The sequence below is a fragment of the Patiria miniata genome, unplaced genomic scaffold (genome assembly GCF_015706575.1).
Source record: "Patiria miniata isolate m_02_andy unplaced genomic scaffold, ASM1570657v1 HiC_scaffold_15, whole genome shotgun sequence".
Lineage (NCBI taxonomy): Eukaryota > Metazoa > Echinodermata > Asteroidea > Valvatida > Asterinidae > Patiria > Patiria miniata.
Window position 1 is genome coordinate 1,494,324 of NW_024037053.1, and position 144,179 is coordinate 1,638,502.

Here is a 144,179-nt window from a genome sequence, read left to right on the forward strand (position 1 = left end):
AGTGTCCCCAATGGCTATTTCCTGCTTGACTCTACAGAATTGCCTGAACTTCGCTCACGTGAATGCATTTGACAATTCCCCTGTTTTAAAGGTGGGCTTTCCCAGCAAATCCCGGTAGCTGAAGAAAATTCCATGGATGTGAAGGAATGTATTGTTGCTGACGAGAGCCCGTCTAACTCGTGTTTTGTCCGCGCTACCCAACATCATTTGTACCCGCGAGCACCTGCAAATCAGTATTGTTTAGTTGTAAACCCCCTGTACAAAACTTGGAGATTTTAGCAGCCTTTTATTACCGACAACTGGCGAGAAATAAAGACTGTTCCTGACTCTAGGCCTAGGGCAGTTAGTGGATGGATTTAAAACCAATAGGGATTTATTTTTTCTTTATTCAAGTGTTCTCGATCCAGGTTTCAGGAAAGGAAAAGAACGAATTTGTGGAAGAGATCGGATCAACTTCAAGGCAATAATTTTTTTTAATGGTGTTTTTTTGTGTGTGATTGGATTGAGTGATTTACACTTGCCGCTTTCGCTTCCTCATTCCAAGTGATTTATGGTCGTTCCTTTTCTTGGGGACTGCATTTATCCTTTTTTTTTCTGGTGTCAGAGGGCCGGCCTAGTGTCCTATTTGTACCTATATGTATCTCACTGACTGACGGACTAAGGCCAAAAAAAATAGTTCTGCTTCTGATTGGAAGGCATTTGAAAATAGGGTAGGTAGGTAGGGAATTTTTTTTTTTGGCCAATTTTTTTTGTGCACGATCATATGGAGGAGTCTGGGTGTTGTCAAGGGTAATTTAAAGGGAAAATACAACATTTGCAAACATCAAAAAATAAAACTACAAAATTATTTTGAAATACCTTGCTGGACTGTTAGTGAATGACAGTGTAAAGCATCCTGTAAAATCATGGCACCTGGTATACTGTCATTTTCAAGAAAAGTGGTATTTTTGTATCAATTGCCAACGCTGATCGGCCGACCAGCGTTGGAAAAAACTGGGTTTTTTTTTCAAATACTGGCCCCAATTGACCACCGCACTTGTTTGCAATCGATTACACACCTATGAACGGGTACAAGCCAGCTAGACTGGTTCCCTGACCTTACAATTCCCCAATGTATGTAAACTGCTCTGTTTCTTCTTATATGGAGTCAGGGAACCAGACTACAGGAAAATGATTGTTTTTCTTGGTTTTTATAGCATTTTCCAACCCAAAACCTCCAAAAAGTCAGTGTAACTATATTTGCTATATATTTCCAACCCCCCAATTCCATCCATTTCTGAAAATTACAGCAAAAGCAAATGATGTATATATTCCCTTTAACCCTAACCGCCCTAAATCCTCCAAAATCCTTTTTGCAAATTGGAGGAATTTGCAGGATTGAGGTTACATGGCAAAAGTGCGTTGCTGATTTCGGAGTACGCACTGTGTCAAGGTCTTGGGCCGGACCTTGTGTTGTTCATGCTCAGCCGTGCATAAATTTAGTCCTTGATTATACTTGACATCCTTCGCACTGCTCCAGGATGTCACTGCCTCTGCCTCAGCCTATTGACAGACATAGCCGGAGGATTTTGCAGGATTCAGGCAGTGGTCATCCCTCCATGGACCATATTCAAGAAATAACGGAGGAATTTGCAGGATTGAGGCTATATGCTATTTTTCCATGAGGCCAATTGGAGGATTTTGCAGGATTGAGGCTATATCCTAGCAAAAAGGCCTAGGGAGTTAGGGTTAAGGAAGAAAGTGATGGTGTTCGGGTTTTTTCCTCATTTTGCCCATAAAAACAATTAAGGTAGGGGGCCGTCAGAATAGGGTAAGTAGGGAAACCGGAAGCAGAACTTTTTTTTGGCCTAACTGACTGACTCCCCGACTGACTGACTATTACCTGTGAGCCCGGCAGTGCTGTCATATAGGATTACCCAGTGTAACACCAGTGGATGGGCTGTACCCGGCCATTGTGTAGACCACGAAAAGAACTCCGGTGACTAGCCATTCTAAATCAGTTGAATAGAATGTTGGGACCAGCACTCTGGGTCCAGCTTGACTCGGCTTGCCTCGTCTTTTGTTCAATTTCGTAACGACCTATTTGGGTCATTTAGTGCGACATGCCCAGCGGAATCGTTCCTCAGATTCATGCACATGACATTGTGCACACAACAAAGAAATATTTGAAATTTGCAGGCTTGACCTGTTCCTCGTAAACCATCCCCACAACAGCTGTTGACATGAACAGGGTCCTAACTGCAACCCCCCCCCCCCCTCCTTTGCCTGATGCTCTGATCATATCCACTTACAAGTCTGGAGATTTTTTTTAAGGGCTGACCCTTTTTAATGCAGGGTGGTAACCTCCCATTGTTGGCATGACATCACGTCCAGAGGTTCATGGTTCCACCCTACTTAATACTGTCAGGCGCCTTCAGCTAAGAGACTATGATTGTACTAGTACCTTGGTCCTACCAAATCTACTCCCAGTTGTTTCAAAATCTAACTTCTTTGTGTCGCCTAAACAAAGTTTTGGGGGACACTTACCAGTCCTAAATTCTGTATCCCTGTATGACCGTACCTGTGTTTAGGTTTAAAGGGAAAATACAACATTTGCAAACATCAAAAAATAAAACTACCAAATCATTTTGAAATACCTTGCTGGACTGTTAGTGAATGACAGTGTAAAGCATCCTGTAAAATCATGGCACCTGGTATACTGTCATTTTCAAGAAAAGTGGTATTTTTGTATCAATTGCCAACGCTGATCGGCCGACCAGCGTTGGAAAAAACTGGGTTTTTTTTTCAAATACTGGCCCCAATTGACCATCGCACTTGTTTGCAATCGATTACAAACCTATGAACGGGTACGAGCCAGCTAGACTGGTTCCCTGACCTTACAATTCCCCAATGTATGTAAATTGCTCTGTTTCTTCTTATATAGAGTCAGGGAACCAGACTACAGGAAAATGATTGTTTTTCTTGGTTTTTATAGCATTTTCGAACCCCAAACCTCAAAAAAGTCAGTGTAACTATATTTGCTATATATTTCCAACCCCCCAATTCCATCCATTTCTGAAAATTACAGCAAAAGCAAATGATGTATATTCCCTTTAAAGTTTTTGAAGAAAATGTACTTTTACATGCTTTCACGGATTTTGATGAAACTCGGATGCAGTGACCTTTGGGTGGGAAGACACAATTCGTCATTGGATTGCTGAGGTCAAAGGTCATTTAGGGGTCATTAGAGGTCATTGTTCAACTAATACTTCAATACTTCTTTGTCTACCGAATTTGATGGATTTTAATGTCACTTGGATGGAGTGATCCTTGGGTGGGGGTTCATGACAACTCTTCCGAAATCGGAGGCCAAAGGTCATATAGGGGTCATTTGAGGTCGTTGTTTAAAAATGCACAAAATGTGACTTTTTGAAGAACATGAAAAATATATACCGGTAGGATCAACTGCGAAAAAAAAAGGCGACACATGCAATCCAAAACGATGGTATCATTTGGAAGACAACCATTATTGAAGTGGGTTTAAGAAAATGTGCCGGTGGGCACAGTTTTTTTTTTTACGTGGGTTTGCAAGACCCCCAAATTGTGCATGCATACGTGGTACGTTTTCTCTGTTTTCTCAAAATGTATAGTATCCACTGAGCTAAAACTTCAATTTAGTTCTAGATTTTAGAGAAAAAAAATTGCTTAAAAAAAAAAAAATTGCGCTAACAGCAAATGATCCTGTGTACCTTTAACCGGATTGCCTGGTTTTGTTTCCTTTCCACTCCAATGGGGCAAAGAATTTGACAAGGGGAATCCTGGGAGTAGTTCAGTGGAAGTTTTTCATATTTACACCAGGGTTTGGGCGTGTGTGGGTGGAGGTAGGGTTCGTGATGCAGGGCACCAACACCACTCACCAGTGCCACTAGCTATTGCAGAATGCCTAGTTAGATTACAGTATTTAAAACAAAAGTTTACTTGCCTCGGGTGACATCCACTGTGGTTGATTCTGTTTAATCCCCTGAAGAAATTCCTCCAACATACTTGCCATAGCAAACGAATACTTAGCGATACCCTATCTCCCAAATCTCCTGACAGCTACGCCTTCCAAAATACAACATGTACTGCACTAGCAGTTCAGAGAAAGCACTCTAGGACTAGGAGGAAACTTTATGGCCGGAAAGAGGTGCCAAAAATGTCCCGCCCGTTTCCGTAAAATTTATTGGGCATTCCAGACATTTTTACATGGCATTGATGTTCATCTGTGTTTGACTTTTTTTTGGGGGGGGGGGTATGCGATGATGCCACTCGCCCTGTTTATAGTAAACAGAGTCTATTTTTATTCAAGAAGAGTTGAGTTTTATCCAGTTTGCATCAGAAGACGTGATAACATGCACTGGCTGTTTTTATACACAGGCACTGACGGGTTTGAACGTCAAGGTTGCCTCGACTCCCTCCGGGTGACGTCTAAACACGCTAATCCCTCGTGTCTTTTGTGCACACTCAAAGTCCGTGCAGTCTGTGGAGGCGGGCTGTGTGTTGATCTTGAATTGGCCGTTGTGCACGGCCTATTGTTCGACAATTTACACTCCAGTGCACAATTCGGAATATTGAAACATGAGGTTTCGGCAAGAAATAGCATACAAATACTGTTGAAATGACTGTTTTTATGGCGTTTGGCTGTATATCAGAAGTTGGCTGGAATATTTTGCCTTTTGCGAAAATAGAAACTTTTGGCAAAAATAATCCCGGCACGAAGTGGTTAAAAGAATTCAAAACTGATTATCCTTTAGGTTGATTGTCTAGTGTCCTGTCTTCAATTCCTGAAACCTGTGTGCTGCCACTTACAAGAAGATAAATAAACTTGACATTCTCCAGTCTGTCACTGGACGATTTATCACGAACAGTAAATTGTTTTCATAATTCCTGTCTAATCGGGAACAGCTGTCGTCGTGATAAATCACTGCCAATAATGCGATATCAAGACACAACCTTTATGTATTTATTTATATTTTGGTTTTTGGTCCTATTTTTAGCCTGTGTCGGAAATGTTGGGCATGCTTGAGCCACTGTGGCACATTCCATGATCTTGGACATTTATCAAAAACCACAAAATTTACATGTTCAATTGTTATATCGCCAGCCTTTCATATAATTGCCTTTGTGCATAAGGAGACCTTTGTAGATGACTAGACCCGTGGGTCTCCCACAATCCTCCTGGTGGTTTTGGAGGATTTTGGAGGATTAAGGATGAATGGTGTTTGAGAAACATGAGGATGTTGGAGGATTGGGAATGAATGGTGTGGAAGCACATGAGGATTTTGGAGGATTGAAGATGAATGGTGTTTGAAGAAGAGGAGGATTGAGGATGAATGCATTTTGAGAGGCAGGACTGTCTGATGATTTTGAAGGTTTGAGGCCCTGGGTATTCTTCATTTGAACATAAGTGCACAATTTTGTAGAATTTTGTAGGATTGAGGATGGTGTCTAGCAAAAAAGGCCTAGGAGGTTAGGGTTAAAGGTAATATACAACATTTGCAGACATAAAAAAAAAAAATTGTTTTGAAATATCCCACTTGACTGTAAGCACAGTCTTATGCATCCTGTGAAATCGTGGCACCTGGTGTGCTGTCTTTTTCAAGGAAAGTGGTATTTTTGAATCAATTTCCAAGGATGGTGGGCTGACCATACTGCCCCCAATTTACTAAATTTAGTTAGTCTACATTGTACATCGGTTGCACATCCTTGTGCGGTGCAAGCCAGCTAGTCTGGTTCCCTTAACCTGACAATTTCCTGATGCCTATAAATTGCTCCGTTTTGTCTGAAGTAGGGTTAGGGAACCAGACACAAAAATAAACTACAAAAATAACAGTTTTGTCTAGGTTTTTGGTCTATGAACAATTTTTTTTTTAACAGGTCAGCATAACAATATATGCCATAAAATACTGACCTCCAAATCCATCCATTTCTGAAAATTGCAGCAACAGCAAATGTTGTATTATTCTTGTGTAATACCGGTACCTTTAAGCCTCAGAATGTAAATTTTACAAGCAACCCAATCCACAGGAATGCACTTTCACTGACCCATTGCATACTGTACTGAGGGCATCTGACCTACAGAGGATCAGAATACCAGGTGTTAGTATTGCCGAAGTAAGACAGAGATTTTTGCCCCCCCCCCAAAAAAAGAGGGAAATTCATCCTGCAAACCAATTTCACTTGCCTGACAAGGGGATTTGATTTTGAGGCAGAGCGTGGCCTAGTGCTTAGGGTTTGTGACTCATGAACAGAGGGTCAGGGGTTCCAATCCTGCTGCTGGCCATATGTTATGTCCTTGGGCAACCTACTTCACTCCCATTGCCTTCTCTGGGTGAAGTGCGTTGGAGCACGGAGGAAGGAAAGCAGTTTGGGTGATATCCCGAGCAATGAGGATGATAACCCTAACCTTCCCAAATCCTCCAAAATCATCTTTGCAAAATGGAGGATTTTGCAGGTATTGAGGCTATTACAGTAAAGGTGTGTGGCTGATTTGTAGTAAGCTGTGTCAAGGTCTTGGGCCGGACATTGTGTTATTTGTGCTCAGCCATGCATAAATTTAGGCCTGGATCATACTTGAAATCCTCCGCACTGCTCCAGGATGTCACTGGCTCTGCCTCAACATATTGACAGTGACTGCTGGAGGATTTTGCAGGATTGAGGCAGTGGTCACCCCTCCAAGGAGCACAGTCAAGAAATAAGAGGATTTTGCAGGATTGAGGCTGTTGCAATTTTTACATGTATGGAAACAGTTGGAGGATTTCGCAGGATTGAGGTTGCACCCTAGCAAACATGCCTAGGGATTGAGGGTCAATTAATGTAAGGCCTCAGTTATGCATGGCTGAACATAAACAATGCAAGGAACTGCTTAGCTTTAGTTTGGCACAAAGCATCTTCCAACATCAACTGGCACTTGTAAGAGCAAACACACCCGCAAGTGTCCCATATTCCCCCAAAACGCCTGGTTGATTTTGGACGATAGAGGAGGGTTATAGGTTTAACAGTTCACAGTTCAAATACTATGTACACATGCATCACATCAAAAAAGTGAACGCTTGAATGTCTCAAGTATATGTAAGTGCCTGTGTGACAGGTACCAGAAGAGCGGCAAATCTAAAGCTCAGTACACAGTACAACTCCCATCTGTCGCTGTCCCTGCAGATTCTTAAAAGCTGATAAACCTCAGGTCAAGATTTCCCCCAATTAAGCCTGGGTTTCTTTCCCCCTGTTCTGGCTGTAACAGTAAACATCTGTTGGGGGTCACTGACCCGGAGAATAATGGACGCTCCAAAGCTGCCAATGGGGATGGGAGTTTAAGGATTTGATAAGTCACAGACAGTTCATGTTTTTAAGCTGCTCTCTCCCATGCTATTTTTTTCGTGTTTCACCCCGCAAAATAAAGTCTGTTTTTAACCAGTTTGCATCGGAGGACATGATAAAATGCACTGGCTGTTTTTATACACAGGCATGGCTGATGGGTTAAGACATCCAGATTGCCTCGACTTGACTTGCCTGCCGGTGACGTCTAAACACGCTAATCCCTCGTGTCTTTTGTATACACACACAAAGTCTGTGAAGTCTGTGGAGGCGGACTGTGTGTTGATCTTGAATTGGCCGTTGTGCGCGGCCTATCCGCTCCGTTCACAAGAACCCCCTCACCGGCAAAGCAAGTACAGTTGGGGGTGACCGACCGACGCCATCTTGCCTGACGGCAATTCATTGCCGCACAGCGCGGCCACTGCGTGTGCATAGTACAAATCCCCTGGTGTACGTACGTCACACACAAGGAACGGTGCATGTCAACCAGCAAAATGTCCCGCCCATGGGACGTCGTTGTTAGGTAAAATGGCGCCCTCTTTGTCGGCGCACGGAGCCCATTGTTGTACAATTTACGCTCCAGTGCACACCCTGGAGTATTGAAACATGTGAGGTTTCCGCAAGAAACATCTTACAAATACTGTTGAAATGACTCTTGCAAATCAGTATTTGTGGCCTTTGGCTGTTTATCACAAGTTGGCTGAGATGAATTTTTCTTAGGAACCTCCTCCGCTGCATCCCTCTGGATTCGCGGGTGCCTGTTATCTTGGTACTTTTTGCCATTATACAGTATCATTAAGAATGACTTCAACATTTGTTGTATTTGTTGGGTACATGTAGGTAGTTTGCCTTCATTAATCACTAGGACGTGATTGTGGAGGACAACTGCATCAAGGAGTGCATCAGAATTATTGAATCATAGATGTCAGATGTAACAGGGACAGGAAAAAAAAACTGGACCCCAAATTTATAGAAAGACCCATACATATAGAAATGATAAAATAGTTAAAAGTTAAAGGGAATATACAACATTTGCAAACATCAAAAAACAAAACTAACAAATTTTTACGAAATACCTTTCTAGGATGTTGGTAAATGACAGTCTAAAGCATCCTGTAAAATTATGGTACCTGGTGTGAAGTCATTTTCAAGAAAAGGTGTATTTTGTATCAATTTCCAACGGTGGTCGGTCGACCTGCGTTGAAAAAACCTAACTATTTTTCAACTACTGCTCCAAATTAACCATACTTTTTCATTCCAAATTTTGTTTGCTATCGGTTACATGTTCATGAACGGGTGCAGGCCACCTAGACTGGTTTCCTTACCTTACAATTTTCCGGCATCTATAAATTGATCCATTTCATCTTTAGTGGAGTCAGGGAGCCAGACTGCTTGAAAATTTTTGTTTTTCTTGATTATTCCAGCATTTTCGAACACAAAACTTCAAACATATCCGTGTAACAATATTTGATCTAATATACTAACCCCTCAAATAGTTCATTTCTGAAAATTACAGCAAAAACCACTATGATGTACATTCCCCTTTAATTAAAGATTGTGAAAACTCCATTGTAGGTGTTTTTTTTTCTTGGAATATAACAGTCACAATTACTGTGTATTCCTACATGGACGAATGTTGTTTGTGACTCCCTTGCATCAAAAAATGACCTTGTTGTGTTGCTTTTTTGATACCTGGCCAAAGAAAAAAGACATTCCTGGTTTCATGAATTTCGAAAAATCTCATTAGGCCAAAAAAAATAATACTTCTGCTTCCGGTTACCCGACTGACTCTATTTTTAGGCTGCGACCCTAAAATTTTTATCGGAAATTCCAAAAAAAATAAAATAAAAAAATGATTGAATAAATAAAAATAAAAGCTTATTGTCTTTTCTGTCTTCACAAAATACCTCTCAACAACCCATTTGCGTCAAAAAATGCTTGTATTTATTTGTTTTCTTACTTACATTCGCTATTTTTTTTCAAAAGAAACAAAATTCGCTTCGCGATCTGTCATCATTCCTCGCAATTCTATGTCACGGTGACTATAATCACGTGCGTAAACCTTGCTCAATGCAGTGATCACTGGTTCCCGCTGCGCCGCGCAGGGGCCAATTTAGAAGACATGATGAAAGTGCGGTAACCAGTCTGTCATGGCTATGCGATAGCGCTAGCATGGCTATGCATTAAGCACGTGCACTGTCAGTGTCAACTGGTTGGATTCGCATCGTAAAAATGCCAAGAAAACACCGATGGAGAAAGAACATTTTTGCAAGTTAATTCACAGAATTGATCTATCTTGTCTCTGTATGTATTTTCCGTGTTCAAGAGTTCATTTTGAGATTGCACTACTCGTATTTAGAGTGATACATGCAGCGTGTTTCCCGAAATGTTCGACCGTAAAACGAGGTCTGTCGGCCGTGGGCTGTATGCACAGTGCATCACACCATGGATGTAGGAATAGACGCACTTCGGAGTTTTGGCCAGCTTCCCGTCTTGACTAGCATTGTGCACATGATGTGAACGGCCTGAATTTTCCATTATTTTTTAAGAATTATCGAACGTAAATATATTGACAATAATTAAGGTAGGTTTTATTCACTTTTCGTGGCCATTTTGTGTATAGCTTTCGTAGTGCAATGGAAATAGTTCAGGCTAAAACTTCGCATATAATTGAATAGCCCATTCAATCTACATAAAAAAAATTGGCCCCCCAAAAACAAAAAATTTCGACCGACCGACCCTATTTTTGAAAGGCATGTAATCGGAAGCAGAACTATTTTTTTATTGGGCCTTAGCGGTGCACACGTATCCTTGTACATTACTCTATAGTTTCAGAAGCTGCCGAATTCCATTCCCCTAATGAGAGCGTCTTCACATGTACTCACAAACATCCAATCAAAGATTGTTTTTTCCAAACCTGTTGTCGCTGTGTAATTAAAAAATACTTTGGTAACGAGTGCGTGCCGAAGACCTACATGCGCAGCCTGTTTTTTTTTTTATGTACATTGCACACGTGTACACCCTCGTGAAAAAGACATGCCCTGTTTGATTTCTGGCAAAGTATACATGTAATTAACCCGTGCGCTGCTGGGCAAATTTACTGAGACAGAGTAGTGGAGCCGGTGGTTTGTTTTCTTTTAATGAGTAAGGAAGAGAACCTGGACATGTTTTAAACGGCAGGAGACATTTGCAAGTGCCTTCATAACATTCGTAAGTACATGTTGTGTAACATTTAGGCCATCAGCTTCAGTCCAAAAATTGGGCCGCCGATATCAAATGATCGAAAAGAGCAATGTTCATGGCGATTTTCGGCAAGGTGTGATCTAGAGTTGGCAAACGTGTGATAGCTTTGTAGTGTTAGCGGTGGCAATTTTTTGGGTGTTATCACTTAAAATTGTTTGTTCTTCAAAATGGCCGCCAATATGCTTGAACCGGATTAATTTCTATCAGATTTTGTTGATTCTTTTAGTTGCTACGAGATGGAGCAGATTGAATGCTTTTCTGTCGTGGGAAAACCTTTACTTCCAATTCTTGCAGTAACAAATTATTTTTTTTACTTGGTAGAAGTTGTCTTTCATTATTCATAAATCCGTACGTAAATGTTGATCATGGGGCACTTTTTCAAAGTTCAATATTCATGTACTTGTGTACATAAACATAAACATGAACATGCAGATTGCAGGGTTTGACCTTAACTTTTTTGTTCACTAGCCAGCCGGGCTACTGAAACAGACTCTTAACTGGCGCGTGCATTTTCACTAGCTCGCATGTTTTTCTTTTATAGAGTGTCTCATAAACAACAATGTGCATACATGTAAAACACGTATCCTGAGGTAATCTTGTCAGTGTTTTTAATAAACAGATCTAATAATTTAACCTTAATTAAACAGTTAATCAAATTAGACACAAATTGATACAGGTTTGCTTTCTGAATTTAATGATTTATTTCTTCCTGTCCTTTCATTTTTGCCGTAGCCCAATAATTTTTGACTCGCCAGCCGGACTACTTAAGGAATAGTTTGACTAGACCACTGCTGTTTTGACTAGCATTTGGCTAGCGGACTACCATTCGAACCCTGGAACATGTACTCCATAGAAACGCAAAGAAAACTGAAAAAAAAATCTAACTGCACAATGCTGGCACAATTCCAGACATTATGTCACATTTGCTGCCGGATTTTGTTTGCATGCGGCAAATTGTACAAAACATGTTGCCTTGTTGACACTTGTCAGCAAAAACATTGCACTTTTCCCCCATGAACAATTGTCCAGTTAGCCGAAACTGTGACTTGATTCCAATAATTTGGTTCGCATGGTCGGGTGTTGTGTTCGTTCTGTTTAAAATTTCAATGGTTCCGCACGTGCAGTTCTAATCACTTCCAGTTTTGTTGTAAAGGAAAACCCACACAACTCCCACTCAGATTCAGCGACCAAAATGAAAGGATTTTCTTCGGTGCAAAAAGGCCGACCTTGAGAATTGGATCAAGCTAGTAAAGCAGAAAATGCGTACGTGACAGAAACCACGTCAAAAACCAGCAAAGTATTTTTTTACATTGCATATTCTCTGATAAGGTTTCATCCAAATATAAGCCATTTGCAAGTTAAATTTGAGTACAATCTGGAATGCTGACTTAAAGGTTTAGTCCATCATTTGTAACTTGTGCATTTTGTTCGTTGGAAGCAACAAACATGCTCAAAATCTAAAGAAGGGTGCTGAACAACTAACCTGATGAAGGTTCAGTTCAGCTTCAGCTGTATATTTCGAGAAAAACAACATTCTAGGATCTCGATTTCAAATCTACAGTTGCTGATCATGTTTTGAGTTGGGCCTGAATTCAGCATCCGAGATACGTTCTCAGCGAACCGATTGCAGCTACGCGATGTCGCGCACTGATCTGACGAATTATAGCAACCGCGCGTTTGTGCATCTTGTCAACGCTTGCGCGCGCTTCACCAAAAAACGGAAATTTCCAACGGTGCGTCTTTTTGGAAAGGCCTTCTTTCGTTGATTTCTTCAAAATGACAGCATGCCTGAAAGAATAACTTCACAGGGAGTTTAGTCCCCTCACTATCTTTCAGCCAAATATGTTTTTTTCAACAATAATTACGTCAGTTACTTTTTGGATAGCTGCAAATGATGGACTGTAGCTTTAATCCACTGCTTTTTACGTGTGAACTTTGCATTCTCCCGACCAAAGACACGGTTGCTATGTCACGTGATTCGGGGCAAGCCTTTAGCTAGCAACCCCCAGCTCCGGCATGGTCTGGTGTCTTTATGCCATTCTCATCGATTGTGAATGATGTATTGGTGCTGAGCGTCTCTTATAACTATGCAAGGCAAGAGCTTGCCCCGAATCATGTGATTAGCATCAGCGTCTTTAGTCTGGAGAATTCACAGTTAAAACGTGCCAAGAATTCTGAGCAAGTCAGTGTACCAGACATTTTTCAAAGTTGAATCCGAAAGGGTTTAGGCCACTCCCAAATGGCTTATTCCCCAGATTCCTCTCAGCGAAAATAAAATTGATATCTTTGCTTTGTCTCCCCCCCCCCCCCTCCATTTGGTTCTCTTAAAAAGGGGAAATGGGTAATTTCACATCTTGAACTGTGTTTTGTCAAGGGCAGTATTTGTCAGACCCTGGGTTTGCTTCAGCCTGGGGGTACATTTGATATTGAATGCCTGTTTACTTGTACATTTAAAAGAGGAAGCTGCATACGGTACGCAACAATCAATCACGCCATTTTTCTTTTGGACACGCGCTCGTGACCCAGTTGGAAATTCATTCAAGTCACGCACCGATAGGAGCAAAGGAAACTGTTTGGAAGAACTGTACAGTAATCATGATGTGTCGCAAAAGATGTTGCCCGGGGCTCATATAAGATTATGAGAAATGGTTCGAGAGCAAACCGGACATGTCAAGTTCAGATTAAAAATGCCTTTGTTGGACAATGGACAGTGACTTCAGGTAGTGGTGTGTATTTATGGGTAGTACAGGAACCGGGCACCTTATTGAAGTAATACCCAGGTACCTGTCCAGGGTGAGTAAAAAAAAACCCGAAACCCAAATGTTGGGACCATTGTTTTAGGGAAGTTCTGCATGTAGCATTTTCAAAATCTAGGATATGAAAGCCCAATTCATTAGCTTTCTTTTAGTACAAGAATCATTCAAATCACTCGTGTACTTTTCAAGTTATGGAATTTTTTAAACACAACCACCGTTTTAAGGTTCTGTCCATGGATCACAAAAAAAGGTTCAGTGTGTTTTTCAGCAAAATGAAAGAAAATCACATAGGGATGTGTGTGAATTGTTTTCGTTTTGCTGAAAGAATGTACACCTTTTTTGTGATCCATGGGCGAACCTTAAAAACTGTGGTTTAAAATTAAAACTTGAAAAGTACATGAGTGATTTGAATGATTTTTGTACTAAAAGAAAGCTTATGAATTGGGCTTTCATATCCTAGATTTTGAAAGTGCTACTTCAATCAAACAATAGTCGCGACTTTTGGGTTTCGTTTTTTTTTTACTCATCCTGTATATAGGATGTTCTTGTCAAAACTGAAGTAAGCGCCGTTGATATATCGATATTACTCCATTATTCGATAATAGTTTGATATCGATATATGGCCGATAGCAAGTTCTTAATCATATCGAAATGTCAAAATTTTCAATATTGAGGAATGAAAATCGAAAATATCAAAAACGTGTCAGCTTATCATCAAAATAAATCTACCGTTTGTGCTTTTACTTTGTGTTAAACGTTTGCTGTATAATGAAATAAAACTTGGCGGTGACCTGTGCTAGTGACTGTGCATTCGCTTGAATTCGCAGTCTTCCCAATGTAAAACCTTCGAAGCAACCACCCGTTCTGGACAAAGTTTCAGTGCTTAACATTTGTTGTAAAAACTTTGAGCAATATGCTCCAAAGAAAGCCGTGGAAAATTGGGACTTAGCATTGGTGTTTTTTTTTTAATCAAAGTGTCATGATTTTACACAGCATACATAACACAGCAGTGAAATCGATTAAGGCAAGGAACTTGGTTACAGTGTCCAAAAATGTTGTTGTGATCAATTGAGCATTGCGCAGTGAGGCGTGACTGAAATTAAATGGGAGTTTAGGCCAAGGATAAGGAGTATCTGCACAACCAAAACATTTCAAAATTGACTTCATGGTTTTGTAGTTATTTCAAAAATGGTCTGATGGACCTTCTTTTGGGGACATACTGTATTGTGGTTCCTGTGGGCATTGTTGGTCCCTACATGCATTAGCATCACTGCATTTTGGAAGAAAGTTAATCCTGAAAGCACACAATCTGCAAAAAAATTAATAATAATTGTATAAATTCAGCTAACTCGTGCATTTTATAAGCCACTTTTTCCTTCCGGAACCCCGGGCGCTTTGAACAACTTACAACCCAACGGAACAATGGTTTAGATTATAAATCTGCCCTAGCTTCTAATGCTCTTTTTCCCCCAATTGTCAGGGAATCAAAAGCTGTAGGCCCAACATGGTACATTTCATCGTCATTCATAAACGGTGTTGGGTATTTCACAACACGGAACAAATACGGAGTAAGTGGTAAACACGCTGGATGAATGGGCCCGGGCTGACAATAGCTTCAGACAGGCGGCAACCGTCAACGCTCTTGAATGAAAACACCTGTGAAAGCATTGTCATGACAACAACAGTGTCTTGGTGACAGAATAAACCTCTCCTGTAAATCCCTGTGATTGCGCAAGTCGCGGCTGATCCCTATAGCGATATGACATCATGCACCATATCGTTTCTCCAATTGTAAACATGCTTACTGTTTTTTTTTTTCAAAGTTTCTGGCAATCTTTTATTTACAACTTTTGGGACATTATTATGTCAACTAATTTTGTGTGTGGAGAAACTGTACACGCATACTTTCGGATAAATTTTGCTTATTAATTTCTAAGTCCACTCATATACTAAAGGGTTAAAAAAATGTTATGTTTAAAATTCGATCAGACTGCCCACGTGCACATTACATAAAAGATCTAAAGGCCTTCTCACACTGTCCGAAATCTCCGGGTTGGAACAGGATCGAACCCCGAGATTTTTTTCACCACTTTTCTCAATTCTAAAAATTTCAACAAATCTTCAACGAAATGGGTGAGGCCATTTTTGAAATACGTTGCAAAACCGGTGTCGTATGAAAATCGGACTCCTATGAAAATTGGATTCCTTTGTTCTATTATTGGTTAAACCCTCTCTCGTGACCAGTCCTTCTAATTATCATACTCCCAGTTACAGCCTGATAGTCCGAAGGTTCGATAGTCCGAAGGTTCGATAGTCCGAAGGTTCTTTAGTCCGAAGGTTCATTAGTCCGAAGGGTCGTTAGTCCGAAGATTCAATAGTCCGAAGGTTCGATAATCCGAAGGTTCAATAGTCCGAAGGGCCCATTAGTCTGAAAATAGAATAAGGTTAGTTAATCCGAAGATAATCCGAATAGATGATAAGGTTCGATAGTCCGCATATACGGTAGGGTTCGATAGTCCGAATTGACAATAAGGTTCGATAGCCCGAATTGAGAATAAGGTTCGATAGTCGGAATGGGCAATACGGTTCGTCAGTATGACACTTCGGACTATCGGACCTTACTGTCGATTCGGACTATCGGACCTTATTGTCGATTCGGACTATCGGACCTTATAGTCTTTTCGGACTATCAAACCTTATTGTCAGTTCGGAATAATAAACCTTCGGACTATTGAAACTCATTTTCATTTCGGACTATTGAACCTTCGGACTGATTAACCTTATTCTAAATTAAGACTATCGAACCTTTGAATAAATGAACCTTCGGACTAATGAACCTTCGGATTAATGAACCTTCGGACTATTGCATCAAATGTTCGGCTTAACGAACCTTATTTCATTTTCTGACTAACGAACCCCCTCTTATAGAAATTTTGTGTATTCGGACTATTGAACCTTTGGACTATCGGACCTTCGGACTATCAGGTGGCCCCGTGCAATACTACCAATGAGTCCGTATTGTGGGACCGAGAAAATCATCACAGCGCGCCGTGCCGAATGCGATCCGCATTGAGAATTCCTAGTGTGAATACACAGGGGCCCTAGCCGGAATGAACGTTACACGGTTCACGCAGCGGCCGGTTCGCATAAAGAACAGTGTGAACGTTGCGTCTCTCTGATCCGTGTCGAAAACAACCCAGGCTGAACCAGGTTGGATCCGGGTTGGTTTCGACACGGTTCGAAACAGAGATAGGGTGAAAAGGCCTCAATTGTTGGAAGACTCACTGACGTCTGAAAATCATTGATGGGGACAGCAAAATGAATAGATGTTAAGAGGAAATGAAGCTGTTGTAGCTGGTGAATTAGTTCCGGCAAAGTTTTTTCAAATCACGCTGCGTGACGTGACAAAGTTGACTATGCATTAGAATAATGAACACTCACGTGTACTCGTTGGTGTGCACGTTTGACAATTGCTTTTGCTGTAGTTTTAGAAATGGATGATTTGGGGATGAGTATTTTATAGCAAATAATACACTGACCTGTTTAAAGTTTTGTGCTCATATATGCTGGAAAAACCAAGAAAAAATGCTGTGCTTGGAGTCTGGTTCCCTGACCGTACTTCAGACGAAACAGTGCAATTTATAGACGTTGGGAATTGTCAGGCCAGGGAACTAGCTGGCTTGCACCCATTCACGAATGTGTAACTGATTGCAAACAAAATGTGGACTAAATTTGGAAAAGTTGGGGCAGTATTTGAATATTCATTTTTTTTTTTTCAACGATGGTCGGCTGACCATCGTTGGAAATTGATACAAAATAAGTCCACTTTTCTTGAAAATGACAGCACACCAGGTGCCATGATATCTCGGGATGCTTGAGACTATTATGCACTTACAGTTAAGAAAGGTATTTCATAATAATTTGGTAGATTTATTTTCTTTGATTTTTGCTGATGTTGTACATACGACCTTTAAATTGACAGTTTCATTATTTTTGTTGGATGCGAGGCTCAATAACATTATACTGTTGGACCTCAATTATACATGTATGATAAGTAGGTTTGATAAAGTTTCTTTTAAAGGGAAGATACAACATTTACAGACATCAAAAAACGAAATGATCAAATTATCATGAAATTGTTAAGGATTGACACTGTAAAGCATCCTCTAAAATCATGGCTCCTGGTGTGTTGGCATTCACAAGAAAAACTGGCTTTTTTCAAAAACTGCTCCTAATTTTTCATATTTAGTTATTCCGCATTTTCTTTGCAATTGATTTCACACCTGTGAAGGGGTCACAAGCCTGCTAGAGTGATTCTTTGACATTACAATTCCCCAAAGTCTTGACATTTCTCTGTTTCATCTATAGTGGGTTTAGGGAAACAGACTACCAGAACATGATTGGTTTTCTTGGTTTTTCCAGCATATACATGTACAAGCCCAAAACGTGAAACAAACTAGTTTAACAATATTTGCTATAACATACCGGTAATAATCCTCCAAATCCGTTTATTTCTGAAAATTGCAGCAAAAGCAAATGTTGTACATTCCCTTTAAGCTGGGCTAAAGTGAAATGTGCGCTTACATGTACTGTACAATATTATTTGAGCGATTCTACTGAGACAGTTTTTTTTTGTCCAAGAGCCAAGATGTACAAAAGGACAAACATCAATAGTGATCTTACACGTACACGCATGCTTGTCACATCGCAGACAAGCAACATCATTGATTAATCAATCCCAGCTTCGTGCCTCAGTGCCACCGCTCACAAAAGCAAGTCCTGAAATGCTACCGGAAGAGGCGCCTTGGATAGGAAGAATCCAATATCTCGTTTTGTCCAAGAAACTTTACCATCGACTTGTCAAGTTGTAAGTTATTACACGTGGCTGTGACGGCAGAGTGAAAATCGCGTCGCAGGCACTGACGCTGAAAGGAGCCAGGATGCGTTTGCGTCAGCAGCGATTGTTTCGGACGCTGCGCAGATGTTAGGAGCACAATGACGGACACAGACCCATTTCCTCTTCTGGCTGCGAGCTGTCTGTGTGGACAGCTGAAATGTGGCGCACCTCAAAATGACTATCGGAGACTTCACATTTTCTTGTTGAGAGTCTTCTGTATGCGTCGGCGCACAATAGTTGAGAGTCCAGCTATCAAACAGCTTTGAACTGGAAAAAAGAAATTCAGTTGATTCATCATTGAACATCTCTAGCACTATAATTGACAATGTCTTGGAAGTTGGAGACGAGTGCATATATATCGTCAGACCCCCTAAAGCTATGCGCTCCTATTTCTGCGCGCTCGCCTTAAAGTTATATTTTGCAAGGCGTGCATCCTAACAAATTACATACTTTCATGGGGATCGTATCCTTTGATGAACGAACTTTAACCAGCAGCCGAAAAAAATGTGGAAATTTAAGGCTTTACCGGGAATTCAGACTAAAAATGAAAAAAAAATCGGCTTTTTATAGCTAATTACTAAGTACAAATGCAGGCAGATGCTTCCGGGCCTGCAGAAGTCGAAAATATGACCGAAAGGTGACCTTGCTTGGTCTCCCACTGTCGTGAGTATTATAGTTAAAATGTCATTGATAAGACTTTGCAGTTTCTACAAGGGTGTAAAACTTAAGGTGCAACTAAAAAGACACATTTCTTATATTATTTCGGATTTTATTTGTCATACGTTTTAAAATCCAACATCGTGACACTGTCTGGACCAACAAGTGGATTGGGTTTTCAGTCCCTGCTTGATCTCTTGGGTTTTCCCTACAAGAACATTCTTGGGTTTTCCTCCCACAACTTAAACTGTAATTTCCTTCCACGTCTTCTACCGAGGGACCCCACCGGAAATAAGTCGAAAGACTTTTGCGTGGGCTATCCCGGCCAATTGCAGAACAGTCACAAACAAACAAACGAGAGTTCAACCCAGGGACGAGTACAGGTACACTTATTCCCCAGAATATGTCCCTGGAGTCTGGCACCCATCAACCAGCCAACGCCACCCCTGCTTGTCACTGGCCTTTTGTGGCAAAAACGCACGGTGAAAAGCTCCCGGTTATTAAACTCTCTTTATCCTCAATTCAGAAGAACAACCCAGGCAGTATTTTCCCCTTTCTGCTTTTTTTTATTTTCCCTGGTCATCCACTCGTAACGTGTGAACTTGAATCTGTTCGGCACAGTGCCAGGTACTTTTCCCATTTTTTTTTTTGTTTTGGTGAAAGCGGGACCGTGATGAATGACATTGTTGTTGCACACAATGGTTGCTACTGGATGTATTTCCTGTATGATAATATGTTTATTTGACTATAGCGGTCCCCAGAAAAGGGAAGTTGTTGCTTTTCATTGTCCGGGCCCTGGAAGAATAGTCTGGTTGTTATGGAGACCGCGTGTGTTGCCAGGGTTTTGCAAATAAACACCCCTTGGTTTCTGTTGTTCCGAAGAAAAAAAGCAATTTTTATTTTGATGAATTTTTGTTCCCTTTATTTTTCAACACAAAGGCTTAGCTCGAGAAACAGAAACATAAAATGTTTAGTCACGCTTGTGACCTAAATAGAAACGCATGCATTTATGTCCAAGAAAATGTGATATTTCACATCACACCAACAGGCAAGCCAAACGTTTAAAGGGAAGATACAAATTTTGCGAGCATCAAAAATCAAAATGATCAAATTATCACGAAATATCTTACTGGATTGTTAGTGAATCGCAGTCTTAAGCATCCTGTAAAATAGTGGCTCCTGTTGTGCCGACATTATAAAGAAAAATAGTATTTTTCCAACGCTGGTCGGCCGACCATCGTTGGGAGAAAACTGGCATTTAAAAAAAACTGTTCCTAATTTTTCATATTAAGTTATTTCAAATTTTCTTTTCAATTGATTGTGAAGGGGTAAATGTACAAGCCAGCTAGACTGATTCTCTGACCTAACAATTACCCAACGTCAATAAATTGCTACGTTTCATCTTAAGTGGGATCAGGGAATCACACTTCAAGAATATGATTGGTTTTCTTTGTTTTTCCAGCATCTACAGGCCCAATACATGAAACAAGTCAGTGTAACAATATTTGCTATAACATACTAATCCTCAAAATCCATTTATTTCTGAAAATTGCAGCAAAAGCAAATGTTGCACATTCCCTTTAAAGGGAATATACATCATTTGCTTTTGCTGTAATTTTCAGAAATGGATGGAATTGGGGGGTTGGAAATATATAGCAAATATAGTTACACTGACTTTTTTGAGGTTTTGGGTTCGAAAATGCTATAAAAACCAAGAAAAACAATGATTTTCCTGTAGTCTGGTTCCCTGACTCCATATAAGAAGAAACAGAGCAGTTTACATACATTGGGGAATTGTAAGGTCAGGGAACCAGTCTAGCTGGCTTGTACCCGTTCATAGGTGTGTAATCGATTGCAAACAAGCGCGACGGTCAATTGGGGCCAGTATTTGAAAAAAAGCCAGTTTTTTCCAACGCTGGTCGGCCGACCAGCGTTGGAAATTGATACAAAAATACCACTTTTCTTGAAAATGACAGTATACCAGGTGCCATGATTTTACAGGATGCTTTACACTGTCATTCACTAACAGTCCAGCAAGGTATTTCAAAATGATTTGGTAGTTTTATTTTTTGATGTTTGCAAATGTTGTATTTTCCCTTTAACCATCCTTTGCACTTTTTTCCGCCAACATTTAACAGTTTGCCAACATTTTTAAACCACTCAGTGGGATATCCATGCAGTGTGGAAGAGAACCATTAACTGGAATTGGCCTCACCTGACCACAACGTCACATGGTCTGTTGCACGACATCAGAAATTGGCCGAATTTTTTTTGTTGAAAAAAAAAAGAAGTTCCTCAAACATGTCTATGGCAATCCCATTCCAGTAATCTTCATTTTTCAAAACACGCTTATACCTGCCATTTGAAAAGATGTGATGATGTGTATACATCTACTCACTAATCCGGCGGCAGCCAATTTCTGCGGTGGAAGCAGGATCGCGCGAGTCGCGCTCAGTTAGTATACGCATACAGTTCGGGCTCCTTCAACCAATAGGAATGCCAAAATGCGCGCGTGTCTCATCTTTAAGAATGTGTGCATCATGCGCATGAGTGTGACACAACCTCAGTAATTTGCTCTAATTCTGGTCGACGGATTCCATACATGTAGACCAACCCGGGTGCATAATCTCTGTACACCAAGGCCCATTTCAATGGTGACAGCATTGTGCAAGCTATTGTTCAAAACTATACTCCCTCTTGACGGATTATTTGAACAATCGCTAAATCATGTAACACAATACATGTACCTGTGCTTAAAGGGAAAATACAACATTTGCAAACATCAAAAAATAAAACTACCAAATTATTTTTTGAAATACCTTGCTGGACTGTTAGTGAATGACAGTCAAAAGCATCCTGTAAAATCATGGCACCTGTTACTGTTATTTTCAGGCCGACCAGCGTTGAAAAAAAACCTGGCTTTTTTTCCTTCAAATACTGGCCCCAATTGACCATATTTAGTTAGTCCGCATTTGTTTGCAATCGTTTACACACCTATGAACAGGTACAAGCCAACTGGACTGGTTCCCTGGCCTTACAATATCCCAACGTCTATAAATTGCTCCGTTTCATCTTAAATGGAGTCAGGGAACCAGATTACAGAAAAATGATTGCTTTTCCTGGTTTTTATAGCATCTACGAACCTAAAACGTAAAAAAAGTCAGTGTAACAATTTTGCTATAAATTACCAACCCCCAAAATCCATCCATTTCTGAAAATTACAACAAAAGCAAATGAAGTTTGAGTAATCATTTTAATACATATTTTACATGTATGGCAAAATCAATGTGTAGTTGGTTATTGGTTAGTGTGTGGTTTAGGTCAAAAGTGTTCAAAAGTGAACTTTGGTGTTCCATTTTTATAATTTATATAATTGGGTTTACAGAGAGAGAAAGAGAGATTCAATTTTATAGTTGACTTGCTGATGTCAGCTCGTTTTGTAGAATCTACCATGGAACATCTTCTGCATTCCGACCAGCCTTCTGTTTTCCAGATGGTCTGTCAAGGAAATTTCTATTTTCTCCACTGGGGAATCGAATGCAAAACAGGTGTTTTTTGTGTCAAAATATAATTGCCGAAAGTGCATTGTAAATCCGTCAGATTTAAGTTTGATTCCATCGAGGATCGCTTTGGTTACATTGTGGTTTTGTGTTAAATCGATTGGTTTCCTTCTGGTAAGTGAAATTTGTAGAGCGAATCACATTTGTCCAACTTTTTGCCCTGGATTTCTCAAGCCAAGTTGACTCTCACTGCCGGAAACTCTCTGTCAGGTCTGATTTCTAGAATATGAATAGTATCCCTATAACATGAATTAGAGTGGTCTCTATGGAATATAACTTTACCAGAGGTTAGCATAGAATCGGCAGTTAAGCAGTGCTGTGAAATTGGGCCCAGACTTAAAGGGAATGTACATCATTGGCTTTTGCTGTAATTTCAGAAATGAACTTTTTGAGGGGTTAGTATAATAGATCAAATATTGTTACACTGACATGTTTGAAGTTTTGTGTTCGAAAATGCTGGAAAAACCAAGAGTCTGGTTCCTTGACTCCACTAAAGATAAAATGGATCAATTTATAGATGCCGGAAAATTGTAAGGTAAGGGAACCAGTCTAGCTGGCCTGCACCCGTTCATGAACATGTAACCAATAGCAAACAAAATTTGGACTGAAAAAAGTGTAAAGTTGGAGCAGTAGTTGAAAAATAGTTAGGTTTTTCCAACGGTGGTCGGCCGACCACCGTTGGAAATGTATACAAAAATACCATTTTCTTGAAAATGACTTCACACCAGGTGCCATAATTTTACAGGATGCTTTAGACTGTCATTTACCAACATCCTAGTAAGGTATTTCGTAAAAACTTTGTAGTTTTATTTTTCGATGTTTGCAAATGTTGTATATTCCCTTTAATCTTTTTTGCACTCTGGTTCAAAAGTTCCAGGAACACGCGCATCCTGTTCATAAAAATGAAATCAAACGCCTTGATGGATTTGAATTTAGCGAGCTAGCTCTGTTTTGTAGAGACTGTAGTAAGCACAGATTAAAGCACGCTTAACCCGTTTATTAAATCGTTGCGGAAAACGTTGCTTAAATCAGTGACGTAACAATATAGAGTCTCAGTCTATTTTGTAGAGACTGTATAAGCACAGATAAAAGCACGCTTAAACCGTTGAATAAATCGTTGCGGAAAACGTTGCTTAAATCAGTGACGTAACAAGAGAGTCTCAGTCTATTTTGTAGAGACTGTAGTAAGCACAGATAAAAGCACGCTTAAACCGTTGATTAAATCGTTGCGGAAAACTTTGCTTAAATCAGTGACGTAACAATATAGAGTCTCAGTCTATTTTGTAGAGACTGTAGTAAGCACAGATAAAAGCACGCTTAAACGGTTGATTAAATCGTCGCGGAAAACGTTGCTTAAATCAGTGACGTAACAATAGAAATCCCCATGCGCGTGCAACCGTTAGCACATATCCACGCCATGAAATAGTGCTAAGCTGAGCATGATTTTTTGCTTACTGTTAAAGCCAGTTCATACTGAATGCGAATGCGATGCCAATTTGACGTCACGAAGCATTTGCTTCCGTATTCGCCTGAGTGAAATGTGTTCAACTTTTGTGAACTCTCAGCGCAAAAACTTGCCCTAAGGCCAAAAAAAAAAAAGTCTCCGGTTTCTGGTATGGAGCTTGCCCAAAAAGTGGTGCGGCGACGCGGCTTTTTTTATTTTTTTTTTTACCAGATTTGTTTTGCCTCAAATGTCGGCTGATGACTGCAAATGGTGCCCGACTAAACTTAGTGCAAATATATGGGAGTCCAGAGCGGCCACATAAAGCTTATTCTCGACCATAACCCCATCTAACAACACGTTAAAACTGTGCAGCAGCAGGATTCCAGTCAAACCAGTGAGTTTGGCGGTTTTGAGACATCATCTTTTATTGAGAAAAAAACCTTTTTAATTTTGCCGACGCGCATAGCTACGGCAACGCGCGCGCATACCAGAAACCGGAGACTTTTTTTGGGGGGCCTAATGTCACAAGTTCGCGTTCGCTTTCGCACTGAGTATGAACTAGCGCTATGAAATTGGGCCCTGCACACTAATGCACAAGATGCATCCAATTTTGAACTTTCATCAATACAACGGTTACTCAGTGGCCTACCGTGTGAAAATAACCGAGTTACAAATCACGTACCGCAGTAGTTTTTGCCTTTCTTTGATCATATAAAAGTTAGAAAGGATGAATACCTTCAAATCCGCTTCTTACAAATTTTTGTGTGACTTGGATGTTGTGTTTCAAATGACAAGGATGATATCGGAATAATAAAAATCCCAATTTTGTTCCTATTAAACCGGATGCACAAGTTGCCGGGACTCCCCCACCGAACTCTACAAAAGGTAAATTTTTTCCCATTAAAACTTGTATAAGCAAGAGAACAATATTTCAAAATTGAAACATTTTAAAATGTATTAAAAAATTCGTGTTATATTCTTTATTAAACCGGATGCACACGTTGTCGGGACTCCCCCCACCGAATTCCCAAAAACGATAATTTCTTTTTTCTTGTGTGTATAGACCCTGCATGTGAAAGCGAAAAATATTCTAAACTTGACCCACTTTTTAATTATTTGTTCGGATTAATGTTACCCCTTGAAAAGTTTGATTTCACAGGACAGAGATGGTTTGGTCATAAAAAGATAATAAAAAGATATTCTTTTTTGTGTAAAAGTGTACCAAGTAGGATACACAGGCGTTTGGGACTTCCCCATCAGAGCCCCGAAATGAAAAATATATTTTCCCTGAAATCCAGTGTGCACTGAGGCATGCATGTAGAATGGGAGCTGTTAAACTTCACACGGGTGTATAAAGTTCAGTGCTTTTTTATGGCCTGCTGTTTAATAAACAAAAAAGATTACATGTACAGTGAATGTGGGTCATTCTATAAATTTGGGGTCCACGTTTTTACCTGTCCCTGTTTAGTACATCTGACATCAATGATGTCAAAATTCTGATGCACTCTGTAACACTAACCCACCTCAATCCTCCAAAATCCTCATTGCGGTTTGGGAGGATTCTTGAGGATTGAGGATGAATGGTGTTTGAGAAAAACGATGATTTTGGAGGATTGAGGATGAATGGTGTTTTAAGCACATGAGGATTTTGGAGGATTGAGGATGAATGGTGTTTGAAGATGAGGATGATTTTGGAGGATTGAGGATGAATGCATTTTGAGGCAGGACTGTCTGATGATTTTGAAGGATTGAGGCGTTGGTTATCCTTCATTTGAACATGATTGCACAATTTTGAGATGAGGAAGATATTGGAGGATTGACGAGGAATGCATTTAGAACCAGGACTGTCTGATGATTTTGAAGGATTTAGGCGTTGTTGCAAAATTTTGAAAAATTTTGGAGGATGTTGGAGGATTGAGGATGGTTCCTAGCAAAAGGGGCCTAGGGGATTTTATTACAACATTTGCTTTTGCTGTAATTTTCAGAAATGGATGGATTTGCGGGTTAGTACTTTATAGCAGATATTGTCACACTGACCTGTTTACAGTTTTTGTGTTCATAAATGCTGAAAGAACCAAGAAAACATGCTGTTCTTGTGGTCTGGTTCCCAGACCCTATTTCAGACGAAACGGGGCAATTACTTTATAGACAGCGGGAAATTGTCAGGTCGGGGAATCAGACTGGTAACCAATTGCAAACAAAATGCGGACTAACTAAATTTGGTAACTTGGGGACGGCAATTTGAAAAAAAAAAATAAAAAATCAGATTTTTTCCAATGATGGTCCGGCTGACAAATCTGGTAAACCCCCAAACACCCTTGATTATTGCCTTTAACTCAAAGTGATCAAGCAGAACAAATTTGCAGGAATGCACCTTTTTCCTCCAGCCCAAACCACCTGTTAAGCAAAATAGCAAAATTCCTGGTACATGTACAGTATTATATATGAGCCATGCAGATGGCCGAGGGATTACCATGCACAGCTGAATCGGCACAGCTGTTAAACCATTAAAACTGTCCCCAACAATTCGTCTTGACTTGTTGGCAATCTGGTAGCCACTAGGGCCTGGTGCAGAGATCAGATGCTATGATACCTCATGGATGCCATTAGGAGAGTTATGGTTAAAGACATGTGCAAGCTGTCACGTGTCAATCTGTATGTCAGTTTGGTCAGTTGGCTGATTGGAAAAAGGTAGATCTGTCTGTCCAATACAGTGCTGTAGTCTGAGTATCTGTGTCTGCAAAGGCCTGCCACCTTGTCATCCTAGACGAAAAGCTAATCCCAGAGTGCACAAAATTCTATTCAATTGGTTCAGGATGGTTGTTCGCTCAAAGTCTGCTTATGCAATGTCACGAAAATGCGAAGACGCGTCTTAGGAAGGGTAACTCGTCTTAACTCGCGACTCGTCCTAGGTTGGAGTTCATCAAACGTAAGATGCGCACAACACGTCCTAACTTCCTTAGCGATGTGGCTGTACTCGTCTTAACTTAAAATTGGTCTGAGGGTCGTCTTTTTTCATTAATGTGTGCATTAATTTGTAAATGTATCTATCATAAAATATGAGTGTCGACCTAGAGTTATAGTTTCGAGGAAGAAAACCCCTGTAGAAACAGATTTGAAAAGAGTTCTGATAAGTGGCTAGTTGTAAAAAAATATATTGACAAAATTTAATTATACGCCATCACCTACTCAACTTTTTAAAATAGAGTGATTAAACGGGGAGCAAAAATGACTCTATCGTATCTTGTGTAGATCTACCTTTCGTGCGAAAGCTATTGAGTAGAGTAATTTTTCTGGCAAAAGTTTGTGTTCTTTGCACGTCCGGGAAGTTGGTTTTTGCATTTCTTGTCAACGACTGTTTCGTCAAGTAGTAAAACAAACATGAAACACTATCAAATTGGTAGTTTTGGTGCGTCTTGTTTAAGATGGGTGTCGTGAAATCAGTCTTAAGATTGATCTTAAGTCCTAGGATGAGTCGCAAGAGAAGACAAGTTTCATGAATTCCGGCCCCTGGACAATGAACTTGTTAAATCAACCTTGCTGATACAGTGTATGAATTGTCCTTGAGCAGGACAGTTTACAATAATAAATTAGCTGTCCCTGCCAAGTGGTACTGAGTCAAGCTGTGAGGACACTGATGGAACTTAGGGGTTATTAGCCTTTCAAAAGTTGCAGCTACTTTTACACCTACAAATGCCAAGATACCCTGGAGGCTGTTAAGATGGTTTAAATTGATTTATGGGCCTGGTGAACAGGGTTAATAATACAGGCCTTGAATTTGGGAATTTTTAGGGCAAGGCCACTTTGGCCTTGAATGGAGCAAAATTATAGAGGGCACCAAGGCCAGTTGGGAGGGCACCAAGGCCAAACTAATATCTGCAGAAGGGGCACAGAGGCCGGCCAAAAAAAAATGCGAATTTATATCGGCGATCATGTAGTTTAGGGCTCCCTTTAGTTTCGATCAAATTTGAGCCAAAGGTACTTAGTTTTATCATTCAAAAAATTACCTTTTCAACCTAAAGCAGACTTCTCTCAGCTTATATTGCACCTGTTTTGTAATTTTGAACAGTTTTTGGGGATAGAAATTACGTTTTTTGTAAGCAGTTTTATGGTTGGTGACGTGCGATCGCCATCTCTATTTTCGTGTTGCGTTTTTTCGTTGTCGTTTTCCCTCAAAATTCCCCTCAAAATTTGAAACCCTTCCCTCTATCTATAACCTACCTGCATGTTCTTAATGTGGATTAAAAGTTGATTTTGTTCTCTTAGGGAATCATAATTAATACACGATCGCCATTTACAATGTCCGCTTTTGACAATCGGAATTTGAAACGCCATGTGCACGCTTGTTTGACTGCGCCCGGCCCCAAGCTAGTTTGCCTCGTACACGAACATCAATGCGTTCTGTACCGCGCATGCAATTCGCAAGCACTGAGAAAAAGAAAGTCGGTTGACTGCACGGTTGACTGCCGTACGTACTCCTGCTGGTATGTGTGTGTACGAATACAGACATATATTTTTGCGGCGGGGGTGTCGCTTCTTGAAGTATCGGCACATACAGGAACTGGAGATTCAGTTGTCGGTGTACGTACGTACATGTACGTGTGTACATCGTACAGTGGGGAATCACCGGCGTTTGGCCGGCCGGCCACGGCCGGCCGTACTGCGCGCGTGTGATTGATTCAGCGAGATATTAAGACAACTGATCGGGCTGGCATGGCATCGAAATATATTGTCAATGTGTGGAAAAACAACTGGAATCAAGGATTGTAGTGGTTTTAATAGGCTGATGGATGTTTTTGCAAAAAGGGCACGACGGCCAAGGTAATTATGGGGCAAGGCAAAACTGGCCGTGAAGACAGGGATTTTTTGTGGGGCACCTCGGCCAGTAAGAAGGCAACGACGGCACTGGCCATCGTGGCCGTCGTTCAATTCAAGCCTTGATAATAGGACATCTAAGCACTGAATCATGTGTGTCTTCCCAAGATGTGTACTGTACATTTGAATGTACTTAAACACATACACATGTACATGTAACTGCCCATCCCTCTTTCTTCTGATCTCTTCTGATCCTCATCGCTTATTGATTTTTGGAGAGGACCATAATTGAGACATACTATTGTGGCGTCTTGCAGTTGCGCATCAATTGTAATCCTATTCACAGCACCTCATTATATTACTCCCTAATGCCAACTGTTTATAGTTGGTATCGATAAGTTTTAATAGTATTTGGTTAGTTGTACCCTAAAATTGAATTAAAGGCACATAGAAACTATTTCATTCACCCAGAAACGTACACCCCCATGTACCGGGTACCTTCCAATTTAACGAGAAAATCCTTGCTCAAAGGGAAGATAGTAATGGTGGGATTAAAAAATCGGGTTTTTTTTTTTTTATTCTGTTTGAATTCCATTATCCGGTTTGGATATTGGAAACCAGATATTCAAAACCCAACTTAAAAAATTAGACCTTCCATTGTTTGTGACACAAGCTAAAGAAAATAATTGGAACATCATCCATTTTGCTCCATGGCCTCTGATTATAACTAAACATTCACTAGTGGTCTTCTTGGTTCATGAATAGCCTGCCCATTCGTCTGATCAGAGAGGTTCCATCCATTTGTTTTTCAACATTACAGCTCTGGATTGTTTTTGTAAAGGCCCAGTGGTCATACCTAATCATCATGGAGGGCATTCCATGTAGCACCTCGCTCGTCATTTTTTTCTTTTTGGACATGACTTTGAGCTGAATGAGAACTTCCGGTGAAATCAGATAAACGTATCCGGATTTTAAATCTCTGATTTCTCCTACCACTAGAAGATAAATGCAGGAGTGGTACCAAATACCCTGTGAAATTTCAATTTATTTAAATTTTTAAATTTTACATCGTGTACAATTCAAATACATGTGCTGAGAAAAGTGTCTAATCCAAATTCCGAGAAATTTCTGATTGTTATCTGACACTCTTTCTATGCTGATCGCAATCTTTTCAGGCATTTCATCCGGTCCCCTTACATGTGTAAAGACTACACATAACATTCGCCTACCTCTGTCGTTTTACCTTTGATTTCTATTGGTTGAAAATGTCCTTTGGGAGACGGGTGCCATTTTGGTCCGGCAAGCTAGTGACGTTTAACAAATGTGAGTGCTGGCCCAAACCGCGTCGCGATTATAAACATCTCTTAATTGTAAAACAAACTCTCGAAGAAAATCACCGGGTCTTGGATCAATAACCCTTCTCAGCAGTATATCAAATTTCCTCTCGGACAAACTGGGATCGATGGCGTTTCTCTTCGAGAGACAGGGATCCGAGCTCGTTCCGTAGACCAGCCCGAAAAATCCATGAGCTGTGACCTTGACAACCATTTTGTCATGTAATTTCTTCCGCCAGACTGGAGCAGGGAAATGAGGTGTGCTGGATTGTCGCCGTATTGATATCTGGCGAGAAAAAGACGCATCCCTCATTAGACAGGAGAATCACAGAATCACCTGTCCCTCTGTCAATCACAGTCACCGTTCTCCGCCGATTTCATTTCTCTCTTCTTTCTTTGGCCGCGGGGTGGACACGGGTAGTTCAAGGCTCGACCTATTCGCATCCCTCCTCATAATTTTCAAATATTGCTGTCGGATTGTTCGCCTGCAGGCAGATGCTCGATTTTGGGTCTCAGTTTGAGTTGTTCATTTCAAGGGGATGCGCTGTTCGCTGTCGGATTGTTCGCCTTCAGGCAGATGCTTGATTTGGGTCTCAGTTTGAGTTGTTCATTTCAAGGGGATGCGTTGTTTTCGGCTGTTGCAATGCATCGCGTGTTACACTCAAGGTGCTAATGCAGTGAACGTTAAGAAGTAGCCTAGGATTGCCTTTGTTGTCTCTGTATAAACATATGAAGCAGAGTGTCTCAAATTCATCAACAATTTTCATCAAGGTAAGTCTAAATTTTACACACTTTTGACTGGGAAGTCGGTTACACACCTATGTACCCACACCCCCATGTTCCGACTGCACATATTCCTATCCCTAACCCTAACCCTAACCGGGAGAAACACAATCTTACCGGGTGTGTGCAGGTTGTTGGAACATAAGGGTGTCGGAACACATCGAGCAGTCATGGAAATGTCTGTTCATGCATTTTAGTCTATACACGATGCGCTGGACAATAGCCCATTTATTGGTGTTACAGGGTGATATCCGCTCCGTTCACAAGTACCCCCTCACCGGCAAAGGAAATACAGTTGGGGTGACCGAACAACGCCATCTTGCCTGACTGCAATATTTTGCCGTGAAGCATGGCCACTGCGTGTGCATAGTACAAGTCCGCTGGTGTACGTGCGTCACACACAAGGAACGGTGCGCGCGCGTCAACCAGCGAAATGTATCCCGCCCATGGGACGTCGTTGCTAGGTAAAAGGGCGCCCTCTTTTGTTGGCGCACGGAGCCCATACACTGCCTGACTCTTCACCAGTCTACAAACAGTTTAAGTCACAAGGGTTGTTCTATAAATTTGGACTCCACCTTTTTTTCCTGTCTCTGTTACATCTGACATTTATGATTTCATAATTCTGCATGCATTCCTTAATGCAGGATCCTTCAAGCTTGACTACATGTATGAAAAGCCAACTACCTACCCAACAAATCAAATATAATGTGAAGTCATTCCTAATTGTTATATCGTGTGCTTGGATACTGTAGTTTCATTGGTCTAGGACGGCCACGTGTCTGGACAATAAAAATACATGTCACACACTGTGTGAGATATCGCACTGCGTTAACTGAGCACGCATGTGGAGCCTGCCAGCTCACTAGCTTTGCGCAATGAAAAGTTGAGAACTGCAACGTCAAATGCTCAGCTTCATGTCCGGCAGGACATCAAAACCTTCAGTTATCAAAGGTATACATCGCAGTGATTTGATTTATTTCTCAGACAGTAAGTTACAACCATTTATTTTTTTGAGTTATTGGCAGGATATAACAAAACAATTGTTGACTGCTGTGATGTGGGATATTAACCCCCTCGGGGTGCATACACCTCGTCTGGTGTTAAAAACGTCATATCCCACATCAGATCAATTGTTAATATTTGAATGGAAAATTTCAACTTTTTTCAAAGGTAACCGGGACAGTCACATTTTGGACCCTACATTTGTAGAATGACCCACAAGTCACAGCCAGTAATTCAGTCAGTGACATAGACACAAAGAGGATATGTGATGCGATCAAGCTAAATGAGTCATTTGTCGGGAATTTTTATGTGGAGATACAGGCCAAAATAGGGCCACTTCATCACATCACTTCATCACATCTCTTGGTGTTCCGACTTCCATAATTTTTGAACTCAGCCTGCGGTTTTTACAGCAGTAATGCTGAGATTGTGCTCTTTTCAAATCTGTAATAAACAGGGGTGTGAAATCTCAGCTTTAAAGCTGATTTCAGCTTTTTTGTTTTGGATTTCAGCTTTTTCCCTCACTTGCTGTGTACAAAAGTATAGGAGATTTCCAAAGTTCAGCCTTTTTCACCTTTTTCAGCTGTTTTCAGCTGTTTTTATTAGCGGTCACTCACACCCCTGAATAAAAAATGTTTTGACCAGGATCGACAAACGACTCATGTAGCTTGATCGCATCACATATAAAAATATAAGGCTGGCTCTCTGGGACCAGCAAAAAGTGCCAAAGAACACGTTCACAGACGATGTCATTCACGTCACGATTCCACAAACTTGTTCTTGGAATTGTCTCAATGCTGTACTGAGCCGACAACCTTGAGTGGCGAAGACACGTTCATTGACTTGCAAGAAAAACAAAAAAGCCCAAGAAAAAAACTGTTTGACCTTTTGGCCTAGTGGCTCTGTATGCTGATGCCGGGGTGTCATTACTTTAGTACAGGGATGGCGTCACAAATCTTCAATGCCAGTGAAATTAGAGACAACCATGGGTCACCCCAATAATAAGGGACCCACTGTATATTATTGTGCGTGGTGTGCTAGTGAGTGCCAGCTTGCCTCTGATCTCCGGGAATATGACTCAAGCCATTTTCCATGAATTTAGGAAACGAAAGAGGCAGTGAAACGAAATTGGCAAACCCATTGTTTGGGGATAAGGTCTTTCTTTTTCTTGTTGGGGAGGGATGGGTGGTAGGGTTCACTGTAAGAATGTCTGAATTCTAAAGGTGTGGGTTTTTGGATGTTGGAGTGAGATTATGTCTGGTGTTCTGGGATTATATCCAATGCAGTATTTGTAGTGGAGGAAACGTTTGTATTAAATTTAATACAATATCCGGGTGATAAAGTTTGTCATGTAATGGAACTTGCATGTATAGAGAAATGGTGGTAAAAAGTTGGGTTGGTGATATTACAACTGTACGGTGTACATGTACGACAGAATCATTGTTGTGAAGAAATTTTGGCTCGTGTCTCTGGTGCTGAATTCTTCGAGGATTTTCTTGTGGTAGAAGGCAGGTTGTTATATTGATGTTCTTCGTGTCTCGTTGGACTCCACTTGTGTAGTTTATATGCACACTTGAGCAACTGGTACCGGTAAGTCCATTTATCGTAATAAATTCAGTGCTTTGTAAATGAGAATTTATTTCCTACTGAGGTGGAGCATAGGGGGATCATGATCATAGGGGGATCATGATTCCTTGATAAATGGTCAGACTAGAATGTCTTGATACATATTTGCACAACACAGTACAAATATCTGTAGTGTGATACTTGGCTAAACTTTGATGCATTTCAGGCCCAAGAAAACCAAAAAATGGAACATAAAGTGGATAAATAGAGCCTTGAATTTAACACGTACCTAGGACAGTTTACATATTGCCTTTGGTCATGAACTCATCACTTGGGTGGTTTTAAACCGTCCTTTTAGCTTTGCAAAGAAGGGTTTAAAACTTCATGTGAATGATATCTCTTTGTGAGTTGTGTGGCTTTGAGAAGAACCAGTTGGTTTAACTTGATGTCTCGAACAGTGTGCTCTGTTCGGCATCAGGAGACTGCCCGACTCTTGCTGGTCTAGTAGTTTACATGGTTTAGTGAAAGTAGTGGATGCTAAGTTCAGTGGACCGTTGATGCAGAAGCTTCTGGAACAGGATGCTAAGTACAGTGGACCGTTGATGCAGAAGCTTCTGGAACAGGATGCTAAGTTCGGTGGACCTTTGAGGCAGGAGATTCTGGAACAGGATGCTAAGTACAGTGGACCATTGAGACAGAAGTTTCTGGAACAGGATGCTAAGTTCGGTGGACCATTGAGGCGGGCGATTCTGGGTCAGGATGCAAAGAACTCTTTGCATGAACAGAAGTGAAAGTCAAGTCTGTCACGAGCCAATGGGGCCCATCAAAGCGGCATTTATCTCCGGTTTCAGTAGCATGAAATGACAGAGAATTAAATATTTTGTTTCCCCCTGGATGGGGATGCAAGTCCATCACAGGTTACTCCCCAGCTAGTGCCGGTACCCATTTATACTCCTGGGTTAAGAGAGGCAAGTGGGGGTGATGCAGCTTGCCCAAGGACACAACATACAGCCAGCAGGGTGAGAATATTTCTATTCCACCCTGGATGGGATGCTAGTCAATCGCAGGTTACTCCCCAGCTAATGCCGGTACCCGTTTATACTCCTGGGTGGAGAGAGGCATGTGGGGGTGAAGTGGCTTGCCCAAGGACACAACATATGGCCAGCAGCTGGATTCGAACCCCTGACCCTCTAATCATGAGACACGAACCCTAACCACTTTGCCACACCTGGCATGAACAATAGGTGGCGCTATTATGACCACAATTCAGAGCTCCAGTATACGCGCACGTCGTGCATCTATGACGCGAAGGACACACGCGCCAATTAAGTTTATTCCAAATGTGCACAAAGTCATGGCGTCTAGGCATGGGCGTCAGGCACTGTCTTACAATGCGTGAATTTTTAATCTGCATGACTCGATAGTCGTGTTTGTAGTGAGTCATCTTTATTTACATTGTACAATCATGTACATGTACATAAGTCAAACATTAAGTACAAATAGTTAACGCAAGCAGTTAAATAATAGAAGCGACCACCGAAACATGTACATCCTGTTTGCATTGATAAAGCTGTACCTAAAAGAATTCTTCAACCCCCCCCCCCCCCCCCCCACCCCAGTATCACCCAATCATGTTACCAGTCCTTGCTTGAGCAGTTTGCTGCCAGGATATTACAACTTTGTGCAAACACGATCCTGTTGACAAACCGGATTTATAGATCTCCGCATCTACATGTAACTGTGCGGTGATCACATCTAGTTCCAACTTCCAAATGCAACTTCAAAGAGTTTAGATCCTCATCATGTTTTGGGGGAGAAGTTTACTTGGAATCGTGAAAGGCATTTACGATGGCAATTAAATCGTTTTCGTGTCGGGTTTTCTGTGAGGAAATGGTGAGTTTTATGTACAAAGTCTTCAACCGCACGTTACAAAATGGTTGTTTAAACTTTTTGTTCTTGTCAACATTCTTGTTTGTACATACTGTGCATGTTATTTATAAACTCTTTAGCTAAGTCCGAAAAGCCAATTGCATTCTATAAATATGGGGACCACTTTTGTCCCTGTCCCTGTTACATCTGACATCTGTGATTTGCTAATTCTGATGCACTTCTTAATGCAGTCGTCCTCCAAGAGTGCTTATGAATAGCAAACTACCTACCCAACAAATGAAAAATTTTGAAGTCATTCTCAATGATACTTGAATGGCAAATTGCAGAGTCCCGAGGTCGCGGGGACAGGGAAAATGTCATCTTTTGGACCAGACATTTATAGAATGACACACGCTCAAAAATTACATTTGACAATCTTTTTATTTTTATTTTTAGATTAAAGTAATAATAATAATAATAATAAAAGAACATTTGTAAAGCGCCGGTATCCGCCAAAAATAGGCGCTCATGGCGCTCGAGGAGAAAGTCAAGTTAAGATTGTGTGATGTGAGAGTAAGCTTGTTTGTACAGGTGAGATTTTCATGTTTGTACAAAAAATACTAAACTGCATAGATAAACAGGATTTTTTCTGTCGTTTTTGTACCCAGAAAATAGCGCCGTTTTGGCCCGCGCATTTGCAAAATAAAGTATGCCTATAATATTTACGTAATTTTGAAGACAATCTCAGGATCTAGTCTTTCAAGTGCGGTGCTCACATATTTCAGTTAAAGCGATTGTTAATTCAACTTCAGAACCAGTTTTGACGTGCTTGGCTGTGGCATTGGCAATAATGAGTATTTCGTGCCAATCCAATCCCTGCCACGAATGCACATGAATGTCTTTAACAAAGTTGTCTCGAATAATACTCAGCCCTGTGGGAATCGAATATAACTGTTCTAATATTAGCACCCAGGCAGTGCTGAGTCCCATTGAAGTTACTGTCACAGTGTTTGAACACGGGCTTAGCGCTTGGAAAATCCAAAACCTGTCTTGGGGGAAATCGATCTCGCCCCTCAGGCGCTCGCCCGAGCCATTGTCTGCTGGGTCCAATTCCCTTTTTGTTCTGGGCCCTGGGGACAAAGGGAACTATTGTTGTTGTTTTTTATGGACATTTCGCATTAGTAACAAAAAAAATCAATGGTTAAGAGTTTAATAGGCTCTTTAACCCGGATGACGAAAAAGGGGGTTTAAAAACACGGGACCTCCTTTTTTTTCGACCTGAATTATAGTTTTTCACAAAATGTACATGTATGTACATGTACGTGTACACATACAAAACGTTGTTTGAAGTTAAAATACATGTACATGAACATGTTCTGGCTCGGGCGACATTTTTGTGTCACCTGAACAAAGTTTTGTGGGAGAAACTTCATGATGAGTCAAAAAAAAAGCGAACCCAAATGTCAGGACTATTGTTTTAGTGAAGTTCTGCATGTAGCCCTTTCAAAATCTAGGATACGAAAGCCCAATTCATAAGCTTTCTGTTAGTACAAGAATCATTCAAATCACTCAGGTGATTTTCAAGTTACGGAATTTTAAACACAACCACCGTTTTAAAGTTCTGAAGGTAAGTGTTCTTTCAGCAAAATGAAAACAAATCACATGGGGATTTGGTGAATTGTTTTCATTAAGAACGCACACCTTTTTTGTGATCCGTGGACAGAACTTTAAAACGGTGGTTGTGTTTCAAATTTCGTAACTTAAAAAGTACAGGAGTGATTTGAATGATTCTTGTTCTAAAACAAAGCTTATGAATTGGGCTTTCATATCCTAGATTTTCAAAGTGCTACATGCAGAACTTCACTAAAACAATAGTCCCGACATTTGGGTTTCGCTTTTTTTGACTCACCCTGTATTACAGTCCTAAACTCTGTATGACAGTCCTAAACTCTGTATGACTGTTTGACAGTATCCTATATGACTGTATGTTAAAGTTTAGGTTAAGTTTTTGAAAAAAAGTGTATGACTTCTACATGCTTTCATGGATTTGGATGAGACTTTGATGCAGTGACCCTTAGGTGGGAAGGCCCAATTCTTCGTCGGATTACTAAGGTCAAAGGTCATGTAGGGGTCATCAGAGGTCATACATGTAGTTTGAATATGCTTCAAGCGTTTCTTTGTCTACAGAATTTGATGGATTTTTATGTCACTTGGATGGAGTCATCCTTGGGTGGGGGTTCATCTCAACTCTTCCAAAATTGGAGGTCAAAGGTCCTCCAGGTGTCCTTTGAGGTCGTTTTAAAAAATGCACAAAATCTGACTTTTAACCCTAACGTACCTAAATCCATCAAAATCCACCCCCCTGTTTCGGGGGATTTCGGCGGATTCAGGATACCTCCATATTGAACAAACTGGGGGATTTTGATGGACTCAGGATTCGAAGCCTAGTGGAGCTGGCGGATTTTGATGGATTCAGGATGCCTCCATTTTGAGCTGTTGGGGGACTTTGATGGATTCAGGATCTCAACAGTTTAACTCTTTTGCAATGTTTGTGGTCAAGTAAATACTGCTGGCACTAGCCCTGCCAAGTCTGTCACATACTGTACAAACATGTACACACATGTGCTGGGTGGACTTGCATGGAGGGTCACGTGCTGGAGGAAAGATACAAATAATGCGCGAAAACGTGACGAACGCAACGCCGTTTACGTGCAAAGAACACCATGTGCATCGCTAATAATTATGTGTACGCATCACGTAAATACTCGGTGCGCATTTCTTTGTTCGCGCGTGTTGAGCTAGGTCACGTGCTGGAGGAAAGATACATTTAGCTCCATTACTTTACGTTAATTTGTTGCGCGTCTACGAGAGACAACCAAAATGGCGGAGATTTATCGCACAGTGACTGGGCGCGTGTGGACGCGCTGCCGATCTAGTCTTTTCATTCTATATCTATGGTTTACAGGCTGAAACATGCGCTAATGTCTTTCACACAAATTTTGTGCGCGTTACGTATTCACTTCGGTACTGATCCATGCTGGGGTCGCCATGCATTGGTGTATTTTGATGGATCCTATGCAACAACACACATCACAATTTTCATGCGAGCATGGTATCCTGAATCCGTCAAAATCCACCAGAAAGTTAGGTGATGGATTTTGAAGACTCTATGGAAAAACGTGCTGTATTTTTATTTATGCCACCATGGTATCCTGAATCCGCCAGAATCCATCAAGACTTTTGCTGGTGGATTCTGGCGGATTCAGGATACCTCCAGAATCTACACTGGGGGATTCTGATGGATTCAGGATACCAGCATTTTTTGCATGACAAAATTGGTGGATTTTGGCGGATTCAGGATACTTTCTAGTAAAAGAGCCCCAGGAGTTAGGGTTAAAGAACACAAAACATATAGGGATTGACCGTGGAATAAAGCAACACACGCAATCCGCGGATCACTTGTCTTTATAAAGCTGTCAGTTCTGAAACCTTTCCTAACAATGATGAAATATAGGGTGATAAAGGGCTTTGCCTGTGACCAATGACCGATATTTTTGTATGAGCTTACAAGCACTTTGTTGCCCATCCGCAGGTATTTATAGGCTACACAGGACTGATAATAATATCTGCTGTCCACTTTTTGACTGTTGTTCACAATTTTCTTTTAAAGCTGTCAGTTCCGAGACCTTTCTCAACCAGATGAAATGTAGGGCGATACAGGGCTTTGCCCGTGACCAATGACCGATATTTCCTCTTTGTGAACAACAATTACATTTTTTTAAAGAGATTAGATCCCTTTCTATGCCTTGCCCCCATAAATATACATATTTGCCCATTTTGGTTTCGGTGAGAACCTGAGTAGTAAATAAATCCCAGCATCACAATAGACTCGCAGCGCGGGACCATAAGTGTGAAAGGGACACGCTTTTTATTTGAGTTTAAACCATTTTCCATGGAGTTTCATTTTTGACTGCAGATTTCCTCATGGAGTGACACACAATGACAAAGCTTGTTTTATTCACAACCAAATATAACTCGTGGTAATTTCAGATTTAGTTCGCAGATTTACGTGAGACTTTTTTAAAAATCCACTTTTTTTTCCTCAACCTTTAAAGTTAAAGATTTGAGGCTTTGCATGGTGGAGATACTAAATAATGAAAGGTTTGCGGAAACACCATGTGCGAATAATTTCTCAACTAAGAGAATGGTTCTGAAAAGAACCAGAGGTATAAACTCGACGTTCCGGTCAGTATGCTCTGACCGTCACTTACCATGGCCATATTTTATGATAGTTTCAGTTTGAGTTGCCCTTGAAGGATTCAAGCAGATTTCTTGCAAAGAAGTCTAGTAGGGGTGAGGGTTGAACTCTTTTCACATTTGATGTTGGAATCCTGGGCCCAATTTCCAGGCACTGCTGAACAGTTAGCAGAAAAGTTGTTCATTCTCCTGAAGACGGTCAGAGCATACTGACCGGAACATCAAGTTTATACCTCTGGTTCTTTTCAGAACCATTCTCTTAGTTGAGAAATTATTCGCACATGATGTTTCCGCAAACCTTTAATTATTTAACCTTAAAGTTGCCTTTTATTTAAAGGCACGGAGGAACATTGGTAGTTTACCCGGAATTAAATGGACCTACTGATTTTAATGAGAAAAATCTTGCTCAGAGTGAGGATAAATCTGACACCAAATACCCTGTGAAATTATTCTCCCTGAAAATGGTATCGTTCGGAGGTAATTTCATGTGGTTATAAAAAAGTCTGCCCACAGGCACACTTTTTTACGTGCATTACAAATGGCATTACGAGACCCAAAATTAGTACGTTAATCTCTGCTTTCTCGGAATGTATAGTGGCCACTGAGCTGAAACTTCAGTAAGTTTGTTTGTTAGTTAAAGGTGACGACATTTGCTTTTGCTGTAATTTTTAGAAATGGACGGATTTGGGGTTTAGTATTTTATAGCAAATATTGTAACATTGACCTGTTTAAAGTTTTTGTGTTCGTGGATGCTGGAAAAACCAAGAAAAAAAAACTTTTCTTGCAGTCTGGTTCCCTGCCCCTACCTCAGATGGGTTAAAAAGAAACAGGGGCAGAAATGGAGCAATTTAGACATTGGGGAATTGGGGGTCACGGATGTGCAACCGATTGCAAACCAAATGTGGACTAACTAACTTTGGTAAATTGGGGGCAGTATTTGAAAAATATCACTTTTTTCAACAATGACCAGGTGCCATAATTTTACAGGATGCTTGAGACTATTATTCACTTACACTCAAGTAAGGTATTTTATAATAATTTGGAAGTGTTTTTTTTTTATGTTTGCAAATGTTGTATATAACACGCACCCTTCATAAGATTTTGAGCAACTTTGTTGCTTCAAACAAACTGAATGCACAAAAAAAGCAAAACGATCCTCCATGCCTTTAACACTGGCATTATTTTGAGCTCCGTAAGTTATTCAGCCAGTCAGAACTGATACCCCAAAGTCTTTTCAGGGACACATGTTGCGTGCGAGAGTTGCAAAAATAACGCTCCGATAATGTTACAACAGTACAAGTTTGGCGATACCTTACACTAATTAAAGTTGCGGTTTGGTGCTATTTATGGCGGGGCTAGGGCCAAGGCACGGACTTCCTGTTAGCGGATCGACCAATCGGGGCCCAGGGATGTTTTTGTTTGCCGTATTTTTTTGCTCCTCCAGTGAGCGGTGTGGCTTTCAAATCCGAAATCAATCTGGTGGGGTGATTGGGTGAGTCAGTAACAGGATCATTGCACTGTGCCTGGCCTGTTTGTGGGAAACTAAACTTCTCTGTAGGATTTGGGAAAAAGTTTCTGTTTTTAGTTAAGGGCCCATGTAATGTAATTTTTTTTAATGAAGTCCTTGGAAATGCACCTTTGTGTCCAATTGAATCCTATATTTATGGCTTTTTGAATTAAAGATGGTACCAGCACGGGTTTTCACAGCAGTAATGCTGAGATTGTGCTCTTTTCAAATATCGAGCAGGGTCGACAAATACTTTTTAAAATGACAATTTGCAGTACGGACTTATCAGAATGTTGAGATCTGAATTTTTATATTGCCACTTCTGTCTACAGTCATAAACAGCGAAACAGCTGTACTGTCCCAAGTCACCTCCCCTGCTGGTCCTTGTCAATTGCTAGCCTGGAAAAGATGGCCCTTGATACTCATCCAGTGCGAAGGGGATCTCTCTGAAAAGTCTTGAATATATCATCTTTTTGTTTCTCGGGACTTGACAGCGCTGAATCCTTCACCCCAGGAGCGGCCTGCGCCTTGTCTCCAAAACCTCCCCTCCCCTTATCTGAGAGGATGATCCCACCACTTCACTTGTTTACCGCACCACCAGGTCCCTTTTGCTGGATCTGATACCCCCTGATAAAAGGATTTGCCCGTGTAATCCTTTGACAGCCTTCCTTAATGCATTGCCTGGTTTTTGAATCTCTGTGTTATAGGAGTTTGACTCGGACCATTGACTCTTGTTCCCCAGGAAGCTTTTCTTCTCCCAGAGTGCAAAGCTGAGAGTGGGATTTGACTGAATAGCCCCTCAAGTTGGTGCCCATTGTTTTGTGGTAACAGCACGCACCCAGTGTGGGGAAGTTAAGAGGGCTTCCAATAGAAACTTAACCTTTTTAGATTTCTAGAGTTGTTATGGTATTTTGGGAGTTTGTTATGGATGCTCCTTTTTTTCAAACTTGTTTTTTTTTATTAAACCAAGTTTACAAGCAATGTGTATGTTCTCAAAATGACAACAAACCAGAAAGAAAATAAGGTTTCATGTGTTTGTGTGTATGTTGGTATAAAATTGTGTTGTTTGTTTGTTTGTTTGGGTTTTTTTTCTCCAGAGGATGGGGTTCTCTCAGTAAAATTTTACCATTATCTTGTTTGTTTTTAAACCAAGTAAGCACCGTGCATTGTACATAATGTACATGTGCGTATGTTATCAAAATGACAACAAACCAAAAAGAAAGGTAGCCTTCGGCCTGGACCGAGGCTTTGTATTCCCTAAAACCAGAATTTTGTTCCAACAGAGTTTCTGTTAATGAGAGTCAACTGTGCATATATGCACTAGCTGTGTAGACTTTCGTTCTTTTCTTACCATTAACTCAATGATGATATGATTCCTCTTGAAAATTATTCTTGAAACAATCAAGAATTCTGCAGTGAACAGCAAACAATACTCATCTATAAAAAAAAAAAAATGTGTTGCTGGTTATGCAAACATACAAACAATTAAACCTTTGTTATTGATTTGTTTCATTATCAGATATCAACTTTTGTTCGGATATGGTGAGCACAGCCAGTCGGCCAGGGGGTGCAGGACCAGCAGGCAACATGTCCATGCCGTGCCCCCCATCAACAACAGGTGTACGCCGAGTCCGTCTGCAGAGCAACAACCTATCCCAATCGCCAACCCTGAGCGACATCTCCAACATCCGCAACACTCCCAGGATCCCTTCCGCCATGTCGTCGGTCAGCCAAGCAGGGCAGAACCAACCCCCGGGCGGGGAGCATCGTCAGATGTTCCTGGAGCCCAGCACGGTGGTGCCCATCAAGCAGGAATGGTCCAGCAGTCGGATGCTGCCCTCTTTGACGCCACACAGTCAGGGCCCAGGGTCGCAGGCCGGCAGCGACGTCGGCTTTCCCCCGCCAAGCTCCTCCTTGTCTCACTATGCCAGCAGCTTCAACTCCCTCTCCCCCTTCCCGGTTGAGATCTCCCCCTCAGGATCCAGCTTTGCAAGTCCGCGCCACTCGGCGCGATCCTTCTCAGCGCGTTCACGCAAACGGGCTCTGTCCCTTTCCCCGCTCTCCTCAGACGACCTCAATTCAATCATCAGGACAAGCCCCACCTCACTAGTGGCATATATAATTGGTTCGCGAGCGTCATCCGCGTCTATATCGCCCTCCCCAGGAATGCAGGCCGGAGATTACGGACACTTGTCGGCGAGGAACAGCAGCAGTCCTATGTCCCAGGGGTCGTCCGGGAATCACCCATCTTACCATATTCCCCGAGCGAACACGGGAGATGTGTCGCCGCCCCCTTACCATCCGCCCAAAGGAGGCAATGGGTACCGATACAATACCTACAACAACAGTAGTAATATGGGGCCCCAGCAGATGGAGCCCCTAGAACAGTCGTCGTTACCCAGCATTCCCCAGATGGCAAGCCAGTTTGTGGTGCAGCCACGGAACGAAGTCCTGCAGCAGGATTTCCAGAACTACAACCCCAACGCTTATTCCCAGAATGAGCAGTACAAGCAGGAGCCTATTGACAGTTTCCCGGACTCTGCTAGTACCTTCTCTCAGAGCACCAGCTTCTCCCAGCAGCCTTCCTACCCTCAAACGTCTGCCAACCTGTCCTACCCTCAGCTCCCTTCCCAACCCACCAATTTCTCCCAGGCACCCACCTTCTCCCCTCCCCAGCCCCCTGCTGGCTACCAAATGAACCCCGGTTACAACCACTCGCAGCCAGGCACTCCTTACCAGCAGCAGAGCATGCCATCGGCCCAGCCGGTGATGGCCAACCAGGTGGTGCAGCCGTCGCACATGCAGCCGCCGCCTTCCTACTCCCAGCATTTTGAGTCGCACTCCAGGCAGGCGTCGCCGGCCATCACGACCCAGGTCAACTCGCCGGGGTCCAGCACGGCCAAGTCCAGCCTGGAGATGGACAGCGAGCGGGTCCACATTTGCCGGTGGATTGACTGCAGCGCGGTCTTTGAGGATCAAGAGGACATGGTGCGGCACATTGAGAAGGTCCACATTGACCAGCGCAAGGGGGAAGACTTCACCTGTTTCTGGCAAGCCTGTACCAGACGCTACAAACCCTTCAACGCTCGCTACAAGCTGCTGATTCACATGCGGGTACACTCCGGGGAGAAGCCTAACAAGTGCACGGTAAGTCTACTTGGAAAGATCTTTGTAAAATGTTTGGAAAAAAAACAACGTGGGGAACAAAGACAAGGGATGGGGTAAGGTTCTAGTCTTTGTTTCGGGAAGATGGGGTGCACATGACATTGGTTCCTAGCCACGTGTTCTTTTTTTGGTAAATGGCTTCATGTTAGGATTTTACATGTATCTCCTTATCCCTGCCATTGGCAAGACAAACAATGCCCCCACCCTCTACCCTACCCCCCAAAAAATGGGATTGGAGAGGAATTGGCTGTAAATCACAGATTTTATCAAGTTATCCTTCCCCAGTTTAAGGATTATTTTTTTAATTTTTAGTTAGCATTTTCCCAAGAATCTAAAATATGAAAACCAAACATACAATTCCCCTCTACAGTGTGTCCCAGAAAAAGCAGGCCCGGACAAATCAGTGGCCATATCTAAACAAATATTCATGTATGTGTGTTTTTTTCATGCTGTTGATATTGTTTATTGCCTAAGTGGAAAAATAAACTGAATTGATTGAAAACTTTTAAAGCCATGACTAGAAACGTAAGAGCTCCAAAAATTTGAGAAAAAAAATTCACGGTATTACCTTGTGTTGGTATATTAGTGGAGAGATGAAGACCACGAACCTGTCTATCATACATGAACAAACAAGAAGAGACTGTATGTCTTTATTTCATATCATATTTACTTTATGAAATTAAATATAAATGGGAAATAACCTGTGTCCCAGGTTACACAATTCATTTAACCCTAACTCCCTAGGCATTTTTGCTAGGATGTAGCCTCAATCCTGCAAAATCCTCCAATTGGCCTCATGGAAAAATAGCATATAGCCTCAATCCTGCAAATTCCTCCGCTATTTCTTGAATATGGTTCATGGAGGGATGACCACTGCCTGAATCCTGCAAAATCCTCCGGCTATGTCTGTCAATAGGCTGAGGCAGAGGCAGTGACATCCTGGAGCAGTGGGGAGGATGTCAAGTATAATCAAGGACTAAATTTATGCACGGCTGAGCATAAACAACACAAGGTCCGGCCCAAGACCTTGACACAGTGCGTACTCTGAAATCAGCAACGCACTTTTGCCATGTAACCTCAATCCTGCAAATTCCTCCAATTTGCAAAAAGGATTTTGGAGGATTCAGGGCGGTTAGGGTTAATTAAGTTCGCCAACAATTCTCTGCCTTTTCATTGTCTTTACACATCCAATACTGTCAAAACAAAAAATTTGAAGTTCGAACGCTTTGAACATACACACACTTTGCCTTAAACTGACAGCGATGCATAACACCAACATTTACTGATTAATGGTCCGGGCCCAGACCTGTCTGACACCAGATCCAACCCTGACAAGATAGATTTAGTCAGAGGTGAAATGTTGTGTTTTGGACCATCAGAAATGATGAAGTACCGTGTATTATGCTGGGGGGAAGGCAGATACTGTGATGTGTTTTTTAAACAAATACTGTCACTTCTGATTAGTTCAAGGTCGTAAACACCAGACAAACTGTAAACATCAGAGAAACCTGTTGGAGACCTTTGAGCAGGTTGAATGTTGCTGAATGTTTCTTTAACCGACCAGTTTAACTTAATAATTCATGCATTAATTGCACAATGTTAAGTTATGAAATGGTATCATCATACACAGCGTGTGCATGCACAGTCTTATCGTCGGGCGCCTGGAAGAAGGTCGTAAGGGCGAAAAATGAGTCAAAATGTCAAGTTCAGATTTTTCGGGCAATCGATAGAGCTTGGAAATATCTTCATTTGATATGCATATTGTCTCAAGGGGCCACGTCATTCTGATGTAATTAACAGTAAACAAAAGACACAAGGAGGATTTTCATTATTTGTGCCCGGCAAAAGGACGTTAACGTGTAATACTAATGTAACAAAAAAATTTTCGAAGCGCGCAAGTGGGTACGCAATGCAAATTTTGTTCCCCGCAAAAGGACGTAAGGATTTAATATGCCACCTAAGCGTACGTTTAAGGCTTGGAAAGTTCGCAAGGTTGTTAGCATGAAAATTGAAATAACTTCACAATTAAGTAATATTTTGACATAAAAATGCACCATATTATTTGAATTATTAACGAACGTCATCAGTCAAAATTTCAACCTTATGTGATTTCTAATCAAGAAATGGCAGCACAAAAACTTTCAACTCGATTATATCCTAAAGTGCTTTTTGCGTGACTGGCCTGCTAACGTTGTTTTCCTTGTTACACGGCGCTAGAATCAGAGTACATGTGCAATGTAAGCATAGGGTTTATGCGTATTTTAAACTTTTGAAAATATCTAAAGGAAAAAGGCACACTTTTTTTTTATCAAATGACAACAATCTACACACATGTACATGTACCAGTCAGCCAACTCGTTAATTTTTGTGTGCATTTGGGTCATTCTATAAGTTTAGGGTCCAAAGTGTGACTTTTTTCCTGTCCCTGTTACCTTGGTACTTTGTAATGTACCATTCAAGTATCATTAATTTCAAACAATGTTTTATTTGTTGGGTAGATACAAAAATGTAGTTTGTCATTCATGTTAACACTCTTGGAGGACGACTGCGTTAAGGAGTGCATCAGAATTATAAAATCATAGATGTCAGATGCAACAGGGACAAGAAAAAGAAGTGGACCCCAAATTTATAGAGTAGAGTCCTGTAGATAAGGAATTATAATTTTCAGTAACACAGAGTTTGCAAAAAAATTTCAAGTAGTTTTACAAGGTGCGTGTTTGCAAGAGTCAACCGACTTTCCTCTTCAATATGACATGAATTCCAAGACCCAAGATCTACCCAATTCATGAAAACAATATGTGCTCACAATGTCTACATTTGATTAGCCAAATGTGCCAACATCTGCCGGATGTTTTTGTAAAAGTTGTTGAATTCCACAGTCGACAAACAGTTCCCGAGCAATTTGTTCTGTCCAATTTATGGTTTTATCAAATTTGTTTGACATGCATCTCTAGTACTTTTCAAGGTGGATATATATTCCACGGTTCCACCTGATGAATGTGCTGATGACGGTGATGATCTTGCCGTCTTATGAACTGGTGCAACCGGGCCCGGTATGCCATCTGCCCATCAGGGACCCAGCGGAATTCAGTGCCGCCATTAAAATGTGGCCCCCTTGGCAACAGTTGCCAGGTGTACATACTGATCATTCCGCATAAATATAGCTGGTCGTAAAGAAAATAGAGAGAAAGAATAAAAAAATTTGGCAGAAATGATGGCTGCTGGTTTGAGTTTGATGGACAGATGTTTAGTGCCTGGAAACATGGGAAAGTACGTACACATGAACATGTATGTATTCTATTAGGCTGACAAAAAAAATCAATATCAATAGTCACCACAAGAAAGAAAAATTGGCAGAAATGACGGCAGCTGGTTTGGCTTTGATGTTTAGTGCACATGAACATTACCCATGAACAAAAGTACACATGAACAAAAGTGCGTGCACATGAACATTATGTGCATGTATCCTATAAGGCTGACCCCAAAAAAATGTGTTTACAGTAACGCCCTAAAATTTATCCAGGTAGCTAGGTAGGAAAATAACTCTTTTTTTTTCTTCACTTTTTGAAGTTTGCTGGTCAGTCCTTTATACTTTTATATGAGGGTTCTTCGTGGTATTCTGTTCTGTACTTCTGTTCTGTACTTGTAATGGTATAGCCTGTTTAATTGTATAATTTTAAAAAAAAATAGGAAAAACTTTTTTATTTTCGAAATGGACTTTTAAAAAAAAATTCAGCCCAACTTTTAATAACAAAATTTGTGAGATCCTGGTAGGTCAGGTAACGGTAAACACATAATTTTTCGGCTTAATTTACAACTTTTTGAATTCAGACATGTAACATTGGATTTTGATTTTTCCCTCGTTACATTGTGGTTGGATGGGGGTCCATAGGGGTTTCGGTTTTGGTCGTTAATGGGTCGGTCTGTCACTTCAGTACATAGTGGCATGTGATTACAGCAAGATTTCAGCATTCGTATTGCAATACTCCGAGACCACTTTTGTTTGCATTATGAGATTATATCATATCATTTCTCTGTGCCTAAAAATGTCCATTGTACATTAAACCCTAACAGAACTCAACCCATCAAACCCCAACAGCATGTTTTGTTGGAATCTGTCAGGATGGGTACAGTATCCCTAAACTGAAAGTCTTTTACATTGGGTTGGCACACCTCCAGAATCTAAGTCAGAAATATGTGTGTACAGTTGCCCATATGGTGTTGGAATTTGCCAGAATGGGTATGGTTCCTAGTAAATCATGCAAGGGAGTTATGGTGGACTGTTACACGTACAATGTAGCTAATCTCTTTGCTGGTCCCAGAGTAGTCTAGGGGCAAGACGTTGTTATGGTTTGATACGCGATAATCCACAGCCGCGATAACCCGCTGCTGTGAGAGGGCGCTATCACGACCAACCAGTATCGCCCACGGAGTTGTCAGGAACAACGTCTAGGGAAAGTCGTACTGGTTGTTTAATGCAAGCGCACCTGTTTGGCCTAATAGTAATGCAGCACGCAATTCAAAAAAATTATAGTACCAGTAGTTCCGAAGCAAACTCTCAAATTTCGCAAGACAGAAGCCGACAGAAGTCGCGGATGCGCGCTAGTTTCTCCCATTTTTCGGGAGGAGATTTCAGCAGATTGAATTCCCTAGATACATTGTCATCTGGATGATCGTGATAGCGCCCTTTCGCGGTGGCGGGTTATCGCGTATCAAACCATAACAACATCTAGCTCCTAGACTAGTCCCAGAGGGCCAGCCTAGTGTCCGGCTTTGTGCCTGACCGACTGACTCACTGACTGTTACTTTGGAGCCGGGCAGTGCTATCATATAGGGTTACCTTGAATGGGCTAAATCCAGTCCAATGTGTAGACCAGTTGCATGAAAGGACTTCCAGTGTAGAGCTATTCTGAATCAATTTAGTAGAATTTTGATCAGCTTTACTAGGCTTGTTTCTTGGGTTACTGAAAATCTGTTTTCCCCGAATCTTTTAATCTCTGTTTATCTCAACTTGGCCCTCTGGGTTGGGTGGTTGCTAGGCAACCATCAGGCTATTTCTGTTGTCACCCACTGTACCTGTCCACCCACACAATGGTCGGAAGGTCGCGCAGAGGTCACAAAGTAAGAAGTTCCCTCCCCCAATACTTGTACAGACAGTGAGAGGAGCAAAGTTGTGTGTTGTGGGGCCTACCGTGCACGTGTGCAAGTGTCAAGATTGTACATTTAACTACATTGTAGTTAATGATGTACTATCAGCTAACTTCATGCACTTAAACATGACAAATCTATATATATAAGAGAGAGTTTAACTCGGCCTCCGAGACGATGTTTGCTCATGAAAGGATCCCAGACCGCGGGCTCCCGCTGCGCGAAAATCGCTCCACGTCCGTGGAAAAATGCGGAGGGTGTCTTCCGCCGGGTCTGACACGTCGGGTCGTCCTGATTTTCCCGTACGGACCGGCGATCCTTTTCGTCTATTTTTGTGACTGCATTTTGCGCAGGAATTTGCCGTCGTGTGCGCTTTCACGTTGACTGCCTGGCCGCCCCCTGTGCTGGCTTCTCTGCGTGTCTAGACTGTGCGAGGTCAGCGAGGTCAACGTAGGGGTTCCGTTTACGTGTTCTACTCAGCCGTTCTGCAAAAGCGTTCATCAAATTGTGTTATGGGGTGACCTTGGTAAAATATTTTTTCTCCATGGTGCGTGGCCACCAAGTGCCCCTATTCTTTCGTATGCTTCGCTTGCCACCCCTGCGCCGAGTGCAACGAATACTCAGAAGGACTTCACATTAAGTATGCCTTGCGCGGTCTGACCAATCGAAAGTCTACACTGCGTAGTATTTCCGGGCTATGCAAAACTGTCGATGGTAACGCGTACTGCAGCCTGCTCAACACCCTGGAAACGAGGTTGGGTCTACGGTGCTCGCTATTTGCATGATTTGAAGCACAAGCATGTGAGTGACGTGTATAGTGCTCTGTTGCTTCCATCGTGTGTTAATACAGCTCCATGCTTCCACCAAGGCTGAGCGTTGTGAGTTCGCTGCCCGCCACAGTGTTGCGTTATAATTTCGGGGGCCTGTCTGGGATCAACGAAAGATCGATGCATTGCTTCAAACATCGAGATCTTAAACGCAGTCACACAAAAAAACAACGAAAATGTGTCCGATCCGGCGGAAGACACCCTCCACATTTTTCCACGGACGTGGAGCGATTGTGGCATCGCGAAAGACCGCGGTCTCAGATCGTTTCAGGAGCAAACATTTCTCGGAGGCCGAGTAAAATTTGCTCTTATATAGATGGTTGCCCCAAGTTGAATAACAGTTGACTCGACAAGTTCCTCGCAGACAGTCTCGCAAATTGTAAGACGTTCAAGTTTACGTTTGTTGAAGAGTCCAATACACTGAAACTTAATTATGACCTTCTTAATCAGCCTTCGCCTGTGTACTACGGCAAGCCTTCAAGTACGTTTTCCCACAAATGCCACTGCCTCACAAAATGCCAATTTAACAGAACGGGAACATTTACAGACTGTTGCCATGGTACATAATTATCATGGACGTCAATCGGTGGGGGACGGGGAACCCCTCCACCCCCCCCCCCCCCCATTTTAAAGCGGTGGAGACTTTTTTGGTCCCCTCCCCCCCCCCCCCCCCCCCACTTTTCTTCCCCGAATAAAAATTGTAGCTACCACATGTATAATGATTCTATTACTCAGAATAGCTGATTCAATGACACCAAACTCGGAAATGATGTTTAAAAGATGATCTTTTGCAAAAAAAAAAAAAATGTTTTAGTGGTCAGAAATTGCCTCAGATCGCACCACAGAATTTGCTTTTCCACAACTGCATGTCTTCTCAACTAAATCCCCCAATTACATTCATCTCCCCACATTTTCATCCCCAACTCTACACCCTACCCGATCTATGATCGGGTAAATCAACGAGGGATCGATGCATTGCTTCAAATATTGTGATCTTTGAACTATGTTGGGTTGGAATAACGAAGAGTGCATAAATAATAATATTGGCGGTTGTTGGCTGTTTGGCCTTGCTTATATTATGGTTGAACAATGCCAACTTGAATGAAATAGTTAAATCGACTTTTTCCTCGCAGGTCTCGCAAATTGTAAGAAGTTCAAGTTTACGTTTGTTGAAGAGTCCAATACTGTACCTTCATAATGACCTTCCTCCATGATTCAGACTATGTAATTTTATGGTAACACACTCAACATTTTTATTGCAAATGCCACCTTTACGTTTTATTCCATTATGATTTATTGTCAAAACAGTACAATCAGCCTTCGCCTGTGTACTATACGGTAAGTCTTTCAACTCAGTTTTCCCACATTAACAAACGCGACTGCCTCACAAAATGCAATTTAACAGACCAACGGGAAAATTTACAGACAGTTATACATGCCATGGTACATAATTATCATGGGCGCAGCGTCAATCGGTGGGGGACGGGGGACCCCCACCCCAACATTTAAAGCGGGCAATATCGTTTGGTTCCCTACCCCCACTTTTTCTTCCCCGAATAAAAATTGTAGCCTACTATAATATTCTTTTGCTCAGAACAGCTGATTCAATGACTCCAAACTCGAAATGATGTTTAAAAGATGATCTTTTGTTTTACTATCGTACGTGGTCAGAAATTGCCTCAGATCGCGTCACCGTAAATTGCTTTTCTATAGCTACATGTCTTCTCAACTAAATCCCCCATTTACATTTAACTCCCCACACTTTCAACCCCAACACAAATACGCCCTACCCGATCTATGATCGGGTAAATCAGCTTGTATATGTATATTGATAACAATAAATCTAATTTAAATTTCTAAAAATCTAAATGTTCTGGATTTTTTGTTTCAAATCATGATTCTTAACAACCCTGATAATGGTGAATTTTTATACCATTAGGAGAAACCCGATCCTGAAAGTGACCAAACATTTTTCTGAGATAAAATCTTGGAATTTCCCTCCAACTTTCTATCAGCTATATGCCACCTAGTCTGCTTATAGAATCCTTCCTCTTAAAGGGAATATACATCATTTGCTTTTGCTGTAGTTTTCAGGAATGGGTGGAATTGGGGGGTTGGAAATATATAGCAAATATAGTTACACTGACCTTTTTGAGGTTTTGGGTTCGAAAATGCTATAAAAACAATCATTTTCCTGTAGTCTGGTTCCCTGACTCCATTTAAGAAGAAACAGAGCAGTTTACATATATTGGGGAATTGTAAGGTCAGGGAACCAGTCTAGCTGGCTTGTACCCGTTCATAGGTGTGTAATCGATTGCAAACAAGTGTGATGGTCAACTGGGGCCAGTATTTGAAAAAAAAGCCAGTTTTTTTCCAACGCTGATCGGCCGATCAGCGTTGGAAATTGATACAAAAATACCACTTTTCTTGAAAATGACAGTATACCAGGTGCCATGATTTTACAGGATGCTTTACACTGTCATTCACTAACAGTCCAGCAAGGTATTTCAAAATGATTTGGTAGTTTTATTTTTTGATGTTTGCAAATGTTGTATTTTCCCTTTAAAGGTGTAGATGTGGCCAGAGTTTAGTTCACGAAAAAAATCATGTTTTAGATTTATAGATTGTAGGTTTGGGTCACAGGAAATCCTTATTAGGTCTTACATTAAATACAGAGAAAATGTTGGAAAACCCCCTTTGTTTGAAAAAATAAAATCTTTCTTACGCAGTTTTTGAGGGTTTTTGGTAATTTTTTCCCCAAAAGTTTCACCCAAACTGTCAACAAAAGACTGCATGGTATCGTACACTCAAAGAATGTATTCAATTATTGATATTCACTGTTAAAGCCAGAGTCCATCATTTGCAGCTATCCCAAAAGTAACTGGCGTAATTATTGTTGAAAAACATGCTTGGTTGAAAGATAGTAAGGGGACTAAACTCCCTGTGAAATTATTCTTTCTAGCAAGGTGTCATTTTGAAGAAATCAACGAAAGAAGACCTTTCCAATGGTGCGTCTTAAGAAGCACCATTGGAAATTTCCGTTAGTAGTTCGTTTTTTTATTCAGCGAAGCACGTGCAAGCGTTGACACGACGCACACGCGTGCGCAGTTGCTATAATTCATCGGATCGGTGCGCGACGTCGCGTAGCTGCAATCAGCTCAGTGAGAACGTGTCTCGGACGCTGAATTCAGGCCCAATTCAAAACATGATTCAGCAACTTTTGATTTGAAATCGAGATCCTAGAACGTTGTTTTTCTCGAAATATACAGCTGAAGCTGAGTTAAAACTTCATCAGGTTAGTTGTTCAGCACCCTTCTTTAAATTTTGAGCACTTTTGTTGCTTCAAACGAACAAAATGCACAAATTACAAATGATGGACTGTACCTTTAAATATCAGGGCCCAATTTCTTGGCTCTGCTTATACTGCTGAAAATCCCTGCTTACTATAGCAGAAAATTCCATGCTTACGGCCATCGTATTTCATGCGTTAGCAAGGAATTTGTGCTTCTGCGCATGCCTATATCCCGTAACTAAGGATTCTTCGCTTACGGGTTAGCACAAAATTGTTCTGCTAGCGCGGTTAGCTCAAAATTTGTGGTCGTAAGCTCGGAATTCTGTGGTTAGCAGAGCCAAGAAATTGGGCCCTGGTCCCATGCTACATGTTTCGAATTACATGCATAACGATCTTAGCACTTTTGCATATGAAATGTATGTAACGACTAACACTCTAACAGCTTGATTTTTTAGGACCATAATTTGGTTCCTTTTAATACCTTTACATGGTAATATTACATGAAAACTCCAAATTTTTAACTTAAGATTGTGTGAGCGCTGTTCAATTGTTTAAAGTCTGATCCCAAACTAGCCCAAATGGGTGTTTTCTCTTGAAAGTACTCCTTTAACCAAGAAACCCACAGAGAAACAATGACATGGATCAAGGCATATATATGGCATGTCAGTGGTTAACCACAAGATGCAGTCCAGTTGAGTCACTGTCTCACTCCATCCACCCACTCATCGTGAAGGATTAATTCATGAGTTTTCTATGGACTTGGGAACTGTTCTCTAAAACTAGACTAGTATTAGGTGTACTGGGGTGATAGCACAATATAATGAGAAACTAGAGAAAGCAAACCTTTTACGTTTTCCGTTGGAATTGTTAGCCCATGTGTATTGTTTGTGACTTGTGTAATTGCCTTAAAGGGAATATACATCATTTGCTTTTGCTGTAATTTTCAGAAATGGATGGAATTAGGGGGTTGGAAATATATAGCAAATATAGTTACACGGACTTTTTTGAGGTTTTGGGTTTGAAAATGCTATAAAAACCAAGAAAACAATCATTTTCCTGTAGTCTGGTTCCCTGACTCCATATAAGAAGAAACAGAGCAGTTTACATACATTGGGGAATTGTGAGGTCAGGGAACCAGTCTAGCTGGCTTGTACCCGTTCATAGGTTTGTAATCAATTGCAAACAAGTGCGATGGTCAATTGGGGCCAGTATTTGAAAAAAAGCCAGTTTTTTCCCAACGCTGATCGGCCGATCAGCGTTGGAAATTGATACAAAACTAGCACTTTTCTTGAAAATGACAGTATACCAGGTGCCATGATTTTACAGGATGCTTTACACTGTCATTCACTAACAGTCCAGCAAGGTATTTCAAAATGATTTGGTAGTTTTATTTTTTGATGTTTTCAAATGTTGTATTTTCCCTTTAAATAAAATTGAACCCTCAAAGCCCCCTCTTTTTCACAGCTTTAAAAAAAAAAACACCGCAAATATCGATACACAAGTAGAGAGTATATTTCATTAGCTTTTCAATACTGAATAAACTTTGCAATCGGGTAAATATTTATTGAGTTATGGCCAATTGAATACAAGTACAGCTTTTTCATTTTGTCTGCGGCGACTGATATTTTGACTGCCGCAGTAAGAACACAGGACAAAACTTGCATTTGTGAAAATGGTACCAAGTAGAGGGCAGAGACAGAGCAGCACAGTAAACATCTAAGAAGTTAACCAAACAGTTCTTTTCAGGACTACCGTTACTTCCAAAATGACCATTGTTCAAATAAAACATTAAATGTAGCAGAACTACCCTCACCCCAAATCCATACCGGTAGCATCCCTAACAAATGACAATTAAGACCACGGACAGATTGAAAATTCAGCACCTATTTTGAGTTGGCGATGCCAGTAACTCAACAATTTACCAATTGGAAAGATTTTTTTATAAGTGCATACTTCCAGTGTGCCAACCTGACTCCAACTATTCAAGATACTGTACATGTATGGCAGTCACGAATCTCAGCTATTTTTTTTACTGAAAAACAAGTTACATATATTTCTGGGGCCAGCTGTCATTATTGACTTTTAACCCGCCCGGGTTTATTAACCTGAGTTCAGGGCTTTACCTCTGGGGACTTTCAATTCACACCCCCTGTTTACACCCCAAAAAATGCTCCCTGGGAAAAAAAACCCCAAATCGAAAACAAAAACCCGAGGCTATTGGCCATTTAGCCTTTCATCCCAGCGACCATAAATTGTGTCTGTCTGACAGATGAAACACAAAGTCAGCAGAAATAGTCCTGTTTGCAAACAACAACTGCTCTGCTCAAACTTTGTTGCTTGGATTTTCCTTGTACTGTGTTGTTTTTTTCCCAGCATATTTCAACTTGTTGTCAGTTCTTGAGTTGTTCATATGCAAGGTGAACGATGTGACCCATATTGCAGTTTCAGGGACTGGGCGAAATTTGAAACAATAACAATGCTTACAACTAAATTGTAAATCAAGTGCAGATGACAATCAATGACATCCAAATTGGTTGTGTCCCTATTATTCATTTCAATTCAATACTTTATAATTCATTCATAAATAACTGAGGCAATTTACCCATTCCTATTGGTCGAGCGCCCGTCATGTGCCAGTGAGTAAGTATTTCATAGTCTAAATTCACACTACATGTACACCGGCACAGCTGGGTTCTGCGCCACATCGCGCAGTACACGCGACGTGTGCGCCAATCTCCATATAAGGAGCTGTTTACGACTTCTCACAAGAGGGCCATATACCATAGCATAGCGAGAGGCGTGTTGCGAAAAAAATGAAGTAAAACTGTTGAACAAAATTGTTGGAAATTTAAAATTGTTTACTTCTTTTGACTTTTTGACCGAAAGGTTTTGAATTTTTAACCGAAAAGGTATTTATGAATTCGGCTCGGGTAATGGTCAGCATCCAGACTCCAACCGGTCTTAAACAGTGTTTAATACCGGCCAAGCACATATTTATTCCCTTAATCCTTTATTAACCGGATACCCTGAAACTTCTGCAACTAAGTTTGCTATCATTGGCCACAAAAGCAAACTTGATTTCATAAACCGCAAAAAGGCCAGAGCAACTTCAGCTGACAAATTGGCCAGGAGCCACCCAGTATAAACTGCCCACACTAACCACCGATGTAAATAACTCGCTCATAAATGGCAGGATTGAAATGCAACCGGACTGGGCTGGGAAAAAAACCCAACCACTAAATGTCACTCATGATCTTCATAAACTAAACAAAAAAGAAACGATACTTGTTGGCAGTAGTGCCAAACGTTAGAAGCCTAGCTAAGCTGCTCAACGATGGTGCAGCAATCATGGAAAACTGATATCATTTTTAGAGTCATAAACAAAATTGATCAAAGTATTGTTGGTTATTTACAGTCTGTGACGCTATCACCATCTTTCTATGAGGAGTACTTATGAAATTTTCCTGGATATTTGCAGATTTGTGGATAAAAAACCTATTATTAAGAAGTTTTGTTAAAGGGAATATACAACATTTGCAAACATCGAAAAACAAAATTACCAAATTTTTACGAAATACCTTACTAGGATGTTGGTAAATGACAGTCTAAAGCATCCTGTAAAATTACGGCACCTGGTGTGAAGTCATTTGCAAGAAAAGTGGTATTTTTGTATAAATTTCCAATGGTGGTCGGCCGACCACCGTTGGAAAAACCTATTTTTTCAACTACTGCTCCAAATTTACAATTTTTTTTCAGTCCAAATTTTCTTTGCTATTGGTTACATGTTCATGAATGGGCATCTATAAATTGATACATTTCATAATAGTGGAGTCAGGGAACCAGAGTACTTGAACATTTGTTTGTTTTTTTTCTGGGTTTTTCCAGCATTTTCGAACACAAAACTTCAAACATGTCAGTGTAACAACATTTTGATCTATTATACTAACCCCTCAACTAGTTCATTTCTGAAAATTACAGCAAAAGCCAAATCATTTTCATTTTTCTTTTTGAGTCAAAGGGTTACTGAATTGCAATAGGGAATTTGTAATAGTGCTCTTTTTGTGCATTCTCTGTAGCTATAGACCCTGTGTTGCTCTGGAGCTCCGGTAAAAAAAATTGTTTTAGTCCCCCCCCCCCCCCCCCCAATTTTTTTTTTTAACATGTACACGTATTAAGTTGACTTTAAACCTCCGTTTGACACCTTTGAAAACCTCAACTCAACCCACAAAACCCACACTGGACAAAACAACATTCCTCTCAATCTATGTAGTGTTATTGGTTCCACCCATCACCCACTTTAAAGGGCCATGATATGAAGTTTTCTTAGGAACATATTCTGTGCAACTTCAAACTACAAATGTATTTGAAATCCCTTTTGTGTACATTTTATTGAAAAATGTGCTTCTTTAAAAATTTAAAATTGTCCATGCTTTTCCAGACAACTGAGGGCGCTGTTGATGTCATGTCATGTCCGGGAGACACTGTTCAGTTTTGGGGTTTTCACTTCAAATTCTGAAACCCAAACTTAGCTCACTGAAAATAATTCTGAGAAAAGTTTGCTCATTGGCTTACTGCCATGTGCTGACATAACGAATCACCAAAGCAAAGAAAATTTACCACAGCAAAATATCTAAAATTCTGGCAGCTTTTGGTACTGAAAAGTGAAATAGCTGTCGCATTCACGTTTCTGCCTAAAATGATATCACACTTTTGCTCATAAATATGGAAATTTGCATTAGCCTAAATATTAAGAAAATAATAATACCCTTGAAACTGGCAAAATGAAATTTGAAAATAGGAAACACAAAGATGCATTTCCAAGGATTGCAGTTCCATTAAGATTGTTGTTTTTTCCAGGAACAGTGCGACATTAGGTTAGTTCCCTTACAACCAGGGGCCTATTTCACGGCGCTGCTAAGCACAAAAATTTGCTGAGCACAAAAAAAGTCTGGCTTATAAAAGCAGGTTACCAGCCAAAACTCCACGTGATATATACTGCTCGTGATTAGTATTCAGCTGTTGTTTGCTTAGCATGAAAATCACATGCATGAAAATCACAATTTGGCTGGTAACCTGCTTTTATACTTGCCAGACTTTTTTTGTGCTAAGCAAATTTGTGTACTTAGCAGCGCCGTGAAATTGGGCCCTGACCTTTGAAATAGGATAAGTAAACAATCTTCAAGTAAATGTTGTGGTGATTTCAGGACAATGTGCCCCTTCAGCAAACCAACCTCGCCCCTGCATCCCACTCCCCCTCTGACTGACAGTGCTACCAAACCACACCCAACCGAGCTGCTGTCACAGTCAATTGCAACACTGCATTCCTTTAAACCTAGATTTGGCACAGGAGTAAACCCTGCCCCGAAATAACACCTCTACACCAGGAGGTTGGGTTTTATTACGTCTGCGGTCTTCCAAAAGTTGTGGCTACCTTCCAAAAATTGCTAACCCAAAACACAGGGCAGGGTGCCAACTTATCTGGCCATTGTTTGTTTGCAAGCTCCAACATTCTCGGTGTCGCATTGTTTGTAGACTTGGCCCAGTCTGTCTGTTTCATCAGCTCCAGCTGGCATCTTAAGAACACGACCCCACCGACCTCGACCTCAACTACAAAGCATTGATGCTGGGCACTCTTGCTGGGTCAACCAGGGTCATCTGTGTCCTCCATTGTCAAGGTGACCTTTGACACGACGGTGTAAATGAGTTCCACATGCAAGAGGCACAGATATCATAACTAGGCAGTAATGCAAGAGGCATATCTAGGCAGTAACGGTAGACACATTTTTTTGTCAGACGGAGTCTGGTAAAGCCATCAGGCAATTATCAGAACCGTTCTAATTTTTTTGTCAGTTTGCCAGATGGATGTAATTTTTTTGCCCCTCTTACCAGGGCCCAATTTCAAGGCGCTGCTAAGTACACAATTTTCTGCTAACTAGAGCCTCTGTCTATTTCATGGAGACCATAAGCATAAGCACAGCAAAAGGCATGCTTACTTCAGAGGAAAATTTTGCTTAACTTAGTGACGTAACAATAGAAATCTCCATGCACGCGTGACTGTTAGCACGTCCATGCCGTGAGATAGTGCTTAAATTGGGCCCAGGAATTTGAAATTGGGCCCAGGTTAGAGGGATCATGGTTGTCATTTTGTGAAGGTGGTTCATGACTCAGTGTGAAAGCAAATGCGAACACAAACTTACGACCCTCACAACAAGTATTCAGGCTACGAATTTGCAACAGTTGAACGTATTTCACAGTAGGGGCCTACTTATTTGGTTGAAAATATGGGTAGATCAGACCAAACATACGGTGAGCGGACCCAGTCACATAAGCAGACTTTCCTTGCTGTACAATAACACTCTAGGACTTCCATTGCAAATGAATGAATCTTAATTAACCCTAACTCCCTAGCATGATTTATTAGGAACCATACCCATCCTGGCAAATTCCAACACCATTATGGGACACCAATATGGCAACCAACTTTGCCCTACGTCTCGTATTGGCGATCTTTGGGACGTCACACAGCCGTGTGGATGCTGAGTCCAGTCCAGTCTTTGATGTTGTCTACCCAGGTTGCTTTGGGTTGGCCTTTTGATCTTTTCCTCTCCACTTTGCCTTCTAGGATTGTTGCTCCCAACTCCCCAGCACTTGCCCTGGCCAGCACGCGAATCTTTTTTTCCCAAACGACATCCGCTTTCCATCTTCTGATTGGTCCATTGCATGCATATCTAATGCCTTGTTCTCCATAACACAACCCCAAGATAGGCTTTACGTACGTCTTGTGAGAAATGTGCCTTCATCTCTTTACTTATTTAAAAGGTAAAATGAGAAGTGAAAAACGCTCACTGAGATTCAAACTCGGATCACCTGATTAGAAGTCAGGACTTCTTCCAACCAGTCCACAAATGAGCTGCCAATCGTCGGTGATTTAAACACTTTTATTCCTTGTTGTATAACTTATTTTTTAATTTTGCTGGACATCATGAATATGCATAACGCAGAGAGAGCGCCCTCTTTTGATATTGTCCGATCTCGTTTGGGGAAAGAAATTTCGCGGCCAGCACTTCCTACCTAATGAATATCTTTTGACCATTTCTTCTTGATGCATTCCACAGTTTGAAGGCTGCAACAAAGCTTTCTCCCGCCTGGAGAACCTCAAGATCCACCTGCGGTCCCACACGGGGGAGAAGCCCTACCTCTGCACGCATCCAGGCTGCACCAAGGCCTTCAGTAACTCATCAGATAGGGCCAAGCATCAGAGAACTCATCTGGATACGGTAAGTTGCAGGCGGACGTCTTGCTCAATATGGAAATTGCAAACGCAAAACCGAAACCGACCCGACCCGACTTAAATTATGGAAAAACCGACCCGATCCGAACTGAAGTCAGTTTCGGGTCGGGTCCGTTTCGGGTCGGGTCCGTTTCGGGTCGGGTTTGCACAACATTAGTCACTTGAATTTAGACTGGATGGCATGTGATTGACTTGTGAAGATTTAACTTTAAAGGTTTGGGACCTGAATTTATTTGTAGGAAGCAGCTCAGTTCTATTATTAATTTCTTTTTTATATTCATAAGATGGAATTTATGCGTCGGGATGATGTACATGTAAATCAAATTAGGTTTTGCCCTTTACCGACGTATAGACACTTGTTTACTCAGTGTGTTACCTCCCGAGTGAAAGTTGGAAAAATCACTCGGGTGGGACTCGAACCCATGACCTCCTGCTTTTTAGTGCAGATGTCTTACCACTCGACCACCGAGCTAACAGGATCGGTTGGCTGGTTCAAATCTGATGTACATAGCAGCGGGTACCGCATAAACTATTATAAGATGGAATTTATGCGTCGGGGTGATGTAAATCAAAGGGCAAAACCTAATTTGATTTTTTTTTTTAATAAACCTCAAGGGAAACTGACTAGGTGAATAAAGAAATCGATTGAAGTGGGGTTCGAACCTGCGACTTCCGGATTGGCGTTCTGGTGCTCTAACTAACTGAGCTATTCAGCCCTATGGATGTCGTCAATGTTTTTCGTTTGAGAGGCACTTAAATAGACCTTTATGTACATGTATGCCATGTAGACAGGGATCATGCCCAAAGTCACAAATGCTACCAACATAAGCAAAAATGCTTCAAACTGGGGACATAGCAAACAGGAATCACTATAGTGCCCCTTGAACAAAGTCAATGACTACCTGTAAATGGCGAAGACTATAATTCGTCAATGTCAATTAGTCAAATAATAATCACTGACTTTAATTCCGAGGTCGCAGGTTCTAAACCCCTGCTCCAGCCAAATTTTTCTTCAACTTCAATAAAATAAACAATAATAATATTACTTGTGGGTTTTGCGGCCCACCATTATTTTGTTTTTGCTGAGGATTTACTAAATATAGGTTTACAACTTCATCAAGGTCAGACAAATTCCAGTGACATGCCCAAGGGAAATGTCACGTCACCCTGAAACTCTGACATGACAGAAAAAATCTTACGACTCTCCAAGATTGTTTCAGGTAACACAAGACTGGCATATTTTCTCCATGTCAAACTATTTCCAGACATCGTAACTTGGTGAACATGTATACCTTTTCTCCCAGGCTATATATCTGAGCTGATGTATTTGTGGTATTTTCCAACTTTGATTTATATTGGTCAAGCTATATATAAATATGGTGAGGGATATTTTAGGGGGGAGTACCAAGTGCAAACAGTATTCTCCTGTTTCCAAGTTTTGTGATTATTGTTCCAGAGGGGGTATTTTCTTTAATGACAGGCTATATTCCCCTGGGGTACAGACACTTATAAGAGTTGAAGCCGGGGAAATAGTGAAAATAGAACAAATTTGAGATTTTTTCCAATTAATTCCAGATTTATTACAAATCCAACAAAGAATTTTGTGAAAAGTTAAAGTTTTAGAATGAGCTGCAAGTGTATAAGGTAATACAAATTTTGAATCATAGAGTAAACTTACATCAACGAATAACCAATAATATTGTCAACATTGGCAAAGTCACCATATTGAATTATAATGAAATTTGGCCCCTTGAACAAATACGCAAAACAGGGAACTGCCAACATAGGGCTGGATAACTGGGTTGGTAGAACACCGGAGCATCAATCCAAGAGTCGCAGGTTCAAATCTCGCTCCAGTCAATTTCGTTGTTCAACTTCAAAATTTTGTAATATTGTATTACTTAAGTCAACACAGTGACCCTGATATTTTGAGTAAGCTTTGCCAACTGTTGAACCATTAACAAGCATAAACATTTGATTGTCTTTGATTATCTAATACAAACTATATACTGAAACCTTTGTGTGATTGGCCCTCCTATGCAAACAATGTACATTCTGTGCCAAGTAGTCCTTTCCGTCAAAACCAATCAAGTGACTGCTTTCAATAGTTAAGAGCTCCCAGCCTACATAAAACAGGATTGACTGGCTGTGACTGTTTATGTACCTCAATACAGCTATGCTTTGACTGTACATGTAGGTGATTGATAAGCCAGCTGTGCCTTCCACTTGCCTGCTTTTGTCTTTTGAATGAATTTGATTAGTCACATTGCTTGCTTGAAATATGATCTGACTGTTGGCGACTAGCTTTTGTACAAAAGCGTGGCAGGGGAAGAGGATTGATTTTTTGACTGTCTGTGACTGTTCAGATAGCAGGAGGGTTAATTTGTTTTGAACATCGTTGCCCTCACTATGAAAGCAAATTCAGTTTTTGTAGGTCTCCTGAAAAGGCCATGATTTGTAATACAGATCATTCAGCTAAAAGTGCACTTACCCGTAAAAAGTAAAAGCAAAAACAAAGTTTGATGCTGGCAAATTTGATTCTAATCTGAATTGTTTCTGTCATCTGTCGGGAAAAAAACCCACAAAAATCTTTGGGAAAAAACAAGTGGCATTGTCCGAACAAATTATGAGGAATGCTGGAGGCTGAGTGGAGTGGAAAAAAATGTGATGAGTGTCCTTTAGCACATGGTCAAAACAACATAAAAATTCCCAAAAGTTATTTTCCATTTCCGGAGCCTGTGAAATGCATTACATCTGGGAAAGTTTCTAAGGGTTTCAAGTGGTAAAGGAGAACATTATTTGGCTCTCCAGGGATTAGCTCAGGGTTCACGGTGTACTTGATGATATTGCACCCCCCCCCCTTCCCTTTTTTAATGCTGTACTTGTAAGATGAAAGACCTCAGATCCATATAGGCATATACCCTGGCTGATAATGTTGTCAATTTGTCAAGTCACACCGAAATACACAAGCAATCTGTTTTTGGCATGGAATGAACAATTTTAAAAATTGTTTCTCAGTTTTCTGCCCGGAAGGATCTGAGTTGATTTTTTTTTTGGGGGGGGGGGAGGGGAGGGGAGGGGGAGGGGAAGGAAGTTTCACATTGTGTTTCCACTTTCCAGAATTTATTACTTCTTTATCTGATTTTCCTTTGTGTTCAACTAATATAACATTCCTTGAAAAAAATGGCATTGAAATACAGAAAATCATAATTTTTTAAACGAATGCTTTGAATCGAAAGCTATCAGCAGTTTTTGAATTCAAACAGGAAAGTTTGAATTATTTTTTTTCCAATAATGTGTGCTTAAAGGCAATTGAATGTTGTGTCAAAGACCTGGTTCATACTGATCTATTCTTATTAGAATCGCATGGAGATACATATCTGTGTTAGTTTGATTGAGACACATCATGAATTCCCCTTGGAGCTTCAAAGTTTCCAAGAAGGAAAACAAAGACATTCACTCATCTACACAGTAACTACAGTGGCAGTTTTGAAATAACTTCTTTTTCTCCCGGAGGTAACGTAACTTTGGAGTACACAGTAATGTTGGAGCTGAAATCATGTCAAATGGCCACAGACAGTTTATGTAATGCTCAGACTTAGAGAGTTCAAGCGATCACACATCCCCATCCAGTCAAGTTGGAGCTCCGAAGGAGAACTTTTAGGCCGACCTTTTGTTCTTGACCCCTTGCATTCCTGCAGTCTCTGTTTCAACCATTAGTCAGTGTCTGGTCTCGATTTCCCCTGGAATCTGACAGCAGGTTGGAGTGATGGCTTCAAGGATTCCGAGACGTTTGACTAGGGAGGAGGCGGAGTCAGCCGGTCCCCCCCCCCCATAAAAGGGGGGGGGGACTTTGTTCTCCTATGCATACAAGTGCTTGTATCTCCCTGTACTTTTGTTCATGTAACTGCTCTCAATTTCCCCAGGAAGCTGACGGTAGTTTTGAGTGATGGCTTCAAGTATTCCGAGATCCGAGATAGCCAGGGACCAGAGAGGAGGGCGGAGTCAGCAAACCCCCCAAAAAGGGGCTTTGTTCCCTTGTTCATATCCCCTTAGTTACAAGCACCCAAGTCTGTTTTATCATGGAGAAGCTCAGGCTCGCCAGTAGCCTCAGGATTTCAGTTTGCTGAATAAACTATAGTTAGGCACTTCAGCCACACAAGCACTTCCGCTGCCGAAATCTGTGCTCACATACCTTTACACGCATAGCGCACACGTCGCTGTACAAATCCTATGGCATCCGCTACTTCCGGCCAACACACAGTCCGTGGCACGCACTTTCGGCCACTTCGCAAACTCGGGTTTTAAGATCGGTCGCATTCGGTCGAAATTCGCTAGTTTCCTATTGGCCCAATCCCTTAGAATACGTCATCATCGGAGAGAAGAAGACCTTCGGCATCTTTCGGCTTTAGTGCTTGAAAATCGATCAATGGCTTCCACTTGATCGCCAAGTTTACATTTTTCCGACCGTCAAAATTCACATTTTGAGAGGACGAATCGTGAAGCACTAAGGTATGTATATATTAGTGTTTACTATAGATTTAGAAAATCAAAATATAAATGTCATATGGTGGAGGGATTTTAAGCGAAACGCCGTTCTTTGAGGGGTGGTTTTCAGGGTCTAGTCTGAGCAAACACCGCAACGCGGCAGCGACCGTGCACAGTGCACCGACCACGCCGCACGGAAGCTTCATTCTGCGGCGCGTGTTGTGTGTGTGTGCGGCGCACGTGGTCCAGTCAGCCGCATGCGTGCCGTCCGGAAAATTGCAACAGATTTTTAACGCCAAAAACCATGCGTTCAATCGGGTTTCTACTTAAAAGATGATTTTCTCATGACTGTACATTAATGTACTGTTATTGGTTTGACTGTAATTCTTGATTTAATTTCGATATTTTCGCTTTTTTTACAGTTTAAAAATTGCTCTGCTCTCGTTACTTTCGTTGTTCGTTTTCGCTCACGATGGCCGATACCATTCCTTGAATGGGGGCGTTTCAGAGTTATTTGTTTTTGTAGACGTTTCGTGATTGAATATTTTCCGATGATTACCAGTAAATGGATATCACAAATCAGTTTAATAACAATCAAACCACCTGTAAAGTTTTTGAACAAAAACCTTTCATATTTAAACGTAATTGGCACGTAGATTATTCTAAAAACAATTTAACCGAAATGTTTACCCCCGTTTAGAAATGGACGTTCCAATATAAGGCATTGGGCTGTGTGAGCTGGGTGAATGAAGATTGTGCGATTCTGACAAAGTTTATTCCGAGCTTCAATTTTTTTTCATGAATTGAAATGATATCTTCATTTACAGTAAATAATAATTAGTTTTGAAGCATTTCTACGTTTGTTTGCGTGAAAGTTTTGGCATTGATTGAAATTAATTTTCCAGGCATATTTCAGTACACAAAATTTTCAAAACTTGACCACTGACAGAGTCATTCATTTTTATTGAAAATAAAATCATGGACTCGGTACTTAAGTAACATAACAAACATTGTGTTTATAACTTGTTTGGACGTTTTGTTAATATTTATTTTTTGATTTCTTTTTCTTCGTTCGTAGATTTTGCCACTGCACTGATTTTATGACCGTACGCAGAAGTCACTACAGATCTGTTCATGGGTAAACTTCATCAATTCCTCAGTCCACGATTCATCCTCCATGGATAGCAAAGGCGTTGAACCAGACTTTGGACGACAGGAAACAAATCATATGTCTACTCCATTAATTATAGGGATGAAGAAGCGGAGTGGGATTTTCCACTTTTGACAGATCTAAAGAAAAAGGAACTTATCATACTGGACACTCTGTAATTGTTAAAGTTCAACAGTTAGGCCTTTTGTTGTGGATGGAGCTTCAGTAATGAAGTAAAGAAGTGGCGACTTAAAGAAAAAACAATGTTCAGTTCATCAGGGGTACTGGGAAAGGAAAATAATGTTTAGTTAGAATCAAATTGATTATTGTTTGACTTCACTTTTAGTTATGGAGTTTGCCCATCAATAGGCCTACTCCGCAAAAATAGGCATTTTGCACATACCATTACATTTTCCCCCTTTTCTGAATCAATTTGTATGGTATTAGGTGTTGATTGTATTAGTTGATTAACAAATTAGTTGAGGCTTTTTGGAAGACTTAATGCATTTTCATTCCTCAAAATCATTTTACAAAAGATGAGTTCCGTTTGAATTGGCAGTGTGAGCCATTTACCATTGTTTGTCTAACATCAAAACAACCATAACAGTTAGAGTTGTGTGTACAAGTGTATTTAGAAGACTAATTAAATATGCAAGATGTGTAATTATGCTAATATTTCACAGCTAGTAAAGATACCCTATATATTTTCAGTGAATGACCCAAAACTGATTCAAATAAGAAAAACCTCTTCAGCATACTTGTTACACGTCTTTTCCCAGAAAAGATGTGAAATTGGCTATTTTCACATACATGTACCTGTAAATATGCAAATTAAATCATTAAAAAAATGAGTCGGGTTTTAACACCTCTATCTGAGCAACTATTTGTTACAACACTGTTTGCATGCATGTGTATTATAGGTTTTTTGAGCAAATTTAGGTTCGGAAATGTTTTTCTCCTCATTTTCACATAATTAGCTGATAAATTATGCAAATTTGGTAATTATGTACAAATTATAGATCTAGTTGCTTTCCCTACAGCCAAAATTTAAATACTTGTTTGAAATGTCATTGCGATATTTGTTTTGACTTGAATTTTTTATGTTGACACTAAAATATGCATAATTTTCCTCTAATTAGTAAATTAATTATGCAAATTAGGACAGTATTATTAATTTTTTTTGCACTTTTCAAAAGCATATTTTCATAATAAAGAGTAAACGAAATATCAAGCAAATCTGATACTAGTTTACAAGGATAAAAGAAAGAACAGCATTCCTCTTATTATCTTTTCGGTGCCAAAACAGAAATAAAGAAAAACAAAGGATGACCTTTGACCTCTTGGCTAAAAAAATCCCTCACTTTCCGAAACTTAATTACCCGTAACTCCCTAACGCAATGACCGATTTTAAAAATTCCAAAAGATTTCTTCTAATGAAGACTCACTCTGTCAAATGGTATTCATTTTAGGTGCTTGTCCCTTTCATTAAAGAATCACCTGAACTGCCTACTATAGTCTGAAAAAAAAGGGCGGAGTTGGCAGATTTTCTGGCTCAGACAGAGACCCCACCCAACTTTCCTGATGCCCATTATATGAAGAAAATTATCGGGCGGGGTTGGTAATTTTTGGCGAAGAGGCTCCACTCAACTTTCCCGATGCCCATTTTTTGAAAAATAAAATGGTCGGAGTTGGCAGACGTTCTGACTAAGATGCTAACACCCAGCTGTCCTGATGCCCATTGTTTGAAAAATAATGGGCGGGGTTGGCAGATGTTCTGACTAAGATGGTCCACCCAACTTTCCTTATACCAATTGTCTGAAAAGAAGATGCTTTTCTGATGCCCATGGTCTGACAAATGGGCAAAGTTGGTAGATCGTCTGACTAAGAGGCCCACTTTTCCTGATGTTTTTCTTACTTGCACATGTTCACATGCAAGAAAGAAAATGCACATTAAGTGATAGATGTCAATCTCTCATCTTTCCAAAAATGGTCAGAATGGGTCCACAGGAGTGATAGCCCCACGCTGGAGCTAACACAGACTCCTATTCTCGACAGAAATGTTGAGGTTTAAATCTCACTTTGGAGCAAAATGTGCAACGATGTACGTGTTTGTGCACCTCTGTAGTTGTTTAAACCATGCTGTACTGCCCCAAACCGCCCTGCCTATTACTCCCCCGTAGGGCCCGAAACCGCCTAAGCACTCTATGGTTTTTATGGATTCATCAGTGATCAAACACAGTGCAATACAAGTACGACGTTTCCAATTGGTTACATGTCAGTGGCTTTTGAACCTTTGGATGATGATGTATGATTGGTCGGATTTTTGATTCTGCTGACTCCGAGAGAGTCACGGTAGGGGTCTCCAACGATTGGGGTCAGAGTACCACATCCTAGTCAGGAACCACCTGATGCCAGCGTGAGAGGTCAAAAGGTCATAGTTATTACTGCATCCTGGGAAGGATCAGAATGTTGTTTTTGTTTTAGCCACTGTTTCCGATTTCCATATTTCCATGCGGAAGCAATTATTCTGAAACGGTGAAACTCATGTTGCGCGGCTGTGTGTGCTTAATATGAAGGTAGTACATGTATACTAGTGGTGGGAGAAAGCGGATATTTTCAAATCCGGTTATCCAAATTTTTCTCAAACTGAATAACGGTTATCTGATTTCACAGGAAGTTCCCATCCAGCTCACGATCAAGCCAACAAAAAGTGTGGAGTGAAAAGTCCTCCCAATGACTGGGTATAGTTTGCAGGATTCAATGACCAGTACTGGGCCTTTACAAAAACACTCCAGAGCAAGATTTGTATGTTTAAATCTGACCCGTGTGTCTTATTTCTTTCTTCTCCACTCCCCCTCCCCCCTCCAGAAACCTTATGCTTGCCAGTTACCCGGTTGCACCAAGAGGTACACAGACCCAAGCTCACTGCGGAAACACGTCAAGGCCCACACGGCTAAAGATCAACAAGCCAGGAAAAAGGTAAATAATTTCAAATAATTCCATAACTGAACAAGGGCTAATTATTTTCATTCAAAGTCTCATTCAAAAGTGAAAAACGTTTGTATTGCTGGAATGTAGCAATTAAAAAAAAAAATATTTTTCAGGGAGAAAATTTGAAAAAAGCAACAATAACACATCTTTAATATTGGGAGTCAGGTTGGCGTAGCAGTACTTAGCTCGTCTTCTACCGCTGTGACCCGGGTTAGATTCCTGCTTGGGCCAAGATGTGGATTGGGTTTTCAGTCCCTACCTGACTCCGTGGGTTTTGTCGTTCATTGCTTCGGGTTTTCCTCCGACCACTAAAACTGTAATTTCTTCTCACATCTTCTACCAAGGGACCCCTCTGGAAATGAGTCGATAGACTTCTGTGGCCTATCCCAGCCAATTGCTGAATAATGATGAAAAATGAAATATATATTTACAACTTAGGCTAAGACTCGTTCTCTTATTTGTTCGATTCCTTGTTTGTCAGCTGCGGACGCGTGATGAGTTTGGCCACCCTCAGGACATCCTCACCGACTGCCTGACCATCCAACCCCTCCATCCTATGTCTCTTGCCGATAGCCCCATGGAGCTGAGCGACAGTGGGCTGGGCAGATCGCCCCACTCATCCATGGCTGGTACTTCCTCCGATATGTACCCAAGTGAGTAGCTAGTCACTCAATCAACATCTGTCGGTCACTATCGATGAATGGAGCAATCAATAACAAACAACGTCAATCAATCAGTGTCGATTAATATCAATCAATATCAATCAGTGTCAATCACTGTCAATCGAAGTCAATCAATGTCAGTCAATATTAATCAATATCAAAATGTGTATCAATAATATAGCCATCGATCAATATTAATCAATAGACTAATGCTGCGTAGCCATTTTTTTAAGGTGGCACCTCGTCTGGGCGCATCTCGCACACCTTTTTAAAGACTTAAATTTTGGTAACCATATTAGCGAAAGGAGCCTGGAGTGCATGCGTACTACTTGAGTGAGACTCGCGCGAGACTGGTGTCACATCTGAAATTGGCTGTTGCCAAATAAGTGTATATCAATTAATATGTCAATCAGTGTGTCAAATATATTGTGTATATCTGATGGAGCATGACTCTCTGTACTCGATATCACTCTTTGAACACTCATGAGTCCAGTTTAATGAAGTTGTCACAGGCAGGAAATATGGCCTACCAAATCTATCTGTTTTTGAAAAATTGAGATGAACATGTGTTCTTGGGCAAGGCACTTTACTACAATTGCCTCTCTCCACCTAGGAGTATTAATGAGTACCAGATAGACACCAGATTGTGTTGATCTTGAGCTGCTGCAGAAAAAAATTGTCTCATGGCCTAATGAACAGGGGTAATATTGCGAGGGGGCCTTGAGATTTTGGTACAAAGAACATCGCGGGATCCACAGAAATTGTTCGTAATAGCGATCGTTCGGTATAGCGATTTGAAGCTGCCAGTGCTCCACTACTCACTGTTCAATAAATACCGCCCTACAGAATTTCACCCTGCACGCCCTAGTAGTTACTAAAATAAATAAACAGTTTTTGAGCTTGCCTCCTACAGCAACTGGTGGCTTTCCCCTTCTACATGTATTCCTTGGGGAAATAATAGCCACTTGTCACTCTACTTTGTTATTTTTCAACAACAATGTTCAGTATGTTTTGTACACAAAAATCGGGAGCCAAGGATGATGTTCGGTATAGCCGTTGGGTGTAGCGGTGCTCGGTGAGGCGACACTCCAGTAAGCATCACATTTTATCATTGTCCCTCAGACATGTTCTCAAGTGCGCACTCGAGTCGCAGCGGCACGGCCACGGGCGCCTCCAGTTACAGCAACCATCCCTCACCGGTGCACAGCATGCAGGGAAGTCCGCACAACCCCACCACGCACTCTGTGGGCAACCTGGATGACGCTCGAGACAGGTAATAAATAGGGGCGGGGATTTCCAGCAGAACGCTTCCACTATTGATAAATCCACTCCTATGTTGGTGGTTCCCCATTTTTCAGTGTCTTTGTTCAAGGGGCGCTAGACAGAAGCCCTAAACCGATATATAGTTGTGTGACAAGGAAAAGGACGTAAGCAGCCCGCAGGCTGGCAAAAAGCACTTTTGGAGATAATCGAGTTGAAAGGTTTTGTGCTGCCATTCCTAGATTAAAAGTCACACAAGGTTGAACTTTTGACTGATGACATTCGTTAATAATTAATATAATATTGTGCATTTTTATGTCAAAATATTACTTAATTGTGAAGTTATTTCAATTGTTATGCTAACGACCTTTTACCGGGAACTTCCCAAGCCTTAAACGTACGCTTAAGCGGCAAAGTAAATCCTTACGTCCTTTTGCCGGGAACAAAATTGGCTTTGCGTACCCACTTGAGTGGGACGTTGGGGCGCTTCAAATATTTTTTGTTACATTAGAATTACTCACTTGCGACCTTTTGCCGGGCACAAATAATAAAAAACCTCCTTCTGTCTTTTGTTTACTGTTAATTACATCAGAATGAGGTAGCCCCTTGAGACAATTTGAATATCAAATGAAGGATATTTCCAAGCTCTATCGATTACCCGAAAAATCTGAATTTGACCTTTTGACCCATTTATCGCCCTTATGACCTTCTTCTGGGCACCCGACGATAATGCCATGTAACCAGGGATCATGCTTCAAGTCATGATGCTAGCAATGCTGCAAACCTGGGATAGCTCAGTTGGAAAAGCACCAGAATGGCAATCCGAAGGTCGCAGGTTCAAACCCCGCTCCAGTCAATTTCTTAAACTTACTTGTTAAAAGTCACAATAGAGTGATGCAAGGTTTGATTGTTTGTACTTCCAGCAGGGTGGGCATGTACCCACACCCTCCCATGAGCGCCGTCAGTCCCACCAGACGTACCTTCCCACCGGCCTTACTGCCCAGGAGGATACCTCAGGGACTCAGCTCCATTCCACTCAAGCCTCGCCCCCCTACAAGCTCCCCAGGTAAGCAAAGACTTAACAGGTACATAGGTGCAAAGAGCTAGGACCCAAGGAGTTCGAACTCCAAGACTTCAAAAGTAAAAGGATGGTCGCCACACTGGAAAGCAACAATAGAAAGTACCTGGCGGCCAGCTTGCTCAGTTGCTCGCTACGCTAATCTCGACACAATAGAGATCCAGGTTCACTAATGCTTGAAGAAAGAGTTTGCATTGCTTTGTAGACAGTACCATGGTAAATACGCATGCACAGTTGTCATACATCGCCAAAAATGAATGATTTTTAAGTGTTTGTTCGCAGGTGGATAATACTGTATATCAATGTGGTCAATATCACTGAAACAATCATTTCATGACGAACAAAATGCTCTATACCTTTAGAGTGAAAACTTTCGAAATTTCCAAAAAAAATCACATTTCCTAAATTTGAGGGGGTGGTCAGATTTTTGTTTTCAGGTGAATCTCAATCTGTAAGACCTGTTTTACTTTTCCCCAATTTTGTTCGTTCTGTCAAACATCTTGAAAACCTATTTCGTCCCTCGTTCATAATGTCGTCATTCATTAACCGTAACACATCTGTAGGATTTTAAATGCCAATTTCTGGAGATCAGTTTTACAACTTATAGTCTATATTTTTGTTACTGAACTCCGTACCCCTTAATGTTATCTTACCATTGGAAAGCTCTTGTTCTGCAGAATCTTGATATATAAATATCTTAATTCTGAAAAAGTCCGACTTCAAGCTCATTTGTGGTACGAGGCCACTTATCTTCTGCCTTCGTAATGTTCAGCCACCCCCCCCCCCCCCCTTCAAAAAAAATGATCAACAACCCCCTCTTTCTAGTAACAGGTGGAACTGACTGTCCTCTAGAAACCGTTTATAAATAACTTGGAATTCTTACAAGATATTTTTAGCTGTAATCAGAAGGGGAGAATAAAATAAAAACATTAAAAAAAAGCTGAGCCATCTGCTAGGTGACCCCTATTCCCCTTGGCAGTGACAGTTTTCCAGGGAGATGATTTATAGGCCTATGTTCATTGGAGCTTGTTTTGTAAGATATCAAAAAAAGTTCTGGCGCTGTCCCGTACATAATAGTGCCGGTATTGAAGATCGAGGCTATAAATATAACCAGGGCTACATACTTTAAACAAACCGTTGCCATGGTCATGCTTCACTGACGTCATCGGCCGTAGCAACCTGTTACCTAAGCGGACCAGAAGCGGCTAGTCTCATTCTTCGGTGAACAAAGGCGTCTTTGTCCTGCTTGGATGAGTGATATAGGGCCGGGGCTTAACTGACCTGGCGGGGCTGGATTTCGGGGAACTTTTTGACGTGGTTCTGACCCTTTTTTGGGGGACTCTGTGATGATTTATCGGTTTCATAAAGGTTACGAGGGTGAACATTTTGGCGGGACAGATTTTATGTTCTGAGCATAGTGTATTGAATAACCCACACCCCAGAAATATAACTGAAGGAGGGAAAGTAAAGGGTCCATGCGATGATTTTTTCTTGGGAACACATATTGTGCAACTTTCTAAAGGACTCTTAAATGTATGTAAATTATTTGACATCCCTTCTTGGTTAAACTGGGAATATACAACATTAGCATTCGCTGTAATTTTCAGAAGTGGATGGATTTGGGGGTTAGTATATTACAGCAAATATTGTTACACTGACTTGTTTGAAGTTTTGCGTTCGTAGATGCTGGAAAAACCAAGAAAAACAATCACGTTCCTGTAGTCTGGTTCCCTGACCCCACTTAAGATGAAACGGAACAGTTTATAGTGGTCAGGGAATTGTAAGATCAGGGAACCAGTCTAGCTGGCTCGTACCCACTCATAGGTGTGTAATGGATTGCAAACAAAATGCGGACTGTCTAAATATGGTAAATTGGGGGCAGTATTTGAAAAAAGCCAGTTTTTTTTCCAACGCTGGTTGGCCGACCAGCATTTGAAATTGATACAAAAATACCACTTTTCTTGAATCTTGAAAATGACAGCACACCAGGTGCCATGATTTTACAGGATGCTTTAGACTGTCATTCACTGACAGTCAAGTAAGTTATTTCATAATTACTTTTGTAGGTTTTTTTTATGTTTACAAATGTTGTATAAATTCCTTTTAAGGGGCAGCCCAAAAAGTACGTAAGAAAACACGGATTGTTTTTTAGAAGTCTGACCATGAATCGTGAATGCAACGCAAGGTTTCTCTTGTTAAGATTGAATGAGCTTTGGCTGCTTTCTTGGAGTCTTTAGAATCAATTTGTTTTGCAAAACCATATTTTTTTTTTAAATGTCGAGCAAAAACATGTAAACAGTATTTTTTTTCTTTGAAAGTCATCTTGCCAGGTAGTGATTCCCTTAGTTCGATCACTATCACCATTCTTGGTTTTTTTTTAGGATTTAATGAGTTTTGTAGCTGTTCTTGCATGGATTCCATCCGGTTTGTTGAAACTGTAAACATTTGTTCTCGGAAATTAAGGTATCCCAAATAGATTTCTGCGTAGTTTTAAGCCTGCATGACATTTACATGTGAATGGGTTGGGATCGGGAATGTGGCTTGTTAGTGAAAGGATCTGATACACCGTGCCCTCTGGAGACATGCACACAATAGGGAACAAAAGATTGTATACGTCTCCACAGGGCAATTTCTATAGATGAATACGTCTCCACAAGGTTTTCACGAAATAGATGTATGGATTCTACTCAAAAACTAGGAATTTCCAAGGTGGGTCGATTTGTCGCAAATAGAAGAGTTTTAGAAAAGGGATATTAAATCCGAATTTCAGCCAATTCTGGTTAAAATAAGAGCATTTTGAAACTTCGCTTTCAAACTCGAAAACTTTACTACACGAGAACAAAGAAATGTCTCCACAAGGATACAAATTTCAGTATGCGTGTTTGCGGAAATACCATGTGGGATTAATCTTCAATTCAGAGAATGGTTCTGAAAAGAACCAGAGGTATAAACTCTGGTTCTTTTCAGAACCGTTCTCTTAGTTGAGAAATTATTCCAACATGGTGTTTCCGCAAACCTTTCACTCATTAGGATCTCCACCAGGCAAAGCCTCAAATCTTACTTAACCCTAACAGAACTCAACCCATCAAACCCCAACAGCATGTTTTGTTGGAATCTGTCAGGATGGGTACAGTACCCCTAAACTGACAGTCTTTTATATTGGGTTGGCACACCTCCAGAATCAAAGTCAGAAATATGTGTGTGCAATTTCCCATATGGTGTTGGTATTTACCAAGATGGGTATGGTTCCTAGTAAATCATGCTGGGGTTTAATGTGGTTTGTGCCACAGGTTAGCCTTCAACTGAACTTGGTTGGACTAAACAGTCTCCACAATTGCCTAAATCAATTTTTTTTTTGAAAAGCTTCCCATATAAAAAAAAATTACTCCTGGGCTCACATAGATCATAGTTACATTTTCGTAACGTGAGTAACCGATTTTGTGCGTCTTGTTTATCGTACATAACACATTTTTCTGGATGTCATCTTTGGTGCTTAGGTAGGTCTGGGTCTACTCTGTCTACCATGGGGATAACAGTTATTAAACCTGTTCAGTAAGGTAATTACAGCCCAAGGAAACTCAAAAGTACATCAAAAATGTAACGTGAGTAACCGTGGAATTGCCCCAAACGACATGTACCTACTCCAACCCAACACCTTGCTGTGTGGCTGTATTGTATAATGGATTGGGGGCAGTTGAAATTTGTTTAAATAATTAGTTTCACTTCAACCGTTTTTGTCAGAATTTTGTTTAGTAGCATAGCACCTGCTCTTTTGGGTACTAACTATGAACCTGTATTTAACACTCACTTTAATAATTATGGCCCCTCAATTTAGACCAAAAAAGGCCAGCGAACCGTGGGAGAAGAAAGAAAACTGACCATTGTTCACGGGAGACAAGCTTCCCCGACAGAAAATGCCAAAGGCAGTTTTTGCCGTTTATGAACTAGGGTTCAGATTGGATATGACACCGTTAGGGAATTGTTGGCCACTTGTTTTTATCGAAAGTGCAAAATTCGTGTCATGACTTGACTGTTCAGTCGGTCACAACCAGTTTGCCACAGACTTGAAAGTCTCCACCAGTGATGTTTAAGTTGGGTGGTGGGGGAGGAGGGGGGGGGGGGGGGCGGGAATTAGAATTTTGTCATCGTGGGGGTTGAAAAAAATTTTCCCCCAAAATGCAATTTGTCTGACGGCCGTGATGATGGTTTAAAGTTCATCGGCATACAGTGCCCCAGACACAAACGTGCCGTGTGCAGAGAGCGCGCTCAGTGCGTTGAACCGATGCGCGGTTATCCCCTCCGCTCTGTCCCACCACCCCCTCCCAAACCTTTTTTTTCTTTTGTGTTGGGAGGGGGTTCAATCCCCCCCCCCAGTCACTATGCCACATGACATGGGGCCTCAAAGGACTTCAGCCAATCCCCCTCCCCCACCCCCACCCCACCCACAAGTATTCAAGACCCCTCAATCAGAAGAAAGATGCGAAAAGGATAAAAAGTCAAACAGGAAGGAGTCCTTGGCCAAATATGTAAAACAAACAGGGTTGTTCATCATATTTCTCCGTAAACGTAAGATCCAGATCTACGACATAGAGTTACTGTGGTTAGCACAAAATATGGTTACCACTCAAATTTGGCAATCTGCAGACAACTGTGTACCTTTAAAAGGATCATGATACGAGTTAAATCCTTTCAAACTGGCTTAAGAAATTCGGGCTGGCAGTATCTGGGACAACAATCGGTAGTTGTAGATTTACAGATTGGCAGTAACATGTTTGTTGGCGCTGTGCACCAACTTGTTTGTCAATTGAGTAATTGTGCGAAAAATCCAGAGGGCACAATTGATGTTTTTCCTTGCATTACAAAAAAAACCAACGTTGTGAATAGTACGTGGGTGATTGACCCATAGTGGTGGGAAAAAAGCAGCAATCAAACTCACAGCCAAGAACTGAAAGCACGGGAGGTTATCGTGAATAGAAACGGATATCAATGTGTTAAATATCCTTTACAGTACGTGTTATTATATGTCATTGCCCAGTGCAGTGGAAAGCTAGCAAGTTGGCTGTTGAACTCTTCCTATTTCAAGGTCACTATTGAGGACAGAGTGGCCTGCTGATTTGAATGGGCCGTTGAGGGTCACTTTTTTTCAAAAAGCCGTACATGTAAATTGTTTGTTTGCTGCATGAGGGATTTCTTAGTTTGGCAGTGGGAATAATTGCAAGTTTGATGATCAGAGGTGGGATTTTTCTGACTTGGGGGGAAAAACTTAAGTACTTCTGTTCTTCGTTAGTGTTCAGAAACAGACCAGCAATTGTTCTGATTTTACTCTTTTTTTATGTATTGGATTCTTTGTGGTTACAGAAGTGAGCAGAAAGCTTTAAGTCATTGAACTACAATCAGCAGGTGATATGAAACATTATGAAATGATTGAGAGGAATTAAAAAGTTCAGAAGTATTCAAAACTCTTGCAAACGGTTCAAAATTCAAGGGAGACGTACTCGTACAAGTACATTATTTGTTCCGGCATGCTGTGTCATTTTGAAGTAAACTATAAAAGAAGGTCATATCCAAAAAGATGTGTCAATTGACGCATTTTTGGAAATTTCTGTTAGAAATGGTTTGTAATATGGCGAGTCCGTTCAGTGCGAGACATCGTGTAGCTGCAATTGGCTGAATGAGAAAGTGTCCCGGACGCTGAATTCGAGGGCAATTCAAATCATGTCTCTTCAACTTTTAAATTGAAACCGAAATCCTAGGATATTGTTTTCTCCGAATAAACAGCATTCACTGAGCTAAAAGTTCATCAGGTTAGTTGTTAAGCAACCGTCTTTAGAATTTGAGTACTTTTGTTGTTCAAACGGAAAAAAAGCACAAATGACAAATGAGCTACCCTACCGTTAAGGAGTGTCTTTTACACAGGCTAATGATTCTAGGGTGTGATCGGGAAGAAACTTCATGGGAAAATGTTTTCAAAAGGCAAGGTACGGTGGGAATCTGTTGCGGGAGTGTTTTCACCTTCTATAGATAGGCTTCTGTTGTTCGGTAATTGTTGTCTGCAGACAATGTGAAGGGCTTTCTGCCTGTAACGGTGCGTTAATCGCATTATTTTCCCTACAACAGATTGTTGTGTTTACTTTGCACAATAGCAGATATCTAACTTTGACATTTACAAGCTTGCGTCAGAACTTCGAAAACAAAAATTTGCTTCATTGAACAAAACAAAATTCTCTTGTTGTCAGGAAAATGGAGAGTGTGGGAAAATCCTGTAACATCGATGATCTTTTGTGGACTGGTTAATGGAGAATTTAGTTTGGGGTTCAAAAGATGGGGTCAGGCTAAGTACCTTCACAATAGTGCTGTGTGGAATGTACCGAATATCCAAGTAGCAATTTTTTTATTCAAATATTCAAAAAATTTGAGCGGTCTCTATATTTTAAATGGAGAGTACATCATTTGCAGCTATCCAAAAAGTAACTGACGTAATTATTGTTGAAAAGCATACTTGGTTTAATTAAACATAGTAATGGCACTAAACTCCCTGTAAAATTATTCTTTCTGGCATGCTTTCATTTTGAAGAAAACAATGAAAGAAGGCCATTTCCAAAGATGCAGATAAAGACTCATCTTTTGAACTTTCCGTTAGTAGTTTGTTTTTAATTCGGCGAAGCCACGTGAATGGGTGCGTGCAAGCGTTGACACGACACGCGTGCGCACGGTTGCTATAATTCGTGGGTGCAGTGCGTGACATCACGTAGCTGCAATCAGCTGAATGATAAAGTGTCCCGGATGCTGATTTCGGGCGCAATTCAAAACTCGACTCTGCAACTTTTGATTTGAAATCGAGATCCTAGAATAGTGTTTTCTCAAAATCTACAACATTCACAGAGCTGAAACCTGATCAGGCTAGTTATTAAGCGTCCTTCTTTAGATTTTGAGCACTTTTGTTGCCTCAAACCAACATAATGCACAAATTACAAATGATGTACTATACCTTGAAGGGAATATTGATAGCATGAATAACAGGACTTGATCAAATTTGACTAAAACCCCAATTATCCAATAAGGGACTAAAAACGCAATCCATATGTTGACTGTGGTTGAATTTGGACTCGGGTCAAGAAGTGGAATGAACCACTGCACCTACCTAATTCACTAAACTTGGAGAGAACTTTAATGGTTCTGGAATACTGTAACAAGAAACTCATCCCTGAATTTTAATACAATGCACCCAGAAAATGTCCGGAATTTGCTGTGGTTCTTTCAACTTCAAGAAAGTGACTTTCCAGTATTCCGGCCAAAGCCTTTAGGCATTTTCCAAGAATTTACTATAATAAAGGATTGTGCTGGAGTGACACATGCTGATAGCATTACTATCTGGAATAAGACTTGAACCCATTAGCACTTGTATTACATTGTGTTACATTGTATTACATTGTATTACATTGTATTACATTGTGTTACATTGTGTTACATTGTGTTACATTGTGTTACATTGTGTTACATTGTATTACATTGTACTTGCTCCTTGTTGAATCCAAAATACTGTACAGTGCTGTGGCGGTTTGGGGCAGTTTAAGGAGTAATAGGTAGGGCAGTTTGGCGCAGTACTGCACCCAATTGCATGAAGCGCTGCAACGCGTTGCAACTTGCAACACGTAGTGTAATCCATTTCATCGAACTTAGGATGCGTTGAACGCATCGTAAGTTCCTTGCCAATGTTTCAAAACACGTCGCAAGTTACTACTTGTCTTTTGGTCATAGCAAGAAGCGTCTTTTCTTAGCCAGTTTCATGCAATAAAAAAATTAATAAACGAGACTATAATACCGAGACAATGTGGGTGAAGTTGTATTTGCCTGGAATATTGCAGTTGAAATTTCGAAGTAGCTGACAGTCCAACGCAACCTTGTTTGCCATTAAAACTGCATTATATGTCCGCCATTTTGTTTTACGTTTTAAAAACTTTTTGAGAGGAGATCTGACGACTCTTTGCTGAATATCAGATGACTATTATATACGGTGCGTATAATAAATACGTAATAACAGTCATCGTGTTGTGCTGTAAATACACCTACGGTACGTCGCACTTACGACGCATTTTGTGAAATGAATCACAGGGCATGTCGCAGCTGCGACGCATCGTAAGATACAATGCCTCGCAGGGATGCATCGTTAGTTACGATGAGTTTCATGAAACTGGGTGCAGGAATGAGTGGGTGACAACGATACTTGTCGCAATGGGGTCATGGAAACAAACATGCATTCACAAAGTACATCTCAGACTGTTCAGTTCTTGATTATAAAGATATCAGTTTAGGCTGTATCAGGTTGCAGGCCAAAATCGCCTACGCCGGCCAAATCACAATTTGCATGCCCTGAAATTCTTCGTTATTTGAGCATATTGTGGGCCATGAACTTGAGGGTTTGTAAAAAATATGGGTGGAAGCCGTGCACAGGACTGTGAGCTTGTAGTTCTGTGCAATTTGGATGAAATTGGAGCCCTAAAAGCGCTCTATTTTGCAATGGAGTGTTGGCATCGTTTTTATAAATGGCGATGGGCTTCAGGACCATTTTAAGGGGTGATCATCTTCGGATGGACTTTTCTCCTAAAAGTCATCAGTTAACCCCCCGACAATTGAAAAGAAAATGAAAGATGATGAAATTAGCTTTAATGTGATGTGTGTCTTGAAAACCTCAGAGAGTTGTGAGTATTTTTCCCGAATTTTTGAAGTGAGGGCATTTATCATTGGGGTCTATGGCAGTTTATTTACTGGTCTGCAACCATCAGGGTTCACACTTGGTGCGCATATTTGTCATCTAACACCGCCAAAAACATTCATGCTTGTTCTAGTTATACCAGACCTAGGAGGTACCACAGACTGTCTGGCTAGGTGCAGTACCCTCTGATGCAATGCAATATCATCCACTGCAAGGCCTTGGCAGGCTGGGCTTTTCATGAAACATGAACCTAGTGTATCTGTCAGCCGTCCATAAAAAAAATAATAATAAAACTTGGCCGTGACCCTCGGATGCGTGCCTCCTGAAAAAATAATGGGAGTTATGCGAGGGTGCTTGCGTCAGTGTAAGACAAACTGTGGTCTTTGTAAGTGTACTCCAGCTGGCAGTGGCCTATCAGCTAGACCATTTCATGGATTCATTTCTCCTAGGAATTCGGAAGAAATTTACGATGATCCTAGTTTTTTTTTTATTTGCTTAAATTGGTCATTGAAAGGCCAGACATGTACATGAACACATACATGTCAAACTTAGATGACATTTGCATATAATGAGGGCCGGCGACAAGTTCAGGAAATCCAATATTTTCCTCCTGGGATTTTTGGAAATGTTTTGTCTGAGTCTTGTAGCTCCAGGGTTTTTCTTGGTAAAAAAAACTGGCCACTCAAAATATGAACCATATTTAGAAAACTGGGTAGTTATGCTTAATATAGGTGTTGGTTTGTGTTGGTGGGGGATGTTGTCTACATTTCTGGAAAATATTTGTAAGTTAGTGTTACAAGACTGAAATTCTACAGACTCATATTCAAAAAGAAAACAAGTGATTTCTGTAAGACCCTTCTCAACGAAAAGTCTCAGTGGAGGGTCTTAATGTTGTGCATGTGTAACATTTTTTTTTTCATTTACAACAAGATTAGGCAAGTCTAGTAAAACTGGTCCCAAGCTGGATTTAGCCCATCCGTTGGTGTTAGGAGGTAATCCTATACAATAGCACTGCCCAGCTCTATTCAATAGACTACAACCATTCTAAATCGCAAGTGATGGGGAGTCGGGGAGTCAGTCAGTCAGTCAGTCAGTCAAATTACCTCCAAAAAAGAGACTATAGGCTTTATTCTCGAGTCGACTACATTAAATTGAAAGCTAGGTAAAGTCTTCATTTTTGGAACTTGCATATTGAGAAATAAAAGCAATGAAATAAAATTAATTACAAATTAATACCAGTCTGCTCTGATGAATAATTAAAAAAAATTGTGATTGAACAAACCCTAATGTTTTAAGCCACATTTAAAAAAAAAAATTGAAAGTGAGGCTTGGAATGCATAAATAGTCTGGCACCATCCCATTCAACAGTTTACAATTTATAAAATACATTCAGGGAACATGATCCAAAATGGCTTCCTCATGAGTAAGGTCTGAGCCGGACTTCTGGAATAAGCCCCCCAAAAAAGAAGAAGTGAAGAATGAAGTCCTATTCGTTGCTGCAGAGATTTTGTCAGTTGGTCTTACTGCTTGTTTGCATTGGGGGTTACTCAATGTTAACCCAGCTGCAATATCACCTGTTCGTGTTGTACATACATGTACGTGTGCATTAACATTTGCAACCCACTGGAACAAGTGTGCATTTCTGCTTAACGGTATCTCTAATCGATGTTGGCATTTCTTCTTAGTGTGCAGGTACATGTACATGCATAATCTGTTGTCTTTGTCCTATTGTTAAGATCTTTCGAAATGCATGTAGTAATGTAGATATGTTAAATTCAAAAGGAAGGATTAGAATTGAGGAGATATGTTAATAAGTACAGAGAATTGCATAGAATTTTTTTGGGGGGGGGATTTTTGGTTTTAAATGTTCAGTATTGAATGTCCTTTAGGCCTACACGATGTAGCAAAGATGCAAAAGTGCCAAATGAAAAACAATTTTTTTTTTTTTTTTTACCAACTTTGCTGTTGTTGTTGTCTTTTGTATAATATAATAATAAAAACTAGAAATGTGTTTGTGGACAAACACCAGTTGTTTCGAATGCCCCTTTAATGTGAGGTCACATGAAGTATGATAACGTCACAATGAAGTCACTTGATTTTTCATCTATAACACATCCCGGTATAGCTACATACAAGTAAAAACCTAATCGGATCTGGAGTTCTTTAGATATAGTCCTTAGAAAAAGTGCCCCTTTAATGTGACGTCACATGACGTATGATGACGTCACTTCAATCTTCATGTTATACATGTATCTTCATGTATAACAAGTCCCGTCTATACTCACAAATTTTGACCCAATCAGACTTAGTTCGGAAGATATCAGGCTTCGAATTCGGTTGTAACTTGCAACCTATACCAGGGTGTGTTATGGATGAAAATTCAAGTGACTTCATCACACTTCACGTGATGTCACATTGAAGGGGCATTCGAAACAACTTGTGTTTGTCCACAAACACATTTCTAGTATTGTATTTTTATGCTGTAAAGTTAACCCGAACAAACTTTTTATACAAAAAACAATACTTCAATAGACATTTTAGATTGAGTTTTTAACGTTTCAACCGAAGGAATTTTCCTGAGAAATATTGTATCTTATGCTGCAAAGGTAATCACAACAAATATTCATACCCAAAACAGAACTTTGAAAGACATTTTCGATGGGTGTTTTAACTTTTCAACTTAAAGAAATTAGTTTGATTTGATGAAAGATGCACATTTATATGATTCCCTTCTCCCCCCAACTTCCAAAATAGTTTTGCCGCTGTCAGTCGGGTACTTAACGACCTGAAGGCATTTCAGCCCCTGACAAGCAGAAATAGAAAACATAAATATGGGCCACAAACAAACAAAAATTCACATTTTTCCAAATCTGAATCAACAAACCTCAGCTGGCTGTATTGCCCTTGGCATGGTGCCCGCAATCACGCTAACCTGTCAGTGTGGGTGATTGACACGGCATCTGGGGGGACCAGGCTGCTGTGTTGATTTGTTTGGTTTTCTTGATATTTGTACTGTTAAAGAGGTTTTTTGTAACACTGTGGAGTAATTTCTATGGTAGGATTGAACAGCGCCCTCTTGTGGCTTCATTTCTAGGTGAATTAAGGCCTTTTCACACTATCTCTGTTTCAAACCCTGTTGAAACCAACCCGGATCCAACCTGGTTCAGCCCAGGTTGTTTTCGACATGGATCGGAAAGACGCAACGTTCGCACTGTTCTTTAAACGAACCGGCCGCTACGTGAACCATGCAACGAAAAATGCAATTCGATCCGGGTTGAGAATTTCAACCCTGGTCCCTGCCAGGGTCTACCGGTATTTCGATCCAGCTAGAGCATGCTACCCAGCTCGGAACGGGGTTGAAATTTTAGAAATGGGAAAAGGGTTGAAAAAGATCTCGGGGTTCGATCCGGTTCCAACCCGGAGATTTTGGACAGTGTGAACAGGACTTTACACAAAATTCATGTGTATGAAAATGCTTAAGATGACAGTTAAATTAACCCCTAAGCACTTGTATTACACTGTTCTACACTGTATGGAGCTCCGTGCACAAGTACCCCCTCAACGGTAAGGAAGGGAGAGTTGGGGGAGACCAGTCTTGGAGTGACATTTGAGCGTATTGCCGACGACGCCTGATGCTCACGCAAAGATGACTGGCTCTGTGTGTGTAATTGCAGTTTACTTGATAGAAAAATTTTGATTTATAAACATTGTTTTTTTTCTCCATTACTCTCTGCAGGTATAAACATCACTCCGAGGATACAAATCCAGCTGCCAGCCAAACCGCCACCCCCGCCCCTTATAGCCCCGGCCCCGCCCTTAACCTTAACCTTAACCGCCCCAGCCCCGCCCCTGACGGCCCCCGCCTCCCAATCGGACGCCCCGGGGCGGGCCATGCCGCCGCCCATCAGCCACATGCGGCTACACGCGACCACGCGACCCAGCCTGACGTTCCAGACGCTGCAGCCCGTGCCCCGCCCCTCCGTCACCAACAACAACAACAACAACTACTACAAGCAGCTGAGACACATCCCCAGCCCCCGGGGTCTGTACCCGATCCCCACGTTTGAGGAGACGCTGTCCCCTACGCCGGCCCAGTACGAGGCCATTGAGAGGGTGTTGTCCGCGCACTCCAGCTCTGACAGAGGTTTGTAAACAAGTAGAATTTTCACGCTATAGATGGACCTGATCAGGGCTGAGTTTTAAAGAGGTTGTGGAATGCTCGAAGACATTTCCGTCATTTTTTGGGTATATGTAGCCTAAGGTGTGATGAAATAAACACGACTATTGTTTCTGTCATGAAATGAGTACAAAGGGTACTTTTGAGAGCTATTTTCAGGTCCTGTTTCGACCCGAACGTGCAATTTGTGTAAAAGTCGTCGTTGCGGGAAGCAAACAAAACACAGTAAATCGTGACGTAATAAACAGGACTCGTTTATGCTACTCTGCATCGGGAGTCCTGTTTATTACGTCACGATCTACTGTGTTTTGTTTGCTGCCCGCAACGACGACTTTTACACAAATTGCACGTTCGGGTCGAAACAGGCATGACAGGACTTGAAAAACAGCTCTCAAAAGTACCTTTTGTACTCATTTTATGACAGAAACAATAGTCGTTTTTATTTCATCACACCTTAGGCTATATATACCCGAAAAATGATGGAAATGTCTTCGAGCATTCCACAACCTCTTTAACCACATGATACAAATATTGAATGCTTCGAGTGGTATAGTAGAACTAGCCTCTTGAGGTGAGGCATGGACATTCTATTCGCCTCGAGAAAATAAAATGCTCCATGGATCACCGAGGGAGGCTAGTTTTACTTCAACACGAGATAAAGTATTCAGTATTTGTTTGAAAAACACTTCACCCACAGATTCTGCTAGGTTTTTAATATTTTATATTATTTAAATCTAAACACAGTTAAAATAAACATCTATTTCAATACAAACTTGGTGGAAAACGTAGTTCTCTCTTCCAAACCACCCCTTCACGAAATGTTTGAACCCAACTCTGTTGCGCGCTCTCTTGGGAACAATACGCACTACGCGCAACGCTCAACGCGGACACCAGCATGCAGTTCGCACACAAATACCGCACCGTGGATATAGTACTTTGGTTGCTAATGGTATAGTGCTTTGGTTGCTACGGGTATAGTACTTTGGGCCGTGCATGGAAAGATAGCAAAAATAGAAAGTGCCATGTGACTCGCTCTCGGCCAATCAAGAGATAGAATCTGTGGGTGAGGTGTTATAAAGAGCGCTAGACCCATGTAGAAGCCGTGTGAAAGGGATCGCCAAAATCTTGGGATTCAACTCACGGGCCATCAGGAAATGTTTACAGAGTGTAAAAGGCCGAAGATGGTCGGTCTGAATCTCAGAAAATGTTCTTATTTAAACACTGGGAGATTTGGTGTGCCATCTGCACATTCACGCATAGCTAGAGATAGGTTTGAACTTCAAGAATCCTCAAATTCTTATAGTTTCACAATGGAAAACCCATCACAGTTAAAACTTTGGCTTGCCAACATGCCCCATTTTTATTTGAAAAGGGCTAACATTAAAAATAAATTTGAAATGTGAAAAATTAAAAAAGCTTTTATCCAATCCATGAATTAGGTGAAGTGTTGCTGCATGTGCTATTAAGTAAGCAGCCATCTCAATAAATATCTGGGATAAAAGTTGAAAAGTTTGTCCGTAATAGGCCCATCAGTGTCTTGAGTACAGGGTGAGTCAAAAAGAATGAAGCCCAAATGTCGGGACCATTGTTTTCGTGAAGTTCTGCATGTAGCACTTTCAAAATCTAGGATATGAAAGCCCAATTCATAAGCTTTGTTTAAGAACAAGAATCATTCAAATCACTCATGTACTTTTCAAGTTACGGAATTTTAAACACAACCGCCGTTTTAAAGTTCTGTCCACAGATCACAAAAAAGGTGTGCGTTCTTTCAGCAAAACGAAAACAATTCACACACATCCCTATGTGATTTGTTTCTGTTTTGCTGAAAGAACACTTGCCTTTTTGTGATCCGTGGACAGAACCTTAAAACGGCGGTTGTGTTTAAAATTCCATAACTTGAAAAGTAGTGATTTGAATGATTCTTGTACTAAAAGAAAGGTTAAGAATTGGGCTGTCATATCCGAGATTTGAAAGTACTACATGCAAAACTTCACTAAAACAATGGTCCCGACATTTGGGTTTCGTTTTGTTTGACTCACCCTGTATTTGTTAAAGGATTTGGAACAACGTTCCCGGAATCTTCTTGCAATGAGGGTAAACAATGCTGATAACTTTATAGCTTTACAGAGTCCGGGGAAGTTGTTCAGAATCCAGCAACATATACCCAAGACTATGGGCAAATTGTCGATAAACATGTCCCCAATTTATCCCAGATATTGAAAGAGTCGATGCCTAAATCACTAAGTTATACCATTGCTTGTTTTAACGTTTCGTTAGGCACATGTACTTGTACAAGAGCTAACTGATGCATGTAATTTTTTGCTCCCTTATACAATCCATCCACAGGATATGAAGTTTTATGACAATAAGCCCAATAAGTTTTCGGAGAGGGTAGGTAGTCCAAATCGGTGAAATCATTGTGCTTGTGAAAAGTGTTACATTTGTTGTGTATAGCTGTGTTTGCAACCCCTTGCGACATTCCATGCTTCGGCGGTGGAAGTGGTGTGGTGGTGGTACTTTGAACAGGGCTTTTTTTCTGGCTTAAGCATTTGAAACTCTCCCTCACCTAAAAAAAGAAATCCTCTCTGTCGCATTTTTCAAAGCAGTCGTGATTATATTTCGCTGTGGTATATTAAGTGAAAAATGTGCCGACCTGGCCAATGTGGCCAGCCATTGATTCTCAAGGATCCAACTGCAATGGAAGCAGTGAGATTTGTATGCAGGTCCACCTGTCTATAGTGGCCAAATATCTTAAATAGCCCCCTCCCTGTTGTCATTTCTTTTCATTTTTGCTGGTCCCAGGGGGCCACCCTGGCATGCCCTTTGCGCCTGACTGACAGACAGACTGACTTCCACTTGTGCACCGGGCAGTTGTATCGTATAGGATACCCCGTAACGCCAATGAATGGGCTACTGAACCCACATATTGTGTAGACCATATGCATGCATGAAAAGACTTCCAGTCAATCGTTCTCCTGAATCAATTAAATCAAATTGTGTGCACTCTGGGACCAGCTTTACAAGGTTTACCTTAGCTTTCTTCTGGGGGGGGGGGGAGATGCAAACAGATCACTCCATTCATTCACACAAACGTAGCTTGACGTGGTGCATTGTTCTATTGTCTTTGGTGTGGTACTGCTGGCTTCTCATGAATCGTGATCATGCTTCATGATATCTGCAGCAATCATGGTGGCTTGGTTCCTGTATTAAGAATCTTTGGCCGCGTCAAAATCTGTTGCCTAAATCTTCACCCATTACAACTACATAGGAACAAGCTGACAATAGCCGTTCCCATAGCTCTCAAAGCCATGTTCAGACATGGCTTTCAAAGTTTGCCCTGTTGAGCCCCCCCCCCCCCCCCTTTGTAAGAAGGGAGAGAACTCTTGTCATACATGTATGAGAATTGGATGCTTTCCAGTTTGTGTCGTTATATGGGTTCCATGCACAACCACGTCCTCTAGTGATGAAACACAGCAATGTCTGGTTGTTGGAGTTGCACGAGGACACTGCGCGTCATTTCACCACTCAAATGTTCTCAGTTATGTGGAGTTGTATATGATGAAAAGGGCCCACACTTTGCTGAAGTTGCCCACACATGTAATTGGATGTTAGAAATGTTTAAGTGCAGTGCGCAATTTCATGGCTCTGCTAACCACAGATTTCCATGCTCATAGATCACCGTTCCATGCTTACAGTGCCAGTACGTTCTGCGCTCGATCACCTTGTAAGCAGAGATGTCTTTGTTATGGGATGCACACGTGTAGACGCGCTTACCGTGAATACAAAGCGTTCTGCCACAATAAGCCATTTGCGAATAACCTATACCCTTTGCGAGTTACATTTGAATAACATCTGGTACACTGACTTGCTCATAATGCTTAGCACATGATAATTTTAAATTCACCAGACTAACGACACTGTTGCAATATCACATGATTCGGGGCAAGCTCTTGCATAGTTACGTAAGAGACGCTCAGCATTGATACATTGTTCACAATGGGTAAGAATGGCACAAAGACACCAGACCATGCCGGAGCTGGGGGTTGCTAGCATAAGGCTTGCCCCGAATCACATGATATAGCAACAGTCTCTTTGGTCTGGAGAATTCAAAGTTAAAATATGCCAAGCATTCAAGCAAGTCAGGGTACCAGATGTTACTCAAATTTAATTCGCAAATGGCTTATTGAAAGAAAATTCTTAGCTTACAGAAACACAGAGCCATTAAGTTGGGCTGTGGGGTTTGGCTTGGACATGTGCGAACCGGCACATTACGCCAGTGTGCACTGCCGATGTGGAGCACTCTCATTCTGAAATGTGTAACTACTTCTAGCTCAGTGTCCTAAAACCTCCCTGCAAGGAACCCATATCTAGCATTGTGCTTGTAAATTTGTTCTGATTTCTATCACTGACATGGACAGGCGGCCATTTATTGTTTGGCCCATTGGGCCCGATGCTGCCGAGGGGCCCTTTAAGTTCACCTAGCATCGTGCTGTGACGTACACGTTGTTTTAGTCCTATGAGGCATGCAGCCCGCACTTCTTTTGGGTGAACTAAAATAAAATGGCAGACGTGTCGCGTCGGCACTGCACTGTGACTGCCTAACCATGTCAGTGATAGAGATCAGTGGTGTATTTGCCATTTGTTCCCAATGCTTTGCTTTGCTTTTGTCTTGTGTTTGTCCTTTTATATTTTTGATGTAGGACACTCTAACACTAGAGACCTTTTTAAACTCCTTACATTTTTTTTTTCTTGGGTAATTTTTCAGGTCTTACTGGAGACATGCCAGGAAGTCCGGGTGAGTTCAGCATTCTGAGCGCCGGCCGTTCCCTAGACGACAGCCCCCTTCTGCAGATGAACGCCGTGGACCGTTGCCCCAGCCAGCTGTCAGCCGTCTACGCCGACGGCCCCTCATAACCCCCCTCCTCTGATTGGTGGATCTGAATGAAAGGTCACCTGTGATTGGCTGGCTCACGTGGCGCCAGAGTTAGAACAAACCAGACGATTGGTGGATCAGTGTCGAAGGTTTTCATTGGTTGATTGGATGTGTTTTAAAAGTAACGTGATTGACAATCATGTTACAATTTGAAATTTGATTGGTAATTGTAAAGTTTTAAAGCTTGCCCGTTATTGGTTGACGATGTTTTACATACAATGTGTTGATGTCTCGCTTTGAAGTTTGAAACTGTTGGTGTCAATGTAGTCCTCTGGTTTTGTTGTTGTTTATATTGGGTGGTTACGGATTCACTGGGCGTGCGTAGTATCTTTGACAGCGCGTCTGCACAATCCTTCATGTGATTGGTCGAATTGTGCGGCAAGTCAAAAAAGTGTTTACCGATTGGTTGAAACCTACATGTATGTGACGTCATCAATTTTTTGAGTTGTTTTTTTTTTTTTTAGTTTGATGTAGACATTTTATCGTTTGGTATGTAACTCTTGTCTGCAAACAAGACGTGACCATGGTGAATGGTGGGAGTTGGTTGCATGGTATTCAGATGGTAGTTTTTACTGATTTTGTTGTTCCCCAAAAATTTTTAATTTCGCTTATGAAATCTAATTGTGTGAGTCTAGAGTACAAAGAACAAAACTGAAATAGTCTTAGTTTAGAAAAATCCAATTTTAATAGGGGTTTCTGAAACAAGGAAAAAACTTTTAAACAGTTGATCGAAACGACTTTGTTTTTTTTTTATTCTGAAAATACAGCATTATAAAAACACAAAGTATTGTTGCAAAAACAAATGTACATAGTGAAAGAAATGATATATTTTATTGAGAGTTAGTATAAATTTCGTAAATAAAAAAAAAAATCAATGAACTAGAGCAATTTTTATGAATACATCTGTACAAAAAGCAATCAATTTTGGAGTCCGCCCATTTTGTGATACGGCAAATTAGACAATCTTCATATAATTACAAACAGCATTTTGGAGTCTTTTTTCACCTTTTTTTTTAATAAAAAAAAGTTATTTATAAGATTCCAGTGTATGTAGAATTTGCAGTTACTTTTCTTTCTGTATATTGAGTGTAAAATATATCTGTAGTTGGAGAGCGATTTTGAAAGTGAAGGGTTTTGCGCCCCCCCCCCAAAAAAAAAGTTTTGGAAAATACACAGAAAAAAATTGAATTATTTTTTGTTAGTCGTTGGTAACTAAGGGAGTTTGATATTTTTGCCCCCCAAAACTTTTTTTTGTACAAAAAGATTGAAAAGTAGTGGCGTCACAATGTTAAACTTGATATGTCCAAGACTTACCCGCGTCATTTAAATTCATGCAAATTCCATTACCGTCCAGCTAAAATTCTTATTTATTTTCTTCAAATGCATTTTTAAGTTCCGTCCAGTGTGTCAACGCAATGTCTGTATTCCAACGTACCGTCCATGTTGAATTCTGCGATTGATTCTCAATATTTTTTTTGACTTCCGTCCAAGTTTTAGTTGACCTCCGTCCAATTTTTGAAAAACAAAATGAATTGATAAAATGTGTGGAATATTGTGCAACAGTTTTACCGGTGCGAATCGAGTATTAATTGTATATTTGATGCCCTTACGCAATCCGTCCAGTGCGCATTTCTTACGAACCTAATGTTACCTTTGTTATTTGCAATGTACGTGTATGTACTCCCTGTGTGTTGCATTTAGTGTGAAATGTTCACTAGTATTAACACAAGGATGGGGTCTAAAGGCACATATATTACCAAATATAGGTATAACTGCCGTAATTTTCGGAATATAAGCCGCGGCTTATACGTTGAATTTGCCCATGAAAATATATACTGCAGCTTATACACAGGGCGGCTTATACGCTGAGCCTTCAAGAATAAAAATGAGATTCAAGTGTGTATTTAATGTACTGGTATAAGAAGAGATCTGTTGCTGAAATGAATTATAAATTAAGAAAGTCATTAACAAACCGAAAGCACGTCCCACAAAATAAACCGAGCGGTAAAAAGTATGGCAGGCCGGCCGACCATGCGTGAGTGAAAGCTGTCTTCGACAACTGGGTGTACTAGTACTGCTGCATGCCGACTTCAAATCTTAATTTGCAGATTTTTGTGTGCTGCGGCTTATATTCCAAAAATTACAATAGTACTTTTTTGATTACTTAACATATCGTAAACAAGACACTGCCATTTTGTTACAATCCGAATATGTGACCAGATCTAATATAGAAACTGTATAAATCCCTACTCCAAACTGCCCCAAAATGCAAAGTTTTTCCTAACGACACTGAAACGTAGTTCCTACAAGTAACTTGTGTTGCCGTCCATTGTAAAGTATTTAAGACTATAATGTAATATTTTTTAAAGTGTACATTGAAGCCAGGATGGAAGAGTTGTGTATACGTGTTAAAAGTTTTGTACTGATTTTTTTTGTGAACAATTTTGGAACAGGTTTTTTTTAGAAAGATTTTTTGTTATGCCTTCCGCGACAACAACTTGAAAATGTCTTTTTGTGTATGGACTCCGTGCAAGAACTGAATGATGGGTCCTTTGGCCTACTCCCGTCAGTCAAGGAATGACAGTCACACAGCTGGTAGTCACTGCTTTTTGCCTGTGCCAGTGGCACGGAGCGTCTTTTCAAAACTCGCGATCACCTTCCTAAGGTGACATTAACAGGGTCCACCGTAAGTGGTATGAGCCCCAACAGTCAGGCAGGCAAGGTATGCAGTACAATTGATACTTAGATTTTTGTTTGACTTTCCACCCGGGCACAGCCTCTCAACCTTTGACCTACCCAGGGTTGAATTTGCTGGTGTGAAAGGGTTTCCTGAATAGTGGATCTATTGGGGGGGGACGCCTGTTCCCAGACGCCCCGCCCCCCCCCACACACACAAGTGTGTATTTGCTTGCAATTGGGGGCCCCCTATTGTCCCTCTTTTGTTTGTACTCTTTAACTTTTCAGGAAGACCTCCCATTTTTTTTGTACACGAATCCAAATCGGGGACCTCTCCGGAATTGGGGACCTTATTGTCCTCTATTGTTAAACGTCCCCTATTGAATGCAGAAACAAACTCAACCCCCCCCCCCCTTACACCCCCACACCCTCCCACGCCCCCACCCCCCCAGCAGTGACCGAAATGTTCTCAAATAAGGCCATTTTACACTTGAGAAAGGCCCTTCTGCACCTGGCACACCTCCCCCCACACCTCCCCCCCCCCCCCCCTCCTCCTTTCTAGATCCGCCCTCTCCGCCCTTGTAAGTGTAAAGTCTGTCACGAGCCAATGTGGCCCATCAGGCTGGCGTTTATCTTCGGTTTCAGTAACGTGAAACGATGACTGCGAATATTTCTATTCCCCCTGGATGGGATGCCAGTCCTCGCAGGTTTCTCCCCAGCTAATGCCGGTACCCATTTATACTCCTGGGTGGAGAGAGGCAAGTGGGGGTGAAGTGGCTTGCCCAAGGACACAACATATGACCAGCAGCTGGATTCGACCCCTGACCCTCTGATCACAAGTCAGGAACCCAAACCACTAGGCCACACTCCGCCCTCGACTCCCAGTGAAAAGCCATGCTGAATCAATTGAATAGAATTTTGTGCACTGTGTGACCAGATTAACTTCCCTAGTCTAATTGCAAAAAGCGCAGTCGTGCACGACGTCCATACATAAAGATCAAAGTCGTAACGAGAGAAAACTAGTGATCGCTCGGTCAAGGAACGTTTGGTAGGAACTAGGAAGGTACTTATGTTTAATATTTTGTACATATTGCAGAAGATATAGTTAGTTTAAAAGAAAAATATGCTGCTGTACCTTCTCGTAGGACCAAACACGAGATACGTGCGAAACATGTAGTACTGTACTTCGGAGAATGGACAATGTATACCATTTCAAAGAAGGTTTATTCCAGATATTTTAATATGAAAATTGAATTTATATTTAGGGTGCAAAATGAATTTCTTTACACGATGTAGTTTTAACCGTGTAAGGAACTGCAGAACCTCAAACTCAAAAACATCAATAAATTTTGTTAGATTAATTTTTATTTTATCAGAAAAATATTCAACCAAAACAGGGGTGCGTTTTGGCGGTCATAACCAAGAATTGGTTCAGTGGTTTCTTGTCTGTGAATTTCTGCGGCAATTTTAATTGGATTAGAATTACGCATGATCATGTAGTACTCAAATTCCCAAAACAATTAACCAAAGAGAAACCATCGAACCAATTCTTGGTTATGACCGCCAAAACGCACCCCTGATCTTGAGCTTTCAACTTATCATTCTATGCAGATGCTTGCTTAAAAAACTTGTAGACATTGATATTTTTTAAACAAGAGAATCTGCCTCAATCATGTACAGTAATCAATGTTATAGGTACAGTATCATGTACTTTTTATGCTAAATTTTAGATTTTAAAAAATCAGGTATTTCCAGTATAAAAATTGAATCTTCAATTATTCAAAAGGGACATGTTTTATCAACTTTTTTAAATAGTTCACCCAGGAATCCATCCAAATTTAGCAATGACATTTTTTCAGCTTTACCAATCAAATACGACCAAAAAGATAAAGCCATCTTGACCAAAATTGTATGCTTTTGTGTGCATAATTGTGAAACCGTCCACGTTATTTATATTTTTTTCCAAGAACAAAATCCGTCCACAAACAAATGCTTTATTTCACGGTAATAACCAGAATCTGAAGCACTGGTGTTTGACAGATATACCATTATTTTCACTTTAGGCCAAAAAAAAAAAAAATATTCGGTCTCTGGTCAGACCAAAGTTCCGGAATTGACGCGGGGACGCGGGTTTTTTTTTTTTTTTTTTTTCTTCTTTTTTTTCAAGCTTGGATTGTACAGACAAGGTGGGGTACTATTTTGCTTTTTGTGGTGTCCTCATGTACATTGGTGTCCTCCATAATTTGCCTTAGTGCCCTCAATCATTTGCCTTGGTGCAATTCCCCATTCCTTGGTGCTCTTTGGTAAAAAAAAATTGAGGAGGTGCGGCAATAGAGGGCACAGTTGGAGCTATCGCGGAACATTTTGAAAAAAAAAAGAAGATTGACGCGCATGGTTAAAATCGACGCGCGCGCTGACTATTTTTTTTTTTTGGCCTAAAAGTGAATAGCCTAATAGTTCCCCAGGAATCCATCCAAATTTAGCAATAACATTTTAGTCAGCTTTACCAATCAAAAACGACCAAAAAGATAAAGCCCTTTGGACCAAAATTGTATGCTTTTGTGTGCATAATTGTGAAACCGTCCACGTATTTTATATTTTTTTCCAAAAACAAAATCCGTCCACAAACAAATGCTTTAACGATAATAACCAGAATTCGAAGCACTGGTGTTTGACAGATATACCATTATTTTCACTTGAGGGGTAGTTTTAGTAAGGGTCTTTTTTCCAGTCACCTTTGACCTGTATGTAAATCTGTCTGATTTGCATACAAAGCATTTGTCCAATCAGCCTGCAGATCAGTCAAGACCAACTGCCCATGGTTTGAGTAGCCCGGCCTTCAACTTGCATATTTGGCATATGACTTGCAAACTACGTGTAAAAAAAACATGTCCTACTTTTGAACCTGAATAACTCTGTTGTTCACCAATGGAGTTAAACCAAATTTTCAGATCATGTAAACAAGGCATGACAAAATTTATGGAGCGAGTTTTATCTGCTTTGCAAATCGCCTCGATCATGTGTTGCTCCAAACGATCGAGGAGATTTGCAATAACATCCGGGGTGATCCTGCATTCCTTCAGAAGCTTTCGCCTGCAGCATGCACCTTCCGCAACCGTCTTCAGCATTGTATCAACACTGGCGGACGCCAAGTTAAAAGTGAGTATTGGCGTATGGCGTTTACATCTCACCCTCTTGCACAAAGTTGATGAAACTCGCTCCAAAAAAATTGGTCATGCCTTGTTTACATGATCTGAAACTTTGGTTTAATAGGCCTGAGACCTAATGACATCACGCTTTGTTTACATGTGCACTTTCCTATGTGGTAGACGGTCCCTTTGTCTGGCGTCCCGACTTCGCTCCCATAGGAAAGCGCATATGTAAACAGTCATTAGGTCTTGGGTCTATTTCATTGGTAAACAACAAAGTTGGTCAGGATCAAAAGTAGGACATGTTTTTTGTGACATGTTTTTTTAGTGGTTTTCAAGCACCCTGTGATAGCCAGTGTGGAAAAAAAATGTTGCAACCTGACGCCACTTTTTTCTTCATATATCATCTCAATGAAGGTCAGTGATTGCAAAAATGATAAGACATGAATCTGGGACTGAGAAATATTTCCAGTTTTGTTAGGAAATACTTAAGAAAATGTTCTTCACTCTCCATAGACTTTTTACACAATCGCGGAAGTGGCGTCAGGTTGCAACATTTTTTTCCCCAGTGTGTGTGGAATGTACTGCACACACGTAGCACTGAGCATGTGGTCCTGCGACCGGTTTTAAACATTGTCGTTTAAACGGCTGTTTAAACTGACCAATAGGAATAGGTAAACTGTCTAAGGTATTTATGACTTTTTTTATTGTTATTAAATGTAGGTGTTGACTCTTGAACCAATAAGTTTAACTTTGGTCAATGGCAACTGTATTCTCTTGAACTAGAGGGTTTTGCCCAATTTGTTTTTTTTTCTTTTGGTTTCTTTGTAAGATGTTAAAAGGTGTGACAACTCAATATATTGGAAATGTGTTGGATTTTTTTGTTTCCCAAAAGGATAAATATATTAATTTTGTAGAGTTACGGTATAAATATTAATGTGACTATTGTGTTGTTTTTTTATCAACACAAAGAGAAATGTAAATGTGCAACAAAGGGTAGGAATTTCACCACATCTTTGGGGTTTTTTTGTACGAGGAGGAAAGCCCATTTATACATTTCAATTATGGCAAATCACAATTTTAAAGGTGGAGTCGGGGAGGGGGGGGGTGTGGTGAGGGTGCCCACAGGGGTGTTGGCAGACCAATTTGAATAGATGTGTGTAGCAACAAATGTTGCTGACAGACCCTCCACGAAGAAGTCGGGATTTTTTTTTCGTTCACCTGGCCACCGCCCAAAAGATGGAAGGGGGCGGGGCGCTTGACGCCATCTAACTATTGCTGGCACTGTTGGAGGAGTATCTTTGACACTATCGGACAGAAGTGGTGCTGTAAATGGCAGCTTATTTGCCGTCATTTCACACAATTTTTCCAGAAACAAAAAAATTGTTAATGCTCTCGTATCCGCTTCGCTCACAAGTACCCCCTCACTGGCAAAGAAAGTACAGTTGGGGGTGACTGCTCGACGCCATCTTGCCTGAATGCAATATTTTGCCGCGAAGCGTGGCCACTGCGCGTACATAGTACAAATCCCCTGGTGTACGTGCATCACACACAAGGAACGGTGCGTGAGCGTCAACCAGCGAAATGTATGTGTCCCGCCCATGGGACGTCGTTGCTAGGTAAAAGGGCGCTCTCTTTTGTTGGCGCACAGAGCCATTTGATGCCATCCATATTGATTGTTGAATGGGAAACGCATGAAAAATCCGGACTACCATTACGGTTAACCACTGAAAAATATTGGCTTATTGTTTTCACAAGAAACTGCATACTCCAGTAGGAGGGTTTTGACCACATTGATTTACAAAAGAACAATTTTGTTGCACTGGTAACAGAAATTATACATGTACTGTATTGTAAATTTGTCTTTTTTAATTTTTTGGATGGTGCGGTTGCCATAAACCGTGCCTGCATGTATGTATTCTACATATCACCGAAGCCAAGGCTTATGGTGTGTTTATCAGCATCAAGCCAACAAGTGTGGGTTTGAAACTATTTCAGATTGTCTTTTGTGTTGTCAAGACGTGTCGAGTAAAATGTCAATAAAGTCAGGAGACGTTGTGAAATATTAGACATGAATTTTTTTTCCTTTGTATTATTTTTTAGTTTTTATCCCCTGGCTTTTAAACCAGAAAGGGGGATGTTGCGATAGCGTATTCCTTCTCTGCGTCCGTGTGTCGTACTGTCCGAACGGTTTGTGTTCCATTTTTGGTTAGGTTAACTGTTTAGTGCTGTCATATGAAAAGTCAGACTCCAATCTCAACCAAACTTGGTGACAATAATCTTTGGGTAGGGGGACTTCAGATGACCTGAGACGTTTGAGGTCAAAGGTCATCTAGTGGTCAAATGATGTCATTGTTGATTTATTACTTTAAGTTTATTGCTAATCCATGTTGCGAGTTATGACCCATTATTTGGTTAGGTACACTGAATAGTGTGCTTATTGACTGTATAAATACTACCAGCATGCCAGAGGGATCAATCGCGCAAGTTTAACTTGCAGTATTTTTTGTTACTTATGTCGAATGTCGGGTACATTTACCACCGATGCCAACCATTATAGAGCACTGATATGTTGGGTGTTTTTTTTTTTTTGCCATCTTCATTTCAGGTTGCATTTTGGATAAAATTAAAGGTCTTAAAAATAAATAGCAAAAACACTCAAATTCTGTATTACTCAAAATGGTATTTCGTTTTAATAACTGATATAATTTTGTTTTCAGATTATTCACAATATGCAAGGCACTATTCATCAAATTAACATTGGTAACAACAAAATTTCAAACATTCCCAGATGTGTCACAAATCTCTTTGGAGAAACTTGTAACAAAAACGTTACATATGTGAATAAAAGTAACTTGTAAAAAGAAAAGATATACGACAGACTAAAATACGACCAATATTTGAAAACTCTGCGTTTGTTAAACACTATTATTTTTAAAAAAGTCCGTTTCCACCGATTGGCTGAAATAAAGTTACATAACAGCACCATTATAGCAAAATATAGAAAAATTACATAAATAGCTCTACAAATTTGATATTAAAAGTTGAGAACTAGATTTAATATCTTCACAATTCTTTTTTTCATTTGTTTACATTTTCAGCACAGCAGTGAACAGTAAACATCTGTTCCTTTGATTTTTTTTTGTGCCAATTTTTTCTTTGAAATATGAGTTGATTTTTAACATATTGAGGCATGAAAGATGTTGCACGTTTCTTTCAAAATTTCTCGCAGAATGTGAAACATTCCCTGCAGCTGGAACCATTCAGCTTTAATATATATCCTTGGCATCAAATGAATTCATGCTAATTTATGCTAATTTATGCTAATTTACAGTGTTGTAGTCGAGTACTTTTCAACGAGTACGAGTACTTTGCCATGAGTACCAGTATGAGTACTTTGTCAAGAGTACGTGTACAAGTACTTTTCACAAGTAGGTGCAAATTTCAATGGGTCGCGTGCATTCAAGGGCTTTTGCTGTCAAACCAGGCATTAAACATAGGCAGAAGCCTCCCAAACAGTAGAAAACAGGTTCTTTTCCTACAATCATGGTGGTCCCCCAAAAAAATTCAGAGGCAGATTTCTCAAAATTAAAGAGACATGTTGAAATTGTTTTAAGATATTCTTAAACTACAAGATCTTGGTGGTATGGGCTCCTTGCGCAAGTACCACATCAACGGCCAGAGTAGGAGAGTTGGGGGAGACCTAGACTGGTTTCCGATCCATCCACTGCGTTATTCAAATGATATCCAAAGTTATTGGGGTCAGAGATTAGTCCGGGAGACCATTCCAATTACATTCGAACGTATTCAAAAGTATTCGTGCGCCTACGACGCCTGACACTCACGCGCAAAGACGCTGTGGCTTAGCTTTGTGCACATTCAGGAAATTAAAAAGTCGTGCATACTTCGAGCGCGAATTACAGTGCGCACATGCGGTGTCCCGTCCAAGGGGCGCTCAGAAATGGTAAAAGCGCACCCTCTTTTGTTGGCGCACGGAGCCCATATGGTGAAAATGGCGTTGAAAACATAGCTCAAAATAAGAAATAACTGCCATTTACAGAAAAATTGTTGAAAAAGAAGTTTGTCCACATCTATGGCAGTCATGTAGACCTAAATTACAATTATTGCAGTTCTTTGTGGGCGCAGTGCTATTCTGTTGACCATATCTCACAGACCCGCGTGTGGGTAAACTTCTTTTTGACCATCGTTCCTTAAACCATTGCCATTTCTTAATTTAGGCTATATTTTCAGCGCCATTTTCACCATATACCATAAAGATGCTGTAGTTTAGGAATATCTTGAAACAATTTTAACACGTCTCCCCAATTCCAAATCTGCGTCTGAAAAAGCGTAAATGGTTTTTTTTTTGGACCACGACCACCCTGTATAGCTCTTTTCAAAGCTGAGAACATTTGTACGAGTACGAGTTCTTTGTCATGAGTACAAGTACTACGACATTGCTAATTTATGCAATGTAGGTGTATTCTGCTCCCATCTGCGTTTATGACATCGTCCATTGCTCTTGATGGATATAATAAAAACTGAAATTAAATTAAAGTACACAATATAAGAAAGCAATGAATACATACTCTAAAAAATTAAAATACCAAAATAGCAAAATGAATACAGACTATTGTTTTCTTTCTGATAGCTATTACATGTGTACCACCCCATCTAAAAAATAAATAAATCTTGAGAATCGTCTGGCGTGCTTGCATTTAACTCGCACAGTGCAAAAAAATAGAATTTTACAGGTAGCTCAATTGACACTGATTAGAAGTGTGCAGAAATACAACAGCACGTTTCTTGTTCATTGAGCTTACAGGGGAGTTTCAACCCACATGTAAAAAAGGGGGAAAGATTTGATTTACACATTCCTGCAAAATTCTCCCAAACCTGGGCCCAATTTCATAACGCTGCTTAACAGTGAGCAGAAAAGATGAGCTTACCATAGCAGAAAATTGCAGGCTTTCAAGTATTCCTACTTTTCCCTATTTTTTGGTACTTTTTTCACACATTTTAAAAATTCATTCTTTGGAATGCCCAAATCACATGTAACTTGATTGACATCAAACTGAAATTTCGAAATTTGAGCAAAAAATGCAGAAATTTTAATTGTTAGCAAGGCTCAACCACACACTTCAAATACACATTTTTATGTCGGAATATATATGTCCGATAAAGCAATATATGCAAGTACTGTTTTTATTTATTTATTTTTAGAATTTTTTTAAGTCCATTTGCTACTGATCATTTCTGAAATGTATAAAAACCCTGGCACTAAGGTTGTCCTAGCCTATTATGTAACTTAATAAACGCTCCAAAAAAAGAAAGTCCACACTCATTGGAGGGGTCATAATTTTGAATCTGATCGTCTTATGATGACGTCATTTATATAGACATTTGGGGAATGTTGTTAGCTACATTTTGATACCCCGTTTGCTACCAAAGACTGTAAATGGTCCAACATTAACAACGGTTTATGAAAAATGATGCGGTTTGAAAACTTGCAAATTTAAAGAGTGCTCAAGTGGAAATTGCTGCCTGACAATGTTACATTGCCTGAAACAAACAGCAGAGAATACCGATCGCACAGTGCTTGCATGCATGGGAGCACGTGAATTGAACTACCCCCGCTTTGTTGGGGCACTGTGCAGTCTATCGAGGCAATTACGGATGTGTGTGTTTGTGATTAGCAGTTTCTCCTCGCGTAATCTTTAAATTTGCAACTTTTCAAACTGCATCAATTTTCATAAACCGTTGGCAATCTTGGACGATTTACAGTCTGTGGTAGCAAACGGGGTATCAAAATGTAGCCAACAAAATTCCCCAAAGGTCTAAGATAAATGACGTCATCATAAGATGATCAGATTCAAAATTATGACCCCTCCAATGAGTATGGACTTTCTTCTCTTTTTTTTGAGGTGTTTAGTTGACCAATTGAACTTCCACACTAAATAGCTATTTTCTTCCTACATCGAAAACACACGCGAGTAAGCCAAAATCTAGCTTTTTTTTCTGAAGTCAAGTTCCTTTGGCAAAAATCACAAGCTAAACTAATTTCAAATTAGTGCAGGCCCAGGAATAAAGGGATATAAAAGGTCAAAGGGAGGTCACGAAAGGTCAGAAGAGGTCAATACTATATTACAATCAATTTGTATTTATTGTTCTTACTTGAAGGAACAGTTCGGTTTTTTTTTCAAGCAATTCAATTATTTACGATCGGCTATAAATTAAGTGGTATTTCAGTGAGTTTTTTTCTTTTTATATATATCTCACCAGATATGAGAACCTACAGTTAGCATGACGGTTGTGCTATCAATAGACCGTTCTTTGCCAAACCGTGGTTTGGTACTTTTTGCCAACGAAGAATGCTCATCCCCCATGCCCACCCACTTGCCGACACGGTTTACGTCACTGTTTGTACATGTACAGGGTTCCTTACGGGGTAGAAAACACAACAGAATAGACCCCATAAGGAAGTCTTTAGAAATCAATCTACCCCATAAGGGAAATGCTATGGAGTTTGCGATTTCAATAGGAACAACGAAAAACAAATGAAAGGAAACAAAGGTCTTCCCCACAAGTATATGTGTGTAGGGGTGTATGTGAGTTTGTTTCTGCATTCAATAGGGGACGTTGAACAATAGAGGACAATAGAGTCTACAATTCCTGAAGGTCCACAGTTGACGATCGTGTACAAAACATATGGAAGGTCTTCCTATAAAGTTAAAGTACAAACGAAAGAGGGACAATAGGGGGTCCACGACTGAAAGTGTTTACACACACTGTGTGTGTGCACGCCTACACCGTCTTATGGGGAAGTTTTTTATTGTTAGACAAATTAGGACCAAGTTATGGGGACTTTCTGCTGTCCCCACAAATACCTTGTAGCGACGAGTGTATGTCCCCACAACTACAGAACAAGTATGTATGTCTGCGTGGGTTGGGAGGGGGGGGGGAGATGGGGGTTGCAGCTAGGCCAAGGCAGGGGTTAAGGCAGGGGTTTGGGCAGGGGGAGAAAGGGCTTCTGGTTATAACTCTTTATCTGCAAATTCAAACATCCCTTTATGTCCAAAAAAGGACATTACTAAGATCTACAAGACGATTCCTGTCACGCTTACCAGGAACATCTACATTCTGCTGAGCAGAAACCTACTCCCTGCTTAGTCGGTGACGTGGGCTAGAGTTGTCCCCAGTCCTAGATGCCCCGGCGATGCACCTTCATCTTGAGCACTGTGAACTTCTCTTTGGTAAGGAGCTTGATGGCGTGGCTGTGGGTGGACATGGTCAAGTCTAGGCCGTTGACCTGGATGCAACAAAACAAGTCAAACCAAAGTTGAAGCAAAACTTGGACAGTTCACATAATTCACATCAAAAGCAATGTCGGAATAAAATGCTAAGAAATACTGAAGATCGTGCCATCTTCAGCTCAGCCACTTACCCAAAAGTAACAAAAGTCCCTAATGAAAAAGTTGCCTTCGGGTACTTCCAGCGTTATGAAAGTACAAATGTAAGTGTAATGTCCGTGACAGAGCCAATTAACCATGATATCTAATGAATGATTCAGAGAAATGATCCAAAACTCCTAGTCTGTAATCTTTTGACCATTACTAGATGATGGATGTATAAGACCAAAAACAAATATTTCAGGTTTATTCACTGAGCTCTTAAAAACTCTGTCACAAACATTACATGATGCTAGAATTGCCCATTTTTTTACTCTTTCGTAAAATACCAAAAACCTCTGAAATCAAGCCATCTAAAAATCCATCCTTTGCATGAACCGTTCCAAAAAGGTGTACGTTCTTTCAGAAAAACGAAACAATTCACACACATCCTTATGTGATTTGTTTTCGTTTTGCTGAAAGAACACTGAACTTTTTTGCAATCCGTGGACAGAACCTTAAAACGGTGGTTGTGTTTAAAATTCTGTAACCTGAAAGGTACATGAGTGATTTGAATGATTCTTGTACTAAAAGAAAGCTTATGAGTTGGGCTTTCATATCCTAGATTTTGAAAATGCTACATGCAGAACTTCCCTAAAACAATGGTCCCGACATTTGGGTTTCTTTTTTTTTAATCGCCCTGTATTTTGCTTCCTGGACACTGAGGAAGCACCCAAAGCATGCGTGCAATTTTTGCCAGGCCCAGTTGATCTATTTTCATTTTTTTTGCGTGCCATTACATACTGAAAAACACTGCAAAAATTTTGAAAAGCTGGACATATTCTCCTTTTTTGTGACCTTCCAGTTGCATGTAAAGTTGGGGGCACAGGGAAATTCTTCTTAAGCTCAACTCATGATTGTTACCTCCAGAATCTTGTCCCCTACGACCAATCCCGACAATTCCGCTGGAGTTCCGGGCCTCACGACGCTCACAAAGATTCCCTGTACAACACAAAAATAACACAACACTTTTAAGCTCTGGAAGGAGTTTCTATATGTCACTTGGTGGTTGGTCGGTCGGTCGGTCTGTCCCTGGAAAATTGACTAAAAGTATGATGTTCCATTTGTGGCATCGGTGTCACATTTTTCGGCGTCACATATTTCAGCTCTGGCAGGGATCCTTTTGATTGATTTCATGAAAGACTTCTTGAAACACGGCCAGAGCTTATTGTGCACGTGCACTTGTGTTTTTGCCATGAGTTGTACCTACTTGTAAAATGTGAGGATATATGAAGCTAAAGTGGTGAGAGGTTGACCACGCTGGGGTGCCCATAATACTTAACTCGTATTATTTGTAGCTCAGTGTGCCTCGGGGAAATATCAATTGTAATGATTGAAAAACTGAATTCTACTATCATAACGGATCATAATGGTCAAATCATAAAAAGTCAATCCTGTTCCCTGCCATGCCTTTATACCATGACAAAGGCTAGTCACCAACAGTCGGATCATTATTTCCAGCTTAAAATGTGACAAGTCAAATTCCATTTACAGACAAAAGCAGGTGACTGGTAGACACAGCTGGCTTCAGGCATGCAACTTTTCCTTTTTTACTTCACATGGTGCCATTGAAAATAGAAAAACACTGTACAAAGTCTGGAAAAAATTTGAATTTCCTCTTTTTCTGTGATTTCCCAGTTGCATGCCTGTGGCTTATCAATCACCCACAGTCAAAGCAGAGCAGTAGAAAGTTACATAAACAGTCACAGCCAGTCAATCCTGCAAAGTTCTTTTAAAAGTCACTTGATGATTTTGACTGCTGGGATGGTATTTTTTATTTACCTTTTTTATTTTGCTAGCTAGAGAAGAATGATCAAGGAAAAAATTCCATGCTTGGCCAATACTCAGAGCTCCTGAACAAAGTCTATGGGCCATGACAGAACATTTTAAAGTAATATCAAAGAATTTTTGCACTCCTTAATCAGTGTTTCTTCATCAGATTTACAACTTTTGGTACTTTTCAGGGCATATTAAGGAAAATGAGTGGTGGCCCAGTATGGAATTTTTCCCATGATCAATTTCAAGCCTGTTTGTTTCCGGCATTCTCACCTCATCGCCTGGGATGAAAGGGTTTTTACTTTTGTCCTGATCTATCCCTCCAGCGATGCTAAAACCCAGGCCGGTCCCAGGAATCTTCTTTAATATGATGTCAATCTAAAAGTTCAAGAAAGGAAAAACTGGTTTGAAAATGATCACCAAATTTAGAGTAAGTTTTATAGACATAGACACAGTCTAGTTTAATAGATCACTTCCAGTTCTAATCATTTAATTTGAGATGGAAACGGACTTGTCCATGCAAATTTTAGTTTAAGAAAGCTAAATACAGTAGTTTGCATCCCATGGGCCTTTAGCGTTGTTTATTTATATTAGTTGTACATTACAATATAATTCAAATGACAATTTGACAACTTGACAATCTGATGAACAGAAATGCAACAAATCCAACAGAATTTTGGGAAAAATTCGGCTACCCGATCACCACTTTTTTCAATTAATTTTCTAGCGCCAAAAGTTACATCTTTTATGGTTATTCCCTCCACTTTCCCTCCTCTACTCTCACCCTCTCCTTTCCTTAATTTCTATTTATCAATCAGTCAATTACTTCATCGAGATTCGAACCTCGGACTCTTGCTTGATACACGAGACTCTTAACCGCTAGGCCGCACACAATCGCTGTTGCAATGATCAATCTTTGGACGTATTTGAAGTATCCATTGAAATAAACTAAATATTCATGAGAAAAAAAATATTCATAGTGACGTATTGCACTATCATTGGCCGGCTCATGCGACGTCTGATGCGACGTCATGGTTATCGATGTCATGCGTATAATGTACACTGTTCCAGACACTTCAATCAGTTTTGACCGGCTGCTTCAACTCAGATCTGCACTACATGTGCATGCAAAATGTCTCTAAAAACACATTTTTACTAATTTTTTTTTCGCATGTCCGCTGTTTCCTGGATTCCTCTTGGTTGAAATCACAAGGTGAGGTGAAAATTTGGATGTTTGGCGGCAGGTAAGTGGTGATCGGGTAGCCGAATTTTCCCGAATTTTGTCCACAGATGAGAGAGCACATCTTTCAACAAAATAATTAAAGCATTGAAATTTATCCCATGCGTAACGTTAAAATACTATAATTTAACATGTTAACGGTAAGATGAACGTTACAGCGTTAGGCCAGTTTTCTCTTTTTTACATTTTTTTTTTTTAATTGTCAGTTTTACTTTTAAAAGGAAAAAAATTCAGTTTTTGCAGAGCATTCCAAATTGGCGATGAATTTCCCTTATCATAAAGATCCATGGGGGAAAACAAGAAACTTTTGGAAAATGTAAAGACATGTTTGCCTGCCAAATTATAAAAGTGGCACACAGTAAAACAGAAGAGCGCCCTCTCGATTTCAAAACTCAAAACATCAACACTCAACAGGAAAATGACATTGACAGTTCCCAGCTCAAGCCATGCAAGCTTGGGACCTCTATTTATGAATAAATCCAATTTCAAAAATCCCCTCTAACATCCAGTAATGATGCATAGAAAGTCTTTGATTATTTCCCAATTTAATTTTGAGGTAAGTCATTCGGAATTGCTAAAAAAAAAATGATTAGTATAGTAACTTACACATGGGATTCCGCCCATCCCCTGCGTCGCCATTTTGGTGATTGATCACAGTGGCTGTTGAATTACCACAGGGACGATTATATTTGATTTATCGGGTTTGTGTATGTCGGAAGGCCTGGGTAATTCTCTCTTTAAACAAAATTGAGTTAAACGTTTATCTGAGTGTTTGAAATTCTTGTATTGTGATCAAACCTGTATTCTATTTATTCATTTACTTTTGAATGAAAAGTTCATGTTGGGAAAGTAATTGCAATTTACTCGCAGTCTGGTGAACCGCTGTGAGAATATTCTCTGTTCGTGTAACACGCAAACTTACAGAGACAAGACTTCCTAAGCCATATGGTTTTTAGCTGGTTTCGTTCTTGTATTTGTCATTGATTTCCTTTAAGTTGAACCAGCGTAATACCAGTCAAAACACATATGCACACGAAAGCAAAACCGGAAGAATCTATCGTGCCCAAGTTTACACCATCTGCTGTCAAAATTCTAATATTTTTTTCAACTAAATCTCATCCGATGTTACCCATAACCAACAAAGATGAAGAGTATGTACCGGGATTCTCTATCAAAGAGAAGATTTCCTCGTGGTGGAGGTAAATAAATCGTTGCCAAGATTATTTTTAAGTTGGTCAGCTCAGCCTCCGCTGTTCATCATGCATGTTCATGATGATGAGCGGCAGACGGGCAGTGCAATGCCAATGTATGGACACTTTGCTTATGTGTTTAATGTTTAATGTATCTCTGATAATGATATGTATGATAATAGAGGTTTAAATCAAATTCGATAAATGACTAAACTTAACCCTGAAGCACTTCGGTAGTTCGATAGGATAGACGCTTTTATACCCCTTACCGCAATTATCACTGGCATTTTATCTGTTTCTATTTTTTTTATTTGAACCTTTTTTGTTTTTAAAAAACGCATCAACTGATGATCAAGTTCAAGTTTTTATTTGTCCAATTTCTTGGCGTTATATTGTAAGTGTAATATTTTAATGTAGTATTTTCTGTCCAGTGTAATATTTTTGTCCATGTTACCTGTATTTGTGCCTTTTCTAATTTTCATGTTTATTTTTTTTTTAAACTGTGTGTTTAATTTTAATGTGAGGGCTCCTTTGGAAAGCAGTTTTTTTAGCTGAAATGGAGTACCCTCGTTACAGATTACAATAAAATAAGGAGTAATTGCAGAATACCCTGCTACTCGAAGATCACCTCCTAAAATTCAATGGCTGTGCAGTTGCCGGAGCTAGACCAAAGTTTAAGTCCAAAGTAGTTCCCCCGGAGTGGCTACGCAGGTACAGGGGTACGGAATGGGATTGGGTTAGGGAGGGAGGGGCAAAAGGGGGCGCTTCTGTAGTTTTCCTTTTTCTTTTTTTAAATCCTCCAAGGGATGAATCAGTATTAATACTGTGTAAATTGAATGGGGAAGATGAAAAAAGTCTAAATCCAAAGTAGGTCCACCCACTCCGCGGATATGGGGATATATGGAATGGGAAGTGCAGGCGTCTTGTGGGTGAGCAGTCAAGCGTGACCCCGTATCCCATATCCGCGTAGCCGGCTACGAGGTGGGATAGATGAGTGGCGGGGTATTCACTCAAGCGATTTTGCACAATTTGTACTTTTTGCTTGGCATGCTTAGCCCCACTATAAACGTTAGTCAATGTGGCCTGGATATCAAAGTGTAGCTCGTCTTCCTTTTATTAGAAGTATTGTATCATATTACTTTTTCTTTTTGTTTTAAAAGTACAATTCGTCTTTTGCTGATTCATGGCCCAGAAGGATTTTTTTTTTTGGAAAGGAAAGTGAGATATTAGTTATAGGTTACAGTTGATTGAACAGAATAAGTTGAAACTTTAGGCCATATAATCTTTGGAAATTTAGAAAACTATTCTCATTGAGAAGTAAACCCAGGACCCTCAAAACGAGAATCTGCAGTACTGAGCTACCGAAACCGCTTCCGTCTGTCAAAGGATATGAAATCTCATTTGGATTCGCAAAACAAGCAAAAAATCCTCCATTTTGCAAAGAGGATTTGGGAGGATTTGGGAGGATTTGGGAATAGGGAACTTAATAGAAAAATTTAAAAAATGCACCAAGCAAGGATGTCTGTACACCCAGACTAAATTTCAATCTGTCATTACCGTCAAGATCTTAGGGCAAACCTCCCCCTCCCCTTCCTTCCCCACCCCCTTCCCCCACCCCCTTCTATCACCCCCTTCCATCCCCCACCCAATGAAAGTTTTAAAATGGCTCATTCACATCAACATATTTTTTTACCGTTATTAATTCCTCGTATCAAATTGCAGGGCTATCTTCTCCGACCCAACATCTAGAAATCTGTTCATGTTTCTACTCCTGAATCTGTCCTTTGCCTTTGTGGAATTATCGTATGGTGTCTGGACAAATAGGTGAGTGGAACAGCTTTTTTTTTCCTGACGATTTTTTTTAAATTTATGTATTTTCTTCTATTAATTTATAAATCTTTTCAGTCAATTAGAGACAAAAGTTCTTAATCTGTTGTCATGTTATTGTAAATTGTATTAGTTGAATCTTCATTGTTACCAATTATGAATTCATTCTCAAATTTATTCATTTTCTTTGTTTTTATTGATCTGTATAGTTGCCGTTTTTTTTGGTTGGAGGGGGATTAAATTAACATACGAAACACACTATTTGTGTAATATGTGGAAAACTTGACATACTCACACTGGCCAAAGGCGTTGTTATAATTAAGAGGATCTACAAGTGGAATATTTCATATCGTACATTTCAAATTACATTTGTGTGTCTGAGAAAAGCAAAATCTTAAATGGGGATTTGTCTATTTTGAATCTTACAAAGTAGGTATCGGGAATACAGGGCCCAAAACATTTCATAATTTGTAAACACTTTTCACCAAAAAAGTCAAAATATATATAAAGTCCTCAAAAATTAGATACCTTTGATATATATAGGGTGGCCCAAAGAACAAAACAAAAACAGAACAGCATACTTCCACTACCTTGAGACTCAAACCACCTGTACCAATGGATGGAGAATCTTTTCAGAAGAAATATGATACCAAGATCTTCCGATTCGGTCCAGTAATTTTTGCGGCAGAGCCTTTTTTGTGAAGCACACCTCTTTCAAAGGGTACTATTACATAACAATTAATCCCTCTATCCAACTAAGTCAAATTCGTGGGCGCAGTTTACTATTTAATTCATCGAGACAAAATAACTCCCGACTATGTTTCACAAAACAGGCTCTAGAACAAAATCTACTGGACTGAATCGGGCGATCTTGGCCCATGTATTGCCAATTGGTATGATTTAGTCTCTGATTGAAGCATGCCGTTCCATTTTCGGAAGCCACCCTGTAGGTTTTGCCCTTCACTGGGCAATGTGCTGGGGGAAAAAAATCAAATTTCATCTTAAATGAAACCTTGAAAATTAAAAAAGTTTTTCAGACTACCGGTAGGGCCCCACCAGTAATGCTAGGTTCACACATTCCCGAATTATTGCGTCGAATACCCCAATCTATCCCGAATAAAAATTCTTATTGGCATTGGGACAAATTAACTCTGATTCGCTGATTGTAAGAATAACTTAAGAATGAAACAAAAATAATCAAGAACTAGGTACAAATTGGAAGCCGAATCAAGCCAAACGATTGCAATTTAGTGCAGAATAATACCAAATTGTAGTGATTTTGTCAAGAATAATATACAAATAACTCTAGAATCGTCTAGAATTACGCCGATTTAGTGTAAGTTTTTTCGTAAGTTATTCTTATAATATTCGCACATTTCTTGTAAGAATGCTGTGAGAATATCCAGAATACTGTAAAAATATCCATAATTAGTTATGAATACAACAAGAATAAACCAAGAATTGAAAGTGGTTCCCGAATCACCTCGATAATTTCGAACATGTCCAAAAATTGTCGCGGCGCTTCCCGATCTTTAATGATCTTTCACCAAACTAACAGAATCATCCCGAGGCAGCCAAGAACCATTCCCCGATTTACTCAAGAATTGCTATTCAGGGTGATTCGGCTTCAAAATCGGGAATGTGTCCAAGCATAAATCACATTGCAAGGAGCATTGTACACGTATGCTTAATTGAATTGTTGCGCATCATTAGTGCCAAGGCACTGTCTGTGTCTAGGTTATTAAAATATGCACTCAGGCAAAACAGCTGTTATAGTTGTGTATTTGACAACGGGTACCAATGCAATCAGAGTGAATGTTTCCAAGGGAATATAGATTTTATTTTGCCAGACCGCATAACACATATGGAATAATAGTCAAATGTACATACGGTTAGGTTTATGCATTAATAGTTTTTGTTGCTCTATTCTAAAAAATAAGTAATCCTCATACAGTAGATGTACAACAAATACCGCAAATTTACATGAAGTGAATCTCTCTGAATTTTTGTTTAAAAAGAATTGTGTCCTTCAAAAGAAGTTATAAATTATTGACTGTGTACTTACGTTGTGCACAGATTTGTTTAAAAAACAAAAGTACTCATATTAGGGAAATTTACTGCAAAGTTTTTTGAGAGAAATCCAAACAGAGTGCAGGTTTCTTTCGGAAATAGGCCTACATGTACATGTAGGAAGCACAATGAGAAAAATCTTCTTGATTTTTTTCCCCAAACGTCTTCTGAAATTGCACCTTTTTTTTTGCGAAATAATATTATTATTAAATTTCACTCTTCACACCATGTTTAAGGCCATAAAAAAAAACATGTGTAGCATCCTGCCTTTTTGAAAAAAAAAGGAAGCAGGAGGCCACCCTTTTTTTTTTCCCCTCCAAAATGGCCGCCCGACCGGGCTATTTTTCAAGATGGCCGCCAGGTGTTTTTTTTTAAATTGCCGCCATTGGACTTGAGGAAATGACATATCAGCTTTATATGGGCTAGATGCAACAGACAAAGAGCCCAAATTATGTCACTGTTTAAAATTTATCAATTTTTTGGTTTAAAAAAAAGAAAAAGAGGCAGCCTCCAAAAAGGAAGCGGGCAGGGACGCTTAACATGTTTTGTTGTTTTTAATTTGGCCTAATAATCAAGTGTCTTTCTTTTTTTCATTTGTTCCAGTCTTGGTCTGATTTCAGACTCCTTCCATATGTTCTTTGATTGCACGGCACTGCTAGCCGGTCTGACAGCTGCTGTAATATCTAAATGGAGGGCCACACCCACATTTTCATATGGGTAAGATTGCACAAGATATTGTTGATTTTTCCAAATCACAAATTAATTTTATTGTTGTTAGATATTCGTTTACCCTCCATTTGTTTGATCAGTCACAGACAGTCAAAAATTGCTATTGGTCGAGAGCCTGTCACATGGGTGGTTTGAAACTGCCGGTAAAACACCGCAGCATTCTGCGCCACAGTTTTTCGAACTACGCGCGCGAGGCCCATAAACGTGGCCAAAGGGGTGTTTCACAAAACCAGAAGTAAAATTAATGAACAAAATCATTGGAATTTTGTCAATTGTTTACTCAGTTTGACTGTTTGACCGAAAATGTATGGGAATAAATATGTGCTTGGCCGGTTTTAAACAAGTACACCGGCTATTGGCCTGGTCACAGATAGTATTTTGCTGGCTTTTGGCTTAGGGATTATCACATCTAGGCCCCTAGCTGGTTTTACCACCAAGCACATGTCATTTAATAATGATAATAAATAATATCGGAGTCTTATATAGCGTACGTATCTACCAACAAGTAGGTACTCAAGGCGCTGGAAATTATGTCTATTAACCCTTACTCTCTGAGGGTAGTTTACTGCATGTCAGTTGGTTATGCCAATGCCCTCCAGCTGCAGTTATTTGGCAGATAACAAGTCTTAGCAGTGAAGGCTCCAATTGGCAGGAGTTGGAGGCCCTGGAGGGTGCCTGATACTGACCAGCTGGGGGCACTCACTTTGTTATCAGAGGACTCTCATTGTTCTCTGTGGCATGTATTGGAGTGCCTGTCCAGTTACCCTTGAAATGACATGGCAGATATTGGAGGGCCATGCAAAAAACATAGGAGATTTTCTTGAGGCACACATTGGCATGCGTTGGAGGGTCTAGTAGGGTAAGGGTTAATAAAGAAAGATAAATAATGTTTATGAGAAATATGAGACCCATTATGCAGCACCTTATATGGGTTTACCAGGTGCTGCGGTGCATATTGCAGCCAGAAATATACTGCCAGAAACACCGGGGCAAATCCCTTCTCTATAGTGATAAGTGTTACTGGGTTCTTTAACACAAGACACGGGACCTACGGCTTTACGTCCCATCCGAAGGACGAAGCAATAATGGTAAAGTGCCTTGCTCAAGAGCACAAGCACCATGTTCCCACGGTCAGGATTCGAACCCATGTACCACGGCACATGAGGCGAACACCGTAACCATTGGACCATTATTATAGCACCCCACTAATCTGTAGGTACTTTTCTGTAGGTACTTTTCCTGGTTTCTGTACCTGTACTTTTCCTGGTTCATGTAATTACAAATAATCCTACATGGCTTTAACAACACTGTGACATTGTTTGAGAATTAGGCTGTATTTCTTCCAAATCATAAACTTTTGGATGCATATACTGGTAGATCAGGAATATTTAATTGATAAGCATGTCATCTTTGTATCCATTTGTTTCAGGTATGTCCGAGCTGAAATTCTTGCAGGTTTCATCAACGCACTATTTTTACTCTTTATCGCTTTCTTCATCTTCTCTGAGGCAGTTGAGGTAAAAAAAACTCTCTGAATAAAAAATTGTCTGATTTTAAGTCTCGTTGTGAGACCAAATGAAAAAAAAAAAGACCAATTTCTTGTCCCTGCCCACTTCTTTTTTGTTTGTTTTGTTTTTAATCATACATTTGTAATGTATTTTGTCTTTTTACTTGTTTGCAGCAAAATTTATCTTTGTATGCAAGTTCAAAATCTGGTAGAAAGGGTGACGGCTCCTTTGGACACAAAATTATCAGCAAAAGGGTCGAGAAATTGGATGAATCCATCCGCAATCTTGGGGGAAGGGAGCCTCCTTCCTTTTTTCAAAAAGAAATTTTTTTTTTTTCAAAAAGAAGAAATTATTTTTTTTACTTGGCCTTTACATAATTGATGTCACTAAACCTTTTTTTTTAAAGATATTTCCCATGAATTTTAGTATCAATGAAATTTTTAAATATGAGTTTTTGTTGCGTATTGCTATTACAATGTTTACTGTTGCACCATGTCATTGAAGTTTTAACCTGTCACAATTGTCACGGCCATTGTGGCCTTAATTGTTGGCATTGTAATAACATTCTAACAATTGTCACAAATGTCATTGCCATTTTCATCTCCAACTTGTCAGTCTCTTTTGCACATTATCTTCCCTCCCAGCGATCTCTGTCATTGCTTCTGTCCAATTGTGACTATCATTGCCATGACAAAAATCCTTTCGAGTGATTATTATGATCATTTCCTTGTTTGTTTTCCAGAGATTTTTGGAGCCTCCCGAAGTGCGACACGAGAGACTGTTTATCGTTTCAGTTCTCGGATTGCTTGTAAATTTAGTTGGTATCTTTGCATTCCAACATGGCCACGGACATTCCCACGGTGGTAAGTCTTAGTGAACATGTGCCACATTTTATTTCATCAAACTCACTAATTCCCCCTTGTTTTGAATTGGCCATAACTCAATAAATATGTGGCTGATTGAAAAGATGTTGTTGTTGTTGAGAAGCTAATGAACTATACCCTCCAAATATGCATTGATTTTTACATTTTATTTTTTTTAAGCTGCGAAAAAGAGGGAGCTTTGAGGATTCAGGTTTTTTTTGGGACACCCTGTTTTTTTTTACACAGCACAAACTTTTGCATGATATAAATGCCTTAACCCTAACTCCCTAGCGTCTTTTACTAGGAACTGGACCAAGTCCATCAAAATCCATCAATCACTGTGCGTCCAATACAAAACTGTACATGACATAATGGAATCCACCACTGACGCACTGGTTGACATTCATGGACTTGCTACACATGGCTTTTATCGCAATAGCAGTACAGGAAGCTAGGCAAAATCAATCGGATACCCCAAATACTGCTTCAGGCCATTAGGCCCAAGTCCATCATACTCCATCAATATTTAGTCAAGCCAGGCCTTCTGGACCAAGTCCCCCAAAATCCACCAAAATGGGGGGCTGGATTTTGATGGAGTTGGGGTGGTTAGGGTTAGGGTTTGGGTCTCTCCTTCACAGTCATGAGAGTTCCAAATTTTCGGACTACTTTAATCTTTCGCTAATACCTTCCGATGAATTTTTGAGGCTCTTGAAAAGTTGGTTTTATGATTTGTAGTTCATTTATGGTTTTCATTTATATTTTGTTATGCTTCATTTATAGGCAGTTCAGCCAACGGTAGCGTAGGACATGGTCATGGACACAGTCACGGACACGGTCACGCACACAGTCTGGGTAAGCTTGAAATTTTTGAAGTCCTTCTTCATACCTGCCAAATGTTTTGAAAAATGTGGAATTATTACAGATTTATGAAATATATTACCAAAATTCAAGTGCTATGGATAAGGTATAACAAAATTTATCAGACATTTTGATAACTGCATGATTAGGCCCCCCAAAAAAGTCTTCGGTTTCTGGCATGGAGCTTGCCCCAAAAGTGGTGCGGCAAAGTGGTTTTTTTTTTTTTTTTTACTCGTTTTTTCTTCAAATGTCGGCTGATGACTGCAAATGGTGCCTAACTAAATTTAGTGCAAAATGTATGGGAACCCGGAGAGGCCACAAACAGCTTATACTTGATCGCAACCCCATCTAAAAACACGATAAAATTGTGCAGCAGCAGGATTCCAGTCAAACCAGTGAGTTTGGCGGTTTTGAGACATCATCTTACATTGAAATTTTTTTTTTTTAAATTTTGCCGACGCGCATGCCTACGGCGACGCGCGCGCAGACCAGAAACTGGATTTTTTTTTTTTTTTGGCCTCTTTATCTGAAGTGCCAACAGTGAAATTGTGATAAGTCAAACTTGGATGACTCAAACTCTGTTTATCTCGAAGTGAAACTTCATTTCCATCAAGGGATTAGGGTATTATGTACATGACTACCCCAGTAACTCAAAATGCCTGCACCAGTACCTCAGTTTAACTCAAAATATTGTTTTGCCAGTCCATAAGAAACCGTAGCCTAAACAGTCACAAAGAAGTGTAAAAAGATCACGAACCTTTTTTTCATGTGCCACAATTGCTGAACGCACTTTATCTTTTTCACATGATCATGCAACAATGCCATTGTGATTGGACTCCAGCCCATAACCGCAACAAATCTTGACCTTCCAGTTAGCCTGATCGCTACTGCTGCCCAATTACAGCCAACACGCAGGCGGTCCAATCATTGGCTCTTTGCGGTGGCCATGTGACTGCATTGGAAACACGCGCCTGGCTTTCGAGTTAGCCTGATCGGTACCGCTGGCCAAGCTAGCTGCAGCTTGCACGATAGCATGCCCTCTATCTATCAAAAAGGAACGGTCATGTAACCACACATCAGAAAACCCCGCGAGTGTGATGCGATGCGTCGTGCGATCGCTAGACTAGACTAGACATCGACAAACGACACGAAGTAAAGATTTGCTACACGAAGTTACACAATTTGAGTGGGTTATTGTTATATTTATCCATAGAGCAGACACTTTTAGGTAAGCAAAATATAAAATCTGAGCAAAATGATGATTTTTGATTGAAAAAATACATAATTAAAATCAAAGAACGTGTCCATTTCATAGCCAGGCATAGCGAGTTAAGGTGAAAGTACATGCATATGAACGTGAATCAAATTAGGTTTTGCCCTTCACCAACGTATAAACACTGTATACTCAGTGTGTTACCTCCCGAGTGAAAGTTGGAAAAAATCACTCGGATGGGACTCGAAGCCACAACCTCCTGCTTTCTAGTGCAGATCGTAGAAAAATTGGGAATTTGCTTAGCTCGAACTTTGGATATGCCTTGAGATTTGACTTATCGAGATTTCTCCACATTTTGTATTTCAGGGATGGGGTATAAAGATGATGGGGAACACCAGCACACCCCAGCAGGATCACAGAAGGAAATCATGCAGGGTAAGTCAGCTAGCTTTCCTCAAATTCCGAAAAGGAAAAACTGACTAGGTGCATTTTCTTAATTATAACTTAACCAAAGAAATTTGCTGGAGCGGGGTTGAACCTGTGACGTGCTGAGGTCGGTGATTGACTCAATAATAATTCTTACATTTTGTGCAACTTAAAAAACTTGAAAAGGGTAACCATCCTGTCTCTTAACCCTAACCGCCCTGAATCCTTCAAAATCCTCTTTGCCAAAGTAGAGGAATTTGGAGGATTGACGTTACTTAATAGCAAAGTGTGTTACTGGTTTCGTAGGATGCACTTTGTCAAGGTCTTGGGCCGGACCTGGTGTTGCTTTTGCTCAGCCATGCATAAATATAGGCCTGGATTATGCTTGAAATCATCCGTACTGCTCCAGGATGTCACTGGCCAAGCCTCAACATATTGACAGTCACTGCCACAGTATTTTGCAGGATTCAGGCAGTGGTCACCCCTCCACTGACCATATTGAGGAAATAATGGGAGAATTTGCAAAATTGAGGCTATATGTTATTTTTCCATGAGGCCAATCGGAGGATTTTGCAGGATTGAGGCTACATCCCAGCAAAAAGGCCCCTGAGGGAGTTAGGGTTGATAGTCTAATTCACAGGAATTTTGAACAGATCTGAAATAATATCGATTTGGGTTTGTTTTTACAGGAGTCTTTCTTCACATCATGGCCGACACTCTAGGTAGCGTCGGCGTGATAATTTCTGCGGTGCTAATGCAGTATTTTGGGTGGCTGGTTGTCGACTCCATCTGCTCCATGTTTATAGCTCTACTCATTATGCTCAGGTGAGTGATGAAAAAGGCTAGTCTTGGTCCAAAATTTAATTTGGATTTTCCCTACCTTAAAGGTAGGGTAAATATCATTTGTCACACAAACGTGTTCCAAATCTAAAGAATGATGCTAAACAACTAACCTGATGAAGTTCTAGCTCAGTGAATGCTGTAAATTCCGAGGAAACAATATTCTAGAATCTCGTTTTCAATTCAAAAGTTGCAGTATCTTGTTTTGAATTGCGCCCGAAATCAGCGTCTGGGACATGTTCTCATAAAGGAGATGGCAGCTACACGATGTCACGCACTGAATTGAAAAATTATTGTGCGTCATGTCCGCTTGCGCACACTCAAAAACAAACTACTAACGGAAAATTTCCAAAAATGCGTCTTTAGATGCAATGTGCGGATCCAAGAATTTTTGCACGAGTGGGGGGGGGGGGGGGGTTCATCAGCAAATCAGTGCTGAAATGTAGACAGGTTTTTTTCTCTGGACACTTGGCCTCAATAAAGGGGGGGGGAGGGTGGACAGCTTGTACCATACTTTCAATGGCCCCAAAATTTAGTTAGTCCACATCTTGTTTGCAATGGGTTACACATCCATGAACTGGTGCAAGACTGGTTCCCTGACTGGGCAATTTCTAGACGTCTATAAATTGTTCCGTTTGGCCTGAAGTAGGGTCAGGGAACCAGACTACAAGAACACCATTTTTTTTTCTTGGTTTTCCAGCATCTATGAACACAAAATTTAAACAGGTCGGTGTAACAATATTTGCTATAAAACACTAACCCCCAAATCCATCTGAAAATTACAGCAAGTTGTATATGACCTTTAAGGGGGAATTTCTTTCGTGATTTTATACATTTCCACCTTTATACACAGCAACTTTCAACAGCGACTGGTAACACATCCATGTTTTTTGTCCATTTCTTAGTGTCTTGCCATTACTACGTGATTCTTCTTCTATTTTGATGATGCGTGTTCCCTACGCCCTTGATAAGGAACTGCCTGGATGCTACAACAGGGTAGGTGTGGAATAAAACTACATGTATCACCAAACTGTAACCCTCTAAAGCCCAGTTCATACTCGGCGCGAACGCGAATTTGTGACGTCATGGCAAGTATTCGCTCTGCGAATTCGTAAAAGTTGAACACATTTCAACTCAGGCGAATTTCGCAGCGAATGTTTCATGACGTCAAATTTGCTTCGCATTTGCTTTCGCATGAAGTATGAACCAGGCTTTAGTGAGAAGTCAATATATTCACGGTTGGAGCTACGAATATCCACGGTTTACCAAGAATCAGTCGATCACGATGAACCGTCGAGGTTCGTGGAGAAATCGACTTTCTAAAAATGCACTACGGTTTCAGGACGGATAGCCACGACTGTCATACGGTTTCTCTACGAATACACCACGGTTTGTCAAGAATATAGACAGATTGGTGAAGAATATCGACGGTAATACTAAAAGAAATGACGTTAACGCCACGGTTGTCTGCGATTGGGTCACGGATGACCAAGGTCTCCTACGAATAAAGCGTGGATATTTGTATTAGCAGAACCCTAGCACATCCAGGCATATCCGTAGGACATTCGTAGTGAATTAGTAGAGATTTCTAGCACGAGCTACGAATCTCCAAGAATATGCACGAATAGCCACCAATAACACTACGAATAAGTACGGTTGTCCTACGGATGTCCCACGGTTGCACTAAGGATTAATTTTCATGACGGTTCACCAAGGAAGTTATGAACAGTTTCAAACTTCTGTAGCCCCTCCACGAATACCCAAGGTGTGTCAAGAATATAGATGGATTGGTGAAGAATATCGACGGTTATACTAAAAATAATGACATTAACGCCACGGTTGTCTGTGATTGGGTCAAGGATGACCAAGGTTCATCCGGGCATTCATAGTGAATTCGTAGAGATTTCTACCACGAATGAGCTACGAATCTCCAAGAATATGCACAAATAGCCACGAATAACACTACGAATAAGTACGGTTGTCCTATGGATTAATTTTCATGACACTTCACCAAGGAAGTTATGAACAGTTTTCAAACTTCCGTAGCCCCTCCACGAATACCCAAGGAAGATGACGGATAACCACGGAGGTACTAAGGATGAATACGGTACTCCCACGGTTGATTACGAATTTCAAACTGTGGAGATCCATAGCTCCAAACCATGAATGTGTGACTGGGTCTTAGTGAGAAGTCAATTTATTCAGAGCAATACGTAAAACCCTTTAAAAACCCTGCAGGTCAGTTTCAATTGAAGGGATATGAAGTTCAATTTAAAGTACAGTAAACTCCTGTTAAGTCAAATCTCAATGGAATGGATAACAAATTTGATGTTTAGTTATTAAAGCAAGGTTCCCGATTTTTCTACAGTCATGTCATTTATTTGATTAGTACCTTTGTTCATAAAGTAGCTTCGGGATGTTTTTTTACGCTTCTGTGTGACCGTTTTGGCAGCGTTTTCCTTAAATTTTCAAAAATACACCCTGAAACACCCTGTGATATTTTTGAATGAAATGGAGATTTCTTGGTTTTATGAGAAGCATATTTCTTTTCTGTACTTTATTTTGAATCGGATCTTTGCAGTTTGTTGTATTTATTTTGTTAGGCCAAAAAAAAGTCCTCTGTTTCTGGTATGGAGCTTGCCCCAAAAGTGGTGCGGCGATGCGGCCAATTTTTTTTTTTTTTTTTTTTTTCCTTCAAATCTCGGTTGATGACTGCAGATGGTGCCCGACTAAATTTAGTGCAAAATGTATGGGAGCCCAGAGAGGCCACATAAAGCTTATACTCGTTCGTTACCCCATCTAAAAACACGTTAAAATTGTGCAGTAGCAGGATTCCAGTCAAACCAGTGAGTTTGGCGGTTTTAAGACATCATCTTACATTGAAAAAAAAACTTTTTAATTTTGCCGACGCGCATGGCTATGGCGACGCGCGCGCATACCAGAAACCGGAGACTTTTTTTGGCCTTAGTTTACATTGTGTATTTTTTCTGGTTGTTTTTTTTTCCTTTGAAGCATATACAATTTTTTATTAACGTTCATTCTCAGGTAACAAGTCTGGATGGCGTGTACAGTATTCATGAGCCTCACTTCTGGACTCTCTGCACCGACGTCTTCGTCGGTACCCTGAAATTGGAGGTGGCGCCCAACGCCGACATCAAGTACATTACCAGCCAAACGCACAACATTTTTACTCAGGTAATGTGATTGCCAAATATGGCTAACCGATGCTTTTTGTTCGGAATCGTTATTATTTAATACAGTTATTCACACAGGAAGTTAAATTTTTAAAATACTGAAAATTGGCCAAGTTTAGTGCACACATGGCAAAAGTATGCACAACATTTTTTTTTTTTTGGAGAGCCCTGTGGACCGGTCATACTAATAAGTGTCAACACACACAGAAGAGTCAACACAGCGTCAACACCTCCAAAACACATTAAAACTGACAAAAGCAGTGTTCAAACCGCAGAGTATGGGCAAAAACAAGATGTTGGCTTAAAGGGAATGTACATCACTGGCTTTTGCTGTAATTTTCAGAAATGAACTATTTGAGGGGTTAGTATAATAGATCAAAATATTGTTACACTGACATGTTTGAAGTTTTGTGTTCGAAAATGCTGGAAAAACCAAGAAAGCAAAAATGTTCAAGTAGTCTAGTTCCCTGACTCCACTAAAGATGAAATGGATCAATTTATAGATGCCGGAAAATTGTAAGGTAAGGGAACCAGTCTAGCTGGCCTGCACCCATTCATGAACTTGTAACCAATAGCAAACAAAATTTGGACTGAAAAAAAAATGGTAAATTTGGAGCAGTAGTTGAAATAATAGTTAGGTTTTGGTCGGCCGACCACCGTTGGAAATGTATACAAAAATACCATTTTCTTGAAAATGACTTCACACCAGGTGCCATAATTTTACAGGATGCTTTAGACTGTCATTTACCAACATCCTAGTAAGGTATTTCGTAAAAACTTGGTAGTTTTATTTTTCGATGTTTTTAAATGTTGTATATTCCCTTTAAAATCAATAGGTTTAATGTTTGAATATTGCAATTTTCAGTTCAAGAAAATTGGCTCTCCGTGCAGCTCCGAAATCGGCAGCCATGTTGCCTCAGGGGCATGCGGCGCGGACGATACCATTACGCAAAAGTGGTGATAGCATTAAACAATAAATCAACCCCTGTGGATACACAACACAGCATGCACGTGCTAGTTCACGGGTGTATAGCGCAAAGTAGGCAAGCACAAAGCCACAGCGTCTTTGCTTCAGCGTCGGGCGGCATCAGCAGTGTGTTCGAATGTCTCTCCCAGTGGTCCCCCCCCCCCAACTCTCCTTTTCTTATCGTTGAGGGGGTACTTCTGCACGGAACCAATAGAAGTAATCTTTGTATTTGAATGTTTCAGTGGCCCAATGATCAGGGGTAATAATGTAAAACACTTTGAGTACCCGTTATTATTATTAAAGTTTGGTTTCAGTGCCATTTTTTTTTTCATTGTTTAAATGCAGGTCGGTGTCAGGCAATTGTACGTGCAGGTCGACCTAGCAGCCATGTAAGACAAAAGCGGATCACGGTCGACCAACTCTGTTTGTATAGTACTGTCCAGTCCAATAGTTGCGCTACTTACGAAGGAATAAACGGTTACATTGCTATAGACCTTATGCATTGCAGTACCTCAGAGGGCGCTCTTTGTTATAACAATGTAGGCACAAAAGGTTCACAAAACCTCTGCCCTCTAACTCTGCCTTAACCCTCTTGCTATTTAAACAGTCACAGACTGTCAAAATTTCCATCCACTCCAACAGCTATACTTTTAACACAGGCTAGTCTCCAGAAGTCAGATCATATGTCAAGCAAGCACTGTGACTAGTCAAACTCGGTCCATAGACCATGAGCAGACAAAGCAGGCAAGTTGTGGGCACAGCTGGCTTATCAATTACCCACAGTCAAAGCAAAGCTGTATCGAGTTACATAAACAGTCACGGCCAGTTAATCCTGCTTTATGTAGGCTGGGAATTCTTATTAACTGTTGAAAACAGTCACTTGATTGATTTTGACTGAAAGGACTACTTGGCAGAGAATGTATGTTTGCATAGGCGGGTTAACCCTCCTTTTGTTTGATCAGTCACAGACAGTCAAAAATTGTATCCTGTTCCCCTGCCATGCCTTTTACACAGGCTAGTCACCAACAGTCGGATCATATTTCTTGTAGGCACTGTGACAGTCGAATTCCATCAACAGACAAAAGCAGGTGACTGGTAGGCAAAGCGGGCTTGTCAATCTCCTACAGTCAGAGCATAGCTGCATCAGGTTTCATAACAATCACAGCCACTCAATCCTGCTTTATGAAGGCAGGGAGCACTCAACTGTTACAAAACAGTCACTTGATTGATTTTGACTGCTGGGCTGACCTTGTTGAAATTGCCAGCCAGAGAGGGAGGGTTTTAATGCAAAAGGTCTGTTCCCTTCAGTGGTGCAATTTATTTAAAACTCAGCTGAGGCAAGCAAAAAAAAAGCTTATCAAGTCAGCTGTCAATGTACAGAATAAATTAAAACTCAAGATTGTTTAACAGTAACAACTGGGAGAAAAGGTTTTATTTTAAGCAAATATTCAAGAAAGATGTTTATGCTACGGTAACTTCGATTTGGTACATTGAATATTATTTAAGGACCTAGAAGTATTATATTTGAGTCTTTGTTGTCCCACCAAAGCCTACTTAATTATTGAAATCTCCAATTCTCCATCACTTTTGTTCAAATGCAAAAAAAAAAAACACATGAAATAGGGATTTACTAAAAAGGGATTTTATCAAGTAATACAACATATTTTGTGGCGGTACATGTATAAGTGAGAAATATATTTTTGCTTTTTTTTTTTCCTTGTGTACATAGCCGTGCATCTTATTCAAATCAGAACAAAGTAAAAAGGTGTGTTCGGTGAGAAGTGTTTCTGAACTTGAAACTGAAAAATGTCAGAAAATTCATCCCCCAGTTCTCTGAATCTGTCTACTAGGCAGGCTAAGAAATACTGGCAGCTGCAGTTGTAAAACTTTGCCTCATGATTAAATTATTATTCATAAATACCTCATACTGCTTCGTCATTCCTATTGGTCCGTTGCTTGGCAGGCCATGAATATTTATGAAAGACTTGAGTTGTTTTAGTGGGGTGTGTCAGAGCATTTCATAAGCTTAGCAGAAAAGATGTAAAGGTTTGCTCAACATAAGCAGGTTACCTGCCAAAACATCATGCCCAGTGTGCATTGTCTTGACCGGTTCCCAGCAGATTTGTGCTTAGCACATAAAACTGTTATAAAGCAATTATTTTCCTCTTAATAGCCGTTGCATGATAACACCCCTCCCTCCCCGATCATTTATAATGTTGGTTAACCTTTTTTTTTTCATTCCTATCATACAATGCTGCAGGTATTTGGGGAAATGAGTTAATTTCAAGGTATTTTTAAAACTAATTCCAGTAATATGTCATTGTGGGGAAATCTATCACGGTCAATTGAGAACTCTCCTGGTAAAAAAAAAATCTTTCGATTCAAGAAAAATGCACAAATCTGTCTTCCACCAAAGAATAAAGGAATTTACAAATCAACCAACCGAATCTTTTCAGAACCACACTTCCTCCAAGAAGAGATTTCTTTCCACATGGTGTTACTCAAAAAATTTCTTCTGCTTTAAAGGAATTTACAGTACCCCGACACAAAATTCCATCTTATGAATACAAAAGGAATTTGGAGTCTATCAATGTTGTTTTCTTTTATGTTTTGGGGGTTTTCTGAAAATTTGGTTTAATTTGTGATTCGTCAGCGGGTGAGAATAATGATAGATTGTCCTATTTAAGTGAATAACTTCCAGATCAACTAAAAAAGCAGTTATTTATAAGACGCTCTCTGTAAGACAGGTCTTATTTATTTGTTTCATTTCTTCCAGACACATACTCCACTTACATTTTAACTTAACCTACTACAATATGCGAACAACGAACATTTTTGTAGTACATTCGAATCTCGTTACTACAAACTCTCTTAATACAAAATTCTGGTTATAACAAATATAAGCCTTAGTCCCCGACTGTGCATTTATGTGCACAATGAATGGGACTGATGTTCCTCTTAATACAAAATTCTGATATAACAAACAATTTGGCTAGGTCCGAACGAGTTTGTATTAACGAGACTCGACTGTACATACAAAAAAATTTAGTCACAGTAAGGAAGCTTCAAATGAAAATTTAGGCCCAAATTGGGCCCAAATTTGTTTCTTTCTTCCAACTCATAAGTACTTGTGTTACACTGTATTACATTGTATTAATTCCCTGATGGATCCATGAAATCGTATGGTGCTGGGGAGTTTTGGGGTTGTACAGGGAGTAACAGGCAGGGCTGTGCGGGCGGTACAAAACAAAATATCGCCAAGTTATCTTAGAACCAGAAATTGAGTCTCTGTTATCTGGACTGGCTAGAAAGTAAATCGGGAAAGGGTTGTGCCTTTTAAAAAATGACGAAAAATGACAATTTTTGGCATTGGGACAAAGGTAGCCTAATTGCCTCTGTGTGGATATTTGCCTGGCGTACAAAAAAATATGTGTTTAGCGAGTAAACACAATTCTAAACACTTTCTTGCTATCAGTTTGTAAACATGTTTACATTCTAAACATTTTTAGCATGAGGTGATAGCAAGAAAGAGTTTAGAATTGTGTTTAGTCACAAAACACATTTTTGTAGGCTAGGAAAATATCCACACAGAGGCAATTAGGCTACCTTTGTCCCAATGCCTAAAATTGAAAACTTGGTCCCATGGTCAATTTGACCTCTCTTGGAAAATTACTCGTAACTCGGTCAAAAATTATCAGATTTGGATGTTTGATGTGTCAGTTTAAAGTGGAAAGGCGTATCTTTCAAACCATACCTATAATTATCTATGCTGGTTACTCATTCTACGTCTGGCATTCCGTTGTATTTTGTTCGCATTTTTTTTTTTGATACACACTGTACATCAATTGTTTGTTCATATGTATCAACATGTAAAGGTGTGTAGTCTTGACACAGGACTATACAATTCGACAACTTGGAGTATTTTTGGAATTTAGTCGCTGGACAATGGAAGGTGCGTTTTAATTTATTCTGAAGTACCACTGTGGGTTGAATTCACTTAACAGTCACACAAAAACCTGCAGAGCATTCTTTTGATTTTAGTAAAGTTTTTGTTTCATATTATTTGCATGAATGTTTTTAATTTCTTAATTATGTATTACAATGTTGCGAAGTGTAGTAAAAAACAAAAAATAGATGCGAATCTTTAAACAAAGTCTGAAGCAGCTACAGAACATGTGGAAGAGTCATTAGTTTTATTGACCCTAATCCTCTTCCCTTATTTTGTAGCAGCCTGCTTAACCCAAAAGTACCCTCCAGCATTTGAAGTTACACTTCCATACATTTTCATTGAATTAATCATCCGAACCCATGGCCTGGCCGCAAATTATTCTTTCCCAAACAACATCCGCATTACATGGTTTTTGAGCGCCCTCTACGATACTTTTATGATACGTACGCAGGTATATATTGCCATGAATTTCCAGCATTTGTCGAGCAGTTTGATGGCTCAGTTGGGTAAGATTGTGATTTTGTACCACGAGGGATCCTCGCGGTATGGTTTCAAATCACCATTTTTACCTGAATTTTTTTTTTTTTTTTTTTAAAGGGAAATAAAGTCCAAATTTCATTACATTCGAATTCATTTTTTTTTTTTTTCTTCAAAATCCAAAGTCCAAAACGTCATAGCGTACACCTCGTGCAGAATTCGTTTGGGGAAAAAAAAATTGCGGTCTGGCCATGTTCGGACAAATAATTCTATGTACCATTCCACGGTAAATGGACGTTTCATTGCACGGTCACTCCATTACTAATCAGATGACGAGGATTTATTCAGGCCTTGTATAAAACAAATAATGTTTCACATTTGTGCAATGGAAAGAATAATTTCCTTCAGTGACAGATGGAACGTTCCATTCCATTATCACCTCATGAAATTATTCTTACCATTGCACTCATAAACATTCATTATTTGTAGAACATTCCTTATGCACCCTTCAAACCATCTCTTGCCAAAAGTAATAAAGAACAATCACTAACCAATGGCAAGCGAGTAGTTTAAATGACCGGCAACCAATCATGTCGGAACTTGGGGTCACATGCTTTTCTGTCAACCATTACAGTAATCAGTTACAAGAGTAAAGCTCGATGCACCAACCAAGTTTCACACAAAACAATTTCTTGACCGCAGTGCATGGAAATGTCTCTCTTCCATAGTAAAAAAATATTATGTGCATCAAAAGGGGTAAAGTCTTGTGTGCTTTGACGCCAGCAATTAGACCTTGAAATGCTTAAATAGAACAAAATAAATTTATTTTTCTTGAAGCCAGAACTGTATTTCAACATGTTTGTGAATGTACTCAACAGTCTTGTTCAAATAAAGAGCCTCATATACAATATAAAAAGATGTAGAATTGAATGTTATGTTTGAATTGATAATAGACTAATCAAGTTGGTAATTGGCCGGGTTTAGTCCGCCTGCACAGCCATGTACCGCACCGTATCACCAACGCGGCTTTGACTACTGCATACCATCCCAGGGTTACGTGAAGCGCGCAGTTTAATCACACGCGGGAACAATTCCTGCACCCTCGGCCCCATATGCGTACACGTCGATTTCAATTACCGGCTTTAATAGTCTGCACCCGCGTCTGTACACAAGACATGGAAAATGCTACCAAAATTGGACAGACACTCTGATTGGCTAAGAATCAGTAGGATATGAATACTTATATTACACCTGACATTTACACGTCTCCGTGCACGTGCGTGTACACGACTTGTGTGGTGAATGCCTCGCATTGCGGTTACATCGCAACGTTACCTGCACACATGCCCGATTCCGTCCAAAAATCGGTCACATGATGAACGGCCACATGATGACAAACATGACTTCCTTCGTGAATCTGATTGGTTAACATAAATATCGCGTCCAGAAATTGGATCTGGTGAAATCGGATGCAGTTGCCTGGTATATGGTCAGATGGGTCCGGATTTTCAGCCCACACCTCTGTACGATGGCCTGATGATTCAATGAACCAGTAAAATCGAAAAGGTGTGCGCCAAGCTTTAGAAAAATATAAAATTTCTGCTACCTCTTCTCTGCTTCCTCTAACAAACGATCAAATAATGAGGTTTCTATGGCGACCAGCCTAAGCATCTCTAGTTCTAGTGGATGCATGTGACCGGCGATGACCAATGAGTGCAGTGGTCCGCCGAGGTCGACGGACGCCAGTTGCTGCAGGGTACCGGCTGCCATTTGTTGCGTATCCGATCCGACACGTGCCACACCCACGCAGACAGTGTCTTCCGTAAAAGCTGGAAATGAAAATTAAAGCAAACAAAATTGACATTGAAAGTATCATTTTGCGCTAATAGTTTCAAAACTTTACAACTTCATCCCAACTATGGCAAATTGTACTCCCTATATTAAACAACAAAAACAAAAATGATATTTAGTGAAACACATATTTTTCATTTTGGCATGAATGAACTACATCAATTCTGTATTCAAAGTGGTGTAACATAAATACCAAATTGTACCATGGTTCTGGCGGCTTCAAGATAACCTAACTAAAAATTCATCCAACATCTTTATGACCAACTGAAACAATAACCCAAAAATGTTTTAGAAAAATACTGTACTTTATTTTTCCCATCTACACGTAATACAGGGTTCGACTTTAGTGGAAGCCCGCTAGCCAAATGCTATTCAAAACAGCAGCGGGCTAGTCCGAACTATTCCTTAAGTAGCCCGGCTGGCGAGTCAAAAATTATTGGGCTATGGCAAAGATGAAAGGACAGGAAAAAATAAATCATTAAATTCAGAAAGAAAACCTGTAGCAATTTGTGACTTATTTTATTAACTGTTTAAGATTAAATTATTAAATTTGTTTATTAAAAACATTGACAAGATTGCCTCAGGATACACGTTTTACATGTATGCACATTGTTGTTTATGAGACACTCTATAAAAGAAAAACATGCGGGGCAGTGAAAATGCCTGCAGGCCAATTAAGAATCTGTTTCAGTAGCCCGGCTGGCTAGTGAAAAAAAAAGAGTTAAGGTTGAACCTTGAGTTATAACTCATTAAAAGAAATCAAGCTGCTCAATTTTTAGAGATTTGCAATACCACAGGTATGTTCTGATCTGCTTTCTGATTCTCCAAAAACTTTCTGCACCTTGGCTGCTGGAGGCACTTTTGGAATTTTGATTTTTATGACCTATGACCCCCAAAAATGATATTGTAGTCTTGAGAAATTGATATTTAAAACAAAATTTACTATTTACTATGCAAACGAAGACCTTGACAAAATCATCATTTTTATTATTAACTGCATTCACAAAGCTTTGATATTGACAGTGCCAATGACTGTTAATATTTTACAATAACTTAAGTCAACCAAAATTAATCTTGTTTTCTCTTGTTGAAGATGCTCTTTGAAACTGCATGTAATAAACTGTGCACTTAACACATTGCTACCTAATTTTTCCTGACCGTCTGAACTCCTTTTTCTTTCCACTATTTGGAGCAGCTGGGAGGCTGCCTGGCTGACTGTCATGTAGCGTGGCGGTTCGTAGATCTTCCTCCCTCTGTGAATGAAATATTTTCAATATCTACATCACTTCATAACAAACGAATCGGACTCGTATTTAATCAAGCTCGATTGGATGTCGGAAGCTGCGGGCCAACAAATTCGTGTTCATGTACGAGTCTCGGCGCGATTGTGCCATGTAATTTCTGGAAGGAGTAATGTTTTGAGTAAAAAAAATATCACTTTTGACCCCAGTGACCCCATGATGACCTTTGACCCTGGTTTGGTCATGTGACATGTTGGGGCTGGGCTACTGATACTTTTGACAAAGTTTGTTTGAAATCGGTCAAAACACGTAGGAGCAATAGACAATGTCAACGTTTGTTACTAACTAACGGACTAACGGCGAGACATGGTGATTAGTTGGGCTGCTATCCCACAGCTAAAAATGTACTGTCCGCACCACTTTTGAGTTGCACCCTAAAACCTTGTCCATCCTAATTTGTGATGACTTGACCACAAATCTGCACTGAAGCACCTTCATGGAACCCTAACCGAAGTCAACCCATCAAAGCCCAACAGCAGGTTTTGTTTAAATCTGTTGGGATAGGTACAGTACCCCTAAACTGATTGTCTTTTACACTTGGGTTGGCATACCTCCAGGAACTAAGTCCAACAGTGTGTGTGTACAATTTCCCATGTGGGTGTTGGAATTTGCCTAAATGGGTATGGTTCCTAGTAAATTATGCTGGGGAGTTAGGGTTAATATTCGCACTTCACCACTAGAGGGCTGTACGTGCACAGAACCGATAGACTAAAACAGTCCACACCAGAATTACTTGTCTATGGCTAGCTGCAGTGGCACACGAGTCTATGGGAAATGGCTGCAGCGGCTTCCATAGACGCACGTGTAATTACTAGCCATAGCCGAGTCATTTGGGCACAGCCATATCTCTCACCTCATCATGTTCTCAATGGACTGCTCTTTGACTTTGATGTCCAGTAGACACAGCGTGTGCAGTCCGTTCCGTCGGTTGCTGGCAATCTTGTCGTAGTAACTATCTGGTGTCCAGGTGTCGGTCCAAAACACGATGGAGACAGTCTCTCCAAAGTTATACAACTGAAAATAAATTGTATAATATTTAAATTGTCTTTTTGGTTCCCCTTTTCATTGTGGATATAAAAAAAAAGTAACTAATTTTGTAATCTTAAACAATTAAGACTTTAAAGTTTTATCTCCATCTATCAGGATCATCAAGGAGTTTCCCCGCACCAAGGATTTTTACATCAAGGATTTTATCAGGAATTTTATAGATAGCTGTCTATTGCTTAACCCTCCTGCTGTTTAAAAGGTCACAAATGGTCAAAATTTCCTTACACTCAGTCACTCCCCATGGCTTACTTTTAACAAACCAATGGGTCACTTGACCAATATTGACCACTAAAGTAACAGCATGGCTCAGAATGCATGTTTTCATAGGAGGGTTAATTATGATGCATTTATTGTAATCCGTAATATTCCAGTGGCAAGTTTTCCAAAAAATCAGTCTAAATGATGAATGACAACAAATCTAGAACAAATGAATATGCTACAACATGAAATACAATTTTCAAACTTTGGTAGCTCATCCTATAAACTGATGATCATATCTTCTGACAAAAATCATGCAAAATTCAAATATGCAATCTTAGTACGCAAATTTCTGGCTCACCTGTAGCCCGCAGCATCCAATGGCATTCATGATTGACGCATTGTGGATCACTTTGTACTCTATCCCTTCCTGCCTTGCTCTGAGGACAAGATCGGTGTGAGTCGTGGCCCTGTTGGGTAGAAACAAAAGAGCAATCAAATAATTATATTACGTTTCACTGTCAGTCTCCACTATTTTTTTTACTATTTGAGGGGACCCTTTCATATGCATCGGGGAGTGTGGCCTAGTGGGTAGGGTTTATGACTCATTATTAGAGGGTCAGGGGTTCAAATCTAGCTGCTGGACGTATGTTGTGTCCTTGGGCAAGCCACTTCACCCCCACATGCCTCTCTCCACCCAGGAGTATAAATGGGTACCGGCATTAGCTGGGGAGTAACCTGCAATGGACTAGCATCCCATCCAGGGGGAGTAGAAATATTCTCAGTAATTTCATGCCACTGAAACCAGAGACAAATGCCGGCCTGTTAGACCACATTGGCTCGTGCAAGACTTTACTTTACTTATTTTTCATTATGCACAATACGTTGATTTTAATTTTCATTCATAAATACCTCAGACAGTTTAGCTATTCCTATTGGTCGAGAGCCCGTCACGTGGCCGGTCTTAAACGGATGATAAAGACATGGCTAGCTGGTCTTAAACACTTTTCCAGTGTCACAATAAAATGTGGACTCCTAAAAATCCAGTGCCTCTTACCGTTTCATTGGTTGAACGTTCACAATCCTCACGTAGGCATGCGCAACACTACAATCGAGTCAGAATTTTATAGTTCTAAATTCAAAACGCAACGCCCCAGGTGCGTTCTGCGTGACATCGCGCAGAACATGTTACGCGCGCGTCAATCTCCATAAAAGGGTTGTTTACATCTTACTCGCCAGCTGAACACTCCATTATTTTGCTAGAGGGATGTTTCAAAAAGCATGAAGTGAACTTGTTGAACAAAATCGGGATTTTTTGAACGAATTATTTGATATTTTTTTACGGATAAGGTATTTATGAATGGGAATAAATATGTGCTCGGTCGGTATTTATCACTCTGTTTAATACCGCTTAGAGTCTGGGTGCTGATAATTACCCTCGCCTCCGGCTCGGGTAATTATCAGCACCCAGACTCTAAGCGGTATTAAACGAGTGATAAAAACCTCCAGAGCACACATTTATTCCCTTATTAAATGAAGTCATGAATTTCTCGTAATTGCTGTTACACATAACTAATAACTATCGAATCAGCCCAACTGTTGTACACAAATATGGAATGCTTGCTTCGAGTGGTGTAGTAAAACTAGCCTCCCGAGGTGATCCATGGACATTCTATTTTCCCGAGGTGAATAGAATGCTCCATGGATCACCGAGGGAGGCTAGTTTTACTTCACCACGACATAAAGCATTCCATATTTGTTTTATAACACTTCACCCACAAGATTCTGCTTGGTTTTAATATTTATTTAAATCTGAAGACAGTTAAACAAAAATTCAATTTCAATACAAAATTGGTGGGAAATGTATTTCTCTCTTCCAAACCACCCCTTTACAAAATGTTTGAACCCAACTCCGTGGCGCACTCTCTTTAGAACAATATGCGCTACGCGCAACGCGCACACCAGCATGCATTTGCACACAATAGGGCCTACCGCGCCATGGGTATAGTACTTTGGTTGCTACAGGTATAGTACTTTGGTTGCTACGGGTATAGTACTTTGGTTGCTACGAGTATAGTACTTTTGGCCGTGCACAGAAAGATAGCAAAAATATAAAGTACCATGTGACTCGATCTCGGCCAATCAAGACACAGAATCTGTGGGTAAAGTGTTATAATTGGGACTATCCCAACTATAGTTGGGACCTTCCCAACTACAGTTTGGACAATGCCGCATTGAGGGCATGTCAAACTCTTGGTTGGGTCACATGAGGTGATGTGGATTTTTCCCACTTACCCGAAAGGGTCTCCAACAACAAGAAAAGCAATGTCTTCTGTTTCAGCGTCTCTGAAGAGTTCATCTGACTGCTGTTCAACCATGTCCCTGTCGGCTAGAATCAAGTCCCTGCCATAGAATTCCTCCTGTAAGTATAAAAATTATATAGCAAAACTAATACAGGGTGAGTGACAAAATTAAAAAAAAAAACACCAAAATGTCAGGACCAATTTTTGGCGATTGTGTATCTACGGGCCTGGTTCCTATTATCAGGGAACAAAATCCACTTTCAAGAGGCTCGATATAAAGCCAGTGGCACAAGAACACTGAAATCTTAGATTTTCATGAGATTTATGGCGAATTTACTGGTCAATTATGACAGTCCCTGGAGCATTGGTTTGACACGTCCGTCTACATCATGGCTAGCGCCCATCTAAATTGCTAGTGCTGAATTGCAAGGCACAAACTGCGCAGGAAAAACTGTGATTTCTACCCAAAGAAACTGTTCAAAATAGCAAAACGGGTGTCATTAGAATTAAGAAAAGTCTGCTTTTGGTTGTAAAGTAGCTTGAATTGAGTAACTCCAGCTGACATGCTCCATATTCATTCACATATGTGAATGAATATGGAGCATGTCATATTCATTCACATATGTGAATGAATATGGAGCATGTCAGCTGGAGTATATGGAGCATGTCAGCTGGAGTTACTCAAGCTAGTTGTAAAGGTGTTTTTTTAGCAATAAAAACAACATTTTTGACTCTTATTCGATCAGAACACAACAGGGGCCCTTCACTACACGATCGCCACTTGACTTCCCTACTATGACCGTCGACCGGACCATTATTGCATTACTCGCAATCGACGCCTAGCGCCTGCACTCACCAAACCTTCTTTGCCCACAGTAAGAATCGATGTATACGCCTCTAGATACACCCTCTTTGCCCTCTTGACAACTTCCAGCCCCTTGACCGTGATGTCTTGGGCATCTCCTAATCCCAGACCAATAAAATACAACATTTTCGACTAGTGATGACGGTACCGTGATGACCAAAGGGGTAATGACGATCACACCGCACGCACGTAAACAAACTCCACGTGTGGTTGAGAGGTCATCAGCTGATTGACCCTAGGCTCGTTCAAGCAGTTAAAAGATTTACTGAAATTTATTCCTCCAAAATCAATAAAAATGTACTTTAAACAAAACAAAGAATAAGTTTGAAAAACAACTTTTATTTATACATCCTTTTAGTATTTGAGTACTTTTATACATTATGTTAATCATACTTTTTTCTGGAAGATTATGAAATTTCCCTTCCGGCAGGGCGGATCCAGGATTTGAGAAAGGGGGGGGGACGTTTCGCCTTATATCATTGATCTCCATTATATAATTGCACCCACCGGTTTGGGAGTGAGCGAATGTCACATATTGCTCCAATCGCGAGGGAGAAAAAATCTTCTTTTTTTTTGAAGAACGGGTGTAACGAGATAAAGGCATATTTTGCACGCGTGAGGGCGCTGCAATAAGCTAAATTTTTCCCGTAACGCACTTTACTTTTTTTATTAAAAAAAAAAGTAACCAAAATAAAAATACCCAAATCAATATCAATCAATAAAATAGGAGGGTCACTCTTAGCATGTTATGTAGGCCTGTTCCAAGTAAGTGAAACAAACGTGTGACCGATTAGGAACGATTATATTTTTGCATGGTATTTAATAAAAACCCATACATTTTTACGGTCACTGGTCTTTCTTTTTCAATACAAATCGTCCCATGTGAAAAGCTATTGAGAGCTGAAACTTTGGTATTCGAGACTGAAAAAGGTCTTCATGTAAATTTCAGGCTATAAAATGGTGAACTTGAACAACTTACTTCTATAATGGTCATTATGTGGGGGTAGTTGAAAACATTCCTGCAGCCCCTTTTCAGGCCTCATGAAATTTCATCGTGTTTACGAGTGATCAAATCCCCCCCCCCCCCACCACCATGCATGAGATAGAAGTTGCCTACTTGGGCTAAGCGCTAAGCGAGGCCAGGCAGGACCGTCGGAAGGTGCGCGTGGGACTTTGAAGGGGTGAAACGGATGAATTCAGGTCACTGTCATAAAGAAAGTTGATGACTCACAATCCTGTCAGTGAAAAAAAAACATAATGCCTAATTAACCAAGCTCATTTAAGCTACATGCCTTACTAATGTAAGCCTATGCCTTCGGCTCAGTTCCCTTTTAGTTTTTAAGTTAAAACATATAGTTCCGATATTAGAGGGACCGGAAACCAGTCTACTGTGCGCCCCCCGCCCCCCGCCCCTCTCAGTCCCCCATTCTCCTAGATCCGTATCCGTCACAACAAACCGCCAACCACGAAATCAGCTGATTGGCAGACCAATCGTCTCAGTAGGTTAAAACAAATACTTTTGGGCAACAACCGTGACCGCAACAATACCTCGAAATTCGTGTTACTCTGTAAACTGACACAGCTTAAAAAAAAATCGGAAACCACGACCTACCAGTCATCATTTCCCGCTGCTCTGTTTTACACCCTTCATTTTAATAATTAATACATTTTCGCGTAACGGTAAATGTTGAATTATTTCCAGGACGCAAGTTAAATAACAGTCACATTTATTGTTTTATATACCATGATGATAGCATTAGTTTATTACTTTTCATACAAAACAATTCTTTAATGTTTTATGATAAATATACACAGGTCGATAAAATATTGTCATTCGTTTTAATAGTAATACGGTAAGCATTTTGTTAAGCGATTATATACAACTTCTAATTTGCTTATTCGTTGCATTTTATTCTGTGTATAATACAGGCCCAAGCTTTGGTTGTATGTAGCTTAGGAACTTATGATGCTTATTCTGAATTGTGCCTGTAGCACGTGCATTGTACCTGTGCTACTTTTGATCCTAAATAACTCAGTTGTTTACCAATGGAATTAAACCAACATTTCAGATTATGTAAACAAGGCATGGCAAGTTTTGTGGAGCGAGTTTCATCAGCTTTGTGCAAGAGGACGAGATTTTAACGCCACGGAATAAATACTTCTTTTCAGAATGTCGACACAGCGCTGGAGACGGTGGCGGACGGCGCGTGCTGCGGCTGAAAGCTTCTGAAGGAATGCAGGATCACCCCTGATGTCATTGCACACCTCCTCCATCGTGTGTCGAGCCAAACGACCGAGAACGTGTTCAATGACATCAGGGGTGATCCTGCATTCCTGCAGAAGATTTCGGCCGCAGCACGCGCCTTCTGCCACCGTCTTCAGCGCTGTTTCGACACTGGAGGACGCCAAGTCGAAAGTGGCCGATTCTAAAAGTGACTATTTTTTTGTATGGCATTTAAATCTCACCCTCTTGCACAAACCTGACGAAACTGGCTCCATAAAACTTTTTTTTTGACAAGTGTACTGTCGTAAGTCTTTCTCTGAAAATATGATCAGAATGTTCAATATTTCTATCTCTCTACATCTATACCTCCTGCTACGCGGCTCCTTTGCAGTGTATGCTTAGCGGAGAATATTGCTAAACAAATTAAGGTACTAAGCTGGCAACCAGTCATAAGCAGCAGGCCTATAGATTGCACGACAGTTTAGCTGGTAAACCTATTTTTTTTTGCTATTAGCAAATAACATGTGTGCTTAGCATTCAGCTCCTTAATTGTTCTCAACAATGTTCCTTCTTTAGCAGGGCAGATAGGGGGCATATTTGGGGAAATTGTGCCTTTGATGATACAAGCATGGCATTTGGCACACAGTCAGAGTATGTCTTAAGAAAGATATTTGGCTATAGGGCCATCGCAGATTTGTCCTTTGAAAACATATGGGTTGGATAACAAGCAATTTTCAAATTTTTCAAAATAGCTGCCATTGCTTTGTTATTCTACCTATATATTTTTTTCAAAGGACAAATCTGCGATGGCCTTATAGCCAAATATCTTTCTCATGACATACTCTGACTGTGTGCCAAATGCTATGTCTGTATCATCAAAGGCACAATCCCATCATTTATCTGCCGTACTACTTCACTCGTATCATGGCCATGCCATCACTTTCCAAATTTTACGCGCCTAGAATTCTATATACACAAGATATACAGTTTAAACATTATTTACAGCTTGATTTTAAGCTTAGGCTTACACCTAAGTAATTTCAGCATTCTAGGGATAACTCATTTTTTAACCAGAACATATTGGCAGTGCGTCACTGGTTTTAGGCAAATACGGATAAAATCTATTTATCCATATTGCGCTTGCAAGCAAAAACAAACTAAATTTGCATTTTATGGATAACTCATTTTTAAACCAGAACATAAATGGCAGTGCATCACTGGTTTTAAGCAAATATGGATAAAAATGTATTTATCCATATTGCGCTTGCAAGCAAAAAATCTAAATTAGCATATTATGGATAACTCATTTTAAACCAGAACATAATTGGCAGTGCGTCACTGGTTTTAAGCAAATATGGATAAAAATTTATTTATCCATATTGTTCTTGCAAGCAAACATCTAAATTAGCATTTTATGGATAACTCATTTTAAACCAGAACATAATTGGCAGTGCGTCACTGGTTTTAAGCAAATGTGGATAACATTTGATTTATCCACATTGCGCTTGCAAGCAAACATTACGAGATTTAGGCAACACTTTACAGTACTTCATCTAAAGTACAACAATCTAAAGTACTTCATCTATATCTAAATACCAACAATGATAAAATAATGATACAAGTAAATACTATCAGCCTTTTTTTTCTTCAAATGGTTCGGTTTCCTTATTTTCGGCTTCAAACATCACAACTGTTTTTGGAAGTTCGAGAGGAAAAGTCACCTGATTAATTTAGATAAACAAATTCTAATTCAAATATTATTACAACAAGTGTTTTTTATTTTCACAAAAACTGCCAACAGTGTGCTCGATGTTTACATAGACCGTTCCTCGGATATACCAGGCGAACGAATACTCATCAGATTGGGGCTTTTGAAAACCGCTGTGTCATTATAGATTAAATGCATTGAGCGGCCATTCTTTGGGGTGTGTTTTGTTATTCTAATTCATTAACAATGAATACAAAAGAGGCCTACACATGCGTAAAATCCCATACCCCAAAGATGGCGGCAATGCAAACAGTCTACAGAGTGGTTCAAAGTAAAGGAAATCCACTTTTGACAGCAATTTTCACCTATACTTGGTTAACTTATTTCAATGTTTTCTTCGCATAGTAGTAAAGTGTAGCCCTTTAACCATGAATGGTGAAAAAGTTTAGTAAAAGTCGCAAGAATAGTGATATTTTGCTAATTTGAATACACGTCACCCAAATCAGTCTTGTTCACGTGTTATTCTATGTAAAGTGGACGTGTTTTTTGTAGTTCACAAAATTTAGAAGCCTTGCCAACAAAATGTTTTGACCTGGTAACTTTTATTGAGGCTGTGCGATTATTCATGTCAGTGTTAAGATCATCTACCCAAGGAGCTGTATATGCTTAAGTTCATTATTGCATAACATTACATAACAATCAAATGCCACGGTTGTTACCCTTTCAAAAAAGAAGTAGAACTAACAATCCTTGTTTGAAGTGTGATAATGTTTTGTCTTCAAATCAGGCTCAGATAGCGGAGCTCAGTCAAGCGGATGAAATGTATACCTCCGTGGACAAACAGGTTTCGCAATGAAATGTTCAAACTACCATAGCTCAGAGACAAAATATGCAGTTGCAACGATTTTTTTCGTCACTGATGCTAAAAGGCCAGAACTTTAATAGCTACTAATCAAAAGTTTACAATAATGTTTAAATATAGGTGAAAATTGCTGTCGAAAGTGGATTTCCCTTCTTTCTTTTTTTAACCACCCTGTATCTTTACTGATATTGAGCTAGTTCGAATTTGGTTTGTCACTTTGGGGTAAACCCCCAAACTTGTACATTAAATTTTAATTTTGATAAATAAAATTATGAGCCATTATACCCCTTCAATGTCCCATAATAAACGAATGTCGCCTTTTCTTTGACGAGCCGAACATGCTGTTGTACATTTTTCTGCAGCAGCAACAGCAGCAGAAGCAGCAGCAGTACAGCAAGCAGACGACGGCAGCCAGTACGGAGCCCAAAATCAGCCAGAAAGTTTCGGAGGAGGCGGTGATTGGCTCATTGGCAGACGCGCAACAAGATGATTGGCCACAGCAGGACTTGGAACAGGTACTATTCTGGAGGGGGAGGAAGGAAACAAAGAATGCTCAAATAGAATACAGGGAGAGTCAAAATAGAAAGTGACCCGGATTGAAGAGATTTTTTTTCTTAAAACGCAATCAAATTTCAAACACCAATAAAGTATAAAAAGATAGCATGTTCTTCCACTCATCTGAAAAAAAAAAAAGAATTACTGAAATCAGAAGTCAAGTTATGCACGTTTTACTAAAATAACCCATTATTATAACTATCCATTGAATGCCATTGGAGCTATTGAGCTGAGTGAGAATTACAGATTACACACAAGCATTCAAATACGAATGAAATGTTAATAATTAAAATCAAGACTGAAACATTATCTTTACTGTCAGATTTTGTGTTTTTGAATAAGAAGAACAAGTCAACTTTTTTTTCCTGAAATATTGATAGTGATTTTTGTATGTTTTCCTTTGCAAGTTCTCGTTAATTCATGGAGGTGGAAAAACGTCCATGTTTCATTGTATTTAATAAATAATGGGTGTTCATCAGTTCGTAGAATAGTAAATAATCAGTGGTGGACAGCCGAGTTTTGTGTTCTATTTATTGAAATAGACATAACTCGGCAAATTACGAGAAATTGTCATAGTTAAAAGTCAATAAGATGTACTTTATCCTTATTTATTTTATGAAAATGGAGCAAGCCAAACATTTTAAAATTAGTTTTTCAAATTCGGTCACTTTCTTTTTGACTCACCTTGTAGTCAATCGGTACTAAACTATACTGATGCATTAACATTATTGATTTTATCGGGTTGGGATATTGGGAGGGGGTGGATGTTTCTTTCATTTTCTGTTCAATGGTTGGGTGACAAGAATATTTAATTGGTTTTTCTCCTCGTGCCTTCTTCACTATAAATCCTCTGTTTTTCATAGTTTACTTTTTCCTAGTTTATACTTATTGAACACTTATCGATTTTTTTTCATGAAATTGGGAAAAAAGTCAAAGACTTCTTCGTACCTTGATGATGCAATCTGGGTTTTCACCGGGGCAACAGTCCAGCGGACAGCTAGCGGTATTCTCGTGGGCGTCACACCGGCCGTCTCCACAAGACAACTCCGTTAATGTTGATCTGGAAATTAAGGTAAATGTGAAATCGTTGGAGGTTTTATAGTATTTTTTTCACAAGTTTTGCATGGTTAGAAGTAGCGCATAAAATCAGTGAAATGCATTCAAAATGCTAATTCTCTAGTTCTTTATGACCGACTGAAAATCTAATAGACCTTTATCAGGGTACGCCATTTTGAAAATCGAAGCGAGGCAAATAATACAAACAAACATTCATTGCGGCGTAAATGGTGTCTGCGGTGAACGAGTGACTCTCGCAAAGTTACAGCAGATTGACAATCTTATAAATGGATGGTTAGCTTCTTCTTCACAATACAATAAGACTTGACCTACCTACAATGTTGATTGATGTTTCGGGGAGTTAGAGCCATCCATCCATTCACAACTGCTGTAACTTTTCGAGAGTCACTCGTTCACCGCACACACTATTTACGCCGCCATGTTTGTTTATATTATTTGCCTCGCTTTGATTTTCAAGATGTCGTACTCTGATAAAAGTCTATTGCTAGGGAAAACACGCCGATCGTTTCAGCCTTGACTAGATTCTCATTTCAGTCAATAGTTAGCGATGGCCCTGTGCTTTCCATTTCATGTTATATTATATTAGGCCTAGTTATACCATTTCACTTCCTGCTAAACCAACTACCTTCCTGCTTAGGCTTGACATTAGTTATAACGAGGATCTATACTTTGCTCCACCCCTTAAAGAGCCCGTGTAATGTAATTGTGTTTATGCAATCCTTGAAAATGTACCTTTGCGTCCCATTTAACCTTATTTTCAATGTTCGTTTCACCATTTTCAAGGGTATTTTGATGCTTTTTTTTTGCTTTTATACTACTGCGAATTTCCATATTCATGAGCAAAAGTGTGATGTCTTTCAGGCTGAAACCTCAATGTTACAGCTATTTTAGCTCCACAAGTTTCCACCACTTTGGATATTTCGCTGTCGTAAATTTTCATTTCTTTGGAGATTAATTGTTGTGTCAGTGCATGGCAGTAAGCGAGTAGGCAAATTTTTCTCACCCCTGAATGTTTTCAATGAGCAAATGTTTGTTTTTTAACACAAAACCCCCAGAAATAACAGTGTCTTCCTGAAATGACATCACATTCACAGCAACAGCCCCTCAGTTTACGTAAAAGCATGGAATATTTGAATGTTTAATCAAGTGCACTTTTCAGTAAAATTATTACCCAAAAAAGGGATGTCACATAGTTTTCATACAGTTAAAAGGAGGAGAAAGTTGCACAGAATATGTTCCTAAGAAAAATTCATAACATGAACCCTTTAAATTTTGTTGTATTATCCAAATTCCGCTGGGATTGTCTCTGACTTACTCTTGCCCACACGCCTCCACAAAGCAGGCCGACCACACCCAACAGTCGTCGGTACTCAGCCACCCCCAACGACGATTACACCTGCAATGAAATATCATCCGGGTACATGAACTGTGACCGTTCAACATCCTCGGTTTTATCCCACATTCGGAAATGACGCAGACAACATGAAACCGATTCACACTGCTCTGTGAACACTATGGGAATTATACATAGTTTAACTACATACCTGACCACAGTTTAACTTATCCGACTACATTATATATTTGTCTTGTGCCCGAATCAGTTAAACCACTAAAACCATTTGACCGACACATGTGACCAATTGTTAATTAATAATGTAAACAATATTGGTTTATTTAGTGGTAAAGATTAACCATAACTTTAAAGGAAGTGTTTGTTCTTTTGCACATTGTCTGTTCGTCACTGCACCCTCCGAGTCATTTTGTCAATTAACTGCTACATTAGTTGTTTTGTTTACATTTTTGATGCTTTAGAAAATAGTATACACAGAAACAAAGTCGTCCAACTCACAGTTTTTCTGCCTTTTCTTTCTCATTACATGTGAAGCCTGCCTCTCGCGTGAGCTCGGTTCTGTTCAGCCGGAATGGATTGCAGTCATAGTTGAAAGTTGGGACCTGTGGAAAGGGTTGACAGGTGGTCAATGCATATATTGCTACATTCTATCGGTCTATAATGCCTTTGCCATACAAGCTTAACATAAAGTGGGCGTGGCTTCTCAAGCAGAGTTTTTACTGATTAAGAGGCGTGGTCTGGGAGGCACGCCTGTTTGAATCAACAAACTTGTCAACAAATGAACTGTTGCGCATCAACAGCTACATCTTGACCTGCACAAGTTTTAGGCTTCGGTTCACAATGATTCGGACTGTCTTAATCAGTGGCGGTTCTTTTTTTCTACGGGAGGGCTGGGGGGGGGGGGCTAAAATTGTGTCTAGGCCCCCCCCCCTCAAAAAAATTCCATCAAAAAATAAACATTGCACTAGCAAAATGTAAGAATGTGACGTACATTCGAACGGGTCTCCCCCTAAATAAATAGTCGTGAGAAGGGTGCATTTTGTACACTGTTAGTATAGTGTGCATGATTGTAGGATTTTATCAGCGCTCCCTATTGAAAATATGGCACGAGCCCCCCCCCCCCCCCCCCCCCACCCACCCCCAACCCCACCCCACCCCCACCTATTGATTTTCAGAGGCCTAAGTTTACGGAGGAAATAACCGGTCTACATTTCAGCACACCTCCCTTAAAACAATGGATCCACCCTGCTAGCCCCCCCCCCCCACCAAAGTTGGCACTAGAACCGCGCCTGGTCTAAATTCATAAATAAAATCAAAGATTTAGACAAAAATCTCGCAAGAAACATTTGAGTTCCCACCTTGATGTCCTGGTCTGTTTTCGTGGTGGCCCCGCCTATCCTGTCGCAGCAGGTGTAGAAGTAGTCCGTGTTGTTGGACTCCACCCGTAGGTTGAACGTGAAACAGTCCCCGCTGGACTGGGCCTGGGCGACCGGCCGGGCCGGCGGCTGGCGCTCCCCCGGCACCGGCTCCATGCCCTGTCCCCTCGTTGCTGGAAGAAGCAGCAGAGTCAGGAGGCAGACAAGGGCCGGGAAACGATGGGCACACGTCGGCATTTCGATATCGGAATGCCGCTGTCAATGTCGCTAAATGTCACATCATTGCATGATTTATTACAATTTAGCAGGTGATTGTATTTTTTTGCAGGAGGAAGTCCAACACTGCATATTATGAACGCCTAAAATGAATGGCAGAATTTTTTTCGGTGGTGATTTGGGGGAAACGTACAGCCAGCGGGAAGTTGAAATTTCCGGAGTCGGTGGCAGGAAGATAGAATGCACAGTGTATTTTCATTTTGAGCGAATCAGTCAAAGTGAAACATGAAGGTCATGTCATTGACGTATTTCATTGTATCCTATATGCAAGAATGTTCAAGAAAATTTAGGGCGTCAAAATGAAATCGACAAATATGGGAAAGTGGGAGTTTGTGAGTATACAACTAGGTCGAAAAACCCTACAAAACTACAATACATTTGTACCATCTTCCCTTGCTTTTCATATTAAATTTGGGGCGGAACGTTTTTGGACCCACTTTTTCGGGAACAAAAAAAATATTGCCCCCTAAAAAAAGGAGGGGGGGGGGTGGATTCGGCCTTGAAAAGAGGAGGGTTAAAGATGACCAAAAATGTTTTTGGTGTTTTTTTCTTCGAGTTAAATGCACCCCCTCCAAAAAAGACAAAAAA

General features: G+C 40.3%; 5 protein-coding genes and 1 long non-coding RNA gene across 10 annotated transcripts; 3 read left to right on the forward strand and 3 right to left on the reverse strand.

The window, feature by feature from the left end:
- The first annotated feature begins 33,050 nt into the window (after nt 1-33,050).
- On the forward strand, nt 33,051-91,627 carry LOC119722355 (zinc finger protein GLIS3-like). 4 transcript variants are annotated; one of them, XM_038192424.1, is made up of 9 exons: nt 33,051-33,413; nt 42,542-44,169; nt 60,570-60,731; nt 69,252-69,362; nt 69,856-70,027; nt 71,159-71,309; nt 72,220-72,362; nt 84,824-85,231; nt 90,030-91,627. In XM_038192424.1, exons 2-9 carry the CDS (start codon nt 42,562-42,564, stop codon nt 90,176-90,178), a joined length of 2,904 nt encoding a protein of 967 aa, XP_038048352.1. In that variant the 5' UTR covers nt 33,051-33,413; nt 42,542-42,561; the 3' UTR covers nt 90,179-91,627. The 4 variants fall into 4 exon arrangements, with proteins under 4 accessions (XP_038048352.1, XP_038048354.1, XP_038048351.1 ...); XM_038192426.1 differs by lacking the exons at nt 33,051-33,413; nt 90,030-91,627 and adding exons at nt 35,185-35,282; nt 87,611-88,207; XM_038192423.1 differs by lacking the exon at nt 33,051-33,413 and adding an exon at nt 35,186-35,282.
- Nucleotides 64,886-67,453, forward strand: LOC119722356. The gene is made up of 2 exons (XR_005270438.1): nt 64,886-65,257; nt 66,312-67,453. It is a non-coding gene; the product is annotated as an uncharacterized LOC119722356 (long non-coding RNA).
- Nucleotides 91,628-102,951: 11,324 nt separating the features above from the next.
- Nucleotides 102,952-107,339, reverse strand: LOC119722358 (tax1-binding protein 3-like). The gene is made up of 4 exons (XM_038192429.1): nt 107,093-107,339; nt 105,520-105,624; nt 104,335-104,412; nt 102,952-103,331 (listed from the first exon to the last, which is right to left on the reverse strand). Exons 1-4 carry the CDS (start codon nt 107,123-107,125, stop codon nt 103,224-103,226), a joined length of 324 nt encoding a protein of 107 aa, XP_038048357.1. The 5' UTR covers nt 107,126-107,339; the 3' UTR covers nt 102,952-103,223.
- On the forward strand, nt 106,878-122,781 carry LOC119722357 (zinc transporter 7-like). Of its 2 annotated transcripts, none has more exons than XM_038192428.1 (11): nt 106,878-107,042; nt 109,399-109,500; nt 112,177-112,290; nt 113,732-113,819; nt 114,553-114,673; nt 115,454-115,525; nt 117,111-117,179; nt 117,860-117,995; nt 118,916-119,006; nt 121,056-121,205; nt 122,517-122,781. In XM_038192428.1, the coding sequence occupies exons 2-11, from the start codon at nt 109,436-109,438 to the stop codon at nt 122,562-122,564; spliced, it is 954 nt and encodes a 317-aa protein (XP_038048356.1). In that variant the 5' UTR covers nt 106,878-107,042; nt 109,399-109,435; the 3' UTR covers nt 122,565-122,781. The 2 variants fall into 2 exon arrangements, with proteins under 2 accessions (XP_038048356.1, XP_038048355.1); XM_038192427.1 differs by lacking the exon at nt 106,878-107,042 and adding an exon at nt 107,424-107,685.
- A 3,971-nt stretch (nt 122,782-126,752) lies between these two features.
- LOC119722360 (diphthine methyl ester synthase-like) lies at nt 126,753-134,383 on the reverse strand. The gene is made up of 7 exons (XM_038192430.1): nt 134,349-134,383; nt 134,154-134,298; nt 133,290-133,414; nt 131,356-131,464; nt 130,603-130,763; nt 129,592-129,701; nt 126,753-128,426 (listed from the first exon to the last, which is right to left on the reverse strand). Exons 2-7 carry the CDS (start codon nt 134,286-134,288, stop codon nt 128,200-128,202), a joined length of 867 nt encoding a protein of 288 aa, XP_038048358.1. The 5' UTR covers nt 134,289-134,298; nt 134,349-134,383; the 3' UTR covers nt 126,753-128,199.
- A 4,160-nt stretch (nt 134,384-138,543) lies between these two features.
- On the reverse strand, nt 138,544-143,781 carry LOC119722361. Its single transcript, XM_038192431.1, has 5 exons — nt 143,298-143,781; nt 142,438-142,541; nt 141,904-141,984; nt 140,460-140,571; nt 138,544-139,479 (listed from the first exon to the last, which is right to left on the reverse strand). Exons 1-5 carry the CDS (start codon nt 143,550-143,552, stop codon nt 139,246-139,248), a joined length of 786 nt encoding a protein of 261 aa, XP_038048359.1. The 5' UTR covers nt 143,553-143,781; the 3' UTR covers nt 138,544-139,245.
- Nucleotides 143,782-144,179: the final 398 nt, after the last annotated feature.

Excerpts from the sequence above, each read along its gene's own strand:
- LOC119722355 (XM_038192424.1), top strand. The coding sequence starts at position 42,562 with ATGGTGAGCACAGCCAGTCGGCCAGGGGGTGCAGGACCAGCAGGCAAC. Across the intron at positions 69,363-69,855 it reads ATCAACAAGCCAGGAAAAAG|CTGCGGACGCGTGATGAGTT; the intron begins GTAAATAATTTC and ends CTTGTTTGTCAG. Across the intron at positions 70,028-71,158 it reads TTCCTCCGATATGTACCCAA|ACATGTTCTCAAGTGCGCAC; the intron begins GTGAGTAGCTAG and ends ATTGTCCCTCAG.
- LOC119722358 (XM_038192429.1), bottom strand. The coding sequence starts at position 107,125 with ATGGCGACGCAGGGGATGGGCGGAATCCCATGT. Across the intron at positions 104,413-105,519 it reads CTTTCATCCCAGGCGATGAG|GGAATCTTTGTGAGCGTCGT; the intron begins GTGAGAATGCCG and ends TGTGTTGTACAG. Across the intron at positions 103,332-104,334 it reads TAGGGGACAAGATTCTGGAG|GTCAACGGCCTAGACTTGAC; the intron begins GTAACAATCATG and ends TGTTGCATCCAG.
- LOC119722357 (XM_038192427.1), top strand. The coding sequence starts at position 107,513 with ATGCACACGAAAGCAAAACCGGAAGAATCTATCGTGCCCAAGTTTACA. Across the intron at positions 107,686-109,398 it reads AAGATTTCCTCGTGGTGGAG|GGCTATCTTCTCCGACCCAA; the intron begins GTAAATAAATCG and ends ATCAAATTGCAG. Across the intron at positions 115,526-117,110 it reads CGGTCACGCACACAGTCTGG|GGATGGGGTATAAAGATGAT; the intron begins GTAAGCTTGAAA and ends TTTGTATTTCAG.
- LOC119722360 (XM_038192430.1), bottom strand. The coding sequence starts at position 134,288 with ATGTTGTATTTTATTGGTCTGGGATTAGGAGATGCCCAAGACATCACG. Across the intron at positions 131,465-133,289 it reads GTTGTTGGAGACCCTTTCGG|GGCCACGACTCACACCGATC; the intron begins GTAAGTGGGAAA and ends TCTACCCAACAG. Across the intron at positions 130,764-131,355 it reads TTGGATGCTGCGGGCTACAG|TTGTATAACTTTGGAGAGAC; the intron begins GTGAGCCAGAAA and ends ATTTATTTTCAG.
- LOC119722361 (XM_038192431.1), bottom strand. The coding sequence starts at position 143,552 with ATGCCGACGTGTGCCCATCGTTTCCCGGCCCTTGTCTGCCTCCTGACT. Across the intron at positions 141,985-142,437 it reads AAAGAAAAGGCAGAAAAACT|GTGTAATCGTCGTTGGGGGT; the intron begins GTGAGTTGGACG and ends ATTTCATTGCAG. Across the intron at positions 140,572-141,903 it reads GTGGAGGCGTGTGGGCAAGA|ATCAACATTAACGGAGTTGT; the intron begins GTAAGTCAGAGA and ends CTTAATTTCCAG.